Source organism: Plectropomus leopardus, chromosome 18, assembly GCF_008729295.1.
Source record: "Plectropomus leopardus isolate mb chromosome 18, YSFRI_Pleo_2.0, whole genome shotgun sequence".
NCBI classification, from domain to species: Eukaryota; Metazoa; Chordata; class Actinopteri; order Perciformes; family Serranidae; genus Plectropomus; species Plectropomus leopardus.
The window spans coordinates 8,295,381-8,438,099 of NC_056480.1; the positions used below are offsets into that span (position 1 = coordinate 8,295,381).

At 39.5% G+C, this 142,719-nt stretch overlaps 4 protein-coding genes across 4 annotated transcripts in view; 2 read left to right on the plus strand and 2 right to left on the minus strand.

Annotated features, from left to right (window-relative positions):
- The window catches only part of LOC121957709 (palmitoyltransferase ZDHHC3-like), a 19,097-nt gene extending 6,871 nt beyond the window's left edge, over positions 1–12,226 (plus strand). Inside the window, exons 2-7 of the mRNA XM_042506449.1 lie at positions 2,135–2,466; positions 4,411–4,535; positions 5,986–6,082; positions 7,289–7,370; positions 7,924–8,054; positions 9,311–12,226. Of these exons, the coding sequence (XP_042362383.1) occupies positions 2,164–2,466; positions 4,411–4,535; positions 5,986–6,082; positions 7,289–7,370; positions 7,924–8,054; positions 9,311–9,469 (897 nt within the window). The 5' untranslated portion in view covers positions 2,135–2,163 and the 3' untranslated portion in view covers positions 9,470–12,226. The remainder of the gene's footprint in view (positions 1–2,134; positions 2,467–4,410; positions 4,536–5,985; positions 6,083–7,288; positions 7,371–7,923; positions 8,055–9,310) is intronic.
- A 6,421-nt stretch (positions 12,227–18,647) lies between these two features.
- Positions 18,648–21,192, minus strand: LOC121958198 (transmembrane protein 42). Its single transcript, XM_042507070.1, has 3 exons — positions 20,983–21,192; positions 19,684–19,830; positions 18,648–18,850 (listed from the first exon to the last, which is right to left on the minus strand). The coding sequence occupies exons 1-3, from the start codon at positions 21,157–21,159 to the stop codon at positions 18,707–18,709; spliced, it is 468 nt and encodes a 155-aa protein (XP_042363004.1). The 5' UTR covers positions 21,160–21,192; the 3' UTR covers positions 18,648–18,706.
- A 17,855-nt stretch (positions 21,193–39,047) lies between these two features.
- On the plus strand, positions 39,048–121,624 carry LOC121957710 (oxysterol-binding protein-related protein 10). The gene is made up of 13 exons (XM_042506451.1): positions 39,048–39,751; positions 50,569–50,744; positions 58,834–58,913; positions 63,601–63,669; positions 71,662–71,859; positions 83,401–83,641; positions 89,756–89,886; positions 109,564–109,713; positions 109,926–110,424; positions 116,227–116,413; positions 116,904–117,086; positions 117,173–117,326; positions 119,925–121,624. Exons 1-13 carry the CDS (start codon positions 39,489–39,491, stop codon positions 119,967–119,969), a joined length of 2,376 nt encoding a protein of 791 aa, XP_042362385.1. The 5' UTR covers positions 39,048–39,488; the 3' UTR covers positions 119,970–121,624.
- Positions 121,625–124,066: 2,442 nt separating this feature from the next.
- Positions 124,067–142,719, minus strand: part of LOC121957621 (dolichyl-diphosphooligosaccharide--protein glycosyltransferase subunit STT3B) — a 122,667-nt gene continuing 104,014 nt past the window's right edge. Inside the window, exons 8-16 of the mRNA XM_042506306.1 lie at positions 138,502–138,550; positions 137,719–137,873; positions 136,509–136,720; positions 134,053–134,240; positions 131,552–131,723; positions 130,856–131,029; positions 129,515–129,628; positions 127,105–127,311; positions 124,067–126,255 (exon numbers count right to left, since the gene is read on the minus strand). Of these exons, the coding sequence (XP_042362240.1) occupies positions 126,181–126,255; positions 127,105–127,311; positions 129,515–129,628; positions 130,856–131,029; positions 131,552–131,723; positions 134,053–134,240; positions 136,509–136,720; positions 137,719–137,873; positions 138,502–138,550 (1,346 nt within the window). The 3' untranslated portion in view covers positions 124,067–126,180. The remainder of the gene's footprint in view (positions 126,256–127,104; positions 127,312–129,514; positions 129,629–130,855; positions 131,030–131,551; positions 131,724–134,052; positions 134,241–136,508; positions 136,721–137,718; positions 137,874–138,501; positions 138,551–142,719) is intronic.

Consider the following 142,719-nt stretch of genomic DNA (forward strand, 5'->3'; position numbering starts at 1 on the left):
TATCGTTGTCATTCTGATTAAATCCCCGTCCCCGGGGGAAGCATGTTTAACTGCAAGGATCATTTGCCAAGCCCTAATTAAAACGGACATAAAGTGAAGATTAGGATGTTTAATGGATAGACTGAGTCCTCAGGAATGACCAAGCAGTCTGATTGCACTCTCCACGAGCTGCAGGTTTTACTGAGGAGGCGTGCGGCGAGGTCCAGCCGTCCTCCGGGCTTCAGCTGTTTTACTCAGGTCTGTGTTATCTGCATATAAGAGAGAGGCCTATTCTTGGTTTTCTGACATTTTATCCCCTTTGAAGTCACATCATCTTTGCATGCACACACTCAGACCTGCTCAATTGCTTATTCATGAGCCTCGGACGCACAGTCAGGCCCGGTGCAGCTCCAGACAGCTGTGGAGACAGTTTTGTTGAAGCGTTGTTTTGTTTCACTTTTTCAGACTAAATGATGAGTCTGTGACTCCAGCGACGGCCTCTTCTTTTCTCTGTGAGAGGGATCTGGGTGGATTGTTTGGCCTGTTGGGATTAGACCAGTCATTGTTTGTTCCTCCTTCAGTTAATGCTTCCTCCTGAGTGTTGTCCTCAGCCTCATTTGCTGAGTCATTCTGTGGACTTATTACCCGCCGCAATAGCAGGGCCTGTATTGTTTTCACTTTGTTAATGTGTGTGTGTTTGTGTGTGTGTTTGTGTGTGTGTCATCATGGCAAAATGTGATTCTGGAAACACTGTTTAGCCAGAACTACCACAGAAGCGGTTTTCAGCACTTTGGGCTGATCATGTCTGTCGTTAGATGCAACTGTGCGAGATGCAGTCATGAATTTTTTTCAATTGTGGATTTAAGATCACAAGGCAGAGTTTGAAGAGGGGTTCGGTCTGAGCAAGGGTGTCATGTGTGGCTGCGTTTCATTAGTTGCTCAACATGTGCTTGTTGACTTCCCCCTCGCTATCATAACCAGGCATCTCAGATAAACATTTTGTGCAAGAAAATATATGGCAGGATTGTTTGTGAAACTATTTGCGCCACCGAAAAAGAAGATGATTAATAAAGTGTCAAATAAATAAACTAATAAATAAAAATAAAATTAAATATGTTAACTATCTGACCTGCTGTTGAGTTTTTCTAATGTAACAGGTCTGGATTGGTAGATCTACGAATTTCGTTCTCTGGTTAGCAGATAGTTCCCTGTATCTTGGCTGGTGTGATCCAATCACATGATGGTTTTTAGTTGGTATCTTTGTTTTTATTCCTCCAGGGTGAAGAGGACTTACTACATAATATAAATGCTTAATTGTTGTGGAGCGGCACTCTTACACTGTGATATTGCTGCAGGCAGACAGGACACTTTTAGAGAGCTGAGCTGATTAGTTAATTATGAAACTGACTGAAAATAATCAGCAATTAATTTGAGAATCGACTCATCACTCGTGGAAGGCATTTTTACGGGAAAAGTACCAAAAATGACCTTGTTACTATGGAAGCTCATTTTCACCAGAGTGACGGAAAAATAGATCCTGTGAGTCATTACCAATTTCTTAAAATCATGAGTAAGTACCTCAAAATAATAAGTTAGCAGTATCCCCAAATAATAAGTGAGCATCCCAAAATAATAAGTTGGTATTCATAAATAAGTTAGTATCCCAAAATAATGACCTAGTATCTCAAAGTTATGATTTATTATCTTAAAACTATGAGTTAGTTTCTGAGCAGCTGATATTCCCAAATCATGAAAAATGTTCTTTAAAAAAGTGTTAATATTGTTACTCATTATTTTGAGATACTGAAATTTCTCATTATAATGTCTTGCAGGGTCTTTATTTTAAATCACACATTAGCCTGTATTTTCCACCTTCTGTTCTGTGAGAATTAGCAGGTCGTCATCGTCTTACATGATGGTAAATCTTTAATAATGAGGTTTATGATTGTTCAATTAATAGAAAGACTTTTTATTTCTGCCTTTTTTTAGAACAATCGATTGACAAAATGAAGTGAAGCAATGATAAATGTTATTTGCACTGACAACTTTTCTCATCCAAGTCACTCACCTAATTCTCTAACTCCTTTCTCCCGTTGTCTTCCCGTCTCTCTGCTCCCCCTCTTGGTCTCCATCTGTCCCTCATCGCTCCTCGCAGCATGTGGTTGGAGCCACGGGCGTTGTAGGATGAAGAGCCCGGCGCACCGCACCAGGGACATCGAGAGGCAAGCTGGCTACCTGAAGCCCGAGCACTGCGCCCCTCCCCCTCCACGCACCGGCTCCGACACCATGTGGTTCATCCGCGACGGCTGCGGCATCGTGTGTGGCGTCATCACCTGGTTCCTGGTCTTCTACGCCGAGTTTGTGGTGGTGTTCGTCATGCTGCTGCCCGCCAAGAACGTCATCTACAGCCTCTTCAACGGGGTGATCTTCAACGGCCTCGCTTTCCTCGCCCTCGCCTCTCATGCAAAGGCGATGTGCACAGACCCGGTCAGTCAGACTTTGATCAGATTAATCTGTAGGAGTAAACTGAGTCATACTCAAGCTTTAATACATATATACATATACATACATAATACTGCAGCTTGGACAATATTCGTACCTCCATATCTGATACTATCACGATACTTGGGTGCCGATTCAACATGTACTGCGATTATTTAGGTATTACAATTCACTATCACAATTTATTGTAATTTCTTTTTTACTTTTTTTTTTACCTTTGCAGCATGGGAAAAAGTTAAACCATACACTTCTATAGGCTGTGAACCATGAGACATGTTTCCAAAAACAATGCACGTCTCATGTCTGTCAGTCCGTCTGGCTTTTATTTCATACGCTGCACAGAACAGAAAGTTACATAAAATAGTAACTGCTCAGTGGACTTATTTTTACCAAATTTATTCCAGTTAAGCACTTTGTGGCCTTGGTTTTTTAAAAGTTGCTGTATTTAATATGAGATAAGTTAAAATAATCTTTTATGAGTCCCTCAGTGGAGAAATTTGCATCTTTAAATCAGCAAAAGTGATAGTGCAAAGCAAGAAGCAGCAGTAAAAAAAACACAAAGCAATATAATATAAAATTATAATTTATGGTTTTGTAAAATTATTTTACACTGTTTATTTACAATTACTGATATTGTACATTTTAAATTGTTTGTTTTTTATCTTTATTAAATACTCGTTCAAAATAAGATCTCCATCTCAATGGGACTTACCTGATTAAATAAAGGTTTATATTTTTTTTTTAAAAACAGTAAAAAAGCTAAATTTAATAAAATAAAAATATAATACACAGACATATACTTTACTCACTTACTAAAAATACTAAAAAATATACCTTTTGAAGTAAACCTAAAGTGCTACATTTAGCAGTTCCTGCTCATCAAGTTTGCTGTGTTTCCCATACAGTGATTTATTTGTGGTGGCTGCCACAATATCATCGTTGACCTCCGCTTATTGATTTTCTATTTGTTGAGTATTTAAAATCACTAAAATCTTGTTCCATTGTCGAGCTCCCTGCAGCGCATTGATTCGCTCATCCCCTCGCCCCACTCTCTGCTCTCTGCTTATCAGACCACAAATTAGACAAGAATTAGCTAACTATCCCACGGTCCCCTCACCTCACTCCCCACCGCTAAGAGACTATTATTAGGGATGAAAGTGGGCAACAGCTCTGGAGACGGACCTTCAGTAGTGGCTGAAGCAACCTGAATACAGCCGGCACAAACCCAAACATGGGGGTCCACAGCAGGCAAGGTCCAGTCTGTGTAACAGCAGCAACAGAAATGTTGCAGCGGCCCAGTTTCGATTTAAAGAGCTCCTTAATTCTTGCATAATCACCTACACTCTGCGTCTTGGCTCGGTGCAGCACTCCCTATTTTTTTCCTCAACCTGTGGCCCTTTGCAGCATCTCATCCCCAAGCTGTGCTATAATAAAAGAAAAAAAGCCCCCAAAATTCCTTTACACTCGCATTTGAATTCTATGAAATTCAGGCATTTAAAAAATATTTAAAAGTTTATTTATTTATTTATTTTTTAGTTGATTGTATCTTTATATGGTCCATATTGCCTTAAAAAAAGTGTTTAATCGAATTATCAGACTGAAATGATATACAGCAGACCTAGGGCAGGGTGGTATTCATGCGTAGAAATACCAGTTGGTTTCTGGGTTGAGGCCATTTCAGTATCAGCTGGGGTCTGAATCTTTTTTTGACTTGGGGTCACCTAGTTGCTTAATCATGCTGTGATTGTTTTATTGTTATGTTTTTGTTCTAGTTTTTAACTTGAGTGGTGATAAAGTCAAACCATACTTTATTATCTAGTTTTTTTTTTTGTTGTCTTGAGACCAATTCTCCATTTTTAAAGGGCTCCTGCACAGTAAAATACACTTGAATTCCTTGTCGTGAATCCTTTTCTCCCCTCTCTCTCTCAGGGAGCCGTGCCTAAAGGGAACGCTACCAAAGAATTCATCGAGAGCCTGCAGCTCAAACCGGGACAGGTGGTGTACAAATGTCCCAAGTGCTGCAGCATCAAGCCTGACAGAGCTCACCACTGCAGGTACTCCTCTCCCTCTGCGAATGTGCAGATTTTAGGGAAGAATACAAGCTCTGCAGATTTTCAGATGTGTGTTTGGGCGAGCGAAGTGTTCTGCTGAAGTCTGCACCCTCAAGTCTTCACTGGGGACTCCTCGTCTCTGCTGTGTTTGCTCCTGCTCCGGCGGTTCTCCTGCCTCCCGTGTGTGTTTTATTTAGAGTAGCTGTGTAGCTTCTCCCAGCAGACTTTGCAGCTCGATGTTAAGGAGTTCCCTCTGCGGCTGCTCGGTGGTTTCCCGGGGATCTGCAGGCATGAAAAGCACAAAAACACTACAGTGTAATTGAATTGTAAAGCCAGTGAGTCATTCGGTCTCAGAGGGAAAAATGGGTGTCAGTTTGAATGAAATGGATGATTTTTTTTTTTTATGAGTCATTCTTGTGGGCGGTTCAGATGATACACTGCGATGATACATTTGTCTCTAATGACCTGTGAGAATAATATATTACACACAAGACAGCAGCTTTTTAAATATAGATTTGGCTCTCAGAGTGCGTAAACAAAGCGCACGAGTAGATCGAGTGTGACTCTCTGCTTTTTCAGATGATAGATTTTGAGTTGTTAGACCCCACTGGAGTTGTCAAACAATGACAGGTCTGCAAGATAAATAACCCCTGACAGTCCAGCCACTATGACTGTCCGTCACATCAGTCAGTGTTAAAGATGAAGGGACACTTTCAGGGTGTCTGCAGGTCCTTCAGAAGTCTTACAATGTATTCAGTTCAATTTAGAAACAATCGCCTTTGAGAGTCATTAAATAGTCTTATATTCCAGAGAACTACCTTATAATTATTATACATTTGTAATTTAACAGTTTTTTTTACCAGGTTATTTCCCTGTTTAAAAACAACTTTTACCTTTTTTTTGTGTATTAATTTATTTCTATTCCTTTTTTGTACCACGATGTATTTAATATTATGTATCTTTTCATGTCTTTTAGTCAAATTGAGTCTTATGCACGAAAAATCACATTTCTTATGTTACAAATCTTTAAACCTCGATGAGCATAATGCTGTCTTTTTACTTTATACTTGCACTTACCTGTTGGCAAAAACTAGACTAACCAAGTCACTTTAACAAACATATTCCCAAATAAAACCTACCTTTGCACAGGGCCACATATACACCTACTTAATTTTATACTTACCTGCAATGCCTGAATAAGAAAAAAAAATTATCGAATAAATCACTCTTGAATTTGACTTAAAATTATCATAAAAAGGGTCTATAAAAGCTTTAAATTTAAATTTCTTACACCTTTAATATACCCTGCATTTTGTGTGTGTATGTGTTTGTTTGTTTGTTTTTTAATACTTTGTATTCAGATTGGTCTTTTTTCTCAAACAGTTTGTTTGGGTTTTTTTTGCATTATTTTATTCAATTTTGTCACCTGTATGTTGTATCTTTGTGTCCACAGTGTGTGTAAACGCTGCATCAAAAAGATGGACCACCACTGTCCCTGGGTGAACAACTGTGTCGGAGAGAACAACCAGAAATACTTTGTGCTCTTCACGGTGAGTCTTTAAACACTGGAGGTTAATAAATATGTCAGTACAAGAGAACGCAGAACATGGTCAAACCAGAAGGAACAGAGATTCATAAAAAAGCTAAATTAATTCGTTTTTTTCTGTAAAATCTAATGGGTTAAGCACGTGAGCCCAGTTGGCTCACTAGACGGAGCTACGGCACCATGAAGGGTTAATCATAACTGCAGTGGTCCAGGTTTTAGTCCAGCTTGAGCCTTTTGCTGTGCTTTCTTGCTTTCTTACTATCAAAACTAAAGCAGATATTTCAAAAAGCACCGAATAACAGAAAAATAATGTCAGCATTCATATTGTAGTTCATTTATTTTGTACATCTATACATTAATTTAAAAAAAAAAACACAGTAAGAATTAAAAAGAAGTTTGAACATTGTGAAGGAGAGATTAGAAGTAATTGTGATTGTTTTATAGTTATGTTTTTGCTTTAGTTTTTAACTTTTAAAAAGTTGAGTGGTGGAGTAAAACCATACTCTATTCTCTGTTTTTTGTTGTTTGGGGGGTAATTTTTCATGGTTAAGGAGCTTCTGTACAGTAAAATACACTTGAATTCCTTGTTAATGCATGACGTTTTTCTTTTTTTTGCTTACTTTGCTTTAAAAAAAAAGAAAAAAAAAGTTTTTCATTTCTTTTAAGTATGAATTGTTATTTAAAAGGGGACGTATCTCAATAATAACAAAGATCAGCCCTGCGATGGTCTGGAGGCCTGTAACAGCTCGGATCGGCTCCAGACCTCCAGTGACCCTGAGGAGGATAAGCGGTTACAGCGAGCAAATGAATAAAAAAACAAAGATTGCATATAAGTTAAATTGTGTTCAAATGATATCCACAAAATTAGAGTCCTGTCAGATGATTTTAATGACAATAATATCGATGTGGATTATGCATTCAAAAAACTGCTTATGGACATTCTTTGGATGTCCATAAATGACTCATTTTAGTTCAATATTATACATTTATATCCAGATGTGTTTTTGTGTCATGGGACAAATGTAAATAGCCCTGGTTGGACCTGTGATCTGAAACTCAGACTATTGACTGAAATTTGGGTTTGTGTCCTGAACTCGCCTGATGGAAGAAGTTTGTTCCAAAGAGACGGTTCTCTGTATTTCAGTGAATATTGATTAAGGTAGGTATCGTAATGCTAAATCTTTGTTTTTCTCTTTCTTCCCCTCACCAGATGTATATTGCACTAATATCCCTCCATGCATTAATTTTGGTGGCCTTCCATTTTATTTTCTGCTTTGAAGAAGACTGGGCAAGTGAGTAATGATAACGATGAAGTGGCTGCTAAATTTCCCCGTTCACTCACTCAGGGTTATAACTGTTTTACCACCATCCAACTCTATGTGCAGATAAACCTGACAAAGAGACCAGCTGAGGTTGACAGTCTTTTAAAAATTATAAATGTTTTAACAAAGTTTCTTCAGGATAAAATACATTCGTACCAGCCATTGACAGAATTTACTGTAATTATTTATTTTTACGTGGGTCATTTTAGCAAGGCACTTAGCTGTAAGGTTTCATATATGTAACAAACTTCCTATGTGTTTTGTTTGTATATTAACTGTAAATACAAAAATAACTATATACATTCCTTGTAAATATAATTTAGTTTTCCTTTTTATTTCTTCCTTTACTGCTACCTTTATATATTTTTTCTACATAATGGCCAATTTTACTGTTTATTGTGAATGACATTTTGAGTATGTTTATATATTTTCTGTATGTGTAGTTTCATTGTGCAACGTTTCATAATAACAATAATAAATCCATGAATCCTTTTTAACTCTCTCTGCTCTCCCTCTCTCTCAGAGTGCAGTAACTTCTCTCCACCAGCAACCGTCATCCTTCTCATCCTCCTCTGCTTCGAGGGTCTCCTCTTTCTGATCTTCACCGCAGTCATGTTTGGGACTCAGGTCCACTCCATCTGCACCGACGAGACGGTGAGTGAAACCAGCAGCAGTTTCACGATCACATCACACTGAACACTGAATCCTCAAACACAGGGGGTATTTAAAAACCGAAGGGGGGGTTTGGTGGTTGAGTTTCCGAGACATTTTTTCCTGCATTCTGGTGACTTTTAAGGAATGAAAATAATAATAAGCGCACTGGGTTTTTTTCTGTTAACTACTTTTAATTTTATTTTGAATTATACAGAAAGAATACAGAATAATTTGCCTCTCTGACATGAACTTTCATGAATCTCACACACTGATATCAGGGATGATAATGATTCATTGACAATCGATTTATCTGTCGTTGAGAAAAAAACACAGTTGGTATTGATGATGTATACAATTTTTTTCACAATTAATCAATTAATTGGTCATTACTTTTACTAGTAATTCATCAGGAAAGTGATTGTAATTTTCAGCCCCAACTAATACTAGTTTTCGTTCACTTATTTCATCGCACCGACCCCTGAGTGCAAAAGAAAAATCAAATTTTACAAAATGCACACCACTTTTCCTAAAAACCCAAAAGAACTGCACAGTGCCAGAAACAGGTTGTGATAACTAAAACAAAAAATGGGTATGAAAATGTGTCATAAATTAGGAAAAAGGAGAACTATTACCTCACGAGGCAACTGGGACACGGCAACGTGAGTCTCCCGGGAAAATCTGGAGGTTTGGGAAGTAAGTTTGTTTGTGGAAGGAATCAGCTGCACCAGTGTCTGCGGTACGATGTTTGGGCTCAGGCAGCAAGTTCAGCAACTTATTCAGGCACTCATATAGGTTTTTTTTTATTATTGTTAAAATAGGAGTTCTGACTTCCTGAAATAAGTTACAAGCAGGAGTTTATTCACGTACTCCGTAGCCTCCGGAGGTATTTTGATATGAGCGCGTTTCTCATAACGTATGGGCTCAAACCACTCATGACGATGACTCATAATGTTGTAATCTTCACTACAAAGCTCATCTGTTTCTGTCAAATTCATAATCATGGGGCTCGCAATTCTCTGTCCTGTTAGTGAGTCTTCATCGGTGTGTGCTGTTCTTAGACACCAGGAAGTGCTGGGAGTGAGTCACCCTAAGCGCAAGCATGCAAAACACGCTTCATTTTTAATCCCTTCCACTGGTTATTTTCTGCCGGCACATGAAACATTTATAGCACGGCTATATGTTCAGATTGGAGCATGAACCAGTACTAAAGCAGAAGAGCAACCTCTCATGTTTGTGACATCTTATTTTCCCTGCAGGGCATCGAGCAGCTGAAGAAGGAGGAGCGGCGATGGGCCAAAAAGTCAAAGTGGATGAACATGAAAGTGGTGTTTGGTCACCCTTTCTCTATAGCCTGGCTGAGCCCCTTTTCAGCACCCGACCACGGCAAGGCAGACTTGTACCAGTACATTGTGTGAAAGCTGGAAGCTGAGCTCTGCTGCTGTGGACTTCCTGTTCTCCCCTCTGACTGGCTGGACCTAAACGAGCATGAACTCCTTTTAGCCACATTGTCTTTCGTTTATGGATCTTACATTTATCGATATTTCAGGGTGTTCCGTTGTTCGCTACATTGTCAAAATGTTTATTTTTTAAAGACCTTCACCCTCTTTGTTATTTTTATTGTTTCACTCTGGGTGCTGACTGAGATTATTAAGCTGTACAAAAAAACAAACCAAACTAAGCAGCAACAACTTGACAAGAAGCACTTAATGAGAGTTGGCAAAACAGCACAGAGAGACTTCCTCCAGTACGTCTGATCATTTCCTGCTTCCGAGACTAAATAATGTGAAACTGAAGTCCAGAAAGTTTCCGAAGTCCAGGTGCCAAGGTGGACTCCTGGTTTTGTCTTCCTGTAAACATTGTTGTGATCTTGTGACTTCTTTTGCTGTATTCCTGTTGTTGCAATAGTCTTATGCTGAGTGCGGCGGATGATTTGCCTTAGAACAGTGCGTTAGTTAACGGTGGCATCAGCTATTTTAAAAGACATTTATTTTGTTTTGCCTTAATGTGAAGGTCAGGGTGAAAAAAGATCACATTGGTTAAATAATCATTTAAATGATTTAACTTTGTTGTTCTTTGTTGCCAGATAGGTGGAGTAGTTCACGTTGTCTAAGAAATGTGTTTTAAGACTAAGTTTTATCAAATTATCTTTGGATTTTGAAAGTCTGTACTGAACCCCATCTATCTGCTACCAAGAAAGCTAAAACCAATCACAGATAAAAACAGTTCAAATAAATGTTTTATTTTGTCATTTACACAGGCCATTGGCCAAGTTCCTGCTCAGACTGAAGTAGGGTCACTGTGAAGGACATTTAAAGGCTTTAAGACCGTGAGCAGCCTCAGCTGTAGTTATAATCCTTAAGATTTCAGTCTTAGTTGACTTAGGGTTGGAAGAAAAAAAGCGTGATTTTAATACTAAAGCAAACGCCTGTTGAGCAGCTTCTTACTCCAAAATACAACAGGAGAGCAACTGGTAAATTTGTTATAGTGCAGCCAAACAAACTATAACCAGCTTCAAGTGGCCACTAGTGGAACTGCAGGTTTTACTTCATCTTTCAGTTCCGGATTTTGCCACTCAGTCCGTAAGCAACAGTGATCTAATTTCGTGCTTGGGACTGCTTGTAGTGCTAATTAATCAATTGTAGAGGAAGAGCAGTGCAATGAGATGATGAACTTAAAAGAGCAGTTGTTAAAACACGATGGAAATATCAAATATTTGATGAGGAGCAGAGCAGTCTCATTTCTCCACACAGATCTGATGTCTTCATATCTTTAGTTGACATTTCATTAACATGCTCAGCACGTTCTTACCGAAGAAGCGTCTATAAAGGTCGACAGTGCAAGCAGCTCATTACGACCCATATTGTAAGGTAGCGCCCTCTAGTGGCTTTAGTAATCATTGTGGGAGCAGAGGAGGGAGTGATGTGATGTGGTATGAAAAGTAACAAAGTCAGTGTAATGTTATATGAAGATGGAAAAAAATGGGCGGGAGAAGAAGGAGATGGATCAAACAAGCACAGGACTTTCTGCTTAGGATGTTTTTAAAACTGCAACAGAAAGGACAGTAATACATGTCATTGTGGGGAGGGTATGTATGATATTTTGGAAGTCAGTGGAAAAGGACTTGTTTTATCATTTAGGTATGAGAGAACGTTGCACTTGCTTCATGTACATCATTATTTATTGCCAAGTTGCTGTTTCTATAGGCACTATGCACTAAAATATGGATGGAAACACTCTTAGTGAGGCTCATATCAATGAGATAAAGTTAAAAACACTAACATTATGAGTCCCTCATGCCTGTGAAGGCAATTTGAACGTAGTGGGGAAATGGCGGACCCTGCCACTTATAGAGGAAACCACTTTTTTGAAAAGTAATAACTGACTTAATTCACACCGAATGACTGCTTACTCATAAAAATGCCAATCATAGATGGCATCAAAAAATGGGGTTTGAATTTATGGAAATCTCAAGGATTATAACTTAAAAATGTGCCACTTGGCAGGTAAACAAAGTCTCTTGTCCAAGAGGCAGCACGGCTTGAGCAGTATCAGTACCAGTTTTGGACTCCAGCAGGTTGTTTGTCCTTTTGTTGACTATTTGGCCGCTCTGTGTGTAGTCAAGCTAGCCAGCCTTTTGCTTTATAACCGTTTTAATCACAGTCACCAGCTCAGACAGAAAGTCAGGGAATAAAAGCAATACACATTGCTCTCTGAATGCACTGACCCTAAGTGTAATTCACTCGCTCTCAATTGATGGAATTTGCTTGTGGATAATCCAGTTTGTCATAGATTGCAGTCGTGAGCCTGACCAGAGGGCGAATAAAAAGCCTTACAGGATAAAATGTAGATTAAAATTTAGGTCAGTGGAAAATGTTCACCGAGGCCTGAAAGACTGCGATAGAAATGCACATTTTAATTGTCGCAGCTGCGGACAGTCTTGGATCACATAGTGTGAAGAGAATTTATGTTTTGTGATGAGAATTTGGTGCAGAGAGGAAATAGGCCACTTCAAAGCATTTAACACTAAAATGCCTTTGCTCAAATGTGTTCGAAAGCCTTACTGTATTTATAACATGCTTTCTGGGGTGAAGAATGGACATATTTGAACATACATGTTGCCAAATTTAATGCTTAATAAAGGGAGCCACTGAAGGAACCGTTTCAAGATTCAAGTGTCGTAAAGAGTGACATTTTCTTAGGCATTTAAAATCACTGGAGTTTTTTTTTTTTTAAAGAAGTAAAAATGTTATCATCATATGGAGATGTAACAGTTGTTCTCCAGTTTACACCTCCAGTACACCAGCTTTCTTCTTTCTTCTTGAATTGTTCGATATGTTCTTTGTGGTCAGGTATGAATGCTGATTATAGTACTTACTGTGGACCACATGATGTTTTTCTTTTCTTTTTGACTGTTGTATTTCTTTAATGGGAATGAAATAAAACAATATGTATATGACACAACTTTCTGTAAGTTTTACAGATACTTCATTGACTCTGTTAATCAGTTTACAGGTCTTACTGTGTCAGAAATGTGGTTCCTCTATTTTAAATTCAAGGCAATTTTTTATGTTAGTGTGTCAAAAAAAAACTTGTCATGAACATACTCTGGCCTAAACGTTTCCAAACAGTTATCATTAAGTTCAATCACAGAAATTTACAGTAAACTATGTTTACTATTTCAGATTTTTTTGCCGTCTACACTATTTGTAATTTTGTGGTCTATCATACAAAAACATCTCTAAAATGTGGATATATCAAACTTTACCCCGAAACAATTCACTAAACCAAAAAAACACAAATAATAATTAGAAATTAATAACTCTAAGTTTTCCAATTTGATGTATGTTTTGATTTGAATTACAAGCCCAGTTTTCTTAATGTAAAACACAGATAAACTATTTAAATTTGCATTTCTAGGATATATTGTTCACTCGGTTAATTAGTATACTTTTATTCTTCCTTTGTGATAAAGGATGGCATGCCAAAAAACTTTAATTACAGTTATTCATTATTAGAAAATGTCTCTAAAATGTAATACAAAAAAATAAAAGAAATTTAAAAAGAATTAATGGATGAATATTTGTTTTTATTTCAATGGCATTTTAGATAGATTGGATAATTCTATGAAATTTCAGTACATCATTATAATGTATATTATAAAGTATAAATTGAATATATATTGTTATTTAAAGCATAGATTGCTTGAATGTGAACTTATAATTTAAAATAATTTAAATTACTGTATTTTATTGACTTACTAGTTTACTTAAATCTTGAGAAATAAGTCTTTCTCTTAACAGAATTTAGACATTTAATTTGTAATTCAGCGACTGAAACAAAAAAAGACAATTGTTACTGTTAGTATTGATAAAAAAGAATAAAAAGAACATATTCTGTCCTCAGTGCAGAAACACACTCTTATCTGCTGTGTAACTGGAGTGTTTTGTCTTTCATTTTTACAAGCGGTATTTAATGGAGGGGAACTTGTCCAACGGAGCATCACTGTTAAAGTAGATGTAGACTAGCTCAGGGCAAACATTACATCCAGCTCCATTAACTACAGTGAGCACGCTCTTCATTAGCTGTAACTGTGTTTGAATGCAAAGAGAGGACAAATGAGAACAAAGACTCTGTTTGCTGCGGGAAATCACACACCCACATTCACATCCAGTTCAACTGATCTGGACGGACAAAAAGCTCCAAGAAGCTTTTTGGAGAAAAAGCACTCATGAGGACGTACTTAACATCTTCCCACAGCCAACAATATCTGAGTGACCCAGACGAGAATTTTGTTTGTCAGATGAGATGTTTATTTAATAATTCAACAGTATTTCTTCTCTCAGTGCAGATGGAAACTTACACATCCTCTTAAAGTGATTCCTATTAACAGAATATATTTACACTTTTACAAATGTTTGTTTCACATAATCTGTAAGACACATCATGAACGTTTATATCGGAGCAAGCGGAGTCACTCCCTCTAATCAAGCAATTTGTGTTAAAAAGTGATTAAATTTGTTGGTGCAGCAGCCTTCTGATTAAAGTGATGATCTGCACTTAAGGTTAAAGCACACCCACAAATTATTGCAAAATGTGTCTTGTTTTTTCATTATTCTAGCAAGAGACGGGTCAAATTTGATAAATTTACTGTTGTTTTCTCGCAGTGCGGCACATTAAGTCGTCAATGTTACACGTGCCTTGTCAGGTCAACATTGTATTTTAGTGTTTTTTCTAATCTCTCTGTACAACCACATCTACAGTTTATGTGCACATGGATATAAATACATCACGCTCAGGGCCATGCGACTGTCACAGGGCTATAAATGTGGTTTACTGCAAAGCTCTGACTGGTTATGTTACAGTGAGAGTGGGTTCACAGGTAGATGGTTTACCCTCATGTATCATGCTGCTGCTACGTGGAGGAAAGCCAGGCACCAGAAAATCTTCAGTATCGAAAGCAAAGATTACAGATATTAAAGGTTGTTAAAGGAGTAGTTTGACCTTTTGGGAAATTTCTCTTTCTTGCTGAGAGTTAGATTGCAGATTGCACCACTTCCACTAAACCACTAATTAAGACTTTATATGTTGTTATCATATTACATGTGTAATCTGTACCAAATGTTGCGTGCAAAAATGTCAAGTTGTGGGTTATATGTCAGACTATTTCTTTCTATCTCAACTGCTCCCAGAAGAGTCCACATGAACACTTGGAGTATTCACAACCTAATAAGTGAAAATCTGGAAGCTCGAGTTGTGACATGTTTGCTGACGTTTTCAGAAATGGTGGAAGCCACGGAAGTTGAATATTAAGATAAAATATCATAAGTAGTCATGTAGAGTTTTCTGTAGTTTTATAAAAGGTCTGAGGAAAATGCTGATATTCTCAATGGCCTCATCTTTTTCTTCTGCTATTATACAACCCCATTTCCTGCTTTACTCGACCAGCTCCCTACCTTGTGAGATTTTTAGCCTCGGTGGCTTCTTGACCACAGATGTATAAAGAGAACTGGATACAACATTGAGGCAGACCCTGTTCATTCCAATAAAAGTTGCTAAGTGGAACAAGAAGCCAAAAACGTTCAACTGTCGCATACAAAATTACGATCTGCACTGCTGCCCTTCAGACTTCCACCAGCCGAGCCGACGACTTTTGGTTTAGCACTCTGCTAACTTGCAGGGGAATAAAATCATTTAAGTGTGTGGCTTTTCTAGACTGTCAAAATGTTATTTAACGAAAGAAATGGATCAAACACTGAGTCTTTTTGCCAGGACTGTGACGCTCAAAAATAAAATTATCCACTGATTTACAGACACCTCTTTCCCAATCTATGGGAAACATCTTTTTTGGGCCCCATGGCATCACCTGACGGACTCATAAAGACCACAAATTGGGGAAACAGCTAGCCTGGCTCTGTTCATACCACCAAATTTACCCACCAGCACCCTAATCAGCTGACAGTGATGATAAGACTCAAGGAAGATAAACTCTGACACATAACCCTCTGTAAAACCACAAACTGATGTTTTTACACTTCACAAACATCGTTCATTTATGAGTTTTAGAGCTGATAGTATGTGGATTTTATTACCTTTGGATAGAGCTAGGCTAGCCGTTCCCCCGTTTTTAGTCTTTATGCTAAGCTAAGCTACACGGCTGCTGGCTCCAGTTTTACATATATTAAACAAACATAAGAGCGGTGTTGTTTTTCTTATCTAACTCAAGAAAGAAAGAAAGCAAATGAGCGCAACTTCCCAAAATGTTAAACTATTCTTTTGGGTAATACAACACACCCAGGATCCAAAAACGTGGAGGCACAAACTCTCCAGTGCTGAGGAATCCTGCGCGGTGAGAGCAGCCCTGCTATGAAACATCACTCAGCCGGCCTCTAACATCAGAGCTGTATGATCACATTGTCACTGCGGTCACATTGATAGGGATGCATGTAAATCACATGATACAAAACCTGCACAGCAGCGGCTGGAAGGACATCTCATGTATTTGTGCGTTGCTGCTGAGAATATTACAGACATATATTATAGCTACCATTATGCATTTATATTGTGATATGTATTCAAACAACAGCAAAGTGTGATCTTAAAATATTGTTCAGTAGAGCAACCTCTCAAATCAAACCCCCTGTATACTGCAGTACGCTCTCTCAGCTAACGGAAACGTCCCTATTTCAGCACGTATTGCCATTTTCTATTCTTAATTATTAATGCTCACAACTCCCTCGCTCTTACGCACATCACAGTGTTATGAAATTTAAAGGAAGTTTAATGTTATTGCACTCTGACGACTCCACGGATGTAGAGGGAAGCTTTTAATGAAGCGAGGTGTCTTTGAAACCCAGAGGGATGGTAGGCGATGAACAGGAAAATATGAGATTGTAAATGCATTAAGCTCAAGAGGCTGTGTGATGTCTCTTACGCTGGAGAGACAGTTTGGACACTTAAGTCACAAGATTGTGAGTTTAATAACATGAAGCAGCTCACGGGGACGTCACTCTGATGTGGACTGATGCTTTGGTGTGAGATATTTGAGTTCAAGCATCGGTAGGAACATGCACACGTCTGACACAAAGTGGAAGAGCAGCTGCCTTTGAATGAAAACATGAATCACATCTTGAGGTTCAAACTGTCAAGAAAGGCAAATGAAAAGTAAAAGAAAGACCCAGGGAGGAGCCTCTCAGCGCTACATTAGTATTATTACTCGTGAAAATAAGAATTCACCTCTGCAGCTAAGTGCTTCGTTTATAGCTTCACCTCGAGCATGCGTAAAATGCAACTTCAGTCTCATGTTTACAGTGAGTGTCAGAGTAACTTAAGGAAACGTGAGAATTAAGAAAGCTTTGGTGATCTGACCGCGATATTAAATGCGCAGGCTGATTCACGGCAACTTCATGCATGTAGCCGATGATGCTATTTGTCCATCGTTCAGGAACAAAACCCAAAAGATTGACTTCAGATCAGTCTGTAACACAGGTTCTCAATTTATAGTGTATAATCTGTCTCTTTCTTTAAAAAGAACAGATCAACATTTTGATAAATGCACTTATTACCTTTCTTGCCAAGAGTTAGGTGAGAAGATTAATACCACTCTCATGTCTATATGGTAAATATGAAGCTACAGCCAAGACATGACAGCTAATAGCTAACAAATACTGCAAAATATGATGTTATTGGTACATTTTCCATTTTCTTTCATCCCATGCCTGTCTCCTAAATCATGTGGTGCAGTCTGTATTTTTCATGGCCAATATCATACAATGTCGGCTGGTTAAACATAATTATTCTATCAAATCAATGTTTTCTCCACACATATTTCTTTGAGGCCGGCCAAGTTCACCAAAGTTGAACATGGTTCAACTTCACGTGAAGCAAAGATGCAAACTTGCTTTTCCACTATTGTGTTGTTCACCTCTTTGCTTGCATTGAATGGAAGTGAACGGATGGCAAATATTCACCAATGTTAATTTTGCATGTGTGACCGTGCTTTTAAGGCCCTGACACACCAACCCAACGGTCGGGCGTCGTTCAACGTCGGGCTGTTGGCGAGCGTTTGTCGTGCTCGGTGCTGCAGTTTGTTCTTACTGTTGGAACTCATTGACGCTCTTTTCGGTAGCAAGAGCAGTGGAGCCCATCAGTAAATTAATTCACTCTTACTGGCTGTTCAGCTCCGCATATGAAAAGAGAAATGGAAGTGAAAAATGTAAACAAAGAGCTAAAGTCAAGATGGAGTGAGGTTAAAACAAATTTGTTACATAAAGTAAGATTTAAGTTTTTCTTAAACTATTGAGCTGTTTAGCAGAAACGTTTCCTGGTGGTTTCTGTTGTTGTTCGTTCAACTTCGGATTGTGTTGTTAATGTGCTAACTAGCGTCAAAATGGTCTTCTGGAGTTCCCTTTCTGAATGATGATTACAGACGGCCGCTGTCTGTTGCTATGGAGAATTATTTCCTTTCAGGCAGGCGCAAAACATACTGGTGCTGGTGGGAAGATTTCGTTACTTTCAGACAGTCGGGCTAGCTCTTTCTTCTGCTAGTTGTGCTAAGCTAAGCTAACCAGCCGCCGACATCAGCTTCATATTTACCTCAAAGTCATGGGAGTGGTATTAATCTTCTTATTTATCTCTCGGCAGGAAAGCAAATGTGTGTATTTCCCAAAATTTCCTTCTGGTCTGTTAGCTCATGTGTTGAGTAAAGTAATGTAAAGCTAGTATCATTTTTGCTTATTGTAAGCCTGTGGTCAGAGCTGATTTTAGAGCTTCTGGGAAGCTGGGCGCAGACATCCATTAGCTTGTCTCCACTAGTCAGACTGTAGCTGTGTCACGGTCGGACTGGCTGAGGGCCAACATCTCCTCTGATTTTTAGAGCGGGCCTAAACAGTGTCGCAGCACAGCTGAGCCAGCCTGAAGAATAAATAGTAACATTGCAAATAAAGAATGTCCTCTTTTTCAGGAATGATGCAATTTGAGTGTAATTTAGTTATTCGGGAAATACGTTTAAAAACATTGTGTGATTGGAGGACAATTATCAATACATTTTCACTTTTATTGGCTAAATGTTAAAATCAGAGGAGATGCCGACCATCAGTACACCTCATACCACAGCCAGCCGGAGCCATGCTGAACACTAGTGGAGACCAGACATATTATTCGTCCTTGGCGCCCGCATCATGCTGCCCGTCCTGCGGTGAAACCCTCTGCAGTACCAACAGGCCAGAAAACGTCAGGGAGATCCCGACCCACCACAGCGTTATCTGGGCTTCACCAAAGATCAGCTGGCCCAGGAAAGCCTGCAGGAGAGGATACAAATCTGTTTATTCTTTGTCAAAGTAATTCAGTCTTTACATTTTCATTGAAAAAACAGCTAATAAAGAAGCGTCCTTTAAAGAACTCAACTTGCTTGGGGGCCACTTCTGCAAAATGATCGGAGGTTAGGGGCCAGTTCCAGCAGCCCCGTACATGCTTCCAGAAAATTCGGATTTTAGGACATTTTTCGGATTTTAGGAGGTTGAAGGATTTTCTAACATTTCTAGGGTTTTAGGTAATTTCTAAGATTTTGGGACACTTCTAGGACTTAAAGACATTTCTAGGACTTTATCTAATTTCTATGATTTCAGGGCATTTCTAGGATTTTAAGACATTAGCGGCTTAGCTAGGACCTCCGTCTAGAGATGCGGGGGATCCTTAACTGGCACTTTATTTTTGATAAACAAGCTCTATTTTGATGCTGTTTTAGGCACTCTGCCACCTTATGTATACTAAAAATACAAAAACAGTTTCCAGTGTCAATCACTTTATTTCTGTTGTTGATTAGAAAATGGTTGTTGGGCCACCCAGAACCATAGCGGGGACCAGATTTGGCACAGGGGCCTTAAGTTGAGTATCACCATACGTCAAACAAGGAGTTGAACTTTGACAAGAAATTCCTATAAGAGGCCTGAATCCCTGCGACAAGTTATTTCTGAATATAGTCCAGCCTATTTTCTAAAATAAAGCAGCTCATATAAGGACGAAAGGATATAAGGTCACTCTGAAATTAACTTACACTCCACTACAGTCTGATGTGAAGTATTAAGCTTAGAGGACAATTAGTAAGAGTCGTGTTAGAGAGACTGTTACTTACGGAAGATATGAAGTTGGAGGCGGTGGTGGTCACAGTGGTTCGGGTGGAGGAAGAGGAGTACCTGAGTGCTTTAGCAAGGAAGGTCCACATCACAGCATTGCAGGTGAAAAGCAGCCCGCCGCACAGCAGCCTCAGAGGGATATGGAGCTGAAGTACAAAAACAGAAACTCTGAAGTTAATGACAACTGATTATTGTTTTGTGTCCACTTTAATGCAAAATATGACTTTATCCTAAAAAGGTACTAATTGTGCACCACAATGCAGCTGTGTTACCTTATAATGTAATTTATTACAGAGTTATTAAAATAGATATAGCCTAATGTTTATGCAGCATTTTTATGTTGCAATTGCTGGAAGTGAAGCATCCACTAGCTATATACTATAATTTCTGTGGTAGTTTAATCAGTTAAAAAATGCATCATACTTTATAAATTGATTATGTTTTGTATGTAAAATCTATAAAGTAACTTGTGAAGTAAAATCTCCTGGAGTAGAAGCAGCCCATGAAATGCTAGTACCTCACAATTTTACTTAAAGGTGCAGTATGCAGGATTTAGGGGGATATATTGGTCGAAATGGAATATAATCGCAAATGCAGTACAGTTAAACCTTAAAATCGTACATCATTACAGTCGGCTACTTGAGTAAATGTACTTAGTTACATTCTACCGCTGCAAATATCACATCTGACAGAGTTAAGAATAACATTATTAATTTTAATAATTATAATAACATTGTTAACATGAGCATTACATGCTGGAGGGACCCTGTTATTTTGCCTAGACCAGATGAAGTCTATGACGCATTCAAACCTGGTGCTGAATATTAAGAGAATTTGATTTGCATCCTCCTGCACATCTTATTTGCCTTTTTAATCATCAGGCCACCGTTTATGCGTCCAGACACCTGCCTGCACATGACATGTTTCTGACATCACCACATGACGTGTGCGTAGAGCGCGTGAAGGTCACACACCAAACCTGACCCCTCTTTTTTTTTTTTTTTTTTGTACAGAAAACAACCTCATCTCCATCAACACACGCTGAGACAAGTTTCTTACAAAATAACGCGATAACACGCACTCGCACGAGCTGCAATGTCATTCAGCAGCACGCGGACACGGCACGAGAGCGCAGCTGCAGCATGGGCTCCCCCCGTGGTGTGATGCTGCTGATGGTGCTGATGCTGAGGGAGGGATAACCCCCCAACTTCCTCCGCGAGAAATCACCCCTCTGCGGGCATGCACGCTGCATTATTCATCCTCACCGCGTTAATAATTCACTCTAGCTGAAGCCTCACCCGGTCACACGCGGTAGTTTCGTCCGCTTGTCTAAATTTCCGCTGCTCTCCCCACGTCCGGAGTCCGGTTTCACACACTCCCTTCAGGTAGTCGGCTCCCAGGGACAGTTTAGCCGACGACGACGCCACGGCCCCGAGGAAACCCGCCAGCAGTGCATAGAAAACTCCCGGGAACATGTTGATGAAGATGAGCCGAGGCACATAATTCTCTAATCCGCCTTTTACATCTCTGCCTCTGTGTGTGCTGCTGGTCCGGACTGAGCCGCCTGCTGTATGGTATGTGTGTGTGTGTGTGTGTGTGTGCGTGTGCGTGTGTGTGTGTATCACTGTGTTTCCCTGCACTGTCTACACACAGCCGTCCGGTGGCAGTCACACAACACATGGTCAAACTGGAGAAGTGCCGTGGTTGGACTAAAAATACTCTGTTGCATTCTGGGAAATGAAGTTTAATTATTTCCCTATCTCTTATGCTTGACATCAGAGCGATTATACTAATCACAGTTTTCTACCGGGAATTAATAAAGTATTTCTGATTCTCAATATGAGTGAAAAAAAGAAGGCATCTCTTCAACTCCAGGATTTCGTCTAAAAATATATGTTTTTTTTTTTAATCTAACGACCAATTTATGGTGGAGGGAGGGTCACGCATTTTCCCATGTCACAAGCTATTATTATTATTATTATTATTATTATTATTATTATTATTATTATTATTATTATTATGTCACTCAAGGAAAAATATTTGTAGCTCCGGGAATAAAAAAAAACAAAACAAAAAACAAACATAGTCACACCCTAGCCCCCACCCTACTCTGATAAATTAGGAACATATTTTATGTGATATATTCTATGTAAGAGAGATTATCATTAATAAACAGTGAATTGACGTCCCTCATACTCTTCTGTGCTATTTATACTGGGTGGAATAGAGGACAATCAATGCTAATTTAATGCCCTTGTGTGTGGGTGTAAAGTATGACTTCAGCCGATCCAGACCTCTGGTCCCTTCAGCATACTAATGAGTGGCATTATAAAGGCTCATTACATTAAAACACACTGGGTATATTGATGGGAGGTGTGTGTGTGTGTGTGTGTGTGTGTGTGTGTGTGTGAGTAGGCAGTAGATGCTCACACATAATCCTCATTTCTATCGTCGGTGCCCTTTGCAGAGAAATGAGCCTGTCATGGAGGTGGAGCCAGAACAAGATCAAATTATTTCCCTAATTAGGAAAAGAAAGCGAAATCACCATAGTCAATGTATGGGCCCGTAATGACCGTATTAATAAGAGCATTGTCATAAAGACAAGAGTGATGGGAGACAGACGTCCCTCTCTTCATCAGGCTCGACAGAGACGATGAAGAAAAAATGGCTTTTGTGGTGAAATTGGCCCTAAAAAAAGGACCTTACATTCAGATCAGTAGGCATAATCAAATCAAAATTAATTGTGGAATATGTTCCATGTCGATAGCGTTAGTGTTTTTGTGATGTTTGAAATTATTTTGTATATTTTTAATGAGTAAAAAAGTAACGCTGCTCACTTATTCCATGCAATACAAGTTTAAAACAACGTTTTGATCCTACTTGGATCTTTGTCAGGTCAAAATGTCTGATGAAATCACACCTATATTTATACATACACCAATAGGCCGACAAACTCTGTGGTGGCAGGTGTTGTTAACCATCTGGACTGCTCAGGACGGTGAAACAACTGACAATCAACAATTAAATAAATTACACAGAAATAGTACATATAGAAAAAATACACTGGAAAAGAAAAACAGTGATGTCAAGGTCACATTACAAAACATATCTCAATTGATAAAAAACATTATATCAAGATTCTTTATATAGAAATTCATCTTTATATATCAAAATACTTCATATTAAAATTCATCATCAGTCTTCCTGAGTAGTTCAGATTTTTTTATAGCCTTTGTGATGTATAACTGCTCTCTTTCACTGTATATTTTAATAATACTGCATGTAAAAGCCCAACTAGAGATGAGGTGACACACATCAGTTTCATATTCTGTATCAGAATCAAATAGAAATAGATATTTAGGAAAATACTTGATTAAATAGCTTGGTATTGTTTAATCTGATGTGTATCATCTGTCTTTTTATAATAGTTAATACCGTTTTTATATTAAAATGTATATCAAAAATTAATAAGTGATTATATGTGGTTTAAATATAGCTTAACCACACCAAATTACATGAATTACACCAGAACAGATTTTCAGAATAATTAGAAGTGGATAAAAATGGTGTCTTTTGTAGCAATGACTTTGAAAGTACTTGTCATATATTTTATGAATGCCTTTACTCTCAATTGTTTTGGATGGAAATAGAAAATTTATTGAGAGCAAATGTTCAACTAGAATAAAAGACATAATATATTTTTGCATGATAAAAATATAGTTGATAGCTGGAAAAAAATATTTTGAATTTATTTATTTTTTTATAGGGAATGTTACATTCATAATTGACTCAAAAGGAACCCAAAATACAAAAATTCAAAATAGAAATAGAACATTACATGGACTGAAAAATAGCAAAGCTGAGAAAACATGGGACGTTAGCAACTCGTTACATATTTTTGTTTGGTACTTTGGTTGGCGCCCTTATGTATATATGTAAATAGTTCTATGTAGTTGTCCTGAATGGTTTTTGTCTTTGTTTTGTCCTTTTTGTTTTTCTTGTTGTTTTGTTTGCAGTATCCTACTTCCTGTTTGTTTGAGGCTGTTCGTGTAAAGTCGATTATTCCGACATCACATGAACGCAGCACTAGAGCTCTTCCGTAGTACTTGGTTAGCAACATGAATCTTTACTGCGACATTAAACCCTCTGAGCAATAAAATACAGCAAATCTTCTTCGTAGCGTCCATACATTTTCCATTATTGGATTTACAAAAGCTCCTGAACACACCAAAGTCGGAATAAATAAAGTTACTTCCCAACTCGGCTAATGAACCTTCCGAGGAGCACGTGAACGCACCACAACATTAACGTTAGCCGGAGGTAACTCGCAGCTAGCTAACGTTAGCTTAACGTAAATCTGCATTAGCTGACTTTTTTGGCCATCTGGGGGCAGCGAAAACCAGTTCTGAGCATGAAATCGAGTTTCTAACCACCTCTTATGTCGACATGGCGAATTTGTTGGAAAACAGTTGTTTATTTACACACCCAACCGCCACGGAGCAACATTAGCATCAGTTTGGAGTCATGTTTCTGGTCACCTGGTGATTAAAAGGTAAGTTCACGTCTTCAGTCAACTTTATTTTAACATAGTTCAGCTCTTTTCTTCATGTGAACCAACTCATTTCATTGCTAAATACACCACTATATTTAATCTTATATGATGCCTGTGTACTTTTACACACTCCGTGTACTGTTGCGCGTTAGTCGGGTAACAGCTTATAGTGGTTTACAGCTTTTTATGTGAAAACTGCGACAGAAAATGACACTTGGAGCCGTGAGAGTGAGGCTAAAACAGTAAATTTGAGGATGGGACTGTGAAACAATGAGCTGAAACCCACTATACAGCTCAGGTGAAGTGTTATTAAGGTCCTGTGCCTCTTGATATAAATTAGCATAGTCAGAGACTGATAACAGTTAGCTTCGTGGATATAATTGCAAAAGAACCTAGGCTTATTATCATTATATACTATTTTAAATTGTATTTTATTTACAAAAATACAGTTATAAAAACTTTACTTCCTGCAACAATTAATCACAACAAAAACAAGTGCTTAATAGTAATAAAAGTATAAGCCAAAAGACTAGTAGTTGACAGGTAAGTGAAAGCACTTTAGGATAGATAAAATAATAATAAAATAAAAGTAAATTAATAAATTACAACAACAATAATAATAATACAGCCATCTCTATTATGTAAAGGATGTTTTAAATCAAAACTAAGTTCCCACTTTGATAAATTAGGTCCCAAATAAAGAGATAACAAATTAGTTAAATAAAAAATAACACAGGAAAAGTAAACATCAATAAATAAATAAAAATAAAAGAGCACATTGACTTGTGACTTGTTATTTTGTTTACACTATTCAAATTTCAAAATGAAAATTACAGAGTGCATTCCCCAATGCCATATTTCACAGGCATTAATTGCTGGTACCGAACAAATCTATAATATAACAGAAGAACTGGGAGTAATGTTAGTATTCAGTTCACGCACAGGTTTCTCTCGTAAAGTCTTGTCTTTAGGGTTTTAAAAAGTCGATCCATCTCAACCATATATTGATATGGATGTTTCAAAGGCAGTATTTAAACATTTTGTTAATAAAAAATAAAATACATATTGTTTATGTGTGATTTTCACATAATTAATACACTGTACATCAACATGTATCATACTCATTTTAGAAAACTAGTCTTAACTCAGTCTTGATCAAATGTGTAAATACAATGCTTTTTTAGGTCAGAACACCCAAATTCTCTCTAGACAATTACATCACATTTTGGAGGTGATCTCATCATTTTCCTAACCAGGCCAAGTGTAAGCCCAAATTAGTTTTTTGGCCAGTAGATGTCTCTAATGTGCTGCAGAGAAATACATCCTCACCAGCCTGCTGAGGATGTAAATCACTGACATGTGTCCATTTATTTCTGCAGCTGTGTCGTGAGTTGAGGTTATTTTGAAATATAACCTGCTTTGTCTGTTGATGCTTTGACAACTTGTTGCCACAGCTCCATATTACCTTTCCATCTTGGCATTTGTGAGCAATAAAATCTTAATTAGCCTGTAAAAGAAAGCAATTACGGCATCACTGATGCTTTGAATAAATCTGCACGTCAAGCTAAGTTAGAGAGTGATGATAGGGTGATCACAGAGGCACAGAAAGAAGGAAAAGAAAGAAACAAGCACATGATAATGCAGGGCCGGAGCTTGAGCCAGTGTCTGTGAAAAAGGATATTGAAGTGGTGAGCAATGACAGTGCAGAAGAAAAGAAGTAAGGTGTTTCTGTCACAGTGTCCTCGCTCTCCTCGCTCTGAAACAAGCTTAAAGGAAATGACCGTCCTCGGTCTGTCACATTTTGACACTGTCACCCTTCCAGAGTGTCTGCTTAGCAGGAAAAGTCTGAAATCAAGAGGAGCCATTAGCTGTTATATCCTCGCTTGTAGTTTCCAGCCTGAAGCTCCTCTGACAAACACAAGTGTCAAGTTAGAGCACAAATTGGTGCTCCCTCGTCAACTGAGCGATAATTGAGCCCACAGAGAGCTTTCGTGACATTCTTACTGAAGGTCTGTCACTGCCTTCTTGTGTCTTTGTCCACCTTTTACTGCTTTTGGTCGTGTAAGGTGATTTAATAAGGAAGAAAATACCATCCTTGATGTGTTGGGTTCATTAGTGGAAGGACTTCAACTGTGACCTTTAACTCGGCTATCTGTTGCTGGCTGACAAATATAGATTTTGACGAATTAAAAGGACAATTCAGCTATTAAAAGACTGTTAATATAAAATCCAAATGCAATAACAGTCCCAACCCTTTCTTTAACACATTATTTAGCTATTTTAACTTTTCTTGGATCAGTGAATAGTGTCTTTAAGCATAGGGCATTAACAGTTTTGGGCTGCTTTTGACTTTTTTGGTTGTGTTCTTTAGCATGCACACCCAACATGGACACAAAAGAAACACCATAAAAGAGATAAAAAGAAGGGAAAAATGCCTCCACACTTCTATCTAATTCATTTTTTTGCTCACTTCTTATTCTACAAGGACATGCCAAATAAAAAAGCACTCTGGGAAGATAAGTGTTTTTTGTGTGTGCATTTAATTGTTATTCAGTAGCGCCAAATAATTTATAAGCTGCACACACATTAGACCAACTGAACTAAAAACTCTTGTTATTTTGACTAAATAAGGTTTCTATTGCACAACTTCTACTTGCTCTGTACCTTTCTGTATTTTATTGTGTCCATATATACTTGCCTCTGTGTTTGAATTGAAAGGTGCTATAACTGTTCAGTTTATATATCAACGAATATTTAAACTGAAATGACCTAATCAACACTGATTGACTCAGCAGCTTTTAGCAGTGGAGCTCTACTCACTGGTGACTCAGCCCAGTTTTCATTCACAGTACGTTACTCTCTTGTTAAAAGCGAATTAAAAGACCTTGAGCGAGAGATAGACTCTTGTAAATAACAGGCGGCTACACTAGTATCCATGTGTTCAGTGGTGGATATGTAGGGTTTTTTTAGGGCTGGACCTGAACTTATACTTGACCGAAAAGAGTCTGAATCAGAAATGAACATTTTGTTTAGTTTTGTACATATGTAGCACCTTTGAATGTTCATACACTGTATTCTTTTACAAGTGTCTTTGAGGGGCGATGTGCTCACTTATTGTTGTACTTATTAAAAATACCTTACAATGGGAATGCATTCATTTACTGTTGTACTTACTTAAAGGTCCGCTGTGTAGGATTTAGGGGGTTATTTTGGCAGAAATGGGATATGATATAGTAAGTTTATTTTCTTTAGTGTATAATCACCTGAAACTAACAATCCTTGAAATTAGGGATGTTAGATATATTGGTTAAGGATAGTTTAGGTGAAAAAAGGATCTCAAACCCAATAGTTTTTTACCAGCTTTAAATCATGTGTCAGTTTGTGTTAGGAAGGAAGGGACCTCTGCCGATAATGCAGCTCACAGTAAAAACCTCCTGAATTGAATTGAATGAGTTATTCATTTTCCGCCACGATTGACAGCTGTATGTACCAATCCATGCCCTCGTATTCAGTGGAGCTGCTCACGATTGGTTGGACGAATGTTTTGGCAGGAACTCCCTCACTGCAGATATCTCTACTGCGCAGACTCTGGCACGGTAATTTAGATTAGCGTTGTGTCTGTGATTTCCACCTCTATGCTAAATAAATGAACATGCCATGCCTTTCTTTTTACCTAACTCTTTGCTATGAGAAGATTTGGACATTTACTATGTCATGTAGGCAGTGTGGTTTATGGTCTAGTAAGATACTCAGATGTTAAGTACTTTTGTGTTGATATACTGGTATTATTTACCTATCCTCCTTCCTCTGAAGGTTTTCTGACCTTCAGAGCAGAGGCTTATTGAATGTTCCTGAAGTATGAACAATGCAGACTCCATATCATTCATCTCTAGATATGATAAAGACTTATTCGGTAGTTGCCTTGATGAATATACATGGCTTCATCTTTCAGCCCACCATGCAGAGAGGCAGCAAGAGAAGTCAAATATTCACTCATTGGCACACAGACATATTTGAACTATAAAATTGCTCTCTCCTGCTCTCAGTTTACAATCTGACACACAAATACACACACACAATCTGCTGACCTTGTCTGCGTACAGGGTCAATAGTCCCCTCTCAGTCCATTAGGTAGTTATGGGCGAGGTTGCTGGTCTTTGTGAATAATGCAGGCTGTTGTGAAAACATATGCAAGCTTTTGGCAAGTCAAGTATCACCACGTCATTTATGTGACAGACTGAACTCCCTCAGAAATATAATTACATGCAGTATGACCGAACATCAGGATTACATTGAACAGGGTTCCCATGATCATGGGCTCACGGGCCCGCCAGGCCTGTCAAATACTTCTTTGCTGAGGAGAGCGTAATTCTGCTTTAAATGGCTGCATTTTGTATTTATTTTACAGACAATTTTTAAAGAAAAACATGCCTGTGGGTTTTGAAGGCATGTGTTCTTTAAAAGAAGTGATTATTTTTCTTCTTTTGTAATTTTTTTAGTTATTTTTATAGAAAACTTAAAACATTTGGGAGGTTTTTTTTCTTATTTATTTATTTAACATTGCTTTGGAATGCATGCTTTCTAAAACAAGCTTTTTTTCTGATTTTTTTACTGTGATTTTAGGATAAAAAAGTAAATCTTTCTTAAATTTTTTGACAGGCATGTCTTCTAAAAAGAAATTGTTTTAAAATTTCTGACAGTCCTTGAACACATCATGTGTGTTGAAATTACGTCTGATGTTTTTGGTCCTTTAAAAAAATTATGGAAAAGTTTTGAAATTTTTGTCCATGACAATTTGTAAGAACCCTGAAAACAGTAAAACCAAAATAATAGCAAACAGGATGTCAAATAAGCTTCTTGTCAGAGAGCAAAGGGAGAAAGACATTTTATAGAGACATGTTGGCTGACGGTAGTTTTTACAACAAGCAGATAAAATGTTCCCAAAACAAACCGACTGGAGATAATCTCAGTCCCTGACGTTGCCAGGAACAATTAAACCAGGTGAAATGCTAATCTGATCCAGCTGCTCTGTCAAACGCAGTGTCAGCAAGAACATAGGAACAAATCAAGGTCGCTCATGCCTCACGGTACGTTTTTGTTGGGTTTTTGTTTTTCTCAGTCTAAGAGGAGGAGTATTACATGGATTTTGTGTGTATTTATGCACAAGATAATGGGCAGTGTGCAGGGACAAGGACAGACAAGCTCACACTGATAAGATTGACAGTGAAATATACCCATGCTTATTCAAATTTTGACAGCCTGCTCTAAAATGAACTCAACTCAGTAGTTTTTCCAATAACCTTTCAAATTGTGCGCTGAGAACAGATCGTTCATTCTGACTATATCAACGAGCAAAACTCTCCGTCCTTCCTCTCACCGCAGTCGCCTTTGAGATGCCAACATCCATTAAAAGCGATAAAATATTAGGTTGTGGAAATCGGAGCAGCACTAGAACTAAGAGATGAGAAGGTGTGCTGATGGAGGATTTCTTCACACTACTTTATCTTTAAAAGCTGAGTCCCGAGCTTTTTCTTTGCTGAGCCTTTGCAATCAATCAATCAATTAATTTCTGAAAGGCTGTCAGACTTCTAAATGCCAAACGTGCTAGACAGCAGCATACTTTGATCAAGTGAAGGTTTGCTTGCACAAAGTCTGCTGCTGCAACATACTGAAATACCCTGAATGACAGCACTTTTTAGTACACTTTATGGCCAAAAGTATGTGGATATTTGAATATTACATTCAAATATGTGTGTATTGACATTTCAGGACAAAATCGCCAAACTTCTGGGAACAAAAATTGACCTAATTGTGCTGGGACAAAAATGTACCCTTAAAATGGTACAGATATGGCCTTTTAGAGGATACAGCCCCAGTGATGAGCACTTAGTACCTTGTGGTGGGAAATTTGTACTCTTTACAACACAAGAATCAGTCAAAACCTTTTACACTTTCAACATTTAACTCATTTAACTTAATTTAATTTTAAGTGATCGATTTTACAATTATGTTTGTATTACATTAGAATGCAGGTAAAACATCACATTACAAAAACAATTTCTATCAACACAATATTTCAAAATCACTTAGCATTTTTCAGAGTAATGTAAAACAAATCATTTATATGCATATATTTTCTCCCTGTTTAAGTTACACACCCTAGACCAGGCATGTCAAACTGGTCCACAGGGGGGCCGGTGTGGCTGCAGGTTTTTGTGCCAACCAACCAAGAGCACACAGTTTGACCAATCAACTGTCTGAAGACGGAGATCAGTTGATTAAATGAGTCAAGTCTGGTGTGCTGCTACTTGGTTGGAAACAAAACCTGCAGCCACACCAGCCCCCCTGTGGACCAGTTTGACATGCCTGCCCTAGACAGTATCAACAGATCACGTTATGATAGCAGTACAACAAAATTTTGTTCTCTTCTTTTCATGTTTCTCTTCTAAGTCATACATATTAATGTATAGCAATGTGTTTTACAGAATATTATATAATATCCCAATCACGCCCCTCCAGGTTTCTCCGTCATTGCCCACGTGAGCATGAAGTCCCCCAGAAGAAGTATGGCGTCACCAGTTGGCTCCCTTTCCAGGGCACAGCCCAGATACTCCAAGAAGGCCGGGTGCTCTGAACTGATGCTGGGTGTATATGCACACACAACAGTCAGAGACCTCCTCTCTGCGACTCACGGTCACATCGAGGTGGCCCTCTTGTTACTCCTCTCCAGGGGTATGGTTCCAGAACCAGTGCTGTGCGTGGAGAACAAATATATCTAGTTGGTACCGCTCAACCTCCCGCACCAGCTCCGGCTCCTTCCCCGCCAGTGAGGTAGTGTTCCACATCCCCAGAACCAGTTTGTAACGCTGAGGATTGGCATGCCTGGGGCCCTGCCCCCGCCTGCCACTCAGCACACATGACACCCATCCACGATTCCTTTCCCTGTATGTGGTGGGCCCACAGGGTGGTTTTATTTGAACTTGATTTTACTTAATTTATTAATCACAATTGTTTTCCTTATTGGATTGTGTGGGGAAACCGGAGCACCCGGAGAAAACCCACTGAACACAGTGCTCAGAAGTTCACCTCACTGAGTCACCATGTCACCATTGCTCAGGCGTTCACCGCGCTGAGCGAAGATGTGAAGCTGCTGTGGCACGTCAATAGTCTCACTAGTCCTGGCAGATTTTGGCTTTAAAATTAAATACTGGAATCGGCCAACACCAACTTTTTTTTTACTAAAATTAGGTGGGGAAAAAGGTGTGTATTTATATTGATGTTGGTTATTGGCCAAATGAGCTGTTATATTTTAGCATATCAGATACTGGCAAGAAACCCAGCGTCGTGCATCCGTAGTCATAGGTCAAAGGACAATGGAGATGATGATGTGATGTCAAATGGACCATTATCCAAATATGGCCTCACGTGTATGATGCCATCATTCAAACAAGAACATGGCTCCACATGGATGATATTTGTACAGGGATGCATAGATGGCTGCCAGTCGTCTGGGTAAAAGGATGGTTTTTCCTCTTCAACCTCTGGGACAACGCTGGCACATCGCCCGAATGTCTTTTTAAACCAAGAATTTAACTTCTGGCTTACTGGCTTTGTTGCCTTTTCAAGAAGCAGATTAGACTGTTTGAGATCTTTTTTCAAATTGTGCATCTCCATTATCTGCTCATTGATTACTTTGATGTAAGAAGTTCTAGCCCCATTCAGCTGCTTGTTTGTCATTTTGAGCCAGGACCTTGTTTTTATGAATTTGTCCTCTAGACGCACATACGTTTGGTTCCCTACCTTTAATTTCTCTGCTAATTTAGACACCTTCCTCTCAGTGATGTCCTCCTTTTCCCTCAGAGCTGTGTTTTCCCATTTTAGCCTTTCAATCTTCATCATCAGGTCTTTCTGTATCAGGACATTTTCACACCTTAGAGCCACTTCTTTTTGACAGAGCAGTTCCTTTAGCTCAATGGCGTGTTCCTGCTCTCTTTTTACTTTTTCCATTGATAGCTCCTTTAACTGTGCCTCAGCAGCTTCTAGCTTCTGTTGATGAAGTTTCTTGGTTGTTGATTCATTTCTTGTAAAAAACTCCCAATTCTCTAAACTGAGGTTTTCCCATTCCTCCTCCCTCTTTTTGTAGGTGTTCAGCTCTTTCTTGAGAGCCTGGATTTCATTTTTTTGAGAGTCTATTATGTTGTTTTTAAACTCAATGGTTACCTTCAAGGAACGCAATTCTTTTTCAAATTCCTCCTTGAGTATCTGCATCTTAACTTTAAGCTGTTGTACTTCATCCATATCTGTTTCAAATGTTTGTGCTGTTATGGGTTTCTTTGATAATTTGCGCAAATTAAAGTGGCAATCTACCTATTTAGTCCTGATGTGGCGAGGAATTCCTGCTATAGTATGAGCGACCAACAGCTGTCATCGCTTACAAGCTTTGAACATGTTCCACATTCTAGAATGCTCCTTTGATCATGACATCATCACATTCCGTACCTTTCATCTTTCTAACTTAGGCTCCACCCACAAGCTGATTGCATACGTGTACAAATTTCAAAAGTAAACAATTCTGTGCGTGTGTGTATGTGTGTGTGTGTGCGTGCGTGTGTGTGCGTGCGTGTAAGACTTGATTGAATGTTGAAAGAGCAAAAGAGCAGATTTATCCATTCCCATATATGTTAATAAAAGTCTAAATTGCAATGCACAAATTTAAGAAGATGATGGGACTGTATTTCACTGGACTTGTGCCTTGTGTGACCTCATGTGACAAACAAATTATTTATTTATTGATTGACTGATTGATCAAAGCCATTTATTACATATTTAGTATTTTCATTTGGCTGACATATTTGATCTAGTAGAGGATTACATTTTTTGAAACTTTATAATTTCACTTTTTTTTATTTAATTTTTTTTTTAGCTAATGTCCTTTATATACCATTACATATATTTAACAGCCAAAATTGGTAATTTCATTGCAGTTTGTGAGTAACTATCAAACACATTGTAAACTTTTTAATTGTGATATACAGTGAACCCTCGTTTATCGCGGGAGTTGCGTTCCAAAAATAACCCGCGATAGGTGAAATCCGTGAAGTAGTCAGCTTTATTTTTTACTATTATTTTAAGGGTATAGTTTTAAGGGTTAAAAAAAAGGATGTTAAAAGGGTTTTTAAAGTTTAAAAAAGCTCCTCCACACATTAACATTTAGGTTTAGAATTTAGCATTTAAAGCTGAAAACTTTCTCAAATAAACTGAGAAATGTGTTGCTATCCTGTTCAAAACATGGCTGCTGTTTTACGTTCCTAAAAAGCTGACATTGTGGAGCTATTAGGTTTTAAAGTATCTTCTTCTGGGCTGTAATGGCTCTGGTGCCGGGAGCTGACTGGTAGTGGAAGATGATGAGGGCCCGCCTCGGGCAGTCACAGCTGCCATAAATCTGACTGAGCTGACGTGGGGCTGTAATGGAGGAGATTGGTGCAATGTCAGTGTGTAGCTGGGGAAAAGAAACGCATTGAATCACAGCTCTGGGGAATACGTTTTTTTCATGTTTTACAGTGCTGAGGTGAGGAAACACCCATTTCTCTACTGTGGCTCCCACTACAGCGTGTTCTGTTTTAGCAGAGTGATGGGGGCCGAGGCAATGATGATGCAAGTGCTTAAAACATGGGTGATGTGATGAAGATGATTGGGTGAAGGAGAGAGTGGAAGATTAAAAGGAAGGAGTAATGATAATAAAGATGATGATGTTTAATGTGATGGTACTGCCGAGCTGCAAAAAAGCTCGTCAGCCTAATGCAATCTATCGTTCAGCATTTCTTTCATCTGTCTTTCTGAAAAAAATTAAGTGCACCCTTGAGGTTTACTTTCCATATTCTAAGACAAATCGGCATCCACTACACCAGTTGCTATTAGAAACCAAAACCTTTGACACATGGGCGGATCATGAGACAATGGGCCCCTGGGTACAGATATGCAAAGGACCCCCGCTCTTCTTCTGCATAGGAGCAAGACACACAGATTTTGTGGTGGTTTTGCATCTCTTGTGGTCATTTTGTGTCTCCATGTGGTTGTTTCTTGTCTTTTTATAGTTGTTTTGGGTCTCTTTGAGGTACCTTATTGACTTATTGAGGTCATTTTGTGTCACTTTGTAGTCATTTTGGATTCCCTTGTGGTTGTTTTGTGTTTCTTTGTAGTCATTCTGTATCTCTTTGTGGTCTTTTTGAAATTTTTTATCTGCTATTTTCCATCTCTTTGCAGTTTCTTGGCATGTTTGTGGATTTTTTGTGTCTCTTTGTGGGAATTTTCAGGTTGTTTCTGGTCTGGTTCTGCAGGGGTCAGCAGCTTGGCAGGCATCTCGCCCAAGTGACACATCACCCCCTCCACCTCCCGATGACAAAGTCAGCTCATATACAAGATCACTTTAGAAATATTGACATGATTTGTACAAAATGTGCAAATGTAATGTATTCAGGGTTTGCAGAAATGTACAATGCCAACATTTTCTTCTCAAGACTGGGCTGAATTTTAATGTTATTGATTAGCATATAACTCTGAGATGATGTGAAATATTCTCGGACAATAACATAGAAGCTTTAGCGTTTTTATTCTCAAACAGGAGGACTCACTGTAACAAGAGAATGGGTTTTGGGTATGACAAATAACCACTGGTACTGGTAAGCATCTTCAGTTCTGAACTGGTACTTTGCAAACTTAACCTCATAAAATAGTATAAAAAAGATAATAACATGCCCCTTTGCTTTAGGATAAAATAATAACTAATAAATAAGGTAGTAAGTCAGTTAGCTGCATGTGCTACTGGTCGCAGCTCACATTAGAAGACACTGTTTAATCCACATGCTTTTGCTCTTGTGTTTTTAGTTTTGGAAACACACTACTAATGTACAGAATATCTCTCTCTCTCTACAGCCCCATGCCAACATCAACATGTGGTAAAAATCCAAAGCTGGACAGACCTACCTTGCTTAGTCACAGTTGCTAACGTGTGATTGGACTATTGCTGTTCAGTAGGGATGTCCCAATCCGATTTCAAACAACGAATCGGGGGCAAGTCAAAACATTTTTTAAATGATCAGGATAGGGAATATTTAGCTTATTGAGCATCCTATCCTTTGTTTTATGTCAGCTGTCACACGGGTGTTTTTACTTTACTGCAGGGCGGTGTGGATGCAGCCTCCGTAACCTCTGCTCCACTCTTCCCTGTAAGGCCTGTAAGTGGCGCTGTAACGCTGCCACAGAAATACACAAAAAACAGAGAATAAGACATGGAGCATGCGCATAAAACTTGTGCAATGTAAACAAAGCACGAAGAAGAAGATGGCGGAGAATACGAATTGAGCAAGAAAGGAGACATTTGTGTGAAGCAGAAGATTTGCCGTAAAAGCCGTATCACGCTCCGTAGCTTCTGCAGCATGAATGCAACGCTGTAATCCCAATGTTGTTGTTATTAGCGGGGTTAGCGCATGTGGGTTAAGGGAGAGGTGGGGCTATGGCGTCATCGGTTCAGGAAAGATGTGTATGGATTGTAAACACAGAAACGCAAGGGTGGCGTCTACAGATTTGTTCACTCTGGGACCCGGTTTCAAAAATTAGCGTATTTGGGCTCCCAAAATGCCGGTTCTGTATGGACGAAACGTCCATATGATAAAAAACTTTAAACGGATACACCTAAACTCGTCTCCGTGTGGACATGGCCTTAAAAAAAATGTGTTTGGGACATCCCTTAAGTTCAGGGGCGGGGTTTATCTAACAGCTGATTTTTTTTATATTGAAAAATGTAAATGAGAAATGATTTTCTGTCATTTATGTACACTCAAAACTGAGAGTTAAAGGCCTCTGAGTCAAACTAGAACGACCTGTCATAATGAAATGCAGCTGACCTGAGCTTTGCTTTCAGCACAAGCTTTTACCAAACCTATCTGACTCTCTGTTGCCCAAGGATTTCTTTTTTTACCCACTTGTATTGATCTTCACTTTGTGGCTGTCTCAGCTATGCGTGCTCTTTTAAGTGTCCTGTGGAGATTCATTGAGGCATGCTTTCAATTGCTCAGCGCAATCTCGGCCTTTTCTTAATAGCCTGCAGTGCTCCTCAGCTAGGTCTTCATTAACGTGTCCTTTTCATTCTGGTTTTCATGATCGTGTGTTCGTGAGTGTGTGTGTGTGTGAATAGGTTATATAATACTATGAAAATCTTAACATAAAAAAAATGAACTAGAGAAGATACAAAAATGACATAATGTTTTTGATATCAATTCTGGACATAATCAAACAATGACCACTCCTGTCTCCTTAAAATTAATATTATTAAGGTAAATATTTATGTCTAAGTTTCATTATTCTCTCCCATTTTTTTTTTGCTCCCATTGTTTTGGGTGTCTAGGGTACAGCCTGCCTTGTTTGTGTCTTGAAAACAATGTGTGGATTTTTGGCTTGCATGGTTTACTTTTCTTTTCTTTTTTTTCTTTTATTTTTTTATGTCCTACAATATTTTCTAATATTTCCTATTCATCTTAACAAACCCTGATGGAAATAAGTTCAGGAAGTGATCCCTGCCAAAGTCTAATATTTTTTTGTTTTTGTTTTTTTTTCAAGGCATGATGAGGCTCTCATGTTGTTTACTATATTCACCACATAAGTTAAAAGTGTTAGCAGGCAAACATTTGATAATTAGTACTTAACACAAAGTACAGCTAAGGCTGATGAGAATAGAGCAGCAACAATTATTAGATTAGTTGTCAACAGCCTAAATTAATCACCAACCAATTTGATGGGCAATATTCAATTTGCATAATTAAAAATTAAATAAATAAAAATGCTCTAGTTCCTGCCTCTAAAATGTGAATATTTACTGGTCTCTTAACTTTCTTTACTCCTCTGTGCCAGTAAACTGAATATCTTTGCGTTGTGCATAAAAAAACATCATTAAAAAAAAAACAAAAAGAGGATGTCATTTTGGGGTTTCAGAAAGACTGATCAACATTTTCACCATTTTCTGACATTTTATTGACAAAACAACAAATCTTCTGAGGAAAAAATGAAAATTATTCAACAATAATCATTACTTGCAGCCCTAGTCTGGAACGATATGAGTTTATTTTTTATTTTTAGAAAATAAGGTATCGGACAAATTAAAATATTGACCTGGGATGATGCTAGCTGAAGGGATCAAGTGATTTATCCTGAGGAGATCTGTACCAAATTTCATGGCAATCCATCAAATTGTTTCTTGTTTATCTTCTCATAAAATTATAAAATAAATTATAAAATAAATATTGTGCCATAGTATATTGTACCTGTAGTGTATGGTCAACCATTGCTTTTTTGAATGAAGGTGATTGTGGCAGAGTTTCTCAGTGAATTAAACTCCACCTTAAAACAGATTTGATTCATAATATTTCGTTATATTGAGTATTACATGTTCTGAGCCAGTCCTCTACAGGCAGATGCCCTCTAAATGAGGGGCATTCACTAAAATGTTGTCAAATATAAAAGCCTTTACACCTAAATTAGGTTGACGTTGTAGTATTTCTCACAAATCTACAACAGAAGACCAGTTCTCCTTGAACTGTGTTTTGAGATGAAGAAAAAAATATCAAAAGCTGTTGAATGTACCCTGAAACACATTTGAGGTCTCTCAGCTGTCTAACCTGGCAACTGCAGACAGAAAGAGCTTTTTGTCTTTCTCTCCGAGGGAGATAAGATGAGGACAAAATGAAACTTTCATGTGCATCCACAGTGGAGAGGTTTATAGAGTTTATCCAATTGGCTCAGTGCTTCTTCAAACTGCCAAATTGTAATATTGCCTTGATGTTTCCTTTAGTATCTGTGCAACTTGTTAGTTAGCTTAGAGTAATTTACTTGATCTGCTGCCTTTTTTATAAATATAATGTTGTCATCGTCGTCATGCAACATTTCTACATACATTGTAGTGTTGTCTGTAATATCCCCATGAACATATAACAAAACATCAATATTTTGGTTTATATATTATCTGACAATAATGCTGGAGTCAAACATTCAAAATGACTGAGCACATGACTGTTTGCAGTAAAGATTTTCATAGTTATTGTCAAATGTGAGGTCTCTTGAAAAACTGGCATTTAGACATCTTAGCATTTTGTATTTTTTAAGTAGTTAAATATATTTAATATTTAAAATATTGTTTATTTGCTAGATAGGAAGACTGCAGGTAAGACCAAGGGCAGAAAAAAAATCATAAAAATCCTCTGCACTTTATTTTGAGTCATAGTAAAATCTAGTAATGACAATAAAAAAAATAATAATGATCATAATCCATATTTTTGTTTTTATTCTCTGACAAAAAATACTAGAATAAACCATCATCCAAAATTAAGACAGTAAATGACTCTTTGTAGTAATGATCAAGTAAAAATCAAGCGTGAGGTCTCTTGAGAAAATAGGATTGAGATAGCATTTCTGATTTTAATTATTTTATTAATGTTTATTTGCTATATAGGAAGACTGCATTCAAGACTAAGAGTGGAGGAAAAAATCTTTACGTCAAATAAAATATATATAAAATAAACCATCATCAAGTGTGAGATCTCCTAACAAATGTGATTTTAACTTTCATTAATATGTTAATAATACCGCAGTTTAGACCAGTTTATTAATTACTAGAAATATATAAATATAAATGCAGTAAACAGCACTCTGATATTTCTAGCATTTCCAAAATGTACCTCCTTAAAGAAAGACTTGATGTGTATAAGCCTTATGTATGACTCATCTGAGGCTTACCCTGCTGGCATATGCAGCATTTTTTTTTTTTTGGGTTACTTTTTTTGGTCTGATGATGTGTATAATAGGATTGCATTGTAATATCCGGGGGCAGGTCCAGAGTGGAGTGGGAGTGTCTGCGCTCTGCTCCCCTTCCTACCAGGAAAACGCCGGAGGAGAGCCACAGAGCCACAGAGCCACACGGCCGCGCACTGCAGAGGAGACAGCGGGATACAAACAAACTCCACCGGGGAATATGTCCGCTTTCTCCCGCACCGAGGGACGCTTCAACCACCGGGACAGCGCAGTCAATGCATACCCACTGCCTCCGCTTTAGTCCTGCAGACGCACATCGTCCTGTTTACCACTTATGCTCTGCTGAAATCTTCCCCGCTGCTGCTGCTTCTGGTCCATCCCCGTCCCCTCCTCCTCCCCTCTCTTCCTCCTCCTCCTCCTCCTCCTCCTGCTCTCCGCCGTCCCGTCGCCAGGATGGACAAGACGCTCTGCAGTCCGCATCCCGTGACCAACAAAACCAACTCATCGGACCGCGGGAACTCATCGACGAGGAAGCCCGGGAGGAGCGGGTCGCACAGCCCCGGCTCTGGCTCCCTGGGCGGCCCGGCCGGAGCAGGAGGCAGCCGGGGAGCAGCGCTGGGAAACAGCATGAATCTGCAGCAGCAGCAGCCGCGCAGGAGGCAGCTGGAAGGAGTGCTGAGCAAATACACCAACCTGATCCAAGGCTGGCAGAACAGGTAAGCAGCACACGGATGCAGAGAGAGAGGGGCGATGGGCACGATTCACTCTGTGTTCAGGTGTCAGATGGCTTCGTGTTGTTATTTGCCCCGTCCACGTTGCACTTTTACCACCACGTCACTGTGAGGGGGAGGAGGAGGGGTGAGGGGGTTCATATCAAACCCTGCACTCATGCGTTGCAGACCTGCTGATAAACTACTTTACTGCAGTGGTGTAATGCAACAAAGTAATCATACATTGTCACAGTACTTGGGTATTTGTTGGGAGTATCACTTACCTTGAGTTACACTTTACTCCACTACATTACCTCTAAGCATTTTAGTCACTTACTACAAAATAGGGAATAAAAGGAAGGAAGTAACAGATGGAGGGATGAATGAAGGAATGGGAGGGACTGAAAACTGCATTTTGTCCTCTAAATACTTTAAGTTGCAAAAAAGGCCTTTCTTCAAGAGTATTGTACGCTCCATTTTTAGGTTGGTGTAGCTACGCTGCAGAAAGATAAACTTCATAACTCTCAAAATTCAAAATGTTTGCTTTTTTACCGACATGATTTACTAGTACTTTTACCTTTAATACTTAAGTACATTTAATATGATAACATTATTTTTGATACTGAAGTACAGTAAATATCAGATACATTAAGACTTTTGAGGAATATATTTTATAAGAGGCGACTGTAACTTGTCATTTTCAGGTAAGATAGCTGTACTTTTAATCAAGTATGGCTTCTAAGGTACTTCTTCCACCGCTGCTTTACTGGCTGTTACACTGTAAAATCACAAGCTGATCTTGCTTTAAAATATCTAGGAACTTGTTCTCTCTAAGTGATAGCATCTTGAAATTAAATTAAACCAAATTGGTCGGACTTAAGTGAACAGTTTTATTTATTTAGTGTCATGACAAAAAGGATTTTGCATGTGGAGGAGGTGCAGGCATGTGCGTAACAGACCAGTTTGATGGAATTTTTTATTTATTTTGTAAGCTGGTTGAAACTTGCTGGAGAATTATTGTGATAAAATACTGTGTTGAAATCTTAAGCAACGTCAGAGCGTAAGATTTAATCTGAATACTTCACAGTTGTTTTTTCATAAGGCTTGAGGTGGATTTGTTTTGATTATTTGATTTTGTTAATTTCACTTGTTATTTTTAAGTTGACTTCACAAAATGAAGTAACTACAACAACATTTTAAGGACATACTAAGGAAAAGTAACTTAAGAATAGTTGTGTTTACTTTTCAAGGCAATCGGTTTTCTAGACTTCAAAAGTAAAATAAACTTGTGAGATTTTACAGTGTTTACAGCTAACAGACACTGGTAACTACAGGTATACCAATTTATCTAACGCAAGAGTCCTGATTGACATTGTGTTAGAAGTGTAATGATCCAACTCTACAGTATTTTCTGGTGAGGTTTAGTGTCGTTTATTTAGAGCTAAAACAGCATCTGTTTTGGTTATTGGTCAGTTGTTTGAGTAACCTTAGTACTGACAAAAACCTGTTTTTCACGCCTGAAATGTCAATGTTTCCTGCTTTTCTCAGTCATCTACAACAAACCAAAAATCTCTGGCTTTTGAACTGTTGCTCAGACAAAATGACGAATATGGAGAGCTCTGCCTGGAGATTTGGGGAATGATGATGAAGCAGTAACTCTAGAGTATATTCAGCTGATCACTAATGGGAATTGTTGGATGCTGCCCTACAGCTGTGCCTTTTCTAATGCCAAGTCACCTCATGTACGGTGATAGGATTGGTCAAAACAGACACCTGTCTCAGTATTATACATCACAGTAACCGCTGCTATTTTTGAATATTTTCATTAGATTATTGCTTTTCTTGATTGATTGTTTGATTGATTGGTCAATAAAATATCAGCAAACAGCGGCAGATGTCCAACACAAGACACACTTGACATCTACTATGTCAACTATATGCGGCCTGCCACACAATATTTGTTAATTAAGAAAGGTCACTTTGCATTTTTTCCATTCACCTCACAGAGGCAGGACAATCAAACAGTTTGTAGACATCTACTAAGTAACAGCTGAAAGTTGAGAGTATTTTTGCACAAAAATAATTAAAATGATTACTTACCAAAATAGGTTTTCTGTTAATCAGCTAATCGACTCATATTTGATGCTCTGGTTATAATATTCTTAAAGATGGGCTTTATTGTAGGGCTGTTGTATTGGATTGTTTAGGTGGCTCGAAACATTTACAAAATGCTGTGTTCACTGTATGGGCACTAATGCCTGATAGATGTTACTCATATTACCTTGTTGCTTTATCTTATTGCTTTAAACAGACATTGTGCTCGGGTCCTGTGGTTTTCTGATATTCTGCTGCTGATGAAGCACTGCAGCCGCTCTCATAATGAAGTGCAGAATATCTTAGCAACAACTGTGGAGATCACAGCGGTGCATTATTGTGTGACTCTGTACTTCATGCAGCATTTATGGGTTCACTCCCTGGCCTGTCCGATTCACTCGACTCACACACTGAGAAAGTTCCTAGGAGAAGCTGTAAGTAAGTGTTTAATTTGAAAATATGATCACTTGTTGTTGTTGTGAGCTGCACGACACATCTGGATGTGGTTTGAGTTTCTTTTAGGGGAATAGAAAGACTTTTCTTGTGAATTTTCTGCAAGCTGCTCAACTTCTGCAAATGAATTATGCAGGATTTCTGTTCTGCAGCTGTAGTGTGATTTGGGAGTGAAATTAGTTCTATTTTAACAATATGCACACAAAAATAACTGTCTCATTGTCGCTGTAGCGGTGCTGCAGGGAAGAGGGAAGCTTAGACTGTGATCTGGGCTGGAAGCCAGTTTATATGTGAAAGAGGGGTGAGGTAGGAAGGCGGAGGTGGAGAGAAGGAATGGCTGCTCCCTGCTCTCCCATTAAACTGACGGGCAGATGATGCATTGAATTGCATCCTGATGTGCACCCACAGGAATAATACCTGCATATAGGCTTCATCACACATACATGTTCATCTCAGAGAGGCGATATCAATCAAAAGAAATCTAAATTGTGTTTGTCGTTCATGTGGGATTTGTTCTCTGTCACTTACAAACACTTGAATGCACGCGCACATATGCACACAAACATCGCAGTATGAGCAGGATGTAAGCTGAGTTGTTATCAGGAAGAACATGAAAGGATCGGTTTGTTCTTTGGGGTGATGGCACCTGTGCCGTTTCAAATTTGAAGTGCCTGAAGGTGAAGGTGTACCTTTCACAGAGAGATTCGAGTGTGTAGACGCAGAGAGCGAGTGCTGACTAAAACATCTGGAAAATTTAGCTTCCTTTTGAAGGAATCCAAAAGGTTAACAAATAACTGCTCGTATTTTTCTTCATTCGGGTTGTTTCAAACGCAGCACCTAGATAGGATGTGATCAGTCAAAGCCTGATGTATATTTGGTACCTGAGATTAAAATGAGTTATCCCTTTGTAAGTGCGCTGAGGTGATTCCTGGAGTTGTGTTGTATGAGGCTGTTATGTCACTGACATGTCCAGAAAAGCAGAAAAAAGTCATTTTCTTGTGGAAAAAAAAGTCCATTTGGAGGAAAATGTTGCATGACGGCCATGAGTGTATATTTCAGATATACAGGAGATTGCATCTCGTTGTCAGTAATGTTGTTTCCAAAACTGTAATTTGCACAACAGCTGGTAATATACTGTAAATGGAACTGCTTTGGGTCAGTAGTCATTTTTCTGCAAGACTATTTGAATTTTCCGTTGTCTTTGAGACTAGAAGTAAAGCACAGTTTTACTCCAGAGTCATAAAAGTAAGTTTTAGATACGGATGTCTCCTTTAGGTTTACAATAATCTGTAAGAACGAAAGGCACAATCAAAAATTTCAATTGTGTAAATATTCAAAATTTTCCACACAACCTCTTATCAGCGCATAATGTATAATGTAGCGTTGGGCATAGAGTGTGTTTTTGAAGTAGTTGTAGTTTTTGAAAGAATTTAGTTCCAAATGCAAAATAAGCACTTTGTGTTTCTCAACTTAATAAAAAGAAATATGGGCTCTTTAAAAAAGAGTGCCGCCCACGAGCTCACCTGGTGTAGCAGCCTCCCCATGTACAAAGGCTGTGTCCTCGCCACAGTGGCCGCAGGTTCGATTATTACCTTTGCTGTATGTCATTTCCTTTCTCTTCCCACTGAAAAAAATTATAAAAGCAAAAAAAAAAAAATCATTTGAAAAAGTAGATGTAAACAAACCAGATAATTAAGTTAGTCTGTTAGGTATTGAAAGCAGGTTCTATATCCTTCAACTTTTACATTTTACATTTGTTTGTAGATTGTGAAAAAACACTGTTTTCCATTCGTCCCTGTGCTCATGAGTGCTTTTTCTAACACATAAGATACTTTAACAAATGTATGAGCTTTTTCCTGGAGGTGTACAGAAATGTGAAGAAGTTTTTTTTTGAAAAGAAGCTTTTTGCAGCTGGTTTTAACTTGTTTTAGGAGTTTTTTTCTTAATCCATTAGAGGAAGAGGAGACGATGGATTCTCAGGTTGGGCTGTTGAGTTAATATCTCTAAGTGCCTTCTGCATTTATCTATAGCAACATGTGAAGGAGGAGAGGCAGTGTACTGCTGGAGACGGGTTGTGTTGGAGTAATTACAGTCGTCCGTCACGTTCCAGTATTTATCAGGCGGAGAAACACATTGTGTGTGTTTGGCAGGTGGTGTCGTGGTGGGCAGCAGACCTGAGTGGAGCTAATTCTGCCACTGTGTGGGTGGCCATGTGTCAGTGTGAAGTGCTGTTATGTTGTGTAGGTGCTGTGTGTGTGTGTGTGTGTGTGTGTGTGTGTGTGTGTGTGTGCGTGTGTGCGCGCGCCTGCATGTCGGAGACAATGTGCCAGGTTGCCATTTTTTGTTTAACTCACATACATAATGTACTTGTGAGGACCCCCATTAACATGGTGCGTTCCATGTTTGTTGCTTTTGTTGCCTTTTATAGATTGTCGTTCATAGTTCAAAGGTTTTTACGGTGATCATTGTGCTCAACAAGTTAACTGCAGCTTGAATTGTAGTGTGAAGTGTCGATTATATTCTGTGCAACATGAGTAAATCATCTCTCAAAGCTTTGTGTGACAGTAGGCAATACTATTTTTTTTTTTTTTTAAAAGTGATGCAGTGGTGGACCAAGAAGTAATTTTTTTTAGAATTCATCCAACTTTATTTTTATTTCAGTTTAAAAAAAAAAAAAAAAAAAGATTTTTAAAAATTAAGCTAAATAGTCTATAAGAATGAATTAAATTGCAATGTAGATAAAAGCAATAAATAACTAGAAAAGGGCACTCAGTAGAGTAGAGCAGATCTTGTCCAGGCGGTCCCCTGGACTTATCACAGCCACAGTCTTTGTAATTCTGGCAGACGCATTTCACAAGCTCCTAGAAGCTAAGAAAAATATGCACTTTCTACTGCATACTAACTTGCGCTACTAATATCAAAGAATCAATGACTAAATCCACAAAATCTGCACGTCTACAGAATAGTAAAGCCAAAAACTCTCACTCTGAAATGCTCGTGGTGTGGTATAACGTTGTGCAACAGATGTTATAAAACATCGTTACAGCCAAAAGGTGGTGCAGCTGACTGACGTTTTATTTTTTAACTTTTCTTTAATTTTGGTTGTCGTGAAGTTTGTCTTAAAAGAAGTCTTAAAAAGTCTTAAATCCTTCCTCATTTGAGTTGTAGGAACCCTGCGTGGCAGAGATAACCAGGGAAATAAACAAATAATGCTTATTATTACGAACTTAGAACATTTTTAAAGGATTTTAGGCAAACACACACTTTCACTCACATTTTATATACACACACTTGACACATGTTTAAGTTGTATGCTGATTGCATAATATCTCTGTCGAGCCTTGGGTCTTTTATAAATACAAAGATGGTCGCGTGTCAGATAACATTCACACATTGGCGCTTTTGTGACCGTAACATAGATCAGTGTACTCTGCAGGACCTAAAGCGTGTGTGTACGTGTGTGTGTTTGATTAGGATCAAGTGCTCATGCTTAGTGTGTGATAACGCAGGAGATATTGCTCTGTGGTTGCTTTATAATCAGGTTTTCATCTCCTCAGCGTGATGAGTGTTTGTGCATCATATGTAGGTATTCCAACATTTGCATGCAGATCACAGAGTGCTAAACATTCAGAGCTCTCTCAGTCTCCGTTTCCTGATATCTCGCTGTACCATTTTGGATCTAAGAGGATTGCTACATGTGTAGATTCTAAATTTATGTCCTCCTAAGCGGTCAGCAGGGCGGGGAGTACATCGAGAGGGATGAATCATTTCTTTGCAGATGTGCTCACTGGAAAAGGAGCGCTGGTGTGTTTCTTTGATCAAAGCTGTGAGTCGGGGTAATGCGGCTCTGGTGGGTGTTTCTGTGGCAGAGGAGAGGAAGAAAAACTTGGTTTTCTTTTGCGGCCCTAATTTAGATTTTTTTAAATTTTATTTGAGGTGGTTCAAAATTTTTTGTATGGTGGTTGGATGGTGCAAAATAATTGTTTCTTTTCAGGAGTTGACAAAATCATCTCAACTCAAGGTCGTCTTACTCATTTGTTCTGAGCTTTCAATTGCACAACACTATTCTCATCATCATGTGGCGTTTGCTCAGTTGCCATGGAAACGTAAATGTTTAAACATTGAACTTTTAACATGGCAGACACGTTGACATCTGAGCCAACTCAGTTTGCTTATGAAGACCATGTGAAAGGGTTGAAAGCTCCATAGCACAGGAGTAAGTGGGCCTTACTTGGGCTTTTTCAACTGCTGTTTGCAAGGGCTGGATTCAGGGATGTCACTTTTGGTTAATTTTTGCTTTCAATGGCTGGACATCCATTTACCGCTAACTGAACTATTCTGGGAAACATAAACTCGACGATGGGAGTTAGCTGGCAGGGGATTACTGATGGTGAGACCGTCCTGGATGGCGTTGCTGTGGAAACATTGTGCCCATCCCCAGGTCACCTGGGCGAGTAAGCAGCTTCATTTTGGAGCTGCAAAACCCCTTTAGCGTTGTTATCTATGTTAGCAATGCTAGCTGTGCTGAAACTACTAGCTGTGCTAACAAAGCTTACAGTGATAACTTAAAGGGGGTTTTGGTTCAAAGTTAAGCGGCCTACAGAGTTATCCTTTGGTCCTCCTGGGCGAAGATGAGAGGGAATCCAACCATATTGTTGGATAGAGACAGTGTTGCTAGCAGTGGTCGCCAAATGAGCAGCACCTCCATCTCTCACCAGACCCAGTTGGTGCGTGGTGTGGTAAACTGAAGAGTAGTCAAATTAAACTAAAGACCAACATGTGTCGCTGAAATTAACTTTCAGGCTCAACTTTAGTGATATTTTTGTGGTAATATAGAATAAAATCTCTGCACCAAGAAATTTCACTCGGCTAGTTTTTACCTTAATTTTCCGGTTGACTCTCTCTCGTCAGGCCCCCTAGGAATCGCTGTCCTAATTTGTCTGTTAAAGTGATGCCTTTTTGTCATTTAGACAGATGTTTTGTGTGTTAATATTCCTTAAACTTATACCTGTATATCGCGGTTAGAAGTGAAACCACTGTATGGTCAGCAAAATAATTTTAAGGGGGTGTTAAATTACTCCTTGATGACCGTTGTGAATTCAAGTGTACAGTGAACCCAGTGATCTGATCAGTCTGGCAATATTTAATTCACTCTTGTGTCATGTTGAAAGTGTTAAAGAAATGTTGACAGCTCATGTGAAATGAGCAGCTGGTGAAAAGTTGAGCATCTTCTTTGTTTTGGAGCATTTCTGCCACCAAAATCATTTGCTGCAGCTTTAATATACTCCCATGACAGTATGTGATAATATTGGCTTTACATGAGCCCTCTGACACTACAACACTACACATTTCATTACTGAACAAGTATAACTCACATTTCCTGCCAATAATGCGGGTGATTTACTGCCTTCCTCCCGGTCAGATGCTCCCTTTGAGCGTTTTTAAGAATTAACTGCCTAAAGAGCAGAGAGGAGATGCAAATTCTGCTGACAGGCTGTTTCCTGTATTAGGAAACGGCAGTGTTTCTGTTGATGGGGATAGATGTGCTTGACTAAGCTCTTTTAACAATGATGTTATTGTTACTGTGGCGATTTATTTGAATGACATCAGCAAAAAAAGAGAAAAAAATATCAGTATTGGAAAGTTTTTTGTTTTTACAGATGTCTATTCATGATTATTTGAGTGATATTATTTCAGACCTAGTGGTTTTTGATGAAAAGTCAGGAAAGCAACTGACATTAAATTTAGGTTTCTCCATGCAGGAAAAAGCACCTTTCTCTAGCCAAGATTTTGAAATCATAATATGTTGTGTAACAAGTGCAGTAACGCTGCTGCAAATGTTCTGTCGGTGTTGTCCGATCATTATCTTTCATTTGGCCCAGTTTGCTGCAGCATCGTGCTTCCAAAGGTGAAAAGCTTACAGCGGGTTGGACATTATCAACACCGCTGTGACACGAGAGGCTGAATGTAAAGCCCAGGGTTTGTTATCCAGCTCCATCCATCATGTTAAAGGTCTGCATTGTGGTTTAGCTGCAAAGGCATGACACGCCTCGAGGGGTCACCAGTAAAAGCCTCCACTCTGCTGACTGAACAGGGATAAGACTTCATATACAGTAACCGTGTGTGTGTGTGTGTGTGAGTGAAAGAGACGGCAGGATAAAAACTGATGCAGGCAGATCACTCCCCGGTTGGCTGTGGTCGACATAAATCACCAGCTTTCCTGATGTAAGGGGGGCAAGGCCGCAGGAGGGGATCAATTTTCAGAGAGCAGTATTCACTGCATCCTCTCAGGAGAACTCTGGAGGGTTCATGGGAAAATGCCTGATGCGAAGGATGCAGTTTCAGAGTTTTATCCTTTCATCGTTTGCATAATTGGAGACTGAAGCCATTCATGATGTGGTTTTTAATCACAAATAACAATTGTTTGATATTTTTTGTTGAAACAATTAGCTGAATTATCATTTAGTAAATAATCTGGTCTTTAATCAAGCAAACATTCACTGGCTTAAGCATCTTAAATGTACAAATTTGCTGCTTTTCTCCGTTTTATATAACTGCAGATTTAATATATTTGTGCTCTGCAATGTAGGTTGAACAAAACAAGCAATTTCAAGATGTCACCCTGGGCTCTGGGAACTTGAGAAAGACACTTTTCAGTTGTCTGACAGTTTTATTTGATGACTAAATGATAAATGGAGAACAAGACAAACAGTCTGCAGTGATGTTAGGAGCTTTTTGGCGCTGTACATGACATAGCTAACGTGCTGATGTTTGGCACATATGAAGTTGACCATGTCCACTGTCTTAGTTTGTGTTTGGTATAAGGACTGAATATTCAACTTTTTTAGTATTTGTTCGTTGGGTAGGTATTAGGTTTTTCTTAATTTGGGGATTTGGACACTTTTATTTTTTTTGAGAGAATACAATTAAGAAATTACTCAGTTTCATTTGGGCACATTTCCGGCTTTTATTTGTTTGATATTATAACCAGTATAAAGTTATAAAATCAGACTGATTGTCAAACAAAACAAACAATTTGAAGACTTTTGGATTTAGGAAAGTGTGATCCACATTTGTCACAATTATCTTATATTTTTTTCAGGGACTAAAGATAATATCTGGCAGGCAAATTGAAAATAAATGTATATGTATATGTTTGACTTTGACCATGTGCAAATAAGTCTGTTGATGTATTATTGCAGTTGAAAGGAAGTGGAAGTGGTATGTGTGCAGCCACAGCACGAAAGACTGAAGTGAACTTTATCTAAAATCTGTGAGACACCTATCAAAAATCAACACCTGTGGGACTCTGGAGTGGGCAGGTGATGACTTCAATCATCACACACAGCCCTGTTGTGACTTCAGGACGAAAAAGCAACAGCTGTGCCAGTGCCGTGAGCTGTGATCTTGGTAAAAGCCTGATCAATACTGCAGCTCCTGTAATCACGGATGGAAAGAGAACATTGATTGTGAACATGGAAAATCTCAGGGAGAAGAGGGCGATACGCGGAGCAAGAGACAGCACAAAGACAACTGCTGATACCTCAGGACGCTGCACACAAACATGGAAAGGTCAGCCAAAGCCACCCAGTGCTGCTCTGGCTTGTGTTGAACCGCAGAACCAGAAACAGAGCGGAGCAGACAGGCCGGTTCTCTGAATGTCACACACAGTCCTCTCCGGCCACAGGAAATGAAACGTGTCCACGTCTCTTATGTGTCTGTCTGGCTTTGAATCTCCCAGCTGTGGATGAGCGAAGCAGAGATTCAATTATGCTGTGATTGAATGTGATTCATTAATCACAAAGGGGGAAAAATATGGGGTTTAATTTCCACGCCTCGAGCTGTGGCTTCTGCTCGAGATGACCGCGCTAATCGCTACCTTGAGTAATTTGGAACTGAGCTGCCGACTGGTGAAAGCAGGCCTTAATGTGCACGGAGGGGTATTTTTAACGAATCTTGCGTGAAGAGAGCTGTGGTAAATAATATCCTGCAGGCGTTGTTGCATGGGAGGTGAGAAATTTAAGGTTGCTGTGTGTTTTTACAGCGTCTCTCTTTTACCTCATCTGACCCTCATTCATAGCCCTTCTCACTTCTTGCACACACTCTGAAGAAGTTTGTGCAGCAGGAATAAAAAAAAAAAAAAGAGTTCAACCAGTAAACAAGCTGCGATAATGAGAGCATAAAACAAAATGATGATAACACTGCTTCTTCTATTCCTTTTTCTCTCTGCTCCATTACTTTCTTAACTCCCTGTCTTTGTTTTCCTTCCCTTGCAGGTACTTTGTGTTGGATCCAGAGTTGGGACAGCTGCAGTACTTTGTCAACGAGCAGGGGAAGAGCCAGAAGCCCCGCGGGTCCCTGCCCCTGATCGGTGCCTCGGTGACCCCGAGCGACGAGGCTCCGCATATGTTCGTTGTAAACTCTGTCAATGGGGAGCTGTACAAACTCAGAGGTATGACCTCATGCTGGCCTCACGCTGCCCGAATATGGCAAAGTACAAACACTGAGCGGAGTGAGTGTGTTTTACATCGGGGTCACATGGAGTGCAGTGTGTACATACTGTGTGCATGTTATGAATAAACTTTTCCCGTCCAGTATTTGTAAATGTACTGGAGAGCTGGTTATGGAAAGCAATTGATAGAATTACAGCTTCACTGTAAGATGTTCTAATTAATTTTTTTAAGTTGATTGAGGGGTCAGATAACCACATGTAGTGTCCTTTAGCTCGTTGTTTTGGTTTTTAACTGCCTGCAACTTCACTATTTTAATTTCCTTTCACTGCTCTCATTAGCTTGTATTACACAGAGATCTCATTATTCTTTCGTGATGAAGACTGCTTTTTGCTGGCTGAGTTTTTAGATTTTAGTTCTGGAAGGACAAGAGGCATGATGTGAAACTCCATATTCACTCTGGACACAGAAGCGCCCTCTGCTCTTTTCTAATGATTCGGAGAACTCTGTCTCCGTTTGCGTGTTTGCGTGTCTGCTGGTCTCTCACATCAGACAAATATTTGGAGGCATGAGATGCACATTTTGTCATTTATCATAATCAGATCATTTTTATCGTCGCTGCTGTCTGGCGCAAACTTTCTCTCTCCAAAATTGCTATTTGTCAGGAATTAGAAAAACAGTTTTTAAAAGGATCCAGTGGAGATAGGTTTAGTCACAAGCTTTTTAAATACATTTCATTGGTTTAGAAATGGTAAAACCCACTGACAGACAAAGAGGGGAACCAATGGAATTAATTTATTAAAAAAAAAAAGAAAATAGTGAAATGTGGAGAAGGTTTGTGCCTGACAATGACGATATCTATAATAGCCTTTATATTGTTCATAATAGATAATCGTGTGTGTATTCTTGACAAATTCGCTCATGAAAGAAGTAGCCCAAACGCCGAAACTATCAGCACGTCCTGTCTGAACAGCACACTTAGATAACATGGATACTGGAAGGAAGTGGTCTCTAGATTGGCGATTTTCTAAACAATAACAATGGCATAACATGGCAAAAACAATAATATCCTGTCTCTCTTATATGGAGGTTGATCTCGTCTTCTGCTCGAAATGTAAGGAGCTCCTTCGACGTTAATTTCTCCACAACTTACAGACATTTTCAATTGCTGTTCTTCTTCTCTGAATCAGCTTCAAACTTCTGCTCGCTGCGTGTTACATCTCCTGATAGTGGATTGCACACATAACATGTCGTCAAAACATCACACTTGTCAACATTAATACGGCTCTGCCACTACTTCCACTGCCGGCTCAAAGGTGGAATAACTCTGCACCCCCATTCAGTGTTTGTACCTTTTATGGAAAAAAATGGCGAATCCTGCATAGTGTACCTTTAAAGCTCTAGGGAAGTTTTGCAAGTTGCACTGAAAAACTTTGGGTTGTGGGCTGTGATGGGCATTTTTTTTTTTTTTTTTTTGACAAAATGTTTAAATACTTACTTTATTCCGGTCATTACACTTGCGTACAATGGAAACGCCTCCCACATATATGTGCAGTTTTGTGAAAAACATTGTATACTGAGTTGAAAGAAGAAGTGCTTGGCCGAAGCATTAAATCTACACCAAAGTGAAATATCACTTTAAGACTTATTGTTAGCAGACACAGAGCCTGCAGCCGGTCACTGTGCTGAGGGCCTTTTGCTTTCAGTGACCTGTATCCACTCAGGCGAGAGAAACTCCTTTTTATTGTTGCTCCACTTGAGCCGCTGGAATGTCCCCTCACACTCTCGAGGGGGAGGATATCAGAATAACTTGGCCTATATTCCCTGAATAACTCAGTGATCCATGTGTATTGAGCTAAGAGGAAACAATGATCCAACAGAGGAGAAAAAGTTGGGCAGAGTATCTCGCAGGCAGAGGTATTTCCATTCCCGACGCCTCAGTGAGAGTTGAGAACTATCAAGAAAGTCATTAAGCGAGAAAAGCAGTTTTTTGATACAGCTCAGCTAAACACACACAAGGCCTAGTATGACCCTTTTTTTCCCAATATTCTTGCTCTGAAAATAACCACAGTTGAATATCAGCATTTGTACTCAAAAGCCTCAATTTGCTCAAACAGCAGGGTACAAAGAGGCTCTCGTGTGCCTCCTCAACAGTCGGTGATTAAGATTAGCCCGTACGCTTCAGATCTGGTATTGGTTACCATGGGAGTCCCTGAGAGCTCACCTCGAGGGTGGACAAAGAGTAGCTTCAAGGTTCAGTCTGGAGTCGTTTAACAGCTTTTTTAAGCTGCATATCATTTCATCGATGGTCTGTGTCCAAAGCTTTAAAGGCCGACTTTATTCTCTGGTTGATACCTTTATTCTTAAATAAAGATTTCCTTGTCGCCAGCTGGTGTAAGAAGATACTGGATACGCAGAATCTATAGCTACACTTGAGGCAAGGGCCTCTAAAAGGCTGAACTGTCCTATTACTGTCCAACTACCTCAATCAAGCTTGGAAAAGCTACAAATTGATCAAAATATTGTAAATGTCAGATTTTGTCTCCAACTTCACTGCATTTTCTGGTTCGTTTATGATTGGTAGCATATACTTGCCATTACCCAATTCTGCCTGCCTCCTAGCCCAGACCTCAGGACTGCAATGGAAATAATTTGTGGGAATTTATTTTGATATCCTGATGAAATTTACTGTACACATGTGTGTACTGTATTTAATTATTTTTTAAAATTAGCATACTAGAACCGTCTCGATACCAAAATGGTATCCGTTTTGCTTACAGATTGTGCATACATATAGAGATATCTGTCGACTTTGCCTTCCTCGTAGTGTTTCTGTGCTCTGCCTTTAATGGGGTGAAATACCAGTAGAGTGTAAGAACACTTACTCTGCTTTAAAATGACATTCAAGTCTCCCTTTCTTGAAATGCATAAAAGATTAAAATGAACTGTTCAGCACAACAAACGTGAGATGCAGCTCTCTCAATCACAAGTGAATAATAGCCATTAAAAACCAATTAAACCCGAAGTTAAACCTGAAATTACAACAAATTGTCTCTTCGCATATAATATAGTGTGAATAATTACGGGGTGTCGTTTTGATGTGGAAAGGCTGGTGGCTGTAATTGCTGTCCCACTCTACTAACCTCACCAGTCACCATCAGCCTGTCCATTTCCTTGAAATATACTTTGAAAATGCCCCGCTCATAATATCTCCCAGCACTTTAATCAGATCTAACCGGCGGCCTGAGCATTAATCTCCAGACTTACCATTATCATAACCAATAACATCTTTCGCTATACTGTAATTAAAATGGCTGTAATTAGTCTGATGATGGTGGTGAGATGATTGACTAAGAGGGGTTTTTCTCTCTCTCTTAAGTGTTCGGATATTATTCAGGATGGATGGATGAATATTGACATTTAAATAGGACTCACAGACCAGCACGAGCGTCTATTGTTACTCATTTTTAATGTGCAGATGGACCAGTTTCTCATGTCGTTGTTAGTCCCTTCGGTTTTCAGCACAAAACCTCGCACATTCATCACATGAATGCAGCTGTCAGCGTGTCACCTCCAAGTCTGCACCTCTCGTAACACAAAACCAGCTTTGAAATTTTCATCAGTATCACAGTATTCTCCCACAATGAGAACAGCAGGTCCTGCTCTTGGCTGAGCGGCGTTTACATCTCTCACGTCAGCGTGCAAACAGGTGCATATTAGCATAGCCGCACTGCTTGGCTCAATACAGGCAACTAATTATCTTTAATCACAGCGAGGCTTGTGCACATCACAGAGAAAAAAATCTGATTTAGGCGCTTGCTCACTCTTGGGGTAAGTGGCCCCTTTAGAGCGAGTGATTTCTGCAGATGATGACAATGAGGAACGAGTGGGGAAGGTTGTTACTTTGTGCAGACAGACAGCTCGGCACAGGTGTTTCTGTGTGAATACCGTGTTCTCCTCGGAGAGCGGAGCAGCCATTCCCAGTGGGAGAGCGCCTCTCCAACGCTGCACTTGTCAGGAGTTTCTTGTGAACGTCTCATTTTCTCAAAGTTGCGTCTTTACTTAAAGAGAGGCCTTTTATAGTTCTCTTGCATGCGGCAGATGTCGGGGGTGTGACTGATTGACAAGTGCAAATTGAATTCCCCATATGTTGAAATACCTTCCATCAGCATGTCAAAGAAACACTCAACATTGAAGTGAAGATTTAAAAAAGTTTCTTTTCCGTTAAATTTCTTATGAATCTAATAAAGCTTCTGTCCTCGTTATCCACTCACAGAAAAGGAGAGTGCTGCATCCATTTCCACGTTTAAAGCTTTTCTTTAGATCAAAATCAGGAGAAAAATACTGAAATACTTTGATACCGAATGTCTGACAAACAGTTTAAAGAAGAGTGGATTAAAGGGTTCAGTGTGCTTCAAAAGAACTAGGTCGTACAACACATTATGAAATCTTCTACCCAAAATGAAAATCCCATCATACAAAGTTTCTTTTCAAAAGCTTTAATGGTGTTACACTCAGTTGTACATTACACATGCAACCACTGAGAATTTACTGCATGATCTCAAAAATAACAATATGATAAAATGCTGAATAATAAATGGTCCGTGTGTCCAGCAGCGGGACACAGACACGTTATTTTGAGTAACTGGGTCACGATTTCTGGATTGACACATTACTGGGGTTTTTTAACACCAAAACAATCTAGATAGATCATTAGCACTACAAGTGAGAGGAAATACATGTATTTGGGATTTTTTAAGGCTTTAACCCAATCACATAAGGCCTGTAGTTTCAGTCATAGAGATGTGATGAATAATGTTGCAGTAGTACTCAGTTAGTTAAATAAGTGTTTGAAGTAAATTCTAACATAAACAAAGAACCAATAAACCAAAAATAATCCCTTTATTATATTATCCTTGATTGATTATCAGTTGTAGCATCCTGCAGGTTGGATATCTTTCCAATTAGTCTGTCTTCCGGTTTTGGTTGCATTGCAGTACAGGCACTTGCTGCCAATACTGAACTACTGAACAACTTTCTCTGCAGGATTTTCCGCCATTGAATAGGACGTTCATCAAAGGGACATGCACGCGCATCTGCATGCGTGTAACAGCCAATAGGTACGCCCTCTCACTGAAATGACCTATGATTGGCCTAAGTCTACCATCAGGGGTAGAGTTTTAAAAGACTGAAAACAGGAGCAAAAGGAGGTGCAGGAGTTTAGTTTTATCTCAGACCACTTGAATTACAATATGCTCAAAGTTTATTATGGGACTTTTTTCAAGTGAAGCCAAAATTAAATTGCCCGCTCAAGCTTTAACAAGTTATGTACAGCAATGTTTGCAAAGAGAATATTTTTTTGGGTGAGTCTTCCGGATTTTTGTTCCGGATGATCACACAGTGTTACAAAATCAAGCGTGCCCTCACACAACAATGTGCTCAGGTGTACTGATTAGATACCATCACTTCTGTTACTGAGAAGGTGATGATGTGGGTGAATTTTTTTTTTATTATTGATTTGAAGAACACTTTTACTTAATAATGCAGGTCTGAGTGATGCCTTTTCTTTTGTTTCAGTAGAAGATGCTAAGTGCAAAGTAGAAAGAGGCACATAATCACAAGATGCAGCAATTTGCATAATAATCTGAAAGCAGGCGCAATCATCTGCCATCTTAAAATCATTTGTTACTCTCTTCTGTTAGTGCTCCAGCTGAGATTGACCTACAGCCTGAACTCAGTGTTATCAAAGACTTTCTTCTCCAATAATTAGTCAGTGAAATGGGATCAGAAGGATATTATTTTCCATTCTGACCTGGAGCCGGTCGACACAAGCCGACAGTCAGCGTCTCCTTCAACTGGAAGGGCTGCGGCTCGCTGTGTTAGTCAGCAAGTCTGAGCTTCAACTGGCTATTTGTGTGTAGATAACAGAGTGTATTGTCTCAGTGCCAAGGGGGAAAAAACCACAAGCATGCAGAGAGTATCAAGCTGCTTCCTGTGCTGCTCGCAAATCGGCCAAATGAATCGCTGCTGTCTCTTGCATACTGAATGTTCAATTTGGCATAGAGGAGAAAATGAAAGGGTTCAGATGTGATACACAGCCCTCTGGACATCATTCAGGAGGTAACAGGGTCACATGGCTGCTTAGACAGTTGGCAAGTTGAATCATTATTTGGCTACAAATGAGATCACTGACATCCTGTAGGTAGTCCTCACTGGTTTCTTTACACAGTTTGAGGCCGTCACTAGTTAAAGAAAAACTTCACCCAGAAAATGAGAAATTGTACATCAAACACTCACCCCGTGCTACGGTGAATTTGTGAAGGAAACTTTGTTTTTCTTGCACGCCTCTGCAATGAAAGAAGAATCCAAAAACAGAGAACATTCTTGATCAAGTGAAGTACACAGGGTCCGTGTGTGACATCAGCAAAACAGTATCACAACATTCGAGTGCAAACTCTCACACAACTTGAGTGTAATCCAAGCTTCATTTATCCAGTCGTATTCTCAGTACTCTGAAAAACATTTTTTGATAAAACCGAACGATATCAAATAATTCTGCATAGGAGAAGCGAGAGGCGTTTACAAATGGCCCCCCCTCTACAATCATGGTTGTCTGGGATAAAATTCTGGCAGTGTCAGAAATTTTGGATGACCATCTCACTTTGCGACTGCTGTTACGACCTACGTCTGCTGACCAACCAATAGAAATGCAGTATGAAATGATGCACCGATCAACGCAACGCTGTAGACGCTAACGTTAAATGCATAGACTCAACCTAGACAGCAGACCAAAATTGGCGCCTATTCATTCCTATGGAGTTGCTGGCCTGGAGCATTTACCGAAAACGTTTCCTAGCATCCAGGTTTGCTTCCAGGGTATGCGGCGCACTGACTGTGGACAGTGGTGTTTCTCCTGCTTGCTTCATCGACTTTACATTGTGATGACATCACAGATTTTTAAACTGCTTTTCTTATCTCTGGGAAAGTTTGACAAATATAAAATCACCATGGCTCAAAAAAATCAGAATAGAAAGATTCATAATTGATGTCTCTTTTATAATGGTGGTGTACGGGGAAATTGCTTTCTGGGTAGCAGGGGATTTTTTCACTGCAATACCACAAGTGGCTACTGCAAAAAAAGTTAAATGCTAGTGAATGCTAATAAATGCAAAATAGGCTCGCTAAAATGACCTCTTTTCAAACTTTTTTCAACACAAATAAATGCCAATGCTTTGCTCTTACCACTGCAGCTGAATAGATGGATTATGCACACTGACTGTGATTTCTTTTGGCGTTTTGACGTCGATGGACTTACATTGTAGTGTGCATTTCAGTAGGCGTGGTCATCATAAAATCTGCATACATTAAACCTGATGTTGTACCCAAGTTTGTTAGATCCATGTCCCACAGTGCAGCTTGCAAACTTTAAAGATTTCTAAAATTTCAGTCTGCAGTAGGCTTAAAGGAGCTTTTGACTGAAGAGGCTGCCTCACAAAAGAAGGAAATGAAACCACAGTTGAAACCTCATACACTCACCACCTGCCCTAAATGCTGTATGTACCTGTGGGTTTGTGTCTCTGCCTCCTGTCACGCCGAATTTCCTCTCAGTAAACCATGTTTGGGGTCACTGTGTTGATTCAGACTGGTTTCAACCTCGTGATAGTGGAGCTAAAACGTATTTACAGGAGGCTGTGACAGATATGAAGTTTGTATTTACACCCATCAGTATTTTGAAAGCAATTTTCTATTAAAACAGTGAAGTTTGTTGAGTAATTCTCCTACTGAGTCTCAAATTTTAAAATAATAACCAGCATCTTGTTCCTCCAGCTGATGTTTAGTTCTCTGCACAAACCTTGTAAAATAATTTAAAAGTTCGTCTGTGGAAATGGCAGTTGCAGTAACATAATAATAAAAATTGAATGCTGCACATGTGGAGACACTTTAAGGGAGATTGCTTTCTTATTACTGTGTATTGACCTGACTGTGAACTCATGTACGGGTTTATTGGTTATTCTCAGCTTCTTGAGTGTGTAATGGAAGTTAAAGCTTGTAATTTGATTAATGTGTTTTTGTTCTGTTGTGTCTTTGTAGCCTCCGACGCCAAGGAGCAGCAGTTCTGGATCAGTCAGCTCCAAGCGTGTGCCAGACGCCACTCTGACAGCAGTGCCAAGGTAAAGAGTGCACAACACACACACACACACACACACACACACACACACACACACACACACACACACACACACACACTCACTCGCAGTGGCAGAGTTGTAAACATGACTCTGGTCCAACCTCTTGGCGTGTGCTCTTCAGGAAGAGAAGTGAGTGGAAAGCCTCGACATTTCCCTCGAGATTCTCGCTCTCCCGTGTCTGTTTATAAATGTGACAAGTTTCCCGTTTCAGTGAACTCAGGTCTGGTTTATGAGTTGAACAGTTTGTCAGTTAGTGTGCAGAAGCAGGTCGTCAACCAGGTGAAAACCTTCTGTACAGTCCCGGAAAGTCTGAGCCCTCTCTGTCTCGTTCTGTTATGCTTTCAGTCCACTGGCTTTTTCTATGTGTCTCAAGGTGACAGATTTTTTTCCATGTCATTTTTCAATTCAAATGGCATCATCTCCCATGAGTCTCATTTAACATTCCCTCAAGAGTCCTCTCCTGGCTTTCTTTCTCCTCCTGTCATTCTCATCATCTTGACCTGCGAAAATGTCTCTTTTTTCCTGTGAAGTCTTGCAGAAGCCTCCTGATGATGCAACCTCCTCTACCAGCACCAGCTCTAAGCCGAGGTCTAACTTGTGCCTCATTCCACCAATATAAATAGACAACTCCCCTAAAACTAGGATGTCTCTGCAAATATAATTGATGCTACATGACCAGAGAAAACAGAGAGTGTTTTGCCATATCTAGGCACTGATTGAATGAAGGAAAGTTTACCACTATTCATTATCAGATACTCCCCACATTGTTTTGATTCAAAGCTGGTTGAAAATCGGCAAAATATCCTTTTAAATTTAACCCATATGGTGCACTCAGATTTAAGAACTATTTGCACATACTTTCTTTTAGAAAATGGATTCGAGTTTCAATTATAATGAAGTGTTTGTTAAAAAAAAATGTTTTCATTCCTTTAAGAGACACTGTAACTGATAAAGACAAAGAATTGTGTAATACAGAATACCGTGAAACTGTTATATTTGCTGATACGGTAAATAGTGCTATAAAAATCTCATACCATTGCAGCCCTATTGGCTGGTACTATGTTGCTGTGTTTGGGTCGCACTCATTGCCTCTGACTTTCTTCTTTGGTTGTATGAACTCACTGACTGTATAAAATAACGAATGTAGCTATGGTGACATCACCCATTGGTTTATTGACTGAGAGTTCAGCATTTTGGCTGTTGCCAAATGTATCCAAATGTGACTATATATTGGAGCGTAGATTAGTTTCAATGTGTGTATAGGTGTGTATAGGAAGTCATAATGCATTATAAGCCCCATCAGTCAACCAATAGTTTTAAACTAGTCAAGAGCATCCATAAACACTTCACACTTATGAGGCATTATAAGTTACATCTATAATGTTTTATGACAGAAACCATTTGCATATGTGTGTTTATGAGTGTAGTCATAAAGCATTGTGAAAGCATTATAATTCACTGCGAATGTCCTCATAACGCATTATAGATGTGGTCTACATAGAAAGTTTACTGCCTATAGGACACACAAACTGAGTAATGGATACAAAAAATAAAATAAAAAAATGGTTGCCTGCTAAAATGTTGTGTTTTCTATAAAGTCTTGCAGCAGCTGTCCTCTAGTAGTCTCTAACAAATGCTGTAGCCGTATTGTGGACATTTGCCAAACATTTGCCAAACAACAGTGAAATAACTTAATAAAAGCAGGCAGTGTATGATAAATTTAAAATTTCAGAAAGCTAATATTAGGCTAAGGATTTACTACTAGATGTGTTGGCAAATTAACTTCTAACTTTAAATATTGTAACATGAAAACAGCAGTAAGTCAACTTACTTTGTGATTTTTGTCTCACTACACTATATGCATTTTAAGTTGTTTCTATTCAGAGGCTGCTTTCATTTTCTGACTCCCCTTCACTCTCTCCCCATTAACAGAAACAGGCTGAGTGAATCCATAGTTGCGGACCTTAATAAATGTCATCCAAATAAATGTCATGTCTCTGCAGACATCAAGAAATGATTCTAACTAATAAAATCTGTCTCTGTGTTGTTAACTTTATTACCTTTCACCCCACTCAAAAAGGAAACAAGCAAAAATTCAAGGTTGAAAATAAACCATGCTTAATGTAGTACAGATAGGCAACACGTGAGGAAAGGTACAAAAAAGATGCAACAAAAATGAGGACGGATGTATTAATAATGGAAAAAAGGGGACAAAATGTAAAAATCCAGGACTGACACTCTTTGCAGAGCTCAGCTAACACGTGCTGTGTGTAACTTCTCGTGCTCACCGAATGCGAGAATATTTTTAGCATTTCCATTGACAGAAGATCTTGGAGCTTTAGGGAAATATGGCAGCAACGCTCCTGCTGCTTTATTTGAGAATGATTCATGTCCCTGGTTTTACTGTCCACTTCATTTCTCTGTGGCTCATTTCTGAAAGATGACTGTGTCAGGTGTAGTAGTAACTACCTTCATCCACAACCAGGCTTTTTAATATTATGGATTAATATTTTGGCATCTTTAAGGCGGGCTGAGCGTGGACTTTGAGGGATTAGTCTGTTTATGTGTGGGTGCTGCTTTCTGTATCTACTGATGGATGCATCTCATTGTCGAGAAAGGAGAGAAATTATTCAGATCTATTATTTCTTTGGCAAACTTTTGGTATTAAAATCGATTTTGTACATGAAAGCTGTGAAGGCATATTTTCTGGAGCTGCACATGTGAACAAACACGCTGAGTTTCTGACTTCTGACGCTCATTTGGTGATTTGTGGACTTTTTCTGCATTGTGATATGTTGCATTAATGTATCCCTTTATGTAGTGGAGGGTGTGGCGGGTACACAGGGATTTGATATTACGCCAAACACTGGACTGAAACCGGTTTACCAAATTTTATCAGATGTCCCAGTTGATTCAGCAGTGAATCCTAACTGGAACATCAGCATCACATAACACTGGAGCTCTCTGTCCAAACTTAACTGATTAAATATGCACCTCTGTTACTTCATGTAAACAAACCACATAGCTATCAGCTGTGTGCTCCAGATCAGACTGGAGACCTTAACACTTTAAAGATGGGTAAGTAGCCTACTTGCTATCTACCTACGTCTTTAATGTTACTTTATGTATCAGAAATCACGTTTTATGTTGTGATATTAATTGGAAATCACATCATATCAAACAGCCGGTAATGTTTGTGTAGCTTATTTTTTAGCCATGTCATTTTCCTTAGCAGAAACTCTTGGGTTCCTAGTGATTTCCCTCTAGCCAGCTGACACCATGTTTAGGTTTGTTTTTATAGTGAATAGAGGTTTCATTTAGATAATTCCTCATTTTAGCTTCATCAATCAGCCAGTCCTCGCCCACTGTGGTGCTTTCAAAGCCAGCGACAGGAATAAATAGTAATACAGCGTCCAGTGAAAGCTCAGCTCACACACCTGCAGTAAGGACAACTCTTTCGTCGGCTTCAAATCCAAAATGTGGTCATGTTGCAGTTTTTGTCTCTGTAAGAGAGTTACTCCATATCTCTGTGTCTCCTCCCATCTCCTCAAAACTCTCCCTCCTCCCCCTTCTGCTGAACTTCGATCTTTGTCATGTTGCCAAAACCAGTGTTTGGCAGTATTACACATACTAAATGTGTTGTTGAAGTTGCTCCATTAGAAACATGAAATTATATCAGACGGCCTTGCTGCTATACTAATGCTGTTGTTGTGTTAGCGCTGTGACTTAGGCTACTTTTAAAATTGCCTGAATGTGACTTGAGGACAGATGCTACTTCAGCTTGTTAGCATAAATTTAATCAGTTTAAGCTTGTACACTGGACTGGAATATCAATACCAGAAACTGACCCAAGTCTACCGACAAAGATAAATGCAGTTGTTTTTCGGTGTCCCTTTGTATCATCCTGGTATCGCTGTGTCCCCCCTATAAATTTTGAGGTTTTTGAATGCAGCACAGGCAGAGCTCAGAAGTTTTTTTATTGTTTTTTTTTCCTCAGTAAGAGTTTTTGGAGTTTGATTAGCGGGGTTGATAATTGATCAGTCGTTCCAATCGGAGCTGATCATATCGATGGATAAGAGGAGCAGCTGCTTTAGAGGCGAGTGAAAGCAAATTTTTTAGGACCAGCACAATCAATGGTTAGGTTTCATTTTAATGTGTCTTGTCGTGAGTGCCCTCTGCGCTCTGAGAGACGCTAATGAACAGTCCAGCTCCAAAGACAGAAAACCAATATGTGGCACCAGATGATGATGTTCTGTCAGGCCACCAAAACTAAATTAATGTGTGAGAAATTGTGGTCCATGACTACTGAGTGTGCCAAGTAGTGATTTATAGATTGTTGATGGAAAAAGCTGTGACTGAAGAAATTTCATGTTGAATTGTAGCAGTTGGATTGTTTATAAACCTGCTACATTTCATGCTTGGTTTCATGGTCAAAACAAACTGTCAAACAGTAAAAGGGGGAAAAGCTTCTGACTCTCTAACAGGGTTGTGTTAGCTCTGTTAGCTCTAATTATTGTTAGTTATAATGTGTGAAATTCCTCCAACACATCAAACCATTCAGTACCTTTAGCGTTGCTTTTAACAGAAGCAAATTCTTACATCATCTTTCTTAACTAATTTATTCATTATTTTTTCCATTCATCTGTGTGTACGTGTGTGTTGGTTTCAGGTGAGGAAGCTGAAGGGCTCTGATGAACACCTGAGTGTGGAAAGAGCAGGAGGAGGCCAGGACGTGCTGGTGAGTCAAACACACAGATCCATTAACAGGCACTTTGCCTCCTGACTCACACAGAAAGTTTTTTCAAACATTAGAAAGGTCACAGAAAACTCAGACATCTGTCCTGCAGTGAACATTTTCTTTCCCATGCTGACTGCTCTTTGCAAAAACACTCTTTCATGTGTCTATTTGAACAATTACATACTGCAGCCTCATTACGCTGCCTCATCGCTGGTTTGCTTATTCAACATGTAGCTCTTCACCACTTCAAACTGGTGCACAGCTGGAGCGAGGGCTAAAGTCCAATTAATCTGCTCAGCCGTGATGAGAAACGCAGTCAAAACAGGAGAGAAAATTGGATAAGCAAGGAAAAGTGGAAGGAGGAAGACCATCTATCTCTCTTTTTCCCTCTGCCCTGCGGAGCTGAACGGGCGTTTTGTTCCTGTTCGTTGACTGTGGGGCAGCAGCTGTTATTACTGTACCCACTGCTGTGGTCTAATCCTTCCTCGAGCTGCACTGTCTGCCTCTCGGATCGTTATCGCAGCGACTCCGGCAATGCGACAGCCACCTTTGAAGGCTTGGCCACATCTCTGATAACAGAGAAGGTATAGCAGGATTTATTTATTACAGAAAGAGAGGGGCAAGGTTCATTTCCCTCGTCTTTATTAAAACCTGGATAAAAAACGCTGACACATTTTGATCGATACAGATGAAGTAAATACATCCGTCAGACTCGCCTTAGGGAGGCTTTTATTGTGAAGTTGTTGAGATGAGCAAATGTGAGGTAGAGTATGTTGGGGGTTTTTTTCCTCAGCATAGATAATACAGTACTTTATCTGTGGATAGACATGCAGGATTCCCATGGTCATGGAAAACCTGGAAAAGTCATTGGATTCAATAAACTTGTTTTCCAGGCCCCAAAAAGTCACAGACTTAGATAAATCCTTAATTTTTTTGAAAAAATCATGGAATTTTGTTGTTTTTAATGGTGCATTCAGGGTTCCCATGGTCATGGAAAACCTGGAAAAGTCATGGAATTTCACAGTCACATCTTCGAGGCCTGGAAGAGTCATGGAATTAGGCAAAATTATTGAAAAAGTTTGAATAAGTCATGGAATTTTGTTGTTTGTAATGATATTGACACAATCAGGGTTCCCACGGTCATGGAAAACCAAGAAAAGTTATGGAATGGAGTTTTGCCCCTCGCTCTTTCTGTGAACACAAAAATAAGCCTTGATATGAGTAAGAAAAAAACACACATCCACTGTTCTGTGGCTTTTAGTTTTGGTTCATTGATATAAACAGATGGCGTAATTAAGAGAACTCCTGTCAAACTTTAAAGGAGGTAAAACAACGTCAAAACATGTTTGAAATACGGCATTTGTTTCTGTGTAATGTATTAATTCTTAAGCAGTCGTCTTATGGCTTCACTTAGGTCCGTTGTTTTAGTGGATATTTAACTGATGTACATTATAATTAATTTACAACGTCTGTTTTCGTTGTATTTTGATACATTTTACATTTTGCTTCTGTTGATTCACTAACTTGTCCACCTCAACCTATCATGAAAACCTTCTTTTGCTGTATTTAGAGTTTTTGTGTTTTTTTGGCATTTCCACTGTAGAAACATACATACATAAAAAGCACAAAATGACAGAGACAGAAAAGTTTGACTGCCGCTATATGTATTTAGCTGCTTCGTAAAATATAGCTATTTCAGACCACTACTTTCTAGGTCCGATACCAACGCGTCAAATTAATATTTCGATTACTTCCTATAAAATGTCCAAAAAAGGTGAAAAATGTTGATCACCGTTTCCTAAAGCCCAAAATGATGTCTTCAAATGTCTTGTTTTGTCCACAACTCAAATATATATTTTTTATATTTATACTGTTTTGTCTCATAGGTCAAGTATGAACTTTGAAACTCAATTCGAGAATCTAGTGCCTCTGTAGTTGTATATTTGTATTTATATTTTTCCTTTTATAAGTCTGAGGTTTCCGTTTACAGCCTCAGCTTTGTTAATGATTTGGTTAAACTAAGACATAAATAATCCCCTCTGTTGGGGTCAGAATAATTTGATCCACTGTATAAAAGAAAAACACAGGAGGGTGATTTTCTGTCTCTGTGCAGCCACACTGACAGATTACCGACATAACCACATTGACAATTTAATTTGCAACACACTGCATAGAGACACAACCATATTGATGATATAAGAAAGCTCCCTGTTCAATAAAGCATTAAGTCTTTAATGACACGTCTATCTCTCGGCTGGAGCTTTCTATAGATTCTCATCAGGTCTCTCAGGACAGTCTGGCTCCAGTAGTTCGGCAGCAACTCAATGAACAAGGTCAGTTTCCTTTGTCCAGTTTTACAGTTACAGCTGATCCCTGAAGGTAGTGGGTTACAGCGGTTGTTGCTCTGTTCGCTTGTTTCATAAGCTCCTTTTACACTACCTGCGAGGCGGGAATATAGTGCCGTTATGTCACCCTGCTTTTCTGTATAGAGGTACTATGATGGAGAGGGGGGCGGCAGAGTTGTCTTGCCTTCGAGGGAAAAGGGACAGCCGGTAGAACGAGATTATGAAAATGTTATTTTAAATGTTATAGGCTATATTGTGATATACAATAAATATATATTTTGGTTTTTCAAAATCTCCTCTAAACGACTGTAAAGTACTAAAATATTCAATTATTAAATTAGCTAAAGTTACAAAGTAGCAACTGCCATAAAATTAAGTTATATAAACAACTGTAGTAATAAAGTTTAATAAAATACTGTTATAATGTTAAATAAAATAAAGTATAAAGTTAAATAAATTACTGTTATAGTAAATATTGAAATGAAATAAATCAAATTGTAGAAGAGAGGGAAAAACAAAACGCCGATATCAGTGTCTTGTGCTGAATCCCCACGTTCAGTATTGGATTTTGAACACAGAAAATGAAGCGATAGAAACCATTTCTAATAACTTAAAACAACTTATGTTATAAATCCAAATACAGATCAAATATAGACATTTTTGTGAAATGAATAACTACAGAACGTAGCTTTGTGTTACATCCTGATCTACCACCAACAAAACTGTACAAAATTCATTATAGAGGAAAAAAAACACGGTAATACTTTTTCTTTATGTTTAAGTGCTAAATTCTATTTTCCACAAATTTTATCTCCCTGTTTTGTGGTTTAAGTTTTGCTTTGAAGTCTACTTTGCCAGGTATGTAATTCCTGAGTGACTTATTTATTTAAGTTTTGCCTCAAAGTAGTCAGTTTCTAAGGACTAATGGAAACTCCCCTTAGCGTCATTAAACCTCAAAATTTCCAGAAACATTACAGAGGTCATGACCTCCACAATGGTAGCTATGACCCAGACCACACCATAAACTGTGGCCTCAAAATTGACCTTATTATTGAATGACACAGTTTGAATTAAAAGCTATCATTAATAATTAAAGTATATTTCCACATCCAGTGTTGTCACATGCAGGTGTGTGAAAGTGTCGTGTTGGTGCAGGTGGAAAACTGTTCAGTCATGCAGCGAGCGCAGCAGCAGGTCGTCATGCTGATTAGCAGTCTGATAAACAGGCCACCAGTAACTGTGTGTAGCTGCACGCCTGCACAACTCCTGACAGGAAGGCCACAAAGAGTCAGACTGTGGACTTTGAGTGGGACTGGTACTGTTGTTTACTTTCTGCTTGAATAAAGAAAGTGTGAGCGTGGCGTTTAGCTCCTGCCTGCTGCTCTGTATGTCTGTCCTCCACTTTAGGGGAATATATTTCTGTCAAAATACAGTAAAATATCAAGAAAAATCCCTTAATTTAGTTGCATCTGTTTGTATGTACTTTATTTAAAAAGCATTTTCACACCCTCTGACCAAGGTTATTACTGAATAGGTAATTGTGTGTAATTAGCGTCGTTCCCTGTAGTGTAGAAAATGACAGGTCAGCAGCTGACCGTTGCACCAGCAGCTACCCACGCTGCCTCTCACAGGGCCAAGTCCGCCCACGGCCGAGTGACAGCAGAGCACCTGTGAAGCAGCAAACGTCAGGACTTTTATTTCCACTGAGCAAATCCCGCCTTCTCTGTGTACGATTACGAGACTGGAGTTCCAGTCATGGCCCTAAATTTACGATGTAAATGAAAATCATGATTACATTTTTAAAACTGGGATTTCTGCAGGTAGATAGACACCACAGCAATGATGCGTCTCTTTTGTTGTCCTGATTTCATTCTTTTATTCTTTATGAAACTGTTGCATGTTTTTCATGCACTTTTTGATGTGTCAGACTGTACTCTGCTGTGTGGTGGCTTCATCATATATCTGAAAGTTACAAAACTACTTCAAGAAATCTTACCAGGTCATTTTTGCCTGTGAAGCCTACCGTACTCGCAGACATTTGAAAGACTTTGAAATTACTTTGACAATACTAAAGTCTGACACACGCTCACATCTAAAGGCAATAAGAGCTTTTAGTCACATAATAAGATTTGCAAAGACTGGGGATCTTGAGGTCACTATTTTAAGGACTAAAACTAGAATTCCTTTTGAGATTATTTCCTATTGTGCTCCTGGTGGAAAATACTAAACCAAACCCCCGTCAGGAAATATGATATGTTAACAATTCTTAACATGTCAACAAAAACACATAACTCTGGAAACACAAGATAAAATGTATCACTTGTCAGCAATATTCTTGTCAATTTCGCATAAATTTAATCCAAAAAAATAGACTGAATTTGTGTACAAACTTTTCTTTTTGGATTGTATTGCCTCAACTCGCTGCCTGCCTCCATTTTTTTTAAGTGCAAGGGGGCTGTGGGAATGTGAGGTGAACCCTCTCAAATAAGATTTAAGATTAAAATCAGCAGTTTTCTCCTCTTTTCTGTTGTAGTTTGTATCAACCATGTTATACTTTTCTTCATCCCAGTTTCTGTGTTTTGAAAAACACGCATTCTCTTAAAAAAAAAAAGTCTTGAAACACCCTATTTTTTTGTTGTGACGTATTTGAGATTTTTTAATTTTCTTTGATTTTAGACTGGAATAACTTGGTAAAAGATACATCGGCACAAGCAGTAATCAAAGGAACATAAAAGTAATACAAATTATGTCAAGTTTGTGTCTGACATTTTCTAGATTTTTGCTCTTTTTGTCCAATACAGGAAACTTGCAAATACTCAGGCCTCTAAAAATCCTTTAAATGAAACAATATGAGAAACATAACTAAGGCCGGGGCTCATAAGTAGTCAGTGATTCATTTTAAAGGAGCAAAAAGTAACCAGTGTGATGTGTAATTACCCTATTTCCAATAAATCTTAAGTTTATTCAAGTTAGGCATTATGATCCCTATTTTTAGCATGTCCCTCACACCTGTGCTCGATACTTTGCTGCATCTCCTTCCCTCCATCACTTCCCCTCCTGCCCTTTTCCTCTTTGCAGTTTTCCCCTCTGACATCTTCTGTCCGTTCCATTATTTTGATACGCTCGGGGCTTTGTGCCAGTTTTGGAGGACGAAACCTCGGCGTGTCTTATCTGTTTCACGCTCATGAAATGTTGTTTCCTTTCCTGCATGCCTCGTGGCTCAGCTTTGCACAATACAGCAGTGTTCTCGTCTGTAAGCTGATTATTTTCCTCTTACACACAAGGAAGGTGTGTGTGTTTGGAGGCATCTGATCACAAGGACAAACGCTCTTATTTTTGTCGAAATGTGTTTTTTTTTTACATGTTTTATCCTCTAAAACTACTCAGAGGAGCAGAATAACAATCGATTAACACCTGATCATGTATGTGATGTTCTGTTAGAACTCCGTGTTAGTCTTAGTTTTGATTTTCTGGGTTACCACACAGCATCACTCCTAAAAAATCGAAGGCTGGTAGTTTCCCTCTCAGTGAGCGGTGTCCTGAGGTGGAAGTTGTTTATTTGAATCATTTTATTTTCACTGCTGCCATGACCAGACCTCTGTGCTCTTGTGAGGGATGAATCTGTGCTGCCGTGTCTCTCTGCGCTGCTGTAAACTAACGGAGAGTAAAGACAGAAGAGAGAGACGCTGCTCTGACACGGCTGCCTGTGTGAGCGCAGAGGTCAGCGAACTGAAGAGACAAGAGTCACAGAGGGGAAGCGAAGGAGGCATCAAAATGAAGAATGTGATGTGGCTTAAGCTTCGGCACAGAGAACAAAAACACAACAACAAAGGGGATGAATGCCGTTTTTTATAAACTCGGTCGACCCTCATTTTTGAATCGATTAAGCTTGTGGTTGCACCAACTGTATAGCTGCATTTGTCAGGAAGAATTTCTTTTGAGCGGCAGGTTAACAGGAAGGCAAATTATTGGGTTCGTGCCAGCCCTTACCTGCTGCTAACTGCTGCCGTGGGTCGAGCTCAGGTCGGACTTGGTCAGAAACTGTTCAGGTTCATACAGGGTCGGGGTTGATGTTTTGAGTCCGATCTAAGCTCTAGTTTATGGGGATTTATTTTGTTGAAGAGCCAGACTCGTGGTCATTCAGGGAAATGCACTGGCTTCATTTTCTCAGCCTCTGAGGTTGCCGCTTGCACGTAACGCGTTGGCACGCACATATGTAGCCCACATGACAACGTTCACTTTTGGTTTCACACAGGACACAAACAGTGGTCTTCTGGGTCAAAGTCCTGCGTGTGTTTGAGTCATCGATTTTTCGCTCTGACTCTGACGCTTGGACGTTGTCTGTTGGTCTTTTTTTGATCACCTTCACTCAAGTTCCTCGTTTTCTTCTGTCATATGAATAAAGACAGACTGAAAAATGATCCAGTGGAAAATAATCATTGGTGTCGAGTTGAAGCATCCTTGTAAACAGAAAAAAAGAACTGGCATATTCAGAATTGTCTGTTATACTGTGAAATGTTTGAGATATCAGTGTGAAGTGCTACGTTCAGATGCCTTTCACTGAGATTTTTTTTTAAATGAGGAGAGGGCAATGAGCAGCTTTGAAAGAAGTGTCCTGTAAATTGGGGGAAAAAGGTGACAAGAAAATGATGTAAAAATTACATATTTTTATTATTATTATTACTATTGCAATTCATTATTATTATATTACAATTGGGAGGAGATATTATCAAAAAATAGGGAAAAATGTTCATAAAACTATTTTTAATTAAAGACTTTTTTTAGGTCACTTTCCTTTTTTGTCTTTTACTTTTCTTTTGTGTTGTTTATTTTCAGATTGTCTTTTTTTGCCATTTCTTATTAAGCTGATTGTTGCCCTCTTGCCGTTATTTTGAAATAAATCAAGCTACTTTGCTCCGGTTTCAAAGGGTTAAAATGGCTACCTCGTGTATACAGCACAGGAGCTAGCAGTAGAGTGTAATCTGAGAAACAAGGATACGGACACACAGATACAAAGAAAATGCCTCAGGGCTAAAAAAACTGGGCCCCATTTTTAAACTGAAAAGATTCAAATTTTTAAACTTTGACTAAATATAAAAAAAAAATATTGTTATAATAATTTTGAGTAAATAAGGCTTTTAAAACGTTAGAATCAAACATCCAGCATTACCGGCTTACAGGTATGACTAATGTTAGCTCAGATTACTGTTAACTTAGCTACTAAAAAGAAAACATCTTTGATAAAGGCTGAGCGGAGGCAAAATAATGCAGCTCTTTACTTACCCATTACTATATTTATTACTGTTTTGTGGCCCACTTTTGTTTATTTAATAACTGTAAGATTACAAGGATCGTAAAGGTTAAAATTAGTCAAAAGTCTACCTAATTATTAGCTAACTGACATTGTTGTGTATCTTATTTTGCTTATACTAAAGAAACAGAGAAAAGAAACGTTTCTTTTTGTCTGTACTTTGTCTTTTTTTTTGAAGAATATAAACCTTTACATTCCTTATTGAAACTTTTTTTTAATGAGGCAAATTTATAAGAGCATGCTCCTCCTTTACATTATCATGCTCCTTTCACATTTAAATCCCCACACTACTCTGTCTCTCCCTTTCTGTGCCACCCCCTCCCTGCTTCCTCCCAGGGCTCCTCATCCTCTGGTCGGACCCGTAGCTTCTCCCTCCTCCCTCACCTAACCCCATCATCATCCCCGGGTTCTCAGAGGCATCTGAGCCACGCGGCCTCACCCAGCAACATCGTCACCATCACCCACCACAAATCTCCGGCTGCAGCTCGGCGGGCCAAGAGTCTGTACCCGGCACGGCTGCTGGAGGTCAAAGAGGTGGGTGTCACAGACATAACAGTGTACTTTTAAACTTTGGCCCCGAGACTTGAAATTCAAAACATGCGTGGCTGTTCGTTTTCTTTTCTTTCTTTTTTTTTTTACTTTTTAAGGTTGCACAGAAAGGGTGTAAGCAAGTAAAGCTTGATTTGCAAAGACAATGTGAAAGTGTAATACTGTTTTATTACAGTTTGGATCTTATTTTGATCGTTTTTGGTCATCATTCCTTCAGTTATAACATTATACTCACCAGATTCATTTCTGGGATCTTGCAATGCTGAGACAACAAAGTCCAGGTGGGCTAAAACCTCAGTGCGGACAATCGGACAGGTTGTAAACAAGCAAAAAGATCAGCCAGATTAATTTAGCCACCTGAAAATTGTTGGAAATCCCTGAATGCTACCTCTTGTTTTTTGTTTGTGTGTGTGTGTCCCTTTTCATCCCTCTGCCCCCCCCTCTAAACTTGGAGGTTTTTTCGGCTCCACTAACGCAGCGCAGCTGAAACTCTTCATGTGATCTTTGTTTCCTCAGCGACAGTTTGAGGAGTTTGAGTCGCAGGTGAATAATTGATCAGTCAGAGCTGATTGGATCAGATTGATGGGTGAGAGGAGCAGGCGGCAGATGTTATTTTTGCGGGCCGCCACAAATAATTGAATGTGTGGGAAACCCTGCATGCAGATCACAGTGATGGTTCTTTATTTGTCGAAACTGAAGCAGGTGTAATTAACATGCTGTCCTACGTTTTGAAAACTTTTCAAGTGAACTTATGTCATACGCTTCTTCTCTGGCTAACTTTGTAAAGCCCAGACACCAAACCAACATCCAAGAACTAGTAGCGACAAAGACCGACTGTTGCTCTGTGTCTCAGCCAAGAAGTTGCACATGAACACTCTGCAAAGACTTGAGCCAACTAGCACGTACGTGCTGCGCTGGAGCGAGAGGAAGTAACTCTCCATAGCAGCAGACAGGGATAATCTGTTTTCATCATTCCAAAAGGGAAACTGAAAGATCAACAGGATGGATTCAAGATGTTAGTTAGTTATCGCATTAAGAGAGCGCTCAGTGGCTAAAAGAAATAAGCTTACCTCATATGACAAGTTTGTCTTGATCTCACACCTTCTAGATTTTAGTTTGTTTACTTTTCTCACTTCAGTTTCTTCTCTCGTACGCTGAGCTGAAAATGATTATTTTTAACTTGATATTTATTAGTTAAAAATAAAAGCAGGGTGCCGCTTCATTCAGTTTCAAACTTTTGACACATTGACTTCAGACCAGCTTGCTGAATAACACGTCTTTTCCTCTCATAGTCTGTTCACTTATTCCAGGGTTGTGCATGTGTCTCTGTTTTAGTCCGTATATGAAAGGTCAATTTTTCCATTCAGTAAAGTTCCTCTACAATGTCCATCCACTGTCCTGGACTTAGAGGGTGACCTTTCAGCCGAGTAGCCTTTTAACTTAAAATCCCCTCAAATATCAAAATAACCCCATCCCAAAATGTTTGTAATTTTACACATGACCAAAATATATGGGAGTGATTGAGGCAGTCAGAGTGATGTATTTCACCGATGGGCTCTCGGCTGACGAGAACGAAACTCAACTAGTGTGACAGACGCTCACTGATGGCTCAACACTGACCGGCGGCCGACAGTTGACAACAAGAGATGCCAGCAAAGCCGCTGAAAACCAGCTTAATGACACATTTGCAGGTTTCTGTGTTTCATCATGTGACTCCTGCTGGCAGGTCATAGTGGTTCCTTGTGTCTCCCAAATTTGTATACGTACTATTGAACTTTTCCAAACCAAGGGGTTGGTTTAATTTGTTGCTTGCTGAATGTTGCTGCGTTCCCAAAACTGAGCAAGTAAGTTGGTGTAATTACTCATAGGCATGATAGACAAAACAAATTATAATAACTCACCTTTAAAAAGAAAATAATCCACTGAAAGTCTTGGATTTCAATAGAAAAGTCTTGGATAAAGTCCATTAAGTAAGGTTTGTCCTTTACGACCATTGTGTATTTTGCACGGCTGTCAGAGCCTCTCGGCTGGTCTCAGGTGGGACACTGGTGCAGTGAGTTCAGCAAATATTTCTGGCTTCCTGGCAGGCTTGACAGCGACTGCAGTGTGCTCAGTCTTTACTGTAAGTTCAGCTTTGTTGGCATTTTTATGTTGTATATATCAATACTGATTAACATGGCGGGTGACAGAGTGGAGGGCTGGCGGAGCGCATGTTGTTAAATCAGGGTCAGCGCGTGCAGTCATCAACGTATGAGATGTAAAAGTGTTTGTGTGTGCAAAGAAGATGAATTGTTAACATGTCAGCAACTCATCCATATGGGACACTTAACATTCATGTCCATGTTGTCCTGCTAATCCCCGAATGTATACATTTTGATTTTACCACCAGTTCCATAAGCGCTTACGTTAACAGACCTGCCAGTACATCCTGAGTTAATTAAAAATCCCGCCACTGGAAATTCCCAATCAGTTTTTGATTTAGTTTGAAGTTCAAATCCTCATTAATTCTCTCCCCCTCAGTTACCAGACCTGTCAGTTGTGGTTACCTCTGCGTCCTCACCTGCCACATCTCCATACACTCAGCGCAGTCACTCACTGCTTATCTCTCAGGAGAAGATTGTTTTTTTGTCCTCTCTCGCCTTAATAGCCTGTCTGCAGTCAGTGTATAGTGATTAATTGCAATAGATTAGGCCTGAAGTTGGGTTTGCGAAGCGAAAATGATAAAGACATGATGGAGACATGATTGTACGCCTGGCTGGCAAACTGTGGAGCCATTAGCTGCAGCGTTTTTGCTTTCGCGCTTTTGTTTAGAGATGAAATGTGTTTTTCGGATTGTTTCCAGGCAGCTGTGAATCTGGCTGCTGAATTATGGAGATAAGATGATTTAGCAGTTAGGACCGAGGAAGAAACATGGACAAGGAGAGACAAGAGGCTTTCTAAATGTAAAACACCACTGTCCATGTAAACTGTTTGCACAGAGGAGGAGAATAGAAGCTGACAGCGACGAGGTCATATCAGCCATCATAGAAAATGTTGCACTGACTTGTTTTGTTCCTCAGCTGCACAAACATTAATTGCATTTTGTTAATAAACAAACAAAAGTTATATTTACATTCAGTGTCAATCAATAAAAGTCATTATGTGTAGCGCTGAGGTTTAACAAGCATGTTTAATGAATTTCTTTTCTTATTAAAAGAACTGGCAAATTTTTAAAAAAGATTTTAAATCTTGTATTGTTTGCATTTAACCTTGCAAACTTCTTCTTCTTCCCTATGACAGCCATCTTTAGATCAGTGCAATAGTTTGAAAGCATTAGCATATAGGGTTATAAACGTCTCCATAGTGCAACAAGAGGTAAAACACACTCATGAGGTTACCTGTTAAAGTTCTTTTTTATCTGAAGAACAGTCCGAACTTTGATGGATATCCAAGTTACATGATATGAAATTGTGAAAAGCAGCAAATCTTCACATCTGAAAAGGTGGAACCAGTGAGTTTATGCCTTTTTTTTTGCTCAAGTACATTGTTTAACCTTGCTGCCCATTTGAACCGAAAAGGGACAAGAAAACAATCTTTCAGGAAATGGACCGTCAGTCTATAGCAACTTACATTCAGCAAGTCCAGTGTAAACAGGAAACTTTCTGTTGCTGCTGTTACGCAGGTTAAACTTCAGCAGCTGTGACCTGAGCTGGGTCCGTCTGTAGAGCCTCTGCGTTCTCCTCTTGTGGAATAAGTCTTCAAGCACGGAGGGACTGCAGAGTGCACTAGCTAATTCTTGTCTCATTTAATCTTGTGATTAAAAAAAATCAACAAAAATTCCAGTATATAATTGCAATTTATATTAAATCAGCATTTAAATATGAGAGTATCAAATCAGGGCATTCATATGTGAGCCCAGTCCTATCAAATAGAGCATTTGAAAGCATTTTGCACCACAGGAACAAAAACCACTTGTTTAAAAAAACCTGTCGTGTAGTTGAAACCTCACAGTATCTCCTGACGTATAACCCGAACATTCGGGAGTGGTCTGCAGCACTGTTAGATAAACTGAGCACTAAAAACTTGGCATTAACTCACCGGCTCGTCTGCTTCCTCTGCTTGTCATTCTGACAACACTGTTGGAGAAGCATCAATATTTCATGCAAAGATCTTTCTTTCAAGCCTTTCTTGCTCATTGAAGACCTTGCTGGCTTCAAGTTGTTAAATTCCCCATTCAGATGCGCCACGCTGTGTCTGCATCGTCTCGCTAAGAATATCTCGCCTAAGTGATTCACTCTGTGACAGAAAGAGAGCAACTAGCGATGAGTGTGAGTGGAGAGTAATTTCTCACCTCTCAGGAGCAGAGTCGGCCTCCTCAAGTGAACCCGGGACAGTTTGAGTAAATACCGAGCAGATGGTGTGATCGTTAAGCAAAACAAACACTCCTTTGCTTGTGTTTTCTTCGCAGACGGAGAAAACAAGGCCCTCTGTGGTGATGTGTTACTCATTTTCACTTTTGGCTCAGAAGAATTGCTGTTTTCTGTGACCTGATTTGTATCTTAGTTTCTCGCTCCGTGTCCACGCCTCCCTCTCATCCTCCCTCTCATCCTCCCTCTTTCCTTGTGTCATCTGTTGTTCTCCGTCCTTTATTCATAACGGGCTCATAAACGTCTGACGGGTTTGGCACAGGGCCGAGGGACACTGGAGTCCACAGTAAAGGAGTGAGATTTATGCACCACTGTACACAGTAGAGACCAGAAAGCTGCCGCGTGCTGATTATCAGGAGATTTATGGTCGAACAGCTGCATCTGGGACGTTGTGTTGTACATCCCATTTATTCTCTAGTCACTATCGCTGATCATATTCAGAAACACCGCTCTGGTTCCTTACCTGTAAGACATCCACCACCCAGCCTGCTGCACACGCATACAGATTTTGCTCTTTCTCACACAGTCATGGAGGAGAAGTGGTCTTTTGACAAGATCTGCCTCCTTCTGTTGGTCCCCAACCTGTTAGCACTTACCAGTGTTAGTTATAGCAGCAATTACATTTTAGTCAATTTTTATCCTTCATAGTTTTAGTCTACTTTTAGTCGATGAAAACTTGATTTTTTAGTTGATGACATTTTAGTCTACTTGTTTTTTTATATATTTAAACTAATCCAGTTAGTTTACGGATCCCAGAAATTAATGAGGCAATATCGTCCCATCTCGTCAATGAAAATGAAGCATAGCTTCCGTCATAGTTTCCATTATCAAGATATATTTTTAGCTCGACATCATCCCATTTTCGGTCATGGAAAAAAAAGTCATCGACAAATAATTTTTGTATAGTTTTTGTCAATGAAATTAACATTGGCACTCGATTAATTAAATTAATTACCAGAAATTATAATCAAGGTGACATGTTATATAAAAAAATCTTTTAGAGATAATTTTATGAAAAAAAAGGTCTAAGATTTCATTTGAAAAGCTCAAAATCTCTCCATTCATGCTCTCAAACACCACAAATAACTAATTTGAGACGACTGGGATTTGTGCCCAGGTTCATTGTAAACTCTGACTTATTGATCACACTGTGAAGAAGCAGAAAAACTCAGGTCCTCTCACAGAGTTTGGGTTTCGATCTAAACTTTGGGCTGTCAATGAAAACTGCGCTGACTCGAGACTGTTCACATACAGCACAGCTGCGCTCACAGATTACAGAGGCTCCTACCTGCCCGTCAAACAGCAGCAGACTGTAAACCGTCTGTGGACGGTGCTCGCTCCGCTTTCATTCACCGACTAAACAAGCGGAGCTAACATTAGCTGATAACAGCCACTGCTGCCTCGAACTAACTCCACAAATCCATCAGCAGCTCTAGCATCCATTATTTAACTCCAGCCACAGCTCGTACCAACAGCTGCTCCATTGTTTTACAGGCTCGTGAAACATCCTGGTGCAGAATATTTGCTGGAGTTTACAGCCAGTCAGCAATCAAATCTCATATTGTTGCTCACACGGCATCAGAAATATATTTGCACACCGGCTGTTGTTGTCCATTCTCTTGTCTCCTGTCCTCTGATTTTGATTGTCCAATAGTCCACTACTGACATTTTCATTTTGTCCTGTGACATCAACCAAAATGAAACGTAGATACATAGTTTTCATTATCAGCATCATTTTTTTTTAGCTTGGTATCGTCTCATTTCGGTCATGGAAAAAATAGTTATAGTCATAGTTTTGGTCAACGAAAGTAACTCTGGCACTCAACCGTCGTCACAGCAGGCAGGAGGCTATCACATCCAGTGTGAGCCCAGCAGAAGCAGAGTTCAGGTTCCCACTAATACATTATTGTCTAACAGGATTAAAGTGTTCATCACTCACCTGACTCAGAGACTCTGCTTGCCTGATAACTGTCCACTTTTTTCAAACTGCAGACCCCCAGTTTTTAACAGGCTCCAAGTGGTCTCCAAGCACAAAAAAGGTTTGAAGTCTAAATGAAAGATACTACAAAATGCACAAATTGTTTTCATAATAATACACAAAATGCATTTTAATATATGATTCTTAGATTTTTTTTCCATGAGTATTTTTACAAAGTACAAAATAAATACAAAATACGTTTAGTTTAATGGTAAAATCTTCCTCATTAGCCGGAAGCAGAAATTTCCCTCTAAAACCCCTGAAATGGAACATTAAAGTGCTGATGCATCAGCGAGGTCTTAGTTTAGATGTTCAGGCCATTGTCATGTTGTCACCTCCCATCCATCTGTTCATCCATGCATGCATCTGTCTTTCCACTGGCTGTGTGACGGCGGGAGTCAGACCACATTACCGTCTCTCCCCAGCCGGCCTGTCACGGCTCGACTCTCAGTGCAGCAGCACCACCGGGCACTCACACTGCAGCCGCAGAGCAGGATCACCGGGGTTAGGCTATTTCTGGAAGCATCACTGGTCCTGTTGGCTCCAGAGGTTTGTGTGTTTATGTGTGTTCGTGTTTGTGTGTGTGTGTGTGTGTGTGTGTGTGTGTGTGTGTGTGTGTGTGTGTGTGTGTGTGTGTGTGTGTGTGTGTGTGTGTGTGTGTGTGTGTGTAATGGGGAGCTGCCAGTACTATAAACCCACTGACTTAGCTTTGTAGCAGGTCTGCTGCAATTATATTATCCATTTCTGTTCATTTCTGACAGTATAATCAGCTTAAAAAAACAAACAATAACAAAAAAAAATAACTGCACACATACATAGAGCAACATTATTAAGATACTCAAGCTTAGTTTTTGTCATAAATACATGTCTGTTGTTAGTTACATTTATGAGGTAACCTGTGTTGGAATATTAATGATATATATACATATATATATATATATATATATATATATATGTATATAATACGCTGCTCGTTTTCCCCTGTACCCCCCCATATGTGTGTTTTTCTCCATTTTTTGCCGCAAATTACTAGTTTTTCATTTTATCTTATCTTTCTGTCTCTGTGTGTCTCTCTTGGCACAAGCAGAATAATCCATAACATGCTCGTCTTACATCAAGAAAGGTGGCTGCGTTTTACGGAGTCCCATAAAAGCCAGTGAGCTGTGATATCCCAAAGCATGGTGTGGTTTTTTGAGAGTTGCTTAAGGTTGCATAGCAACACATTTGCTCATCAACTTGCATTTCCACCCCTGAAGGCCCCTTTAGTGAATATAGACCCAGAGGCAGCTTTGATTTCTGGTGTTACTGATGCTCTACAGATGCAGCTATACTAAATCTCTGCTTTTTTTTGCCTGTGTTTTCATGTTTCAGGAAGTACGTAAAAAAAAGTCCATCCATCCATCCCTTTTCTTCCGCTTATCCAGGGTCGGGTCGCAGGGGGTAAAAAAGATTATTATTGGCAATTTTCAGCTTTGCTACAATTATCCATAACCTAAATATATAAGCATCCCTGTCAGTACCTCAGAGGTGTCCCTGATCCATGTTAAGGTCTCCTGATCTGTCGAGACATCGACGCGTGTCCTCTGGGGGTGACCTGTGGTGTTTGGCACCAGGGCTTTGGCAGTCAATCCTTAAGAGCTTGGATCGGACCCAAAAAAATCAGGCCCGACCCTATATGAACCCACACAGTTTCTGTCCATGCTTGACCCAAGCTGGATGCATGGTAGCAGTTTTATGCCCGAGCCTGATTAAAAAAACAGAATTTGTGCTGTAAATATAAGCCTATAGTATATTATATGATATATGTTGTTGCACTCTTTTTCTGTCTGTCATCTCGTGCATGTCAGGTTCAGCGAAGCAGGCGGCGTCCCTCAGTGCGTCATGTAAACACAGTGATGGCGATGCAGTGCACAGGTGTTGATTACTGCTCTCTGCTGCATGTTATGTACATCTCCTCCACTGCTGGGGAGGGAGAGGCAAAAACATCCAACCAATTCGCCTTGCAGCCCCTCTTTGTCTCTCTGCTGTTCTCTGTCCCTCAGTTCTCCACATGCTCTGTCGCTTTCCCTCTCTCTCCACCTTCTTTCTCTCTCTTTCCCTCTTTATTCAGTCCATTAAAACTCCTGCCAAAATGCCATTTAAGCATGAGACAGTTCACATCAGTTTCATTAAAGAAAATTAAGTAATTTAACATTAATTTGGCCAGAAACCAACCTGATTCAAACCCCGGGCAGGGGTCCGGACAGGGGTCCAGACAGGGCCCATCGGGTTTGGGTAGAGAGTCAAAGCTGGGAGCTGGGTCTCCATTACATCTCACAGATGCTTGAAGAGATTGGGATCTGGGTAATTTGGAGGTCAAGTTGATTATCTGAGCTGTTTTTTGCATTTCTTGGACCGTTCCTGAGCAGTGTCTGCAGTGTTGCATTGTCTTAAGCATGATGATCTCATGATGATGATCTCATGCCAAGTTAGCCAGACAACTTCGAAGACAGCACGCAACAATTTCTATCAACATGTGTGTTTATAAATAGCAATAATCAGCACTCATGACTAATTATATTCAAGGGGATTCAATTGCAGTAGAGAAGCAATGATAAAATCAAAATAAAAAAATCATTCCTCTCCTTTTGTGTTCCAAAATTGTTTGTAGATGCAGTAGTAGTAGTTGCAGTTTAACTACTTGAATTACTATGCAAATTATTATGTAGTTGACCTAACAGCAATCTACTGCAAAATGTAGTTACTCTACTTAAATAACATGCAGTTCACCACTCCCCAACACTGGATATAAGCTATGACCCAGACCTGAAAATTGTTAACCACGATATCTTGATACAATATAATATAGAAAAGCATAAAATGATTACAGTATATTCACTCCCTAGTGACCTTATAAAGTGTCAAATTAAATCCATCATGAATAGGACACCGAAATGTGTCTTGAGGGCTTTAGCTATTAAAAAAATGAGATGCTTGTGTGAAATAAAAGTGCTTATTATTTGAAGGGCACTGTGAAAATGATATGGTATGAGCATGCTGAACACTAAGAATCTATTTATAACAAGCACTGGAGACAAAAATTTGATCTTGCCTCAGGAATTCAACATCCGACTCGGGTAAATAGCTGAATAATTGGACAAGCTCAGTGCTTTAAAAAAAAATCCTTTACATGAACATCTATGCCACATATAACCTCACTGCAACAGCTCTCACAGACTCCAAAATAGCTCTGCAAACTAATGCAGGGAAACAGATGTGCTATTGAAGTGTGTGCGGAGTGTTTGTGAAGCCATACAATATTAATGAATACAACATTTCCAGGCTGATAAACAACCCAGATTCATTAGCCCCGAGAGAAGTTTATTACCCGCTAGCGAGAGCCGCCTTTGTCTTCTTCCTTTTGTGATACATTGAGACTCTGATAGGTGAGTCATACAGAAATAATTCTCTGTGAGAAATGTTCAGCGTGTCTATGGGAGCACAGGGGAGAACTTTTTTTGTTTGAAGAGTTTCGGCAGTTTCTTTTTTGGCACCGTCGTCTTGAAGCAGATGGTAGTTGCCTGAAGTCAAGAATGAAGTGACACCACTAGAATTAAAGCTATATCACGACGCTTCCTACGCACAAGTAAGACAGTATGGATGTATGAGATGGTGGAGGATATGGTGTCACATTCATGTGTGTTATATGAAGCGTGTAGAGATGCAGCCACCTAGAACCTCTCAACCAAAGGCTGTCTAGCTGCCAGTCAGTTCCCAGCCAGTTACCAGTCAAATCCCATTTAAAACACTGGTTTCCTGACAGGGCATGACTAGATTCCACTGTGAACACATACAATCTCATTCCAGCCAAGGACCAAGTTTTTGGAAACTGAGGGCATTAATTGTTGGTTTTGAAAGTAAAATTTTCTCCCATTCTTGCTCGATTAACAACTTCAGTTGCTTGACACTCTGGGGTGGCTGTTGTCATATTTTGCACTTCATCATGCACCACAAACTTTCAGCGGAAGCGAGCTCTCATACCCACACTCTTTTTCTACAAAGCCAAACTGTTTGAACACCTGCAGGATGTAGCTTGGTATTGGCTTGCTGGAATAAGCAGGGATGTCCCAAATTATAGACGTTGTCTGGATGGCAGCATATGTTGCTCCAAAACCTGTATGTACCTTTCAGTACCTTCAGAGATGTGCAAGTAAGTTTATTCAGAGTTTATGGTCTGGTTTATTTGTTTGTTGTGCGGAGGAAGACACCTCTGTGGATAATCGGCCCCTGATTAAAACCTCCTGAACGATGAGTACTGAAAGAATTCTAGTCGGGAGAAGTTTTAGATTATTGCAGTCTGCAATTCACAGCTGGATGCCACCAAATCCCCCTAAAGATCACAGACACTGATGGAATAAAACAGAAACAAAAACGGGAAAGCAGCATGCCATATGGACATCCACATTACATGAGAAGACATACAGGGAGTACACAGCTAAAGCCTCATTCCAAACCAAACCACAAAAAATGCTAACTCCTGCTAGCATCTGGCTTTTTAATGCAATGAGAATGCGTACGATCGACATTCATACCCGGGTCAAATGACTGCAGTAGACACGGGTTTTTATGGCCTCCAGCTCCGATCGGCATTGATGGGAATACAACACCTGAGTAAACGCCGTAATTTCAGCTCCTTAACTGGCGAGATACAATGATGCGCCATCACTAATTACCGTTTGTCTCCTCCTAAGCAGCACTAAAACACAGATACAGATACATCTGTGCCGAGTTTGAAGGAGAGACTGAAAAAATAAGAAATATGTGAAGAGAGAAAAACCACTGAAAAGATTTCAAAGACCCCTGTTCCTGTCTGTTTACCTGTTCTCCTGCCTGTCCATGATGTAAGATGGACACACCAACAAACAAACCACATATACAAGCTGACAGAAAGGCAGACTTGTGTGATGCAACGGTAAGTTCACTGGCAGTGGGAATATACTCTATCGCTTATATTTAGCGGGTAAAGAGCGGTTTGAAAAACTCCTGTGCACATGCTAATTTTGTCAGAAAAGGGGTATAATACAAAGCAATAAAATACTCAGGAGAGAGCATTAGACATGTTGACTACGTATTTTAATGCTGTACATCCCTGTTGTCCTGCAGGTGATGTCCCAAGCAGAGGGCCAGCAGAAGAACCTGGTCCAGTCCATCGACTCTCTGCCCACCAGAGGCCCGCTCTCCTGTCTGGACCAGGACCTCCTGCTGCTCAAAGCCACGTCGGCCGCCACGCTCAGCTGCCTGGGAGAGTGCCTGAACATCCTCCAGGAGACCCAGAGCCACGGCCAGTTTTTTTTTTTTACCCAGGCCTCCCAGTGCAACTCCGCCGCCCACGGAGCCCCCTCCGGTGAGTCCGCCCCTGGCCCCGTTCCAGTGCTGCTACTGGAGCCCCCAACCCCTCCATCTCCCCCACCCCTCTTGTCTTTCCAGTCCCCTCCTCCTCCAGAGCCCAGCACCAGCGGCAAGGGCCAGCTGGGGCAGCTGGACTGTGGCTCTTGTCCCTGCCTGATGGGTACCATGAACTTCAGTGTTTGTAGCAAATGTTGTTGAATGTCACATTTGTGTGTTAATTGTTTTATTTTTGTTCCTTTTCTGTTTTTTGTCATAGTTTGTAGTTGCTAGCGTTGTTCTGTTGTTTTCAACTCATTATTGTGTCTTTTCAATGTCGTCAGTTGCATTGAAATGCTGATATTTCCTCAAAATGGTTGTGCCAAGTACAAGCATGAATGTGAAGAGTGTATGATTTTATTGTCAACATTGTTTTCAGAATCCTCGAAAGCATTTCAGACTGTCTGCCTACATGCATGTCAGGAAAAAAATGTGTGAATGAGTTTAATATAATGACTAATACTATGCACTTCTAAATCTCCTCAAAGGATTAAGTCTTTGCCAAAGGAATCCACACTGGTGCCTAAAATGTCAGACCTCTGCCATGTTAACCCTCTCTGTGCCAGATCACTATGGATCCAATAAAGTTGTTTCAATTGAAACCATTTGCAGACTGAGGGTGGTTCTATTGGCATAACACCAAACATAAGCAGCAGGGAACAGTTCCAGAAGGTAGATGGGACAAGGATTAACTGTCTTAAAATGATGTAAACATTGTGGACTAATCCTGTTTTACAAAGCGCAGAGGAATATTTCTAATCCATTTACAGTCTCCAAGTTAATGTAGAATAACACTGTAAATGTTTTCTCCAGGAAAGAAAAGTAGAACTGATTTACAGTAATAGTTCACTGAAAATCTACGGAGCACCAAACACTCACTTTAGGCTTGAAAGATGGCTCTGAAATGTATAGCCGGCTTCTTTTGTGTAAGATAGCAGTCAGTTTGGATTCACAGCAGTTATAGTGGAAACCAATGGCCGCCCATAAATCAATGCTAAACAAATTTGTCCTTAGAAATGTCTCAAACACATGCAACATAATCCACTTTTCTACTGTTGACAGTGTTGACAGTAGACAATCTTGCTTCAAGGTCCATTTAGTAGCTGTTCTGGACCTGTTATGGAAATACAGATTTCAATATGAACTTACTTAATGGTACTAAATGGTTAACGAAGCACAAACTGTACTTCTTCCTTATTGGCAAAACAAGAAATTTTTTGAGGTGTATTCAAGAAGTGGCTTGTGCTGTAAAAGTTGTTTGGGAAGTTTCTGTGGATGTTTTTTTTCACGCAAGAATTGTTAGTTCCTGTTTCAGAAGTGAAAGTGAAAGTTAAAGCCAACCCCTGATTCACTCATGTTTTGGAACAAGTGTTGTGTGCTTTTGCCTTTCTATATTTGTGTTTTCACTGACCATGATGATTGTTGTAGCTTCCTCTTGAATATGTGCCGCTTACGGCCTGGCAACCTGGTCGCTACCTTTTCCTATAAAGTCCTGACCTCACCTGCGTGCTGTCCCCGGGAACATCAGAACTCAGCAGAACAAGAAGAAAATAAAAAAGTACAGAGGGCAGAGTCTCTGCCGAAAAATACACCGCCACATCAGATTGAACCACAGCAACTTTTTCAAGCCATGTTTTAACAGGAAGTTTTTTGATTTGAACTGGACTTTACAGATCGGAAGACCTTAAACATCTCCAAGGAACTCAGTGTAGCACCACTGCACCTTCTCATCGAAAGAAGTCATTTCAGAGCACCTTACCACAGCCACGCCATTCGATGAAAACTCAAAAGCTTTGCAATTTAGCATCGCGAAGGTCTTCAGATTTTACCGCCCAAATTTGAGGTTCATCTGGAGGAGTTTGTTGAAGGACAATGCCGGGAAGCCAAGAAAAATGCCCTAAAAATGAAATGTTAATTTCAAATGGCTGTCTTCCTGTTGGGTTTAGGATGTGGCACCAGAGAACTTTCTTTATGTCGTGGGATGTTGCATGTGCCTCCGAATTGTCCTACATCTTTGGTTATGGAGGTATTCCAGGCACATCAAACAGGGAGGAAAACCTGGGGCAGACCCAGGAGATGCTGAAGGGATGACATATCCCATCTAGCTTGGGAACACCTCAGTATCCCCCAAAAACGGTTAACGGACAAGGTTAAGGAGAAGGATATATGGGCTACCTTGCGTAACTTGCTGCCTACAAGTCCAAATCCTGGATAAGCAGCCGGAAGTAGATGGTTTAGATATAAGTTTTTGCTGTGACTTCTCGTTGGAATCCATTGTAACTGCTGTGAATCCAAACTTACATCAGCTGCTGTCTCTTAAGCCGAACAGGTGCATGTTTTTGGTGGAATATTTAAGGCAAGAAGTTCTGGTCCACCTTCATCTATGATTTTGGGTTGATCTTTTTGGTGTTTGGGGTTTGGGTAGATCCCTGGCAATCAGCCGGTCCTTACAGTTTGTTGGTCTTCTCTTTGCGCCAACAGTCACGCTGCCCTGTACCTGTTCATCAGATAGGGGGTGGTGTGGAGTGGGACCACCGGGCCGCAAGTACAAACCTCTTTCCTTCCGCTGCCTGGCTGACAAGTCCTGTGGGGGTCCAGCTGCTCCCCGCTTCCGGCATGTACCCCCCACACCTCAATGACGAGTCTTTAGTTAGGATCCTCGGTTTTTGCCGAGCGATGGGTAGTGTGGCTCACCGGCATGAGCAGCATCCAGGTTTGATGCAGCTGATAACAGGAGTGGCTGGCTGGTCGGTTGGTTGGTTGAATGGTTTTGTAACGCCCACATGGGGAAAGCTTTGCCACTGCATGGGCAAGAAAAACCTTGGTAGGGAGCCGAGCATGAGGTTGGACTGAGTTTGGCTGGCACGTCCCTCCAGGCTCCTATTACTACAAAACCAGCTTGTCGAGTCAGCTCTCGCAAAGACAGTCAAGGAAGGATCTTCCCCACCAAAAACCTGCCAGTCACAAACCAGACAGCTTATTATCAGCTGTTCACAGAGGACCTCTGCTGCTCCCCTCTGTCACTGCCATAAAGAGCTTGAAGCCTAACCCTTTGTCTCTTCCACCCCACACCGCAGAACTTTTTCCTTTAAGGAAATGTATAATCCATAAAGGAAATTTACTTTGCAAACTCGCCCCCTCCCAGCTTAACATAATGACAGAAACATTTTGAACTAAAATTAAAAGGAAAATGAGGAACCTGTAGGACAGGGATACTCAACTTGCTTTGCTTGGGGGCCACTTTTACACAATAACAGGAGGCCAGGGGCCAGTCCCAGTCGCCTCATACATGACTTCAGGATTTTAGGACATTTCAAGGACTTTAGAAAGTTCCAAGGAATTTCATAGGGTTTTAGGACATTTCTAGGATTTTAGCACATTTCTAGGATTTTATCATGTTTCAAGGATTTTAGGACATTTCGACAATAATAGGACATTTCTAGGATTTTAGCATGTTGAAAGATTTTGGGACATTTAGGATTTTAGGACGTTTCTAGGATTTTAAAACATTTCTCACATTTTAGGATGTTCCTGGGATTTTAGGACATTTCTAGGATTTTAGCACTTTTTCACTATTTCTAATATTTTAGGATGTTTCTTGGATTTTAGCACATTTCTAGGATTTCAAGATATTTCAAGGATTTTAAGACATTTCTAGGGTTTTTGGATGTTTCTATTATTGTAGGACATTTCTAGGGTTTTGGGACATTTCTAGTGTGGGGGATCCTCCACTGGCACTTTTTTCAAGCTCATTTTGATGTTGTTTGATATACTCTGGCATCTAATGTATACTAAAAGTATAAAAACAATCCCCGGTGTGAATTAGAAAATGGTTGGGGGGGCCACCTGGCACCCTACTGGGGACCAGATTTGGCTCGCAGGCTGTAAGTTGAGTATCACTGGTTTAGGGTGAGAGCACCACAAAATCTGATGTCACGGCCCAGAAATGGAAGGTAAAGCCATTGGAAACATCTACTGCATGAATGTTTGTCTCCACTGTTTGATCTGCGACAGCCTTTTGATTCACCTGCATGCCTCAATCCAATGGCCCACACATCCCCCCTTGCTCACTGAGTGTTTCTACTTCTGGTGCTTCATTGTGACATCTCAGAGAAATAACCTGTCATAAATTGTGTTTGTAAACCAGCTACTATTTCCAGAAATGTCCCCCCCTAAAACTCTATCTTGAAATGAACTCTCAGGATCCGATTAACCTCCAAATATCTCGAGAATGACCTTTTCAAAAAATTCAATTTTCACTGTATTTACACCTCACTCACACTTCACTCGCCTTCGAGCAGAGCCGCCCCCTGCTTGTGTCTCCATCGTATATCATTGGAGGAAGTTCACTAACACTTTTCAGGTCCCTGTCAGTCAAACTGTCAGTTGACCGAAGCGGCAGACCGGCCTGAGGGCTATTTCAGCTCATTTTGTCGAGACAGACTCGCCTCAGGCTCTCCAGCATGCCGACCTGTGTCAGCACAGCTTGCCTCTCACTAATGGATATCAAAGAACGGCCTCTTGGTGCATTAGACTTTTAACTCAGTTTGAGCGTTGGGGCCTGAGAGAACATGGTACCGCTCCATTAACAGTACTTTGAAACGTGATCCACTACTGTGATGTATATAAAAAGCTTTTGAATGTGGAAACTTGCCGTTTGGTTATATTTTGTTTTTCTGTGAGTGACAGTTGATCACATTATCTTTAGATGAGTTTCTGATGAGTCTGTTTATACAGGAAATGATATCAGATCAGTGCAATATCTCTGCATTAGACAGAGATTTGATGAAGCAGATTGTTTGCAGGCTGTCAGAGGCGGTGACTGAATTTGATGTCTGTGTTTGAGGCTGAAACTATTGTCTTTCCCCATCAGACTTAGCTAGACTTCCCTTTAGTGTTGCAGATATTAGCATTCTTACATTGTAAACTAAAATAGAAGTTACAAGTCCTCCAACCCATCCGACCACACAGGTCGTATATTTCTACCTCTAAATTCAAATTACAGGAGCTTGCACTTAGCTATGGATGGCAGAATAGGCTGCTAACAGTCGCAGTTTGAAATATGTGGGTAATGTAATGAAACAGTTGCAGTAGAGTGCTGCAGGAATTAGTGTTTAACCTCAGAAACTAGTTAGTATTTTAGCATTTCTTGTTCCCTTGTTTTGAAATCAATGTATTTTTGCTTTGATGGCCAACACAAGCTTAAGAGACTTTAATGTTTTGTTCTAATGGCATAAAATGGCTTGTTTTTTTTTTTTTTTTGTGCCTGTAGTAATTACTACGGCCGCTAGAAGTCGCCACCTAACAAAACAAAACAAAAACATAAACATAGGTCGTAATTTTTGCCTGTGAAAACAACCTATGTGATTGTCCTTCACATAGCATATCAGCATTTATATTGCGAGCATGTTAGCATGCTGAAAAAGAAACAATCGTCAAATGTGACCCCACAACACTGACTAAAAGACATTTAAAGAGGTTTTGCATAACAGTTTAAACTTTGGCCTCAATAAAGTTCAGTCATCACCTCTGACAGTCAGTGCCCTGCAGGTGCGGACAGTCAAGGTTGAGTACTCTCAGGTTATATATTGAATTTTAAATGCCTTTTAAATAACTTGCATGAAATAGTTTCAAGTCTCAGTTACAGCACGAGGCAGACAGCACAGGATGTAGATTTATAACATTTCTGCAGAGCAGTTTATTGTTTGTGGCTCTGAGTCAAAATGAATCATCATTTCTTTATGTGTGACCTTAGCTGAGTCAATACAGCAGTCCAGGGCTATAACAATGATCAAATATTAAATTTTAACACACACACACACACACACACACACAATTTCCTGACGTCTGGCCTCTGTCAATAACACACCCTCAGTTCAGTGTGAGAACCTTAATATTGAAAAAGACACAGTGTGTGATGAGTTGTCTCCTGATTCACTTCTTTTATTCTTGCTATCAGTTTCATTCAACCCAAAATCCAGCATTAATAAACACAAATTCAACAGTATAGATCAGACAATAAACGCCGTGTGTCTCCTCCTCACTATTGTTAACTAACCTTGTCGTGTTTCAGATGGTGTTCCTGTGTGGACTGTACCAAAGTCACCCTCAGGGGAGCAGTTGAAGAACGGAGGTCTGACTCCTCTGCGATCAGCCGAGCCCTCTCCGGCACTCAGGAAAAGGAGTCTATCCCATGGTGCTGAGGTGAGAAACATTACGTCACGTTATATATCACCTCGCTCTTTCTGCTTTTCCCCTGTCGTCTTGGTGTGTCAGAGATCTGAGGTTAGAGAGTCTCGCATGTGGGAATCAGACCGCTGTGGGGCTGCTGAATTAACCCAGGAGATACTGAAACTGAAATATCGTCCTCTGTGATTTCTGTGTGTGTTTCTGACAGTTACTGCACAGCCGGTTACAGACAGATGCTGGTTGGATGGTTGTGGAGAAAATTGTTCACTCTTTGTCTGGTGTTATTGTCGAGGTTCTAGGTTCTTGTAGTAAGACGTGACAGCGGGACATGGAGAATTTGTTTGCTTTATTCGATAATGACATGAGGAAAACATGAGGACGGAGAACAATATGACACGCAGCAAAGGTCACCAGCTGGATTTGAATCTGAGTGATATGATGTATAAGAAGCTTCAGAAATATAAGAAATGTGAACACTAGCAACAACTAACTAACAAGTTTACGAAATGTCATAATTTTCACTTTTTTTCATGAATTTATTCTATTGGTCTTCTCTACGTCTGTCAGTGGGTTTTACCATTTTCAACCAATGAAATGTATTCAAAAAAGCTTGTGACTAAACCTCTCATCTCCATTGGATCATTTTAAAAACACAGTGATTTTTCTAATTCCTGAAAAATAGCATTTTGGAGATAGGAGGTTTGTGCCCGACAGCAGCGATACGATGGGTAAAATAAGTCCAAGGGTGCTCACGGAGGCAAGAGATGTAATGAAAGCTTGTCAGATTTGAAAACGGAATAGCATAGCGGCCAGCTGGTAACAAACAATCTTGAATTAGTTTATCGGTAAGCTAAAATATGTTTCTGAAAACATTTAGTTTCAACGTTTGATCTCAGTTTTTTCAGCCTATATTTTTACAACACATGAAAAAGTATGGTGTCCTCTTCCTGTTCACAATTCTCATATTACAGCTACACAGTGCACCAAAATATATTTCTGAAGACATTTTAGGGGAAAAATAGACTCTTGGTTTATATTGTTCAGTGCTGCCTGGTTTTACACTTTGATCTGAATATTGCAAAGAGAGGGCAGCTCTCTCTCTCAGTCTGCTGGTATCTCTTCTGGTTTGTTTTGCGTGCGTATGAATATGTGGAAGCACAAGCTGTAGTTTGAGCGACAGCCTAAGTGAAATGTAAGATGCAACCTTGTCATCCAGCTGAGAGATGAGCAGGGAGACCTGGAGGCTGGTGTGATTGAAGGAGGTTTACCACAGTTTATTTACACATACGACCAACATTTGATATAAAGCTGGTTGGGAATTGGCAAAGTGTCCCTTTAAGTGTTCATTTGTAAAGAAAATTTGCTTAAAAAAAACGGAGCAAATTAATCTGGTTTCTTTTTATAAAACATTGGAAAGAAGGCAGTGAGCAACTTAACAACACATTGCTTAAAAACAAAACAAGAAATTGGTAAAAAGTTGCTAGAAATTTACTTGAAAATAATTTAAAAACAAGTATAAAAACAAAATGACTAAAAAAAAAACGTCAGATTTTTTTTTCTGTAGCACAATTTGAAACACACAATTGATTAATGATTATAAAACCTTTTAATAATATAAATATTTTTCTGTAGTTATTTGAAAATTTTGTAATCATTTTTTAAAACTAATTTTCAGTGAATTTTCTGGTAATTTTCTTCATCATCTTTGACTAATTGTTTTGTAATTTGTTGGACAATCCTTGCCAAGTTGGATATTTTTTCCCATGTTTTCAAAGAAATGAAACCAATTTAGTTAGGTTTCAACAGGTTAAATAGCTTGTGAAAGGCCACCCAAAAAAGCAGATGTCCAAACAGGTTTTTAAAGGGTTAAACCACTGAAAATATATTGGATTGCATGAAAACTTCTTTGTGACAAAGCTGAAAACAGGCCTGTTTTTTTGTCAGTCCATGAGGACTGGACTAGGAATGCATTTTGTATCTTGTATGTTTAAGGAAATTTTCAGATTCTGAGAGTCAGCAACTGACAAGCATTAAAAATATGATTTTTGTATTCATAAAATTAAACCTAGCTCACCAGCAAAAAGCACATAGACAGACATAATGTGAAAAATCAAAGAACATTGAATGTTTTTGCATGAAAAAAAAGTTGCTGATCAGCAGCTAAAGCTCATGTCAGACATTCAGAAAGCCCTTGAAACCAAGAAAGACTTTTTCAAAACTACATTTTTTAAATGTCTTTGCCATTTTCTAAAAACAATGAAGCTGACTAAAAATGTACTATGATGGTTTATTGGTCTTTTCAAGGCTGTGTTGGTTGATTCTCTTGTCGTAGTTACGTAAGTTAAAGCAAAGGCCTCCTTGCAAGATGAGAACAGGTATGAAAAATGTGAATGAAATATCAACTCTTTTATTTCATTCCAGTGAGCTCAAAAACAAATCTGTGCCTGTGATGATGTTGATGGGCTGGTTGTCTGGTTTCCTGCCCCACTTTCTTTTCATTTTCTCATGTTTGCCCTTGTTGCCCGGCGAGGGAAGCACTCATCGCTTCTGAAAGTTTTAACAGAGCTGCTGTCAAATAAGTGGGTCACACAGTATAGAGCTGGAACTGAGCCGATCCCAGGAGGGGGCTTCATGAATTCCTGCCCGCTGCAGAGCGGGGCTTTCTGACTGTCCGCTGGACCACCCTGTGTCAGTGACAGGAAATACAGGCCCGTGACACTGATGGAAATAATATAAATATGTGCCAGCTGGATGGAGAGAAAGTGGCCCGGGCGAAAGTGTGAGGCTTAGAGGGCTCTGCTTTCTGTCCCAAATGGAGAGCAGATATCTTAGTGCTGATTATTAACTTCAAAAGGAAACCGTCTACCATACATTTTATATTTTTTAATCTTTTAACCCCTTAGTGTATAAATGTTAGATTTGATTTTCTCAGAATCAAACAGCAAGAACATGTTTCTAGACTTACTGGACTTTGTGTCAAGTTAAACGATTTGTAAACCCAATAGAAGAAAATGCCAGGATATCTCTCTCTCTCTGAAATTTGAATCCTCTATGCCACAATACATTTTAAAATCAGCAAGCTGCAATTTAGGGAATGTGAGCCAACCCCCATTAACAGTGTTTGGTCTGTCAGCACTGTTGCCGCTGTTAGTGCTGTACTGCTAGCCACCACTATCATATTCACAAAAGTAATTACGTCAAATTAGTTGTCCGTTACGCCAGTAAGAAAGAGGTGTTGTCAGTAAAAGAAACAACGTCATTAAGAGTAAAAGTTAAAGACAGCAAAACTCAATTAGCCTGAAAAAAAAAACTTCGAATGTTCCAGTAAAAAAGTAACAAATTGCAACAGTATGGAACGCTGCCAGTAGGGGTTGCTATAGCAACAGTGTTCGTTTAGAGATTGGTTGTTTACGTTAGCATCGTGTAAACATCAGGGTCACTTTTCTGTGACACCCCTGTCGCATGAATCACATCGATCCTCTGTCATCCTATTATTCAAACGGCACAATAATGGCACCCTCGGCTGAGAATAACAAGATAAAGATTAATGGGCCAAGTGTCATCTCGGCGGCGTTTACCACCACGCCCGCTCATAATGGCCCTTTTGTCAAATGTTAAACTTGTGTGATTATGTGTCATAAGTCTCTGTTGTTATAATGGGCTGACAATCGTTTAAATCTAACCACAAAATGAGGTACAGGGAAGAGAGGGACATTTTACCCTTCATGGGAGCAGTGAAGCAGCACCCTGCCTCACCGCCACGAGGGATTTGACCGTGCTGGCAGCAGTCTAATCTGGAGGCACAGAGATGTAATTTGTCATGTTAATGATCATTTTCTATTGACATATGAGTGTAAAATGGGCATTATGGCGCTGCAGTGTCAACCCATTTACTGCTAATTGTCAAGCTGTTCAACATACTTCATGGTGCACAATTAAGAGCAGAGAAGGGAGGGTGGCTCATGATGGCGATTTGGCAGCTTTAAAGACATTTCAGCCAGTGTTATGGCAGTTATGATTCAGAGGGCCTGAGCCAACCATCTGCACTGACGTTCCTGCCACTGTCGGTATGTTTCTGCCCACTGTCCAAGAGCCCTGTCAGGATACTGTGCTCCAGTAATGCAGAACGTCATAATGTCATAAATTAAGAAAACAGGCACTAAATAAACTATAGAAATGACCATCAGGGGCTTTCTGTGGCGGCCAAGAAGGGACATGCAGCAAAATGAGGAAGACCTACTTTTGCATTTCTCTCACAAAACGTTTACATTAACTTAAGAAACACTTTGCTCGTGTCACACAGGATTTAAGAATTAAGCTGTTACCCCCACACATTTCAATTAACCAGAAAAAGGAGATGCAAAAAGCCCGACCACTTCTTCCAAATAAGAGCAACACACACAGACTTTCTAGGGGTTCTGTGTCTCTTCGTAGTTGTTTTGTGTCTCTGTGAGGGTGTTTTGTGTTGCTTGTGGTCATTTAATGTCTCTTTTGGTCGTTTTGCATCACTTTGAGTTAATTTTGTGTCCTCTTTGGTCATTTTGTGTCTTCTTGAAGTCATTTTGTGTCTTTTAGTTGTGTGTGTCTTTGATGTAATTTTGTGTTGTCTTTGGTCATTTAGCCTTTTTCTAGTCATTTTGTGTCTCTTTGAGGTTGTTTTGTCTCTCTTTTGGTCATTTTGTAGTCACTTTGGGTTTCTTAGTTATTGTGTGTCCCTCTGTGGTAATTTTGTGTCATCTTTGAGTCTTCATATAGTCATTTTGTGCCCCTTTGCAGTTGTTTTGTATCTCCTTGATGTAATTTTGTGTCCTATTTGGTCATTTTGTGTCACTTTGTAGTCCATGTATTTCTCTTTATAGTCATTTTGTGTCTCTTTGAGGTCATTTTGCATCTCTTTGTTGTTATTTTGTGTCTCTTTGATATAATTTTGGGTCCTGTTTGGTCGTTTTGTGTCTATTTCTTGTTGTTTCGTCCCTTTTGTTGTTGTTTTGTGCCTCTTTGCAGCTCATTTGCATCTTGTTGTGGTCATTTTGAGTCTCTTAACTCTGAAGTTGAGTGACATTTTGAAGGTGAAGGTCGGAGGGGCCCCTGACACCTTGACTGCAAAATTAACCCATAGACTGATACGTGTAACTAGTCAAAAATACTCTTGGCAGTCGATTTATGGTTAACTGTTGATGTCCCTTGCTTGATACGGGCAACAGTTTGCTAACATGTTCACCACGTCAACTTTGTAAGATAAAAGTTGTGTTTAAAGCTTGTTGTTCCGCCCCCCCAAAATAAACTTATTCAAGTTAAACTCAGCAGTTTAGCATGTATTAAATACGCTATCATGAGACTCCTCATAACTTTTAATTTAGTCTTACATTAGCATTAAATCAAAATCCACAAAAGAAAATAATTCATGCCATCAACCTTTGGCTTTTTCAAAAAATTGTCTTTACACAGTAAAGTCCGCTACTGTGTAAACAGTGTCAGTAGGTGGTCCGCAAACAGTTTTGACTTCATGTAGAGAGTTGAAATTGTATTTTCTGAAACACACAGTACCATATATAACTGTTTTTTTAATTAAAACCCATGCAGACTTTCTATTTTATCATTACAAACTGTAGAAAAGAAAAGCAGACTTCTGATTTTGCAATGGCACATATAAATTTAAGCTTTTTTTGCCCCTCGTCATTGCTCTGTAATACTGTGCACTCTCCTGCTGCCTGTCTCTCGGCTCTGCCCTGCAGCCCGAACCAGATTTCATTAGAGTCTTCAAAGACGTTCTGGCCGGCGTTTGAAGAAGAAGGCCAGAGAGACGGAAGAGAGGCAGTGCAGATTGCCAGAAAGCTTTAGTCCAGGTTGACACTTGACGTTTATTCACTTTTTGATGGGATTCAGCACTGTCCTCCATCTGATTACTCTCTCCCAGTCACAGTGATTGAAAGTTTTGTGTTGATATGGAGGAAATGAGAAGGTAGAGATTTTTCCCGAGCTGATCGTATCAAATCTCTGCACAGGGGCGGATTATGAAACAATGGGCCCCCTGGGGACAGAACATGCAAAAGGCCCCCACCAACTGTTCTACATAGGAGCAAAACACACAGACAGTGCTGGTTTTTGTTTCTTTTTGTTGTTGTTTTGGCTCTGGTGATTTGTGTCTCTGAAGTAATTTTAGTGGTGTATTTGTGTCAATTTGGGTCATTTTGTTACTTTTTGTAGTTCTTGTATCTATTTGTAATTATCTTCAAGCTGTTTGTTGTTTTTGGGGGGGTTGTTTTGTTTCTCTTTTTAGTCGTTTTGTGGCTCTGTAGTATCTTTGCATCTCTTTCTAGTCATTTTGTGGTCCTCCTTGTGGTCGTCGGGTGTGTCTTTGTAGTCATTCTGCAACCCTTTGTAGTTACTTTACATCTCTTTGGGGTCATTTTATATCTCACTGAAGTCATTTTGTGTCTCTTTTGGGTATATTTGCAGTTTTTTGGGGTCATTTTGTGTCTTGTTGAAGTTGTTCTACATCTCTTTGGAGTTCCTTTGCATCTCTTTTAAAGTCAATTCGTGTCTCTTTGAGGTATATTTTTGGTCATTTTGTGTCTCTTGTAGTTGTTCTGTGTCTCTTTGCAGTTCCTTTCATGTCTTTACTGTTGTTTCACATCTCTTTAAATGACAAATTTTATCTTTATAGTTGTGTCTTTTTTGGTTATTTTCTTTATCTTTTTATTTCCATTATATTTCTTTATGGTCATTTTGTGTCTCTTTGCAGTCGTTCTGCATGTCTTTTACCTCCTTTTGCATATTTTTTCTGTTGTGTTGCATCTATTTTAAGGTCAATTTGTGAGTCTTTGAAGTATTTTTGCATTTCTTTGTGGTACTTAGTGGACAAAACTCATTCTTTTGAGTAACTTTTTGCAGGTTAATGCCAGCAGGGGGCCTGACTCTCCGGCCCTTGAGGCCTGTGTCTTATGTACCTTTCAATTATCCATCTACAAAAGGTGATGTTTAGACAGTGAAGGACAGAGATTTGAGAGATGATCTTGGGACGATGATTTATGTAATGTGTTGTTTGGCACAGTAAATTTAGATCTGGTGAGATTGTCATTTTGCCATCTTGTGGCAGGGAAACACAATGCACATAGAGTTAACTGCACAGTGCTTTGGGTGATTGAATCAGGAGGTTTCTGATCTTGAGATTGATATTTGTTCTCAGCAACTCACAACAGAAACAAGGGAAAGTACTTGCATTGTTTAGGGTTTTTAAGGAAATGTTCTTGTTTAGCTCCAGTTTCAGTTCTCATTGCTCAAATGTCACCCCACCTTAAATGATGGACAAAATTTCCTGTTCCAGTCCTGCTCAAGGTCAGTTCCTGATCTAATCTTCAATTTCTAATCTTGGTCGTTTGCCAGTTTCCCTGTAATCTCATGAGTAGTCCAGAGTGCAGGGAGGAAAATACATTACCCCAGAATAATAAAGGTTTGCTATTTGAATTATGTAGCACCACAGTGGCGTTTGATATTCAGTCCTAGTACGCAGCCTGCAAGGGTAAGCACGGGGCCTCTGCGTGACTGTGGGAAAATGGAGGAAAAATTGCTAGCGCTTGCAGAAATCAGGTCGGTTTATGCATTTGCAACAGCACCAGTGCACTCCCCTGCCACATATTAGACCTGTCCGATGTAATAGTATGGATATAAGCAGCTGCCAGAGAACAGGAAGTTAACGACAGACCTTCAGTCAGTTATGTATTAACAGAGGAAGGCGGTGTAGACGAGGAAATCTTCCTCCCTGTGCGTGCTGCTTGTTTGAGTGCTTTTATTCTCAATACCCAGGCTTATCAATTAAAGATTTTATTTGATATTTGCTTTTTTTTTTAAAGATCTTTTTCTATATAAAATAATGTAAATCCTCCATGAAGACAAAATGTGGGGAAAAAATGAATTTAAGTTATAACAAAATAAGATGAATTGCATCCGACAATGTTTATCTCCCCTTTCTTTCATCCTTTCCTGCATTTTGAGCTAAAAACCCTCCTCTCCTTCTTTCCATCTCTGTTTCTTCTTTATTCCAGCAGAGGGCGGCAAAGTCCTCTGATGTGCAGCTCTTCCTCTGTATGATTCACTCCAGTCACCTGTTGTACTGCCGGAGGGACATTTACACATGACCACTGATTGTAACACTTCAGCCAGGGGCGTACCAAGGAGGAAGGGGGGGGGGGCATTTACACCAGCAATAATAATCATGTTCAATCTAAATACAAGCATTGATAAACACATTTTATTTTGAACCACAAAATTCACCATTGCTTATTAAAACAATAAAAGCAAACATTATTTATTGTTGCATAGTAGGATGTAGTCTGTTTCATAATGGAAATCCCCTCTCCTGAAAATAGTATATGCCTTTTTTGTTGTCTCAGTGTAGGAGCCAACAGGCCGACCACCACCTGTTAAGAGGATGATATGTGGCCCTAAAGTCTCTCTCACTTTACATGTATGAGTAAAGCAAATTCGGAAAGGGCTCATTTATTAGACCTTTTCAGGGGCTCAGCTGTTTCTTTAGGCGTGCCTGCTTTAACAGTGGCAATGACATCAGTGTCTAACAATCTTTGTAGCTGGCATATGTGGCCAACTTGCAACCATGGTGGACTTATTTGAACTAAATTAATATTTGTTTTGCTTCTGAACTCGCTCACTACAGTCCGCCAAACTAATATAAAGCGATTACATGCTGGCGCCTTAAGTCTTATTAACTGGCATAAAGGTCCCGTCAGTCCTGGAGTGAAAACATCAAAGAGCAGCAGGTCTGAGCTCAGTGTGGAAAATATCAACCCATGACTTACTCTCTGTAATCCACTCTCTTTATTGAAGTCTAGATTTAGATTAGGAGGCATGAAATGTCATATGCCTATTGAAAAATACCTCCTCCTTTGTCTCGCTCACTCTGTTTGTCAGATTCATACAAAGAAGTTATTCACTTGATTAATTGATTAGTTGATGGGTCCATAGAAGGTCACCAAATTTAAAAAAAAATGCTTTTTAAAATCAGGCCATAAAAATATCATACATTGAAATGGATTTCTACATTCATTTAGTTTTTTTTTTTATTATTAGTGCTACTCATAAATATAAAAAATATTCATTAATTTTCAGAATGTTCACACTTTAAATGCCAGATTTTTGTTTATGGGTAAAGAATTTAAAATAAAATCAAAAAAAGAAAATTAACAAAATAGTTCAAATATTTGTTACTTGTATAATCATAATAACAAATTTTACCTTGTAAAAAGTGTAAAATCAGTTTCTGCCCACAGAAAAAAACAAAATTTCAACATCTGCATACCTAGAAATTATAGAATTTACTGGATAGATTTTATGCAAAATTATAAATTAATTTATTTGACTTTTTTGGGAATACAAGGTAAAAGCTATGTTCTTTGCCAATTAATCCCTTCCAAATGTGAGTATCAATTTTTCCCTTCTTGGTTGGATTTTGTTTTTATTTTGAAATATCAGACAAATATGTGTGTTATTACATTTCTTGTCAAATATGTCATCGCGGTTAAAAATCAGTGGAGCTATTTATTTCTCATTCAGGTAAACTCGAAGCGTAGTGACGTAGTCCCCCGTCACTGAATGCGTGTGCGCTCGTGCTGTCACGGGCACGCGCTTCCACTCAGGAAACTAATGTTTGTAAACACCGCACAGCTAACCGCTTGAGTACATTTCTCCGATTACTTCCGATACAATCTGGAGATATAAATCGGTGGCATTAGCTCCCGATATTAACGATACATAATCACAGCTTTACGTGAAGGGTTCGTCCTCACTCGGCGGCTCGAAATAAACGTTTACGTAATGTTTAAAGGATATGACAGGTGCGGCGTTATGCTAGTTGCGGCTAATGTAACGTTAGCTCGCCTGCAGCTTTGAAGAGGAGATAAAGAGCCGGTTACAGATATCTTGGTAAGATAACGTTTTTGTAACTTTACGCCACACGTGTTTTTTAATTTCATTTTCAAACTTGTATTTAGCCGGAAGCGTAGTAGGCTAACGTGACAGCAGTTCAGGCAACTTTAGTCGGTGCAGTTCACATATGCGAGCGTCATATCACCAACGTTAAGACAACACAGTGTTATTGTTTTGTGCTTGAGTCTCAAAATAAATTACTATTATTGTTTTAGTTTACTGATTGCTTCAAGATAACACCATCACCAAAAACAAGTAGCTTTTATCAGGGGTGGTAATCATCAGAGGCTTCATAATACGATATTATCGTATATATATATATATATGTATATAATTAAAATGTCATATATCAATCTTTCAAAAGTCTTAAAAATGCTCAGACTTCAGAAATGGATTTTCAGATTTTTTTTTCTGATGTAGCACTGTAAAGTTAAGAACAACTTTTATTTATTTATTTAGTTATAGTTATCATTATTATTAGCATTTTAAATATATTCCTCTTGCATAAACCAACAAAAAAGTCATGTTTTATGTTATGATAAAAAATTTGTGCTAAATTGTCTCTTGTCTCTAAATTGTAAACAGCAATTGATTTTATTATTATGGGGCACCAAAAATGTAAATTGTATTTGCTATATTTGTAATTCATATAACTGTATATAAAGATAAAATACTACCACTCAAAATTTCGGAATACTATGCTTGTGAACATCCACCCCCCGTATAAAAATAATACGGGGGTGGATGTTACCGAAAGTAAAATGTATTACCTCTATAGCAAATATAAAATAAAAATATAAAATGAGGTAACAGTAAGGTAGTAATCATAAGAACCTGCTTTCAGTGAGGTGCAAAATATAACAAAAATATTAAACAGAAAGGTGCAAACCAACCAATAAAATACCATAAACAGGATACCAATATGAATGATAAATATGTTAAATATATATTTTTAGCTTTATTGCCCAGTTTAAAACATTTGTTAGAAAATGAATCAAAAATAAATTAAATTTACAGCATTACATTACTTTGATAAAAAAAAATTAAAATAGTTAAAATACTTGTATTTTTTAACAGGGTAACTAGTAATCTCTAACCTTTTACATTTCAAAAGTAACCTCCTCAGTATTGCTTGTATCGTTGTTTAAGCATTGTCTGTGTGATTAAGTACCAAACCACTGTGTCTGCATCGGCTTTATTCTTATATCCCCTCATTAGCGCGCTGTGCTGATGAAACTGCTTGTTATAATTTAAACATGAGGCACCGAAACTCAGTAGCCCCACTTGCCTCATTTTTTAAAGGAAGTGGGAGAGATTTGCTCCAGAATCTCGAGTGTGATTTCTCATTCAAGACCATTCAAGTGGTGCATTTCTTATCCCGTGCTTCATTCGTGGGAGTTATGTGTCTTGTGTTGCATCTGGGTCACTTCCTCCTACTCCTTTTTTCATTCAAGCGTTGTATCTCCTGTTTTTGGTAACTGAGAAAAGACTTCACCGCCTGTGTCACCTCACACAACACTCATTCACAATTTTTGCCTCTGCCTCTGTGTGGTAATTGCGCGCTCTGCTTTACTATCATTTTACTGTAACTGAGTGTTTTTGTGATTTATGAGGTACAGTATAGGCGACACACTGAAAGTGGAACAAAAGGACATTTGGCCCTAATCTCAGACATGTCACCTTTTCCATCCCACTGTAGTTTGCACACTGTTATTTGGAAATAATATGAACACTTGTAGACTTTATATGAAATGACAGACATAAGGTAGAAATAAACTGGCGCCTGTTGATAAAACAGGAACAAACAGGAAGCCCTTAGAAGCTTTTCAGTATCTCCCTGGAAGATGACATTCAAAACACACCTGACATTTAACAGAGGAAGCGCACAGTTGTTACTGAAGTCGTGAACCTATCAATTTGATAAAATATCTTGCTCATCCAGGCAGAAATTCTTATTTGAATAAAGGATGAGTATAAAGTGCACAGACAGTGTCTGGCAGTTCAGAAATTGTTTGAATAAATGTCAAATCATTGGGCAGGAGACGTTTCTAAGTGATTTTAAAATGATTGTTAGTGTAACACACTCCGACATGGCTGGCAGAGGGTTTACTGAGAATGATGTGAAAGAAGAAACACATCCAGTCAGCTACAGTCTTGACAGAGAAAATGCAGTGTCATTAAAAGACTGTTCAGCCGAGACGCAAATACTTCAGTAGCGACGTGTTCAGTATTACAGATCTGTGCAGAAAGAAAGTTCAGTCCTGACATCGTGAGAAAATCCCCACGCCTGGCGGGTTTATTTTTTGAACTTTTGAAATTAAACATCTCAGCCTTCATGAGTTCATGATATCAAAAGAAATATATTCATTGCAGCCTCTTAAAAATTATAATCATGATTGGTCAGTACTGAGATAATTTAACATGAATTCTAATTAACTTTTGGAAACATGCATTTAATGAACTTTTAAAAAAGGAAGAAATTTAAAAAAAAAAAAAAAAAAATTTAAATTAAATTCGGTGGGAAAATAAAGTGAATATATTGATATCGGCATCGGTTATCGGCCAAAAACATTGTTATTTATGGACATTTCAGACATTGCCAAAAAATTCACGATGATGCAACCTTAAAATATATAACATCTAATATATAAACATAATCATGGCACCCGAGGACAAGAAGAGACCCCATGCTGTTGGCAGAAGAGCCGTGGACTGCGATTACTCTGAGCAGCACACATGGCTAGTAATTCACATTTAATATCATTCTCAGTTTTTCCCTGCTGGTCTGAATAAGTCGCTAAATTTGTTACTGGTCCCATTAAAGAAAAAAAAAATAGTCACTAACAATTCTGTAAAGTTGTATATGTATACGATATCTGTGTTATCTTGTTTTTGTGTTGGAAGTCAAAATTGTTATTGAAAATAAAATTTTATTAATTGCTCAGCCCTAATATTTACACAGCAGCTAAATCTGGCTTTATGTTATTTAGTCTTGCTGGAATCTGTATATAACATTGATATTATGGCACGTAATGTATGGACAGCTACAGCATACACTTTTTGACTAATAATTTGGGCTACAGTCAACACAAATTTTTTTTATAGCGCAAAAATGTTTAAAACTGAGATAATGATAATGATTGATTGCAGGGTCCATATACAAAGGTCTGATTAATTGATCAAAAACAGTCAAATATTTTGAATCAGTTTTTATTAATTAAAGTTTAAAAAAAATCCCCATTTCCAACAATGCAAAACTTTTCATTTATTTTTTTTCAATTTGCAAAATATGTCATTGTAATTGAGGGAGCTGTGAGGATTTCCAAAGCTTTTCAAACACCCTCCCTCTGTTCTGACAGAGTATAGTGGCCCCTTAAGACTTCAGGGTTCAGGGCCAAGTTTAGCATCTAAGCAGGTGGAAACACAGCAGGAAACACATCCAACCAATTAAAATCTACTTTGATTCAGATGAAGACAGAAAATTTAATTAGCACAACAAAGATGTCCTCACTGCGCTGGCGATGACGAATAATTCAGATTACCATTTTGCTTTTTTCTTCTGTTGACTGTGCCCAAAGGAGCAAGAAGGAGGAGAAATCCACTTTACTCTAACATACACACTTCAAAGGTAGAGCTAGAAAGAGGACGCTTGACTTCAGACGGAGAACGATTTCATAGCAAAAGGTTCAGGAGTTGAGTCTCATACAGCTTCGATCTCCCCCGGTTCTTAGACGATACTTTCACCCAAAAAAAAAAAAAAAGCGGGTGAAGATGGAAGTGATGATGACAGGGGATGAAGAGGACGGCCGGTGATGGGGGACGAGCCCTCAAAGTTTAGCCCATTCAAACCGAGAAGGTATGGAGTCTTTGAAGTGGGAGCAGGGGCAGACTTGCCCTATCGAAGCCTTCTGAAGACGCCCACGCTCTCCCCTGATGACATGCCAGAGAGAGATAGAAACAGAGAGAGGTAGACCACAAAAAAAAACAGATACTGAGAACTATTCAGAGCAAGAGAGAGAAAAAAGAGCAGGAAGGAGGAGGCGGGGAAACCAATGCGAATGGATGAGGGAGACAGTTAAGGAGAAAGATGATGATGAAACAGAATAGCGGATGGCGTGAATAAGGAGATGAAGGAAGGGAGGGTGAATGGAAGAAACAATGACAGAGATGACAGCGCGAGGGCGGAGGAAGAGAGAGGAAGAATGAATCAAACATGAGACTGGAGTCAATTAAAAGGAGGACTGTCAGGCTGGAACAGATTGAGAGAGGACGACAGTTTCAGAGAGACAGAGATGGAAGGAGAGTGTTTGGTTGAAGAGAGAAGGATTGCAAAAAGAGAAAGAGGTGTGTCATACAGAGTCATACAGCCACCATGACTTCCTGAAAAAGAGGTGACTGCTTTCGGGATCTGCCAGGGGCTGCACGACTATTTAAAAAAAAAAAAAAATCATCTGGATTCATGGGTCTACACAATTTCGTTTCTCAGTGACGATGATTCACTCGCTCATATTTCCTTGTGCATCCCTGTTCACTCTGTAAAAACCCAATGTTTCCTGTTTGGCTGCTTCATAATAAAAGCTTTTAAATTACAAAACAGGGACTTTTATGGCATAAAAGAAAAGAATATCCGAATGCCATAATAGAAAGCCGAACTCCTATCCAATTACCTAATACCCAAATAGCAAAATATTTGGGTCCAGCACTAGAAACGAAACTGTCCACTGTTTTACAGCCGCTTAAATCTCAGCAGGCCACTAGGCTAATTTACACAATGTAACTTGTAGGGCTGGACCCAAACATTCAGCTATTCAGGTATTTGTATATTCGATAGGTATTCAGTTTTCAATTTAGGTATTTGCATATGCTTTTTAGTTTTGTTTTTTTTTTTGCAGAGAGCGAATGCCATTTCAGTGTTTGTGATCCTGCTGCTGCACCTGTCACATACGCAGTGACGAGAACAATCATTTTACTCAACGTTTTTTAAATGTGTTTATTGACTGAGTGGGACCATTTCTGTGTCGGTGTGAGCAGCGCTGCAACGCAAACTATAAGTGATTTTGTGACGTTAGTTTCGTTAAAAGTTGTTCATGTGAGACGAAGAAATCTCCACTAACTGCTAGGCTAATTTATACAATATAAAACGCCATAGGCTTGCACTAATAACATTATTAACAACATTAATAAAATGCATTAACAGATTTTTCTGCAAAATGCCAAAAAATTGGTGCCAGCTGTGTTTTTGCACTTGACTAAAAATGCAGTTTATGTTTTTGTTACCACAATACCACATTTTAGCAAGAATCATGCAGCCCTCATTAAGCAAGCCCATATACACACTCCTACTGCGTTATACAAGCGGGAAAGGTGCAGGAAAAGTGGAGGTGGAGAAGGACGAATAAAAGCAGGGAAGCCATGTCAGAGCAGGACGGGAGGTAGGAGAGCGGGGGATGTATAAATGGAAAGAGATGCAGGGAACCACGGCAGAGGGATGATGGGAGGATGCGGAGGGGAAACGTCACTGGGACTTTCCCTGAGCTCTTCCCTCCCTCCTCCCTGTTTTTCAGAGTGGGTGGTGGGCAGAAAGACTCTCTCTGCAAGTCACGCACAGCAGCTCACCACCTCAACTCAGCCACATTGTACATCTCTCTAACAAGACCCAGGACTCCTGTAAGAAGGCTGCTCACCCAGTCAGCAAATCCAGTAGAGGAACAAGAGTGTTTTGCTTTTGTCTGCGGTGCCTATCACAGCTTCAAACTCTTCAAAAGATACAGTTTTCGGCAGGTTGTGAGCGCGCCTCTTTAATTGGATTTTACTGTGAGTGGAGCCTCGTGCGGTGGCTGCCCTGTTAGTGGAGCCAGAAGCTTTCACTTCTCTCCCTGGATTGCTTGTGTTTACCTGAGGCCATCTTATTTTCTTCGTTTTTGGAGATGAGGTCCAGCTTTATGCAGGTCAAGCCCGTAGCTACACAGCAATGCAGCGTGAGTGTTTACAAGCTGATGTCGGTATTTGTGCATGATGTACTGTTGGTCTTTGCATCTGTTTTGGATGTGGGGTGAATAGTGTAGTTGCAGCCTAAGGGGTTACCCAGCATTCAGTGGGTGCATTTAAGCTGTAAACATTACTGATCTGAAATGGGAAGCATAGCTCAACACAGAGAGTCTTTGTTGACTTCATAAATTATAGAACAAACTAGCCAGCAGGGCTCGTTCTGGTGGTAAACATTTACACGCAGCATACTTAAAAGATTTCGAAACGCATTTTGAATTGAAAAAAGGGTTAAATGCCAAGCTTATTCACGCTCTTATGGATGAGATGTCTGAATGAGGTTGAAAACCAGGTACACATTTGTAATAAGACACCCTTTAGAAAGACATGAGACCAGTTGCCTTATTATAAGTCTTTGAGTTTTGATTTGATTTCACTTAATTATCACGATATTTTCTGAAAACGGTCTCATGTCCCAGAACATAGATTTTCACATAAATACACATAAATGTAAAAATACAAAGCACAACATTTAACGTCCAGTATGTAGGTATGTGTTACAAGTGTGTAGGAAAACTACAGTGTTCCCCTCAAAAACATGAATGGCCCTTTCCAAAGTCAGTGTTTGTCTGCTCCATTTTGGGCTACTGTAGGAAAACATGGCAGACTTCATGGAAAGTAGATATTACCAGCTAATTCTAAGGTAACAAAAACACAACACTTCTTTTTTAAGGTGATTATACACAAATGAAAACATAGTTATGAGTATTATATACCATCTCTGCCAACAGACGTCACTAAATCCTACACACTGGACCAACATTTTGTTGTGAAATGCCCATTTATGTCGACTATAGGAACTTCACATTCATACTTTTCATTGTACTTGCAGTCTTTAAAAATGAAACATAGCGCTATCGTCCTGTGCTAGCATCTTGCAGGTAGAAAATTGTGGTACTCAGTAAAAATATATGATATAATCAATAGAAATGCCATACAGAGTGATGTTAAGGATGTTTTGAGATATATTACTTTGAAATACAATACAACCAAAGATTTTCATGTTGTAATTACCAATAGCCAAAATCTTTCTGAAACCTTTTTGTTTTGAACAATCTCTCCTCCTCCTCACACTGTTAAGCCATAAATTCAGACACTCTTTTTACTTATTTATTATTCAAGACACATTATTACCCACTTCTGGACAAGTTTAACTGCATTAAAAAGTCTTAGCTAATGACAACCACTAAGTCCACCGATATATCCACTCGCGGCTTTCCGCTGAGATGCTCTGACCTCTTCAGCAGTAATTTCCTGTTGCTGTCAAGAGCCTCTTTAATTAGTTAGAGCCACTGGAATCATAACACACCTCCCCCTACCTACCTCCTCTCTTTTCCCTGCTTTCACTTCTATATATATCACTCTGCTCTGAGAATCAGGCAGCTCCAGGGAGTCCTGTACTTGTGTGTTCATGCATGCTCCCCCGTCTGTGCCCGTGTGTGTGTGTGTGTGTTTGTGTCTTTTGTTCTAAATGTTAAGGTGCAAATGTGAGTGTGTTCAGTGAGGATGTTTGAGTGGATGTGTGGAGCTTTTGGCATGCATGCATGAAATGAAATATTCAGGTGACAGGCGGGCACTCTGGTCCTGGAAATCTCTTTTTTCTTCAGTGCACTTCATGCTGCCAGGAGTTTCAGTTCAGATTCAGTCGGCTCATTTTGAGATACTGCATCTACATGTTGGAAGAAGGACACATATGGTATTGCATAGAGACACAGATAGAAGATAAAGAGCAGTGGGGGGTGTACAGAGAGTTGTTGTTGCCTACAGGCTTTAGAGCACTTTCTGCATTATACATCAGCCTCTTTCTTGTATTTTTTTTTATCTTCCTTCCTGCCCCAAGTTACTGCAGGAGATATCAAAGGCATCATCTCTTCTTTAACCTCAATTGGATCTGTTTCCAGTTGAATGCTGCTACACAAACGAAGGACGAAACTTCTGTTCTCTTTGACCAATGCCGAGTATCCTACAGCCATGAAGAAACTGTCTGTCCATGCTGATGGCTGGTAGAAGCAAACAAGAGGCACTCAGGGAAGTCAAAGAAACGCAGTGCTCCCTTTGCCCTGTGAAATGCTGAAAGTGGCTTGAAAGGGGGGTTGAATGGCTGAACGGAGTATGAACGGGCTTCAGTGAAAAGTAAATGAGGTTGTGTCCTTTTGTTATTTATAGGTTGATTCTGTAACAGGTCCTGTGCTGGCCTGGCCTCTAAATGATTTGCGTGACCTTATCGTTTATTGACAGTTGAATGCTGGTAGATGAAAGTGGCTTCATCTTCCTCCTCTCTGAGTGACAGGTGTCAGAGATAAAATGCAGAGTAGTTTTAGCCATTACACCAATGGTTTTCCACCACATATTTTTGACCAGCTTTGTATCATAACAGTGTGGGTAGTAAATGAATTGTGGTAAACTTCACTCCATCTTACCAGGGGGTCGACAGATTATCGACCTGATCGATTATCGGGGGTGATATTTGGCATTTGGCCAATTGTCTGTCTCCGTGTTTTATTTTGATGATCAATTATAAAATTGATTTATTAAAAAGTGTGCGTCTTTGGCTCTGCTGCTGCTGCGTCTCTCTCTCTGGTTTGTTTTCACTCACCACACACTAAAGATTCAAAAGTACAGTACGGGAGTATTATCATCAGCCAACACCAGGGAAAGCAGTCTGCAATACATGCAAAGAAAGTGTCAGCATGGGAGGAACTTTTACTTTGTAAAACCTCAGGGAGCTATTTTTATTCATTCTTTTTTTTTTATTTAAATTTTTCCTTGACTTTATAAAAAAAAGTTTCTTGTATTGCTTCTCCCTGTGTCTGTGTGGTTCTCTCCGGGGTCTCCGGCTTCCTCCCACAGTCCAAAGACATGCAGCTCAGGTTAATTGGTGACTCTAAATTGCCCTTAGGTGTGACTGTGAGTGTGTATGGTTGTTCGTCTATATGTGTTGGCCCTGCGATGGTCTGGCGAACTGTCCAGGGTGTACCCCGCCTTCCGCCCAATGACAGCTGGGACTTGCTCCAGCCCCCCCGCGACCCTTACGAGGACAGGCGGTTACAGAAAATGACTGACTGACTGACTGTATTGCTGTATGATGTTGAACATTTCAGTTTTGATTAAAAGTTTGCTAAAGGTATTTAAACAAAGTGTTTGTTATATTTCAAATCCTAAATAATGATAAAGATTTTCATTTTTATTGTAAATGCATATCAGTTCCAAATATTGGTTATCAGTCTCATTAACTACTAATAATCAGTATCCATATTGGACCAGAAAAACCAGTATCGCTCTACCCCTAATTTTCCCAGCATCCAAATCTCCCTGCTCATCTCACACTCAAATCCACTTAATGACACAATCCGCGTTGAATAGCTGATTTTCGCTGTGCCAAAGGTTGCTCCTCAAACTAAAGATTGCATGGCTGCATTTTTGTACGCGCACCATAACAGAAGGGTATCAAGAGAAAGCATTTTAGTGCTCTGTTTGGCTGTAAAACAACAATTACAGCAACTTACTTGGGTTATCAACAGAACATATAGTTGCATGTAGTTGCTTTTGGCTTCAAAACTTAAATCAGTTTACAGCACACTCTCAACACTTTCCAAAACAAATATCTTCCATACACCCTGAAACCGTTAGGCTCCATTCATCCCTTTCATTTGGACTGCAAACTTGAAAATCATGAAATTTCTCATTTTCTTCTTGTTTTCATAGCGCCACCAAGGGCTGGAAGACATCAGCCCCACTGACGAGGTGACAGATACAGAGGATAACGAAGAGGAGGACCTGGGTGTCCTGGACGACCAGCGGAGCATCATTCTCCACCTGCTCTCCCAGCTCAAACTGGGCATGGACCTCACACGGGTACGTCTCTAAAACTGACTATTCAGTTTCAACATCCAATAGAAACTGTACTTTTATTTTACAACTACAAACAGAGACTGTACTGACTCATGAAAATAACATTTGTGTGTCATAAATGGGATGTGTTTAGTGTTAGACTTTTAAAGGAATTGTTGTTTGTTGAGCCTTTTCCCTGAATAAATTGTATATTTTGAACATTTCTGGTTTCATAGGTGGTGTTGCCAACCTTCATTTTGGAGAAGCGATCACTACTGGAGATGTACGCCAACTTCATGGCCCACCCTGACATGTTCCTGTCAATCACAGCTGGGGCCACAGCCGAGGATAGAATAGTCCGTTTTGTCGAATACTACCTGACCGCCTTCCACGAGGGACGGAAAGGTGCCGTGGCCAAGAAGCCGTACAACCCCGTGCTGGGAGAGACCTTCCACTGTTCCTGGGAAGTGCCTCGGGACAAAGTTAAACCTTTGGTCAGATCGAACCAGGGGTCTTCCTGGGAGCCAAGCAGGGGCCCCAACAACACACAGCAGGGTGCTGATTCACCTGGAGGCTGCTACAGAGTCCGATTTGTGGCGGAGCAGGTGTCCCATCATCCACCAGTGTCGGGGTTTTACTGCGAGTGCCGGGAGAAGAGGATGTGCGTCAACGCCCACGTTTGGACCAAGAGCAAGTTCATGGGAATGTCTATAGGAGTGTCCATGGTGGGAGAAGGTGAGCAGATTCACAGCAATCACACTTTTCGCCTGCTTATTCACTTTGGTTTGAGCTTTTTTTGGTTCCTTTTCTCTGCTGAACCAGCTGAAATTCTCATTATGCTTAAGATCCTTGTTCAAGAGAGACCTGGCCAAATAAAGACATACAAATTACAAATCAGACAACATAGTGGCGGAAGAAGTATTGAAGTACTTAAATAATATTATAATATTAGGTATAAATACAAAAGTATCAGCAAAATGTGCAATATCAAAGGCAGAAGTATTCATTATGTAGAACGAAAAGTAAAGAGTGTTATTCTGGTGTTTACACCAGTGGATCATTAATGCATTAACATGTTTATTGTGGCTGGTTGAGTTGGAGCTAATTTTGACCTCTTAATATTCTGTCGGGTATGTTAATTGATCCCATTGAAGCATGTTGTAAGATGATCCTGTATTATTTAGAAACATTTAATTTTAATAAGTGGTCATTCTAACTGTCAAATAAATGCAGTCAGGGATGGAAATTAGCACCAACAACCAGACAAATGCTGGTAAAATATGCAAGTGGCTGCTACATTTGCTTTACTCACCAGCCAAAAAACAATGGTAATCGGTCCACCAGCCGCAGTGGCAGGTGGAAGTTAATTTCCAACCCTGAATGTAGTGTGCTAAAAAGTACAATGTTTGCCTCTGCAGTAGAATATCTGCTGTGGAGCAAAAATGTAAAGTCTCATGAAATAATAAGTTAGTTAATAAGTTTCCCCTACAATTGGAAATGCCTCCCAAGTAGTATCTCTAATAATTTTCTAATAACGACTAATATCCATTCCAGTATTTCCTCTATTTTAATTCTGCAGCAGCGCACCACTTTGAGTGTATGAAAGAGGCGAGTGTAAAGTCAGTTTACCAGGTGATGAAAGATAACGTTGTCAGTAGGCTGTTGGTTACAAACAGGCTCTGTAGTGAACAACAAGCTAATGTAGCGAAGCTAGACCGGAGAATATGTAGTTAAAACAGATTGTCACGCTGTTTTGCCCTCATTGTTCTTTGTGCGGTTTGTTGGAAGTGATGTAATGTGACCCAGGTGTGTTTTATGTGGTGTGAGCACTGCACCAGGCCATTGAAAAATAGCTTTTTAAATGCTTCATTGCTCTTCAGCAACCAGTCATATGGTAAATTGGGAGGCATTTTGGCCTTTTGTGCTCTGATTAATGTGGCATGCAGTTCACACACCAGTCATACTTTTGCTTTAATGGGAACACGGCAAACCAGCTTCAAAACTGGCATATTTTATTATTAAATAAGCGTTTTGCGGTGGATGGATTGTGAAGAGTGGTTCATGTTGACTGTGAGAAATATTTTGAAAAGTAACTTAGAAATGTCGAAAAAAAATTTTTTAAAAACTTTGAAGTGTTAAATTTGAGATCAGAATTTGTAGTAGCAATATGTGCCAAAATGAGAGTTAAATTTAGTTCTTTCCTCTGGTGGTTTTGTTATCATGACTTATGAGAGTTGGTCTCTTTGAATTTGACTGTGTTATTATGACCCTCATTGTCGGTGATTATCTACCCTATTTGTTCATCTTTAAGCTGCCACATGCTGCTATATAAATACGCTAAACAGCTGAATTTATTAAGATATATTGCTCATTTTTATTTATTTATTTAACCTTTATTCCTACATGGCAAATGAAATAAGACAAACAAAAGAACAAGGACGGACAGCAGCATAATTAAAACAGAAATCGGGCATTATACATGTACAGGCTCAGTGAAAGCATCAGTTGAACACTGAAAACATAGTGTTTAACTTGATGTAAGTCACCTGTGTGGCTGCCTTTGAAACTATTATTTCTGTAAAAGGAGTTCATGCCAGAATTGCTTTTGTATTAGTTAGAAATATCGCAATATTTTTCACTAATGATAAATAAATGATCATAATGACCTTTAAACAGGAACAGAGTTCACAAGTAATCCTCACCAATACTGTAAGACATAATAAATATTAACTGTGATTTTTGCTTAATGTTACTACAGCTGCATATATGACCTCAAAATACACTGCCTTTAAAATGGCAGTGTATGAGTTATAGTTGTACTTGTGTCAGCTGAACAACAGAAGGAACAAAATGTTAGAAAATTCTCAGATAGTGCATTTTTCGTCTCACCTTTAAGACCTGTCCTTTATGAAAGACAATGAGACCTCTCTCATAGCAATCAATAAACAAGTCCTCTCTGTCAGCACCATTTCTTCATGAACAGTAGAGTCGGATGAGTCACCCTGAGCGGAGTCACAGGAAGTCCTTGAGCCCAATCGACTGAATCAGACATGAACTGATTGAGTCAGACATTAAAGCTTCACTGTACCTCTGACTGCCTGTCGGCAGGTTGTGACGCAGCACTTCATTGTCATGTGCTGAGGCTGATGCTGCTGTCAGGGAACATGGTGACCCTCACCTCAGGAAGTATTGATTGCTGGTTGTTTTTTTTGTGGGTTTTTTTTGCAATGGCAGCTTTCCTGATCACAGTTGATAGTGTATTTTTATGAATGTGACTGATTGGCAGTGAGTCAGCACCAGAGAGGGAACAGGGGTTCAGCTGCTGAAGCAGTTTTTGCGTATGAGCCTCAAAGTGGTCCAGTGTGGCACAAAAGCCCTGTAAAATGACATATTGTTGATTTTAAGCTGTTTTTTTAAGGACTTAAGTAATCAAGATCAAACACTTATTTTACCACCCACCACCACACCAAAATCTGTACTCAAATCCAAAGTTTCTTCAAATAATTAACGGTGAACTAATTTTCCCAAATATATACCAGTCCTTTTTGAAATCCTCACAGCTGGTTGCCTGGTATTTTTATTTTCTACCGACAATGTCATCTTCATGTCATCAGTTCAAATGACTTTAGCAGTTTTTAGAAAACAGACACTTGACTGTTTTGCTATTAGTATAGTCATGTGAACTAACTACAGACACGTGCCTCATTCACAGACTCATGACTGTGCGCTGCTGCAGTTCACAGCGTGCGGCTGCTGTTGAATTAAGATAGGGAAAACATTATATGACAAATACAGTTGCTAGTTACGTTTATCTTACGTACAAAATACATATTGCCATGCATACGCACACAGGTTTCGGTCCTCAGGTTGCAGTGTGCTAGTATTGACAACTCCATTTACCAATAAGAATGAAAAAGTTGTAACTTTGTGTAACAAAAAAAAATACCAGGATAATAAACGAGATTTCCATCAAACCCGTTTTAACAGCACTGTCCTGAGAAAAGATCTAGTCTGGCAAAAGTGAGGAAAATACCTGGACATAAAACAGTTTAAATCAGCTACAACTCATCCTGTGACATTAAAAGGTTGCTTAAATTTTTACTCATTGTGAATCATATTGTGAAAGGGTTCTCCCTTTACCCTTTCCCATATCCTGATCCCCAATAGCAGTCACTGACTTCAGGCTTGATAAGGACACCTTTGCTCTGTTAGTCAGACTGAAGCTGCCAATTAAGTGTTTTCTCTTTTCTTTTTCCCACTGAAATGACTCGCCGAAACTCGTCGGTTTTGTGTTTGTTTTTGTATTTTTCTTGTCACATGGTTTATATATAAGAAGTATTTTTTGCTCTTTGTTCACCTGGGGGGTATTACTACAAAGCCAGTTCAACAGAGCCAGGCTCTCTTTGAGCTGGCTCGACGACCCTTGCAGCCGTGGTCAGAGCTAACAGGCTACCATGAAGGTGGTTATCAACTTTGTTTGTTAACTCAGGCTTTCTGCTTCAAACTCTGTGCACGTTTACAGAAAACACGCATTCAGCGCATCATTTGTCACTTAAAAAAAATTAATTGCGTGCCTCCTACTTCCACCCTTTGAAGAATATTAAAAAGTATTGCAGCACAAAGTGACACTGTTGCTTCAATTAAGGCGAGAGAGTAAACCCTCCAGGGCGGTGTACTACGAAGCAGGAATAGTGCCTTCGGAGGTCTGTTGTGTCTAAAGGCAGGGTTTCCCGTACTACGAATGTGGCTCTCTTTCGACCTGGCTGGATCACCATGGTAACTTACGTGTCAAACTTAATCTGGTCGAGAGCAGGTTATGTTCTGAGTTTCAGCTTGAAAACAGCTGAAAAGCGTATTTCACAGCTTCTTGGAGGAGCGTCGATAATCAGTGTCAGGGGTGACTCTGGTGCACCAGTATAAGTTTTGTCAGCTAAATACTGATGTTGACCTCTAGGATGAGTTTGATTGTTGTTTTCCACTCCTGGTTTGTCCTACCTCTCTGCAGTGGATGAGTCCAATTAGGGTGGGGCCAGGAGGGGTTATTCGGACACCTGGGCGTAGTGGACGATTTGTTTGCAGCTTGCTGAGAGGCTGTGGTTTTTCTTGTTTTGCTAAGTTTTGCCCTTCTGTTTCTGTTGCAAGTTTTGTTATTAAATGACTGCCTTTTTTGCACGGATCTCTGCCTCCTGAGCCTCCTTGATACACCATCTGGTCCGCCAGCCACACCAAAGTAAAAAATCCCACATTTTGTAGTGGTGCTGTTTGCAACCTTACACATATATTTGACAAAGCTGAAATGCATTTATTTAAATAAAAACATTATGCTCTCAGGACTTCTGGAGCCTCCTAAATTAGCAGTATCCGAGGAGCAATTTATCATAATAAGTAATTTTACTTTTGATAATTAAAGTGAACTTTGCTTATAAAACTCCAGTACTTTTACTTGAGTAGAATTATAAATGCAAGACAAGACACTATTTTTGGGGATGTGGGATTGCTACTTTCACTAATAAGTAAATGGTCTGAATATTTCCTTCATCACAAGCTTTGAATGTGTTTAGGCCAACAGACAGATCTACAATTCATCACATATGTAACACAAACAGTAGACCTTTTTGATAATGATTGGTAGTCAGCATATGGTACGACCTTCACACAAGAACGAACTTTTCATGGTTGAGTTCACCCTTGTAGGCATTTTGCAGTGAAACACAGCTGCACAAGTGATGATCTCTTCTAAACACGTGGTTATGATTGGAGAACAGAAGGCTATTCATGGACAGGACACGTGAGGTCCTGTTTTTTCACAAAATAAATTCAATTATAGGCTGACTGAGTGTTGCAGATGTTTCATACGCTGTGAGTCGATCATGTGTAAAGTATAATGAAGTCTCTTGTGGGTAAAGATGCACCCAGGCAATGCCTTAAGCAGAAATCACCTGGTTTATATAATGCTCTCCACAGTGGGAGATCATTGTGCTGAGTATTTTGCATTATATGTAATAGAAAACAATTATTGCTGACTCAATCAGGTTAAAAAATGTACCTGCTTTTATTGCCTATACACACAGGACATGAAAACACCAGCAAATAGTGCTTAACTTTGCTTAATGACAACATTAATTAATGTTGCTGCTGTAGTGGGCACTTCAGAAACTGTTGAAAATGATTTAATTCTTCCATAATATCAACTGTATACAAGAGCACGATAAAGTGCTCAGTCATTACATTTAATGTGTATGTAGAATATTTAGTTTCTGTGTACCCATTTCTCGACGCTGCTTGTTGTGTTTTACCAGTGCATAATAAAAATCGTCATCAAGCCCATAGATTAAATTAGAGTTTATTACAACATTTGATTATACATTTAGACAAAACGATGCATCGTGCAGTGAAGTCAGGTGACGCCGCAAACCTTAGGCGAGAATCTCCTCCAAATTTTTAACAAACCAAATTTAAGTTATTGGTTTTTCCTAACAAACAAGTTTCCTCTTACATGAAAATTGACTTTATTCTCTCTCACTTTTGTCCTCTCAGGAGTCCTTTGTCTCCTGGAGCACGATGAGGAGTATGTCTTCACATTGCCCTGTGCCTACGCCCGCTCCATCCTCACCGTGCCCTGGGTGGAGCTGGGGGGCAAGGTCTCCATCAACTGTGTCAAGAGCGGTTACTCTGCCACTGTTACCTTTCACACCAAGCCTTTTTATGGAGGGAAGGTACACAGGTGTGTGTTTTTGAGCTTTTCCTCCTCTCCCTGCCTGCTGCCTTTATACGCTCCATCTCACTTCAACAGCAATCATTACAAAACGATTCCTCATTTCCTTTCATTTCTAATGGACCAGAAAAGATGCGCTGCTTTGAGTATTTATAGCAAAATGCTAATTTGCAACACCTGTCCATGGGAAGCTCTGAGAAATTACCAATTAAAATACACAGAAAGAAGAAGAATAAAATAAAAATAAAAGAAATATGAGTCATTACAAATACAATATAATTATAAGAGTTAGATAAAATAAAAATCGGCTGTTTGAGGAGACTAAGCATACATGATCCTACACCTGTTTTAAGTGTGGGAGTGGACCCATGGACCCGTCTATGAGCTGAGTCCTTAATAAAGTTTTGAATTAAATTGAATCAAGCCATGTAATGCAGGTATGAATGTAACAAGCAGGTGAGAAATTCCTAACAACAATCTCTCTGTTTGGCCGACTCAGAGTGACAGCGGAGGTAAAACACAATCCGACCAACACCATCGTGTGCAAAGCCCAGGGCGAGTGGAACGGCACGCTGGAGTTCACCTACAGCAGTGGAGAAACCAAAGTGATTGACACGGCCAAACTCCCAGTCACCAAGAAGAAGCTGAGGCCTGTGGAGAAACAGGGCAGGACAGAGTCCAGGTGAAAAACGTCTTCTAAATATGTAGGATGGTGCTTATAACCCTGCCTGTCATATAAACTGTTCTGTGTTTTACCTGTGCTTACAGGCGGTTATGGCAGCATGTCACCAAATCGCTAAAGGAAGGGAACATCGACGAGGCCACGGAGCACAAACACCGTCTGGAGGAGCGTCAGAGAGGGGAAGAGAGGCAGAGATCAGCTGACAACAAACCCTGGACTCCCAAATACTTCACTAAAGAGGTACAATGTGGGAAGAAAATAAGGTTAATTGCGCAACATTGTGATTGTGATATGAGGCTGGGCAGAGTGATATTTAATTTTTAATCGGCAAGGCTGTGTCCAAAAACTATTCCAGTTTTATATAGTGCACTGTCAATTAATTTATATGAGTGTCCACATCCTGAGTGTGAAATGAAAATTATGTTTGATTTGGAGCCCTCACATTTGCCCGAGAAAAAAAAAGTCCACGGTCTATGTCGTCAAAAATGGAATCAAAAAAGTCATGGTATGGGAGGTCGTTGGAAATGGCCCAAAGATATCATAGTATAGTATGACATAAAATAAGTCATAGTTAACCGTGTTGCCCAAAATGGCTTGAAAGATGTCACAGTATAGTGTGTCAACCAAAATGATGAAATAAATGTCACAGTATAATATGTTGACTGGAATGATTAAAAAACGTCATAGTATAGGATGTGGTCCGAAATGATGGCCAAATGCCACAGTATATTATGGCATCCAAAATCATTGAAGAAATGTCAAACATTAGTATGTCATCCCAAATTATGAAAAAAACATCATACTATAGACAGTGATGTGTCTGCAACCTATTCTATGTCGTTTTCTGCCATTTTTAGGAGCGGTCAAATTTTGACTTTTTCGCCATACTATACTATTGCCTTCATCGGCCATTTTTGTGACATGCTAAATTATGAGGTTTTTGGCCTTTTTTTGGCCTTTATTCCACTTTGTATGCTGTTATTCGTCTCTACGAGCTATTTTATGCTGTTTTCAGCCATTTTTAGGAGCGGTCAAATTTTGACTTTTTCGCCATACTATACTATTGCCTTCATCGGCCATTTTTGTGACATACTAAATTGTCAGTTTTTTGGCCTTTTTTGGCCTTTATTCCCACTTTGTATGCTATTACGCGTCTCTACAACCTATTCTATGCTGTTTTCAGCCATTATTAGGAGCGGTCAAATTTTGACTTTTTCGCCATACTATACTATTGCCTTCATCTGCCATTTTTGTGACATGCTAAATTCTCAGTTTTTTGGCCTTTTTTGGCCTTTATTCCCACTTTGTATGCTATTACGCGTCTCTACAACCTATTCTATGTTATTTTCAGCCATTTTTAGGAGCGGTCAAATTTTGACTTTTTCGCCATACTATACTATTGCCTTCATCTGCCATTTTTTTGACATGCTAAATTTCTTGGTTTTTTGGCCTTTTTTGGCCTTTATTCCCACTTTGTATGCTATTGCGCATCTTTACAAGCCATTCTATGTTGTTTTCAGCCATTTTTAGAAGCGGTCAAATTTTGACTTTTTCGCCATACTATACTATTGCCTTCATCGGCCATTTTTGTGACATGTTAAATTATGAGGTTTTTTGCCTTTTTTGGCCTTTATTCCTACTTTGTATGCTATTGCGCATCTTTACAAGCTATTCTATGTTGTTTTCAGCCATTTTTAGGAGCGGTCAAATTTTGACTTTTTCGCCATACTATACTATTGCCTTCATCGGCCATGTTTTTGACATGCTAAATTTTTTCAGTTTTTTTGGCATTTTTTTGTCCTTTATTCCCACTTTGTATGGCATTACGCGTCTCTACGAGCTATTCTATGCTGTTTTCAGCCATTTTTAGGAGCGGTCAAATTTTGACTTTTTCGCCATACTATACTATTGCCTTCATCTGCCATTTTTGTGACATGCTAAATTATGAGGTTTTTGGCCTTTTTTGGCCTTTATTCCTACTTTGTATGCTATTACGCGTCTCTAATACCTATTCTATAGTGTTTTCAGCCATTTTTAGGAGCGGTCAAATTTTGACTTTTTCGCCATACTATACTATTGCCTTCATTGTCCATTTTTGTGACATGCTAAATTATGAGGTTTTTGGCCTTTTTTGGCCTTTATTCCCACTTTGTATGCTATTACGCGTCTCTAATACCTATTCTATAGTGTTTTCAGCCATTTTTAGGAGCGGTCAAATTTTGATACTTTTGCCATACTATACTATTGCCTTTTTCGTCCATTTTTTTTTGACACGCTAAATTATGAGGTTTTTAGGCTTTTTTGTTCTTTATTCCCACTTTGTATACTATGACGCGTTTCTAAAAGCTATTTTATGTTTTTTTCAGCCATTTTTAGGAGTAGCCAAAATTGGACTTTTTTTGCCGTACTATGTTATTACCTTCTTGGCCATTTTTTTGACTGGGGTTTTGGGCCTTGCATGGGGTGTCACTGCTATGGTACTTTAAGTCATTTTTTTTTAACATGCTATATTATGGAGTTTTTAACCATTTTTTTACATCCTATGCTATGGTGTGTCTCTGCACGTTGTTTTATGTGGGTTTCAGTTGTCATATTTTGATATTTTTTAACAAACTATGCTTTGTCGTTTTTCATTGAATTTTTTTGACATGCTATATTACAATGTAATTTCAAAAATGGCTGAAACCCACATAGTATTGCATGTTTACACACATTATAGTCAAAAAAATATCCCCAAACATCATACTATAGTATGCTGAAAAAAACCATAATTTTTACAAACAGATTTTTGCTTACGTTCGTTCGTTGTTTGACCAGTGTTCTTCCTTCGTCATGCAGGCAGATAGTTGGATCTACAACAGCCCTCTGTGGAAGTCCACTTGACAGCAGAAGAGCACTCTCTTCTGACGGACAGTAACAGAGACACTTCCTCTCCACACTGAGGTCAAGGGTCAGGATGTCAAGCGGAGGGATCCGAGTCCTCAAGGGACCTTCAGACCAGACCCATGGACTCACAGAGCGACACTACGGAGACACAAAGAGGAAATAAGCAAGGTGCCAAAGCGATCTCAGCTTTCATAACCAAGATGGTGTCTGGAGCTCTTGGGACAAAAGTACATTTTTGTATACAGTTAGTAGTATTACTATTCAAAGTAGAGTAACTCTATTTTTCACTTTACCAAGGCCTTTTTTGCACACGCACAGTTATGAAGTTTGCCACTGGTGTTTTACTTTGTTTTTAATAATCAATATGTTTTATCAGACATTGTCAATGTTTGGTTCCAAGCTTTTAGTTCGTAATGCAGCGTTAGAATGAATCGATACCAGTTCCTTGTAACACATAATACTGTAGCTGTAAATCAGTTGTTTATATAATGCACTTTTACCATAGAAATAAATGGAATATTTTATATTTATGGATTTTACCAATCAGGGTGGTCTATAAGAGCTTAATGGGAAATAACACCTGAACAGATTTGAAATAAGATATAAATCAAGAGTTAACCAACATTAGATTATATGTTATTATGTATTATTATTCAGTACATTACAGTGAGCTACTAGAAAGTGAAGGTCCTGATTGTTTTGTCTGCACTATGAATGTATCTGGGCACATTTTAAGAGTATGCTACGTTTCCATCTTGTTCTGTTACACATGCTTTTTGTGTTTTACCTTTTAATTTTCACGTCGCTCCTTTTTGATAAGACGCTTTCCATTACTACCTCTCTCATTCAGCTACTCCAGCCATTAGCCACTTCTCCTTCCTAAAAAAAAAAAAAAAAAAAGACAAAACAATGTTTTTATCATGGCAACATGCTCTTGGGTCCTCCGATCTTTTCTGTATCTGTGCCCCTAAGATGGTACTTGTGTAATTACGCAGCCCGAGCCTCCTGAAGTTAATACTTCTCCTCAGGTCGCGCGTGGTGATGAATATGGATGAGGAGGCTCGCAGAAACACACAATCATGTTTTCACATCTGGGGTTCGCTGGAAGGTTGCCTCTGTGAAGATGAGAGGATAATCTCGAGGAATAGCAATCACTGGGAGCTGGCAGCCTGTCGGATAAAAAAGAAAATGGACTGGGTTGTTGTGGTACTCACATTTTCATCATCGAGAAACTGTGTGATCAATTTTCAAACATACTGGCTTTTCTAAACAAGTTAAAGCAGAAATTAGCAGAAATTAACAGTGTATCCTCTCCACGTTCTTAACTGAAAATGTATTTTTATGGCCTTATATATTTTTTCACATAAATGTCTCACTGCTTGCTCGTTCCATCGATGCGTTAACAGATAGTGTTTTAAAGCAGGTGAAGTTACCAGATGCCTATCTGTAGTTTATGTCATGAAAGCACATAAACATCCACAGGACAGTATAGAGAACAAACCTGCAAACATTTAGAAATAGTATTTAATGACACTCACCTTACATGAAATATTTTTCGGTCAAGATTCAAACGTTCCAGACTCATTCAAGTAGAGCGATTGTGAATGAAGGAGGGATTGTCTATTAATAAAAAACCTCATACCTTTTTTAAATTAAACATGTCTTCTCGTGATGTCCTGAATGTACATCCTTTATAATGTCCTGCATCCACGTTATCGATACTGAAGTGTAAACTGCTACTCCTCATTCACTCCACAGGTAGAGGACCTATGCAACATCTCTTTTGTCATCACATCGGTTAAAGCAGGAAATGTTTGAGATCACTTTGTTCTAATAAATGTTGCCATGGCAACTGTGGACTCACCTACTTTGTTTAGCTTTGCTCGTGGCTACAGGACACAAAATCTAAGCTGGAACATTAAAGTTAGTATAAATATTCACAGTATGCAGAGGATGAAATATATTATCTGCACTGGTTTCTAACTTCTAGCTACAGGCAGGTAACCATCTTCAAAGACATCAACGCTCACAAGGACATCATCAAACTAAAAACCAAATACCTTTAAACCTCAGATGAAGAATAATGCTAACAAAGCAAATGTGGCATTTAAATTTAAAAAAAAGATAAGTATGTGGTTAAAATAAATAATTTGTAGTATAGTAGGTTGTGAAAAATGTCACCAAAAAGTCAGAGTAAAGCAAGATGTCAAAAAGGTCATTAAAAAAAAAAATCAAAGTACAACACGTTGTGAAATGTTATTAAAAAAAAGTCAGTGATATGTCTTTCAGAATTGCATATGAAATGTCATAGTACAGTATTTCACCCGAAAAAGAATACAAAATATAACATAGTATGCCATCCAGCTGGCATCAAAAAAGTCATGGTATACTGTAGTATGTTGTCCGAAATGGCATAAAATAAAAGTCACAGTATGGTATGTCTTCAGAAACTGCATAAAAACAAAGTATACTCTGTCGTATGGAATAGCATTAAAATCATAGTATCGTATGTTGTTAAAAAATTGAAATGGGTTAAAAAATTCACAGTATCATATTTTGTCTAGAATGGCATATGTAGTTTCTCATCTGCAATGGCATTAAAGAAAATTCATACTGTAGTATGTTGTCCAAAATGGGATTACAAAGACATACTAGAGTATATTGTTACAGATATCACAAAAAGTCATACTGTGACTTTTAAAGCAGCATGAAAGAAGTCCTAGTATAGTATAGTTGTCTGAAAAAGCATCAAAAAGTCATAGTAAATTATGTTGTCAAAAGTGTCATAAAAAAGTCATAGTATTGTATGTTGTCCTAGTATAAGTTAAAGTATTTTGTCAGAAATGTCACTAAAAAAGTCACAGTAAATGTAATCAAAAATGTCGTGAAAAAAATAGCATAGCAGGTGTTCACAAATGTGACAAAAAAATTATGGTTTAATTTGTTGTGTATACAAGTATATATATGTATTTTTTTCCAGTACAGTATGTTGTCAGCAATGTTACAAAACTTCACAATGCACTTCACGTCAAAAATGTCATTAAAGTCATTGTATAGTAAGTCATTTAAAAAAATCCAAGCTGCCAAAAATGTCTCAAAAATACATAGTATGTAATTAAGTGTATTTAAAGAAGTCTTCATTCAAAAAGTACATTTTGACCTAAAAACTTTAGTGTGCTATTAAAATTTCATTAAGTTATCGTGCAGTATGCCATAAAAAAGGTTGTGAAAACATCATAGTATGGTTTTCCATAAAAAAAGTTTTTAAAAAATCATTTAAAACTAATAGTACATCATCAAAATGTCATAAAAAATTATAGTTTTAGTTATAAAAAATAGTTATAAAGTATAATATTAGAAAAATCATAGTATTCAATAATAATATAAAAACATTCAAGTACAGCATGTCATTTAAAATTAATTAAAAATAATAAAAGAAGTCTCAGTGTGTGACATTAAAAAAATGCCACAGAATAGTATTCTGAAAAAGTCTGTAAGATACTGAAGTGAAAAAATGATCTGGACCAGTGATGATGAAAATGTAACGCACGCCTTTTCTGTCACGTTCAGGGGCCACCAAAGTGATTTTTGGGACGACCGTCGGCCCCAAAAAACATCCACCCACATTTTGAGGAATTCCACCTCGTGAGCACAGAGTCAAACCCATCACCAGCTTCCCTCACCGAGTTAAATTATTCTTCATACATACAGCTGCAGACTACGAGAGCAAAGGCCGATGCTGCCATCAAGTGGTTGTCTCAGACCTGCTCAGGAAAAACATCAAAATACTGAGTGTTCGTTAATAACTCTGAAAAATGCTTCGGCACAAACACGGCAAGAACAACAACTTACACAAATGTTTTTTTTTCATCAAAGTGTATATTTAAAGATGGCTGAACAGAACAACAATGTAAAAATGTAAACTTTGAAGGTGAGGGAGGGATTTCATCAAACAAAAACCGTGTTCAGGACAGACGGCACTGAGCTACTAAGAAACGAGTTAACTTAGTAGAGGAAGGAACCGTTCTGCCGCTTCTCATAGACACAAAATGAAAAACAAAAGAGGGCAACAAACTGTACATCACATTAAGGCTTGGTCTGAACTCTCCTCTCTTGATAAATGACAAATCAAAAAGGACGCGACTCCGATTTAGGCGTTTGTGTGACTGAGCAACAATGTGGCATCGTGTCGAAGGCGTGAAGCCGGAAATAGTGACGTTCAAGATTCAGAGAAGATCAGAACAAAGAGAACAAAGCGATTCAGACAATAAAAAAAACAGAAGTGTGGAGAAAATAACAGGTGAAACCAACAAAAGTCACTTTTCTGTGAGATGTGACAAAACGAGGAGAGCTGTGCGACGTGTTAAAGTCTTTTGATGTGTCACTTATTCGATAAAAAATGAAAAAGTTACTGAAGCGTGCACACAGAGAAACACCTTTAGTGTTTGGAACATCTGGAGAAGCCAGACACCCGAAGAACAGTGCAGTGCCCATAGAGTAAGAGGTCAAAGGTTACGGCTCATTAGAGCTGCGTCCCAACTGCGTACTATTAGCACGAGGATCAGCACGTCAACGGAAGATAAAATCAATCAGGTATTCTAATATTTGATTAATTTTTTGATTTCTAAAAGAAGAAAAAACAAAAATTCACTAGTTGTATTTTTGCAAATGTGAATATTTGTTTTTCTTCTATTTCGAACTAAATTGTAGCTTCTGTCTCAGCTCGGACTTTGTGAATGTGCATTTTTTCCTGTTTTGGACAGAAAGGTTAATTATGAAAAGAACTACAGATATGTTGAAAAATTAGTATTTTTGATTTCGGGTTAAACTTTCCCTGTAATTCTTCAGTGTGAGTTGCAGGAATTGGGACGCAGCTCTAAAGTACCGTAAAGATGGTCGTTATTCCACCGTGGTGTCAGAAGTTTTGACATTTCCTGACCTCAGTCGTCTCTCATCTCAGTTTCAGTGCCCGTGTACAAACATCCCCCTTCACAGTTCACACGTCTGTTTCCAGACATCTCCAACATTTCCAGTTTTCAACGCCTCAGTCTGGTCAAAGCACCCATCCCACCGCCGCCGCCGCGTTCATACGTGATGAGCTGAAACAAAAACGCTAACAGAACGGACAGTCACAAATTTTATCGAGGCGAAGGTGACCAGCAATGAGGCACTCGGCTTTGCACGCTAAACTAGAGAGCCCCCTCTGCGGGGAGGGAGGCCTAATTTATTATCACTACTTTTTACACACAGGTGCTCGCTCTGTCTTTAAAACCCTAGCAGCAGAAATGTACAATCTATGCAATTCATGAAAAAAAGGGCGGTGCGGAGGAGGGGGGGCATTGTAAAAATTCACATTCATTCTTCCAACAAAATCTCGAGCCCCTCTGTACAAGAATTATTGCATTCACTGATCTATTTGCTGTCATACAAAAAAAAAAGATTAACAAAACAATCACATAAAGAAATCAAGAGAAAAACGGACAACTGCATATTTAAAAATCACCACAAGAATCCAATATATTATCATCCTTTTAGATTATTCTTTACATTATATATTTACACATTAGGCCAATTTTTTTCTCTAAAGAATTTGTCGAAAAAGAAGGTCGGGGAGCCAGGCAAACGTAACGGAGAGGACGATGATAAAAGGGTTAATATTACAGATGGGCTGTGCCGAGACGGTGGCGTTCCTCCATACCGCATACTGTCCTCTGTACACGTGTCAGGAACAAGTCCTCGAGCGTTCACTCCTGCGCTTCCCTCTCGCTCAGTAATGAGTTCACATGTGCCGTGGAGCAAGGTCGATGGGTCTTTGGTGCAAAATGTTCCTCTCTATCTCGCCCTTTCACCTCCTCACACCCCCGATCCCCGCACTGAGAAGCAGTTAATTAAACGTACCGCAAAAAAAAAAAAAAAAAAAAAAAAACGAGTAAACCGAGTAGAGCAGCCCTATGCCTCGCCGCACATTCAAGTAAAAAAAAAAAAAAAAAGCAAGACAAAAGGTCCTCAGGATAAACGGACAACAGTTCTGGAGACAGCCAGATATGACATTTCTTCACCGTCCTCGCCACACGGGGGCGTTCTTAATGAGACGCGCTTGAGACCGAGTGCCAGATAATCGGGCCTCGGTGTTCTTCTTCATTGGTTGTTGGAGGTTTCTTCGCAGTTGTTTGTTTGCTTGTTTTCCTAGAAGAGTTCATCGTCACCATTATTTTTTTTGCAGTTTCTTGCCTTTCCTCAGGACGAGCTTGTTCTTGATGTGTCCTCGCTTCCTCTTGGCAGTCTGGACGGGGACAGAAGGAAATTAAATTACAAACGATTCTCCAACTACGCTCACTTTAAACTAAAACTTACTGGATGTGACTGGAGGAGCGGCCCCCCCTGAAGTCGGACATTTGAATCATCGGTCGGAAACTTTAAAGGATATATCCTTAAAAGGATAATCGCCGCCTCGTGACATTTTCACCCATGAACTAGAGACCTCGAACATTCAGAGGATGTTCGGCGTTCATTGACAGAAAGAGGATTTTTTAGCATTTCCTCGAGCAGAAGTGCTCCCCGTCCAGCCGCCGAAAATTCAATTTGTACAGAAAATGTCAAAAGCTTTTGAAGCCAAATTATGGATTTTTCTCTGGTGTTGGCACGTTAAATGTGGTGATTTATGACCACTGCGGTTCATTCTTGAGTGGTTAAAAAAAGAAAATATATCATTTGTTAAATTGAAGAAACCCCAAAACTGTAACAACTGATAGTGATGAAGAAACAGCCATCAAACACTTTCATCTTATGTTAAACTTAGAAGAAGTTAAACAACTTCTTTATCATTTTTTGGCTTCAAACAGAATCTCGATCTAATGACTGAATATGATGAATTTAGTGTCACAGAAACTGCTGAGCTACTTTTCTTTAGTAGAAACAAGTAAACATCGTCCACAAAACCCAACTTAAAAACCTAAAATTGGAGAATATACCCAGGCTTATTTGTTGTTTATGACATATTAAAGGGTAACTTCTGGTTCCAGCACATCATATAAAAGTATCATAATCAAAATAAATACGTGATATAAAAGCTGGTACTCCACATCCTTGAACTACAAGGCACTGAAACCATAAACAGGAAGTGTCCTGCTACCTTTTTGGAGGTGTACTTCTGTTTGGGCACGACGCTGCGCAGCTTGTGGTCCAGCGGCTCCCTGTTGTCCAGGTTCTTGACCTTGTAGATCCGGACCAGCCAGTGCTCCGAGGTGAACGCCTCCTCCAGGTGCTTGAACTTGATGTCCTTGTTGCCGATCTCGGCGTTGCGCGTTCGGTCGAAGCCAGGAGGCGTCCGGAAGTCCAGCTGGGAGATGGACACAGTTTATATGAGCTTGTAGCGAGCTGTGTGTTCGGGTTAAAACGCTGCATGCAAAGAGCTTTTTCTGCCAACAGAACGAGTTTCTGAGACATAAACAGAGTTAGACGACGACGATGATGATGATGATGATGACGAGAGGACGAAACTGCTCTCAGATCTCGGTGTTGGATATTATCCTTTAACTTAAAAAAGCAGAAAGGAGGGCCGTCGGTGGCTGAGCGGATAAAGCAGGCGACCATGAATAAAGACAGTGTCCCTGCCGCAGCAGCCTCAGGTTCGACTCCCACTGAAGGCCCTTTGCTGCATGTCGTCCCCACGTCAGAATACCGTGTCCAAAACCCGGGTAAGATCCATCTCGCCTGAGTTAACCCCTCGATTCCACCGGCAGCGTGCCAATGTCATCATATCTGCGGCGCTGTTCTGATGGTGACACTGCAGACTCTCAGAGATGGTGCTTTTTGTGTCATTTTCTCTTGATTTTTGTCTTTCTACCACAGCTGATTCAGCTACATACATAAATGCTTTCCTTTTCTGTCGGTTTAAAGGATGTTTGTTGTTGCTCTGTCGTCTACCGTCCTCTCGACCTCTCGGCCACGGCCCCCAAAGTGTAAAGAAAAAAGACACAACTCGGTTCAGCGGTAGATTTAAAGATTTGTAGCATCAGAAATGCAGACTCACAAATTCAAATTACATTTCAATTAAGACTATTTATTGACCTTTAAAGGTAACTTTTAAGACTTTTCAAGGACCTGCAGACGCCTTGGAAAGGCTCGCCGTTTTCCTCGTTTCTCACTTTGTACTAAGCTGAGCCAAACAGCTGCTGGCTGTAGCTTCATATCTGAGTGATATTATTATAATTTCATCTCAGCCTGCTGCAGTTTTACTAAATCAAACAGATCAAGACACGGACAAACACAATTATAAAAGAAAAACAAAACATCTGACAGCCTTTAGTGTACAGCGCCTGTCAGCGACGGTTACACTCTGTATGAAGCACTCAAAGCTCTTGTTCCTGTTTTTCTGCTCTCAGAGCTCTGACTGCGTCCTTCTCACATTTGCTTTGCCCTTGTCACCTCTATTCTCACAGCTGCACTCTATCTTTCTTCCGTCTGCTGCATTTCTCCTCCTTTCTTTTCCATTCTCACTCTCCCTTTGTGCACCGTCTACAGACAGAGCACCGTAATCTCATTTTTATGCCTTCAGAGGACGCGTGTGAAAAATAAATTATTATTAGTCACAATAGTTTATCTCTCGCTGCGTGTTTACTAGCACTGCTCAGCTCGTCACCTAGATGTCAAAAGACGAGATAAACAAGGTGGTATTTGTGCAGATATGAAGTACATACTCGACTCTGCACTGTACTCTGTATTATCTTTTAATCTCACTGCTACAAACTGCATCCTCAACTATCTTCTTACTGTCTTTTTCCAGACGTCCTCTAAGCTTCTCCTTGTCACATCCTGTTTCTGTAAACCTAATCTACCCTCTCTGCTCCGTCTTTCTTTCTTCCCTCGCCGAGCTCGCGTCCTCTTGTCCTTCGATTCCTTCGGTGCCATGTTTTTTTCCCTGAAACAGCGCGCACACAGCTTTGGCCGTCTGTTTATGGATGGCGGCTGCACTGATTCTCCCATCTCCGCTGAGCTGTTGGCCGGCCGCGTCTACAGCGGAGATGTAAGCACCTGGCACAAGGGATCCCTCTCATCTTTCCGCTGCTACCTGCCAGAAGTAGCCGTGGCACATTCAGAAGCCTCCGCCAATCCTTCATATCCCTCTTCCATCCTTTCCCCCCCCAAACACCCTCCTCTCCGAACCTCAGGAGCTCCCCAAGGCATCTCCTCGAATCCTCGTCTGCCTGTCTGTCAGCCAGCTCTGCTTTTAAGATACAGTAGTGAGAAGTTTTACACCTTGGTGTGGTGGCAGCTGCTTGTTATTCTCTGGTAAAGCTGCATAAAATATAGTAGCAGGAGTTTTTGCTTCCTTGGTGACGGCAGCTGCTTGTTACTTTCTGATCTTTCCACAAAGCTGGAACTCATTATTTATACCTACAAAGCGGATCGTAGCCCCCCGAAAATCTCGTCGCATTTAGAGTTTCTCTCTGGCCCTGACCTGACCTCACCTGGAGATAAAAAAAATGATCAAAGACTCGCAAAGCTGTTGAGATGTTGCCGATGTAATCGGCTCTCCTCACCTGCATTTCGCCAAATCGGTAATAGGACATCTTGTACATGAGGCAGTTGAGCAGAGTCGGTGATCCGGCCTTGTCCACTCTGAACTCTCCCTGAGGGGTGAAGTAGTCGCTCTCCTGAAGAGGATGAAAGGAAAGTCCAAGAAATTAGTCGACAGTGAAGGACTTCAGTAACACTCGCTGACCGGACATGATTATAAAGTTTGACAAAAATATCAAAGATATGGAGACATTTTCGCACTTTAATCAGGGTCAGATGGAGTGATTACGAGACAAGAACACATGAATTATATCACTTATATCAATAAAATTACTGTGTTCACATTAAAAAACAATGTTTTGAATCCCGTTTGAAAACAGTCTGGCTCAAAGGTGCAGACTGTGGGTCCGTCATAGCCAGACCTTCATTTAGAAGCTCAGCTGGAGACCCAAACTCGAAGACTAAGTCCTTGTATGTGTAAACCTACTTGGCAGTCCAACTCGCTGCGATTTTTATGTGCGTGACAAAAACTTCTGGCCGGTTAAGAAATGCTTTGGCAGCAGATTGCGGCGGCACGATAGGGGAGATTACTAAGCACTCAGTGAGACAATGTTGTGTATAAATAATTTTGGAGTTGGAATTGAAACTAACACAAAGTAGTAGGGATGTGTGGATCACAATTTTTTAAAGCCTCTGGGAACCCAAAACTTTCTTAATATGTAATTTAAGCTCTTACATGAGTAATAAGAAGCATAAAAATGATCAGACATTTGCCTCAATTCAAGTTTGAAACACTGTCATTTTAGTTTCAGTTTCCTGAGGCGGGGTTGCCCTCAAAAACTCAGTCGGTGTCACAATATTGTTTAACGTGCTTATCCGTACCATCTGACTTGTGGGTCGGCCTGCGTGACCTGCAGGATGTGGTTTAACCCTCATCACAGAGTAACTTCTGGATGTGGAAATACAGACGCAGGTTTACGGTAAACAGCATATAAATGTGTCAGATGACTTCCTGCATATTCTCAGTTTCCTGAGTGAATGTAAACCTCGGTGCGTTTTTTGCGGCTGTTACTTGCACTTTATGCTGATAATTCAAGCCAGACAATACAAATGAGCAGAATGGGAATAAACTTAAAAATCTGAATGTGGTATTTTCTTGCAGCAACAAAAGGTTTCTGTTCAGGATGTGCCTCTGAGACGGAAAACACGCCATGAACGTGCCACAATGGACTAAACACAGTCTGTCCTTGAGCATCATTATACAGCGTGAGCGTGTAAGAGTGAAGAGGAAACATTGATTTCACCACTGCGTGTGTGTGTGTGTGTGTGTGTGTGTGTGTGTGTGCTGCAGTTCTCACACTCACCCTGATGTCCTTGGGGTGCTCTCCCTCTGCTATCCGCACCATCCACAGGAACTTGTTTATGTCGTCTCCAGAGTAGCCGATCACGCCTCCGAAGATAATCAGCACGTAGTCCACATCCAACGACCTCATGATTTTGTAGGCCGCGCTCTCGTTGGACGACATGGCTTTCCCCACCTAGAAATCAGCGGTGAAGAATGACAAGCCGTGCTTTAATTAGAGTTTCACAACACAGGATGCTTCAATACAGCAAAAAAAAAAAGAAAAAGAAAGGAATTATTAAACAGACATCCATCTTGTATCTCTGTAATTACATTTCCTGTGGACAGATGCTGAAGAGACAACAGGCGGCAGGTAGAAAGCAAGAGAAAAGAAAGCTTGAGGGCTTTATCAGACTTAACTAAAAGACAAAAACATTCCTCTACATTTGGCAGCAGAGAGAGAAAAAAACATAAATCAAACCCACAGCATCTGACAGCAATTAAACTGCAATCCCCCTACAGTGTAAATTCAATGGGAAAAGTTTAAGCAAACAAGATTATCTGGCTTGTTGGAAGCAGCGGTTTTATACTACAGTATGTGGCAATTATATAAAAAAATGCACTGAAGAGTTTGCTCGTGGCTGCTGGAAGAAATCTTTTGTTTTTCTGTGTGTGCATGAATCAAAAGAGAAGGAGACATGAGAGAAACAGATCTCACCAGCGCTATGTGACTGTTGTTCCACGTGTTATTGTCGACCAGCGTGGTCCGGTTGGCCATGCCGGCTATCTGGTACCCGTAGTCCCACCACGACATGACGCGTGCATGCTCGTCCGTGTTCTGTCGCAGCCAGTAGTAGGCCTCCCTGAAGTCATCCAGGATGTTTCTCGTCCTAACAGGGAAAATAAGGTTGACAGGTAACAGCGTTGACAGGCATATGGCTGCGGAGGCTATTAATATTTCAGCTAAGACTTTGAATCAGAAGGGCAACGACAGCTGAAAATAGACCATCCATGCATAATAAACCCAGGGTTAAAAAACACCTCACACTTTGAACACTCCTGTCCTAAATTTACCTCGAGGAGCAGCGGCAGACATAAAGACGAGCAACCAATTAACTGTAGGTATGCTAATCATGTTATATCTGTGTGAGTGTGTGAGTGTGCGTGAGTGTGTGGGAGAGAAAGCAGCAGAGTGACAGCTCCGCTGCTCCCAGTAGCGCAGCTAAAACCATTGTCTGAGAGCTGCCGTGGTTCCATTAATATATGTATGAGGACTTTCGTCTACCATTTAGTCTCGGCCTTCAATATTTCCTCCCTAATGCTTAAAGAGAATAATTATGCCTGTAAAGAATCTCAGAGAGAATAAAATATAAGCTTTTTGTAAATTCAGAGTTGGTCCGCAGATGTTTTTTGTGACCTAGAAACACAAAGTTAAGCAATTATATTAAAGCTTATAGGTGCTCATATCAATATTTCCACAAACCTCTTATGAAATATACATGCGCTCCCTCTATCCTGCTGCACTGTGTGTTCCTGCGTACTCACACACGTGTGCTCATTTGCATGCAAGGTTGAGCAACCCATTCTTCTGCATCATGAACTATTACTTGAGACTTTGCTCGGCTCCTTGAGGTTATTTAACATCCATTACCCAGAGGTCCCACAGCAGAGGGCGGGTTAGATATAAGACTTTAAGTCTTTTTTTAATGCCGCTCGGAATTACATTCAAGACAAATTTTACCACCAAAACTGAAGGAGAAAAAAAACATGAACAAACATCAGTTTTCTAGGGTTAGGGACGGTTTTGCTCCAAACATTTATTGTAACAAATAATGTGACTTTTTAATCTTGTAGCGAAGACAAAGGTAGAAGAGAAATGTTATGTTGGGAACTTTTCTCGTAGACTTTGTTTCTCTCTGTATGGCAGATTGCACTGCACTGGTTCCCATCATGCTCAGTTTTTGTAACTTTTTGCGTAAAATACATCAAGCTTCATATGCAATGCCACATACCGATAATATCCTGCTTCCCTAGCGTCTCTTGATTTAAAGGTCCATTGTGTAGATTTTAGGGGGACATATTGGCATAAATGGAGCATTAAAAAGTAACATGAAAAATATGTGTTTAGCAAGTAATTACCTAAAAATAAGGATCGTTGTGTTTTCGTTACCGTAGAAAGAGCCGTTTATATCTACAAAGGGAGCGAATCCTCATCCGCAGAGATCAGAGTGTTGCACCGCCGTGTCTCTACAGTAGCCCAGAGTGGACAAACCTAACACTGGCTCTAGATAGGGCTATTAGTGTTTTTGTGTCGGCAGCCTTTCTGTGACGAGCGCATCGGAAAAACACAAATTTCTTAAACATGAAACTGCTTTATTCAGTTTCAACCTGTTTAAATCTCTGGGTCCATTTGTTTTGAAAGGAGGAGACCTCTGCAGGTAATTCGTAAAAACCTCCTCAACGTCTGGATGAAAATTAAGATAAGCGCTCATTTGCAGTTGATGGCCAAGCGGGCTGTTGACATGCCAAACTGCAGTGGAAAGACACTGAATTGTAATGCGAAACTGATTTATTTAGTGTTTTTACCGGTTTTGGAGAGGGAGAAACCTCTGTGTATATCTGCTCCTGAAACCCTCCTGGACACTGAACACTGGCAGTATTAATCCAGTTCAAAACTGCACTCTTCACCGCCAGCAGGGTTTCTACAGCTAAGATGAATCAGATTTAAGACTTTTTTAAATTCCACTCAGAATTAAGTTTAAGACCAATTTTCTAGTAACCAAAACTTGACAAAATAACCCATTTTAGTGTGGAACACATGAAGGACAATGAGCATATTACAGTATCATAAAAGTATCCATTTGGTTTACCAACAGAAGTGAGAAATATCTGGCATCTCTGGACAATTTTATGTTTCTCAATCTGCATGTGAGAGTCCACTGCTTGGACTACCATCATGACGAGTTTAAGAAAAGGAATATATGAATTAATAATAAAAAAAGTAATATATATATATATATATATATATATATATATATATATATTAGATTTTACAAAGCAATGTCAAAAAAAAACCAAATAAAAATCCCACTTTTGTCCGAGAATTTTAAAAAATTTTGAAAGATTAATTATTTTATTATTATTTTTTTATATTAATAAATTCAAGGCATTTTAAGAACCCTGATTAACACATTATAGCAGAGTTATGTGTTCACATACCCATCATGGTTGTATGAGGCCAGCACCACGCTGGGACTGGAGTAGGCGTTGCTGGTGACCCAGGTGCAGTGGACAGCGAACATCATCAGCAGCATCAACATGAGCATGGTGACGATGGACTTGATGTTTGGACCCAGACCCTCCTCTGCCTTCTCCTGCTCTGACACATGTTTGCGCACCTTACCGGCCTGCAGGGGGAGACAAACACTCTGATGACACAAGGCAGAGTCTGTGGGAGATGAATTATTGAGTGGGATAAATTATTGAATGAACTAATTGAGCAAAGTATCTTACAGCATCCTCACGTTTTCTGTACTGTGTGATGCATCACTGAGGATTGTGAGATGAACCCTGTGATGAGTTAATATCACTTCACAGTTGCAGCAGAGGATTGTTGAGGCTATAACAACTCTGGAGAGGAGGAAATCTGCATAATGCGAATATTTTTCTTTACCAGTACGTCCAATTACTGGACCTGACACCTAAACTGTGTCTGTGAGTGAGGACAGATGCAGATAACAGTATGCACCACACTACAGTAATGAACTGCAAAACAAACTGTTACACTCACTCCACTGACGGACTGTGAGGCTGCGCGTGTTGATACCCTTAAAAATATTTGTGCATGTTTTAATTGGTGTGAGTGTGCATGTGTGAACAGTATTGTCTTGTTGTGATGTGAAATATATATATATATATAATATAGTGTCTAAAAGTAGCTAACTAGTGAGCCATGTTGCCTCCTTTTTATTTCTGTGGCGTTAAACATGCAGGGCTGCATGATGATGGCCAAAATGGAAATCACAACTATTCGGATCAATGCTGAAATCCTGATTATTGACTGTTTTCATACACTCATCGTTCTGTGGACTGTAGAGGTTTTTTAACAAGTTGTTGCTTGACATAAGTGTTGTACACTTTTTGCATTGATTTGTTCTATCCTAAATCCAAAATACTTCAAAGCACTGGATAATGATGGTTGATGACGGATGATTTTTGTTTTCCAAAGCTGCTGCTGCTGCTGCGGGGTGCGGACAGCTCTTGAAAAGTGGAGGATGGTTGTTAGTTTAGGAAGCGCTTGATTTGATGTGCAGCAATTTTACCATGAGCAGAGCATGCATTTTAAAACACATCTAATTATGCGCAGCCAAAATTGTGATTGTGATTAATATTCGATTAATTGTGCAGCCCTAATGCAGAGCAGCGATTGGGAAAGATGTACGGATCAGTAAAATGACATCGCCAATTATATTTTGTTTGTTTCTTTGTCATGTACAGTTTTAACCTTATTAGCTTTTTAAAACATCTGAGTGCAGTCAAATAGTCAAAAATACTTCCTATATCTTTTCCTAAACATTATTCCTTCTCCTCGTTGGAAAATGTGATGAGGCGAGGTGTGTTTGTGTATAATTTTTTTTTTGGTGAAAGCAGCTCATACATGCAAGTCTTTTTCCTTTCGCATGTAAGAGTCTGCCATCACTTACCAGAAACTGTGACATGAATCGTGTATTTATAGTTATTTTAAAATCAGGACTAAAAGATAATCCAGTCTGTAACTGTACTCAGTGACTTATTTAAATAACCTGAGCTGTGTTTAGGTTTTATGTGTTGTCCTGGTTTGGAAGTGCCACATGCTATATGTAATCTATTAGTGTCCATTTTAATGTATTTCACGTGTCTTTTGTAGCTGTCATTACACCTGCCCGAGGCTGCAGCTGAAAATGTGAACTGGCACATTTACTGAAATGTCTGTTAATGTGCACTGTCCCTGTTTTATGGTGTACATAAGTAAACCTTTGCAGAAGCTTTTGTTTTGAAAGCTGCATTGTGTATGTGTCGACTTTTATTCCTCCATCATTGGCAAACTGGTGCTTTTTACAACATGTTTTTACTGACAAATATCAGCAAAAATGTGTGTCAATAATTGTGTGCAGCCTGTACTAACTGCAAAGCTTTTAAGCGCAGCCAAAATGTCCATGTCTGCATTTTTTTCTGCCAGTGCAGGGCAGAGAGGTTGTGTAACGAGCCCTGTCACCATAAGCAGACTTTCAGCATCACTGTCTTGATGTTCAAAAACAGGCTTATATGTGCCGTTTTTTAAGCATTTGTCAAATTCGCAAAATTGTTACATGGGCTACAAAGTTATTCCAGCAAACACTTCTGAAGGACGGATATTTGTGGGCAGCATATGAAATTATATGATTATTACAAGGTGGGCTGGAACAGACAAAGCCACTTTAAGATACAACAAAGTGAGACAGCTAAAATTACAGCAACAGCATCAAACAGTTGCAGCTGAATCACAGTTGAATCACAGTTGAATCACAAACTGGTAGGGAGTGAGGGAAGCTGACAAATGAGAAATCCAAACTGTAAAGGTGTGTGAAATCTACGAGGAACTACCACAATGACTTTTCTCGTTTGATCAAAGTTTTGACAATCGTTCTTGTCTTGACCTTGTCATACAGATTCCCAGAATTCCTCTTGTCGTCCTCGTCGCTGCTGTCCTCGGCAGGAGGTTTCTCCCTCTTCGTGTCATCTCCCATGTAATGCTCAAAGACGCTGGAGAAAGCCACCGCAGACAGCATGCACACCACCGGAGTCAGTGTCAGCATTAGACGCACCATCACGCCGGCAAAATAGACTGCGCTGATGGCGTACAGGGCCACTGCGAGGAAAGAGAAAAAGAAGGTGGCGGGTGGAGAGAGAGAACAAAGCAGACAAAGGTCAGACAAGGAGAGACTGTGTGAATGTAAAGGACAGACAGGAAATGGGGCGGCGTGCGAGACGGAGATAAAGACATGAAAAAGAGAAATTGAGTTGTAACGCAGCATAATCAGTCCGTGTTGGCTCTGCAGAGCTCAAACTCTGATTTGGAGAAAGCGCTGGCTGCTTCGCGTCCTTGAAAAGTGCCGACCCTGCTCAACAGGTGCACGACTAATCAATAGCTGTAATTGGCTGATTAAGTCGGAGGCAGAAACGGGTCTGCTGAAGGACTGTTTGTTGCGCTCAAAGGTTCTCCGTCCTTGATCTCGGCTGTCTTACTCTGTAAACATGAAAGTTTTTGTTTTGAGTTTTTTCCAGGTCCTCCTCAGTGTTTTTCTTCCAGGCAGATGGAGAGATGACAGTACATCACAATACTGGAGACAGAGGAGATACTGTACCGACGAGGATGCATCATAAACAAGGAGGCCTTCGATCTGATCACTACACACTTTGAGTTTTGTTTGTTTATGATATATTATTGCAAATGATGCATGAAAATCACAGCTCACAGTTAGGGCTGCATATGTACTTCTTAATACATCAATTGGGATAATCACTGATAGCTACAGAGAAAGTAACAGGAATATCCTCTTCCTGTTTTGGGTGAGCAATGGTTGAAGCACTTACTATGTACCATAAATCGAGCCTTTATTTTCTAAGGAGACTGTACCCGGTAGGAGACATAATCGCATAGTGAAAGTGAGGCAATCAACTTTTGCTTCCTAATAATAAGTTAAAGCAAAAAACTTGTCTATTTCTACTTTCAAGCAGAAAAAATGAGATGAGAACTCACAGTGGAGGAAAAACACAAATGTACTTTGTAACTCTGCTACACGAGAAAAAAAAGCACATTTAAAATAAAAACAAAACAAAACACAGATTTGAACAAAATGTTCCTACCAAACACTCGTTCATCGTTGATGTTCTTGATACAGAACCAGAGGCCTGCCGGGAACGTGCAGACCAGGATGTGGAGGTCAAAGAAGAAGGAGACCCACGTCGTCGGCTGGTGCTCCGACACAGACGCTATGATGGGGATGTGGATCTTGGCGTAGCTGCGGAGAGAGGGAGGGGGAGACAGACAGGATGTAATTCATGTTGGGTTGAGCGTGTTGGGAGCACTGAGACAAATTATACAATAGATCCTCCTGATTAACTCCAGAATTATGAGGAAAAAAGATAATTTACCTCCCCAGGATGCTTACGGTAAAATATGAACAAATTTAGCAGTGAAGATGAGTAATGTTCTTTTTTGGCTGTTAGTTTTCGTGATCCCTCTTTATTCATGATTACAGCAGTTCCTATACAATTTTAAATATTTCACTCTTAAGTGTTTTGTGATTACAGCTGGGTGAAGAGAAAACACACAGCACATTAAGGAATTAGTATCAGCCTCCAGAGGAAAGGAAAAAACTCTCCCATACTGCTTCAGTCAGCAAACAGGAGGGAGGCGAGGGGGGGATTGATTGGGTGTGCTGAAATATCAAACACGTTGCAGTGCATTTGGAGAACACAGGGTGCCTGGTGCTGTTTGGAAATAAGACAATAGTTCAACATAGTGCCTGTGCTGTGCTTTTTTCCCCTCTGGGATGGTGCAGGGGTTTACAGCCGCCTTAGAAAACATACACTCGACTGAACAAGTGTTCAATCGACAGTGAGAGTGTGAAGGTCAGCAGAGCTTACCCGGTGTCCCAGAGAGAGTAGAAACGACCACTCCACGGAGCAATGTATCCTGGGGAAAAAGAAAAGACAATCAATACAGAAATATATAACATTTCATGCTTTCCATGTGAGACCGGGGATGCATGAAGCGCTGGCGGGCGTCCTGGAGGGTTGTTGAATTATTTTGATGTAAAGCAAGTTAAGTTAGTCACGGGAAAATCTATTAAAACAGCTTTAGGATACTTTCATTAGATTGTTACAACCAGTGTTGACAGTAACTAGTTACATTTGACTAATTATGGCAATTAATTACAAAATAAATGTAATTGCAATCTGTTAAAGTTACTGAGAAAAAAACATGTAATTAAATTAGTAACTAATCAAAATGTTGGTGATTACAAAAGGGCGCATTAAAAAAATCTTTCTGGTAAAAAGTTTATATGTTGAATAAAACATTAATTCTGTTGCTTTACATCTTTTTGCGTTGCAGGAATGCCTTACTTTGGTTTATTTTTGGAAGAAGCTGGTAAGCAAAGTCGTTGAGACAAATCGAAGCGCAACATTTATGCACTTATGTTTTTCAGGTTTTTTCAGCTTTACTGCTGGAAAAGTAATCAAAAAGTAATTGTATTTGATATCTATGAAAGCAGAGTGTGCACGTGTGTGTGAGTGTATACCTGTGTAATGTATGTTGTTAAGTTTCGAGTTTTTGTATTGTTATTACATGTTTTCTTGATATGTTTTCAGTAGCTAAAGAAATTAAAATTAACGTATTAGGAAAAAAAGAAAAAAAATCACAGTAATCAAATTTAATAAGTTACGTTACTTCAATGAAGTAATTAAAATAGTAATGTAACTTATTATTTTTAGTAGTTATATAACTTATTAAGTCCCCCCTTTATACCACCCCTGCATGTTTACACAGAACCAAATAACAGCGGCATCTTTCCGCTGCAGCGTGTGATTTTACACTGCATTGGGGCATCCTGCAATCAAAAGATGCATGACAGACATGACATTTAACACGCGAGCGTCTGCCACTAGTGTGACATATGTGTGGTAGAGGAGCAGACGCTAATGCTAAAGCTCGGCTGAAGGAGTTTGCCTGTCCAAGCGAGTAACTCCGGCCCACTGTAAATGTTTGGTGAGGCAGAGAGTCCAGACTGAGAGCTGAAACAAAATGTTGAGCTCACGTGATCGAAATGGTCTAACCAGGCGAAAGTACATGTGCACACATACAAAGAATGTGAGCCCAGTCATATGTTGTGCTAAATTTACATACACAAAATAGAAATACAGCTAAAAACTCAATAAAGTTCTCTGCAGCAACACCAGAGGCCAAGAAATCACGCTGAACAGCACCACACCAGATATTTATAAAGCAAACTCAATCCAACTCTGCAGCTTTGAATAAATAAAACGGCAAACACTATCTGACCCAAAGGCCTGAGAAAATGTGCAGAAGTAGAAAAGGTTGCCTGAGGATAAAAAAAATTTGATGCGATAGTAAAGTTTTAATATTCACTCTGTATATACTGTTTAATGTGGAAATGTGCATCTACTTATTCAAAGGCCCTGAAAACTTGGTTTCTGTTCTCATGAATTTCTCTAAAACAATAAATATTCAAGACTAAATAAATTAATAAACAACAATCAAGATAAAGTTCAGGAAAAAAACATCCTTAGGCCCCAATCAGACAGAGAGGGTTTTGGCAGTCTTGGGGGCCTTTTTGTTATTTTTTTTAATGAGACAGAAGCGTTTTATTCACTACTTTTACGCTGCAGACCGCCCTGTGTTTTCCTGTTCTACTGCCTTGCATTTTTGCAGGAGCACCGTCAGAGCCTCAAGCTGAATAACTTCAGCTCCAGGCCTCTTACTCAGAACTTCAACTTTCCCATTGTTCAGCCAGATGAATTGAAAGGTGGTATTAAAGAGTAACTAAAACCCACAATTTTGGCCTGAGTGCCTCCTTCCTGGAGTGTGAAAAAAGTCTCAAAAGGCAGGTCTAGGAGGGGCACTAAGACATGCACAGTCACCGAATTGTGCCACCTCTTGATCCACAGCATCTCCCTACTCCTGCACACAGACAAAGTAGTTGGTTGGTAAGAGGGCGGTAGCATCACGGGGCTCGATCGATGACTAAAACAGGCTCCTGCTACCAGGATCAGCGCAATTCAATTGCAATAGCCAGGTTCAACTTTTAGAGGGCAGTCGCTATGCATGTTTATACAAAATATTAAGAATGTTAATACATTGCACTCAAATGTCAAGATTTGGACCCGAATCAATGAACAACGCTACCAAATACCCATTTACATTGCTTTTCCAATGGAAAAAAAGTGGTCTGGGGATTTAGTTACTCTTTCTGCTAGCATTAACTCACTTTCAAGTCATCTGAGGCTACTTTTTTAATGCCTAACTAGCAGTAATTAGGCCCGTCAATTCACAGCAAATTGTCAAACTGTCCCTGACTCATCCCAAAATAAACCTAAAATAAAAATAATCACAGCCTCATGAAACTTTACAGTCACAAACTAGAGACCCTGTGAAGATTTTGACCACTTGGAGCAAAATGCGATAATGTTTTGGCCTTTAATTCACATAAAAGAAGACACACATGCTCATCCTGCCATTGGCTCCATGCTATTCTGATGTGAAAGAAACGCAGCGCATTTATCTTGTTAAGACCTCAAGGATACACACAGTGTGTTTTGATGAAAAACTGAATGCAAACATAACTTTTGTTTGTCTACCAGAAAACTCCACAGGGCACCTTTAACATTCAAAAACCCAGATATCTGATGTGTTTCATCAGGACTGTGTGGTTTTGACAATGCTGCCACACCACAGGCAAACAACCCTTTTTTGATTCAAATGCAGCTGAGCGCTGTTTGGGCCGCCTACTTTAAAACAAGTGAGTGAGCACAGAGAAAAACAAAACTGAAATCTCTGATGTTGAATAACCAAAACTGTTCAAGAGAAAATCTGGATCTCGTACTTTATAGTCAGAAGTTAACTGAGAAAATATCACGGCCTTAAATAACATTCATATGAAGCCCAGCGACTACACTGTATGAAACCGGATTTTTTGTCAACTGTGGTTCAAAATCGAAAAAAAAAAAAAACTCAGAAGAAAACATGTCAATGCTGAAAATGTATTCTATTGATGGTACTTAATTACTGGAATTGACTTGTTTATAAATGTAACTGAAACCATTTAAGCTGCAAATTAGACTGCACAGGGTATTTTATGCACGCATACAAATGTCTTATTCTGGTTAGGCTTTGATGTGGAATACATTTCAGCTCTGAACTGTTGCTTGGGGGCTCTCACAACCACTCACACACACTCACATGTGTGCGCAGTCAACACAAACAAAAGCCTTAGCCCCATATTTCAAATTCTGTGACATGTTTGCTCCAACATGCAGCTGGATGCCATCCTTTGATGCTCTTTAAAGAGAGATTGTGGCTAATGCGTTTAATAACCCCCATCATCAAAAAAATAAGAGCACTTTTTAAAGAAGATGTTACAGCGCACTGAAGCAAAGCAGGCAAGGAAAACATATGAAAAAGCAGTAAAAGAGAGATGAAGTAGATATTTTGAGAGCTGATTTAAAGGATGACACTGATTTAACCGATCAATACTTGGCTCCATGTTCAAGATACTGAAGGAACACACCCAGCTTATGAGATGAAAAGTCTGACAGACCAGAGAATATGCGCAGTTTCACTGCAAATCTGGCATTTCACCAGTCACTGACTCCCACTGCTCTGCTCAGATGGCTGACACATCACAACGTTTACCAGACGTCCAGTTGAAGCCAGGATCCTCAAGAGACTTTTACATCCACATGAGTGGCAAATCAGTTCTAAAGCAGGCAGGCGACCAATCTGAGGACGCCAAAATTACAGAGGATGTGATGTGCCACCACCTCTGCGCTGGGCAAAGGGCCTGGCGGCACTATTTACATGGAGTGACAGAGTGTCAGACTGTTGGTTAAGGCAAGTAAATTATCTGCTGCCTTAATCAAGGTGAGAGGACCAGCATTAAGATTTTGGGTAAAAACAGTCACATGCTTTATTACAGGAATCCGCGGGGTCAATCAAAGTAAACCCGAGATGCACATAATACACATAACCATACAGCAACCTCGATATATATTGTTTATATATATATATATATATATATAGTATATATAATGTTTAGTGCCTTTACACTTGTGTTATTTGTTCTA

Excerpts from the sequence above, each read along its gene's own strand:
- LOC121958198 (XM_042507070.1), bottom strand. The coding sequence starts at position 21,159 with ATGTTCCCGGGAGTTTTCTATGCACTGCTGGCGGGTTTCCTCGGGGCC. Across the intron at positions 19,831-20,982 it reads AAACTACCGCGTGTGACCGG|CTCCATATCCCTCTGAGGCT; the intron begins GTGAGGCTTCAG and ends TTTGTACTTCAG. Across the intron at positions 18,851-19,683 it reads CCTCCAACTTCATATCTTCC|GCTTTCCTGGGCCAGCTGAT; the intron begins GTAAGTAACAGT and ends CCTCTCCTGCAG.
- LOC121957710 (XM_042506451.1), top strand. The coding sequence starts at position 39,489 with ATGGACAAGACGCTCTGCAGTCCGCATCCCGTGACCAACAAAACCAAC. Across the intron at positions 110,425-116,226 it reads AGTGTCCATGGTGGGAGAAG|GAGTCCTTTGTCTCCTGGAG; the intron begins GTGAGCAGATTC and ends TTGTCCTCTCAG. Across the intron at positions 117,327-119,924 it reads CCAAATACTTCACTAAAGAG|GCAGATAGTTGGATCTACAA; the intron begins GTACAATGTGGG and ends TTCGTCATGCAG.